Source organism: Micrasema longulum, unplaced genomic scaffold (genome assembly GCF_059751315.1).
Source record: "Micrasema longulum isolate JH-2025_06_02 unplaced genomic scaffold, ASM5975131v1 h1tg002874l, whole genome shotgun sequence".
In the NCBI taxonomy this organism is placed as follows: Eukaryota; Metazoa; Arthropoda; class Insecta; order Trichoptera; family Brachycentridae; genus Micrasema; species Micrasema longulum.
This window is the reverse complement of record NW_028279995.1, coordinates 1-144,179: the sequence shown is the minus strand read 5'-3', so window position 1 is coordinate 144,179 and position 144,179 is coordinate 1. Positions and strand designations below refer to the sequence as shown.

Here is a 144,179-nt window from a genome sequence, read left to right as displayed (position 1 = left end):
TTTATTTATAAAATTCCTCTGTACGTGTGATGTCACCGAACTCCTCCTAAACGGCTTAACCGATTTACTTGCGGTTTTAAGATAAATATAGATCTTTGCGCTGTGCGTGTTCGTAGATATTAAAATCTTCGATCTAATGTGTAAAAAAATAAGTAAGGAGCATAAAATGTTTTATTCATCAATCTACCAGGGTTGCATTCGAGGAGTATGCATTTACGAAAAATTTAAAAATGGTTTTTTTTTTGTATGAAAAAGGATTGCTTTGAATGTTTTTTTTTTTTTGTAAATAAAATAAATATTTTTGTTCTTATAATTTACGCAAATATTTAAATTTTGAGGGTCATTTTCAACGAGTTGTAATAACTCACTATTAGAAAATGGAATCATGTTGGGGTAGAGTGGGATTCGAACCACGGACTTGAGCCGTGAGTCCGAGACACTAGCCACGGGACCACAACCCGATTCGAACAGCATTTGTTTTTTGAGGATCTCAATCATATTTTTTTCCTAAATTCATTATAATTTCTACGTATTTATTTATGTTTACTGGATATTTGGTAATAATAAAATAATGATTAACTCTTAACATTAAAAAAAATCTTATTCTAACATAAGTACACCCCTCTGTTGGTGAAAAGACCGGAGTTTGACGTTTGCAAAAAGAATGCTATATTTGAAAAAATGTTTATTTTATGTTTTCGAATTAAACCATAAACAGGTACCTAGGTAGTTAGGTACCTACTTGAATTCATTTGAATATAAATAATTTTTAGTTTTGGAATTTAATCACACATCTACTTATCAATGAAAAGTCTTTTTCCTTTTACCCCGACAGTTTTTGCACGCTTTCACAACACAATCGTTTTTTTTTATTTATTTAAATTTCTTTTGGTTTCAAATTAAATGTCAAGATTTCATCAAAACCCGGCTGACGGTTAAATTATGACTAAATTCGCGTTAGGCATGAGTTGAGTGTCATAATTTTAGAGGGCTTAGGGTAAAACGCAGTCTGACTTTTCTTCATTGACACGTATTCCCGTATTTTCTCCCTGGATTATGGCACTAGAGCAGTGATTTTTGCATGATTTTGATGTGAGCACGACGAGGACCCCTGGGCCCTGTTGTTTGATCGTTAATAAAAGTGGAGTTTTACTATACCTAGTTAAATTTATTAACGAATTCGGTTTTACCATCGTTCTACTATCAATGCGTTGTTTCACCCGCGTTTTTACTTGAGGAAAATGTAACAGCGGTTTTTTCGATTCCAAATCTCAAAAATGGAATACTATATTTTATTCATTTTTTACACATTGTTACACTGGAATGTGACTTTGCAAACGTCAAAAAAGAAAACAAATAAAACCACGTGACAACATGGCACATGTAAACGCAATCAAATAACATCGGTAAACAGAATTTTATAATAATTATAAAGTTTGACAATTTCGTATAATAAAAACCCGAAGAACAACACCGATATTTTAATCTTATTTAAAAACAAGAATGATAAGAAAATTTAAAAGACAGCAAAAATTCGGCAATTCAACAAGCTCCAAATGGCAGGCAAGTCAATGTTCAGGAACAACGAGTGTCGGGTTCGCTAGTATACTATGAATTGATATTTTTCTGTGGTTCTGTGTGACACAACAACTCTCATCTATGAAATCAACTCAAACGACGTAACTTCGTGATATATTATATTATCCATTAATTTAACACATAACTTATATAAAAGTTTATAAAAAATAGCACAATGAATTCAGTCAGTATTGGGTATTCTCATTACGATTGAAATGTCAACTGGCCGATTTGTTCTAGAAATTAATAATGCCAAAAACGGCCGCATCGAGCGCCACATGTGTTGCGAGTCATATGTCAAAAGTATCATCTTAAAGAAAAATAGTCCTTAAGAAATAATGTTTGAAATACTGTTTTCCAAATCGAGAATCTTCAAAGTATATTTGTGTAATCTGCAAGTTTACTCTAGGAGAAAAATTCCGCCACTGGATTTAAGATGTTTGAAATATAGTACACTTAATAGTATCAAGGAATAAGCTAGAGTAATCGGCTAGTTCCTTGGCTCATTGCTGGCGCTGGGCGCGTTTTGATTATATTTTTATTTATATTTGTAGGAAAATACAAATGGTGGCGATGATTTATCAGAAATAGTAATTATTTGTTTGTTTTTCTGTATATAAAGTTACCGTAAAACATTATTATGGTTGGTAAAATATAATGGTAAGCTGCGCATAATCGCTTCTATACACGGTTCGCCCCTGGGCTGGTATTCCGAACGCATTTACAGCGCGCTATAACGCGTATTTAGTACGTAAAAACGCAATAACGCGCTATACCACGCTATAACTGCGTTCGGAATACCAGCCCTGATGTGTACTCGACCTAAGGCAGTACATGAAGAGGATACGGTATTTTGGTATCGTTTTTATATCACTCTCTCGCAGACGCCTCCCCGAATAATGTACGAAAAAAAATCGACAAAATCGTGGTCTCTTATTCCCGTTTTCTCCACCAGTGGTGCGATTATGAATGCTTTCTTCATCGGTACATATCGAGACGGTATACTCAACTTTTGGACTATCTCTATCTAACTCGGTATGTTCCACCGCCTTGTCATGTCGACGTTATATGATCAAATTCAACCAACGAATGACCCCAAAAAATTTATTCCGCGTTCCTTGCTTAAATTTAAAATACTTCTCATTTATATGTGCTTCTGTGATAAAAAGTGACCACTTCAAAGTGATTATAAACTCCAACAAACCCCATTCAAGCAAAAAATGCTTGAATAAACACATGATTTTTATGAGACTTTTCACAATTACCAAGACGGTATGCTTAACTTTCCTCTGTATTTATTTACCGAGCGATCACAAGGCCGGCTCTTTTTACATCTTGTTTCGCACACTCAGGTAAATTGTAAAACAGATGGAAAAAGTATGATAACTCAATTACTTTTTTATCGTGGGAACATTTTTACGCCTAGATGCTCTTACATGTTGATAGGGCGGAATCTAGCCACATTATCTGAGCATCTAGCCCTTCGTTTTCAAAACTGACAGTTATGTCAGAATTTAATTCGAATTGAAAATTAACTTATTTCTCTATGATGTTTGAAATACTCTTTTGAGAAAAAAACTGGCCATCGCAGAACGAATCAAAATTTAATGGGAATCGGATATAAAAAATGTATTCTTAGACGCGCTAAAAATCAGAGCATTTAATTGTACAGCCGAGTTTCTCCAAAATGTATGAAAAAAATGAACTTACTAGCGTTGTTATGCATTGTGATAGATAGTTCCGAGTAGCCATGTTTTTCAACTTTTAGTGTGTTTTGACAGTTATGGTGCTCTCCTTTAAACGCAAGGAAAACCCACAGACTTGAACTAGTTATCAATATTATGTATCTTTTTTGGGTGATACCGTGTATGTTGGATTTGATCCGACGTTTCGGCTACCATTGCAGGAGCCATCTTCAGGGAAAACTGTGTGTTTTATAGAGAAATGTAAATTTAAATGTAATGTATGTTATCCTCTGGAAACTGAAGCCGTGTACAAACTAAGTTGCCAAGGATGTGATAAAGTGTATATTGGACAAACAGGGCGCACAGCAAAGAAGAGAATTGACGAACACAAAAGAGCGTGTAAACTTGGGCATCCAGACAAATCCGCAATAGCGGAACACTTTATAGACACAGGACATTTTTTCGCCTTTGAACCAAAAATTCTACATAAACCTAGTAATTATAGTGCACGAATAATAAAAGAGGCAATTGAAATACACAGACATCCAAATAATTTAAACAAAGACGACGGGCTTAAATTAAATTCAACATGGTTCCCAGCACTACATATGACAAAAACGAATAGAAATGTGCCTACTGCCGGCTGCGACACAGTACAAATTACTAGTACATAAACATAATTATTCTTTCCTACAAAACTAGAAATGTGCCTACTGCTGACTGTGACACGGTACAAATTACTAGTACTTAAACACATACATTTCTCTATAAAACACACAGTTTTCCCTGAAGATGGCTCCTGCAATGGTAGCCGAAACGTCGGATCAAATCCAACATACACGGTATCACCCAAAAAAGATACATAATATTGATAACAGTGACCGTGAAAACCTTCGCACCTATTGAACTAGTTACGTCACGAGCGGAGTAATTTCAAAATTACAAAACTTTAAAAAATTAACGATGATTATATGAATTTTTGTACCGTCCCAATGTCTTGTCCCAGCTCCATTAACAACCACGACCGCGCAGGACAATATTCTTCGCGAACTACGTGTAAACGAGATTAGAGACTTAGGAGTTATTCTTGGTGGTAGATTGCTGTTTGGGTCTCACATAAATTCTATTGTTGAAAAAGCTTACCAAATGCTGGGCTTCGTTTCAAGAATTTCAAATTTAAAAACCAAATACATTAAAAACTTTGTACAACACTTTTGTACGCAGTAATTTGAAGTTTGCACCCGTCGTGTGGAGCCCACAGCACATAACAAACATAGAAAGGATTGAAAATGTTCAACGAAAATTTTTAAAATACCAACATTATAAAAACAATAAAACACTTTGTACTTACAGCCAATCTCCCAAACAAAAAGTATTTTTTACCCTTGAAAATAGATCTACTGTATCTGAATTATGTTATTTACATAAATTTTAAATAATAAAGTAGATTGATTGATTGATTTGGTGTTTATTTTGTAGAACTCCATATTTAAACTTGTAATATTAGAAATCAAACACTGATTTGAGTCTACTGAACACTTTATTTTATTTTTACAAATATAAACATATAAAAATAAAAACTTCGTGACAATTGTTTCGCCTTATTAGGGCATTTTCAAACGAATGTGAAGACTATTTGGATTGAATGTCCTTATATAGTTATTTATATTAGGTACTTAAGTAGAAAATAAAAAATTTCTTATGTACATTAACCCTTACGCTGCTACGCAGTTTTTCAAGAATCTAATCAGAAATCCTCTTATTTATACATTTCAAAAATATTTTATCGAATACGTTGTTTTCCAAACACACTACTGTTTTATCAATTAATAGCAATTCCAAGAAAAATCTTCCATTTCATAAATATCTAATTCAAGCCTAATGGAGTGAGCAAGATGGACAACTCGTGCCGCAAATAGACAATTTTCGTACAGCGGTTGTAAACCCTTTCTTAATTGAAAATAAAAACAAACAAACTGATCTCGTACTGCAATCTCAAGGCGCATTGTTATTATTGAAACGAAATAATTATTATAGTTTTTTTGTTAATTGCGGAGCAAAGTGCTCTGTTATAAATTATCAAACCTACCACTTCCATCAATGCATTTAAACAAAAATTGAGTAAAATATATCTTGAAATTTGTTGCAACAGAGAGGAAAAACATTTTTGCCAAGGTAATATGGAAGTCTAGGCATTTACAGGACTTATGATCTGTCATTGGCTGGTTTAAATTACCAGTTTACACACTGCGAGATATTCACTATTCTGGGTATGTCTACACATACATATTCATGATTATTTTTACATTACCTCAACTCTTCCATCTGTTGACTTTTGCAAACTAAAAGAGCTGAAACCTTTATTGATGTCGGTAAGTTTCATCTGGATAAATTATTTCACCTCCTAGGTAATGCCTAAAACTACTTTAAATTTTTTATGCAAGTTATTTTAATCAACAATATTTTAGTATGTCTAAATGTTTGTAGGGAGTTATTTAGATTGAAACCTAAAGGTAACCGGTAAATGTACAAAGAAGTGATATTATTTCTTGGTAGTTGTTATAATACAATTTAAATTTTTTTTAAAAATGTTTTTTACAACTGTCTCACAAATTGATATTTCTTCTAAGAAAAATATTCCGTTTCGATAATAGCTAGTTCACGCATAATGGACTGAGCGAGATAACAGTTGCCGAAATTACAAACAGCTGAGGTAAATTACATATTTTTAACATTTATATATATTTTTAATCTTACTTTGTTACTCTAATTAACAATTTAACTCTGCAAAGCGTCCTTTTTATTATGAATAAATTTACAAAATATATAATTCAAAATGATAACGGATAGTGAAAGTGATAAAGAAATAATAGTACCTCGCCGAGAAACTTGGAGGCTTAGCAGCTCAACCTATTCCGAAAGTGAATATGACAATAACGATATTTTTTTAAGTGGTTGTGATAATAATTTATAATATGACTCTTACGAAGAGCACGAAATCGAAAAACTTTTTCTGAAGTATTTTTGGATCAATATCGAGCTGATATACCTCATTTACGTTTTGTTTGTAGAATAGAGTTTGTATGGTAATAATTTCGTTTTGTTAGTAGAGTAATAATTACTACCTAATGAACAGCTAAAACATTTTGATTTCCCATTACTGTAGGTACCCATTATAATAAATTAACAAATGATTTTTTTTATATTTAAACGTCCTAATTGACAATCATTAGGTTCCATGGTGAATTATTTTTATGTTTTATGGCTCTTTACTTATTTGTTTATATTCTTAATTATGGGGTTTTCCGGTGATATAGGGACCTCACTAGATAAGAGTTATTATATTAAAGGTAAAGTATTCAATTAGTTATTCATTACGGAAGTACATCAATATTTTCGTAATCACTGACTCGGGTTTAATAGCGGGGAAAACACCAAATATAATTATTTTCCTCAAATATCATATAAGTGATTAAAAATCTAACTATTAACATTGATTTATTTTTTATTTCACTGTTTTTGGAATGTAAAAAAGTTCAGTTTCAGGTCCCGACTAGCTAGAAGTTTCCCGTGTTTAGTCGTTTCTCTTTTCTTAAAAGCACTGCGAATTTAAACAACATAAGTAAATTTATAATGAGGATGTTTAGAGGTTTTAAAAAAAAAATGTTAATAGACAAAGCTTTTTTTTCAATTTTTATGTATCGTATTATCAGCGCTACGATATTTTAAAGTTTTGTATTTCTGACATTAATCCGCGTGTGACGTCGCAAGTTCTCTTCCGCTTTTTCTCGGTTAGTTCTGTTGATTGGTCCATTGACGATTAGCAAACCGGAAATCTTACACAACCCTCTTATCATTGATTGATTCATATGAACAAGTGACGTCATTCAAAGTTGTTCGTTTTCATTAAAATATTTTTAATGATTTTTTATTCATTTTCAAGAAACTTTGCCGTACAATTTAATGCTTAAATTTTTACACCGCGTAAGAAAACATTTTTTGTATAAAATTTTCCGTAGGGCTGAAATAGGTACGAAACTAAATAATAACCCGTCGAATAAGTCATTTTTATGTTTTGAAAATGTTTTATACCACTGACGGTTAAGTGCAACAAGCAGTTCCCGAATTCATTTACCCTTTTGGGGATTATGACGTCAGCATCAGTCCAGTTAGAACTTTATGATAGGGATTAACAACAACGATATATCGTTGTTTAGCAGTATAAGGGTTAATCATAATTGAGGGAAAAACCAATGGTTAAGGGCGAGGCTAAGTGTTTAATAGGTAATGGGGAATTTAGGTATTCATATTTGAATTTCGGGGAAAATATAACAAAGTGAGTATTAATTGACATACAAGTATGTATTGTGAGATAATTAATGAAGCTTTATAGTTTTGTAAATTTAGATAATTGTTGTCGAAAAAATATAAATAATATTATAATAGGTTGCTGTTCATTTTAATTTTAAAACATGATTGAAATATTATGAGGAAATTTATAAAAACATAAATGTATTATTATACAATATTTCTATTTTCAAGAATTTCTTATAATTGCATTTATATATTTTGATTGACACACACCTCTACATTTACTCTTATACAAATACACATAAACACCCTTTTGTTGTACCGCAATTTAAAATGAATGATTCGTATTTAGAAACTTCGCTGGTCTGTCTTTAAACCGTATTTTTTTAATGTTATTATATCATTGTCGACTGTTTGTTTCTTTAAAATAAATAAATCAACTACGACCGAGTTGTTGTATTGTCTTAATGTCTAGTCCTGTGCGGTCAAGGCTGATCACGGAGCTGGGGTAAGACAATATCGTCCTCGTGTGATTTTCATTGACGCGATGAAATATCGTGTCTCTCCAGCACAAGGCCCCCGAACTTCATAGCCGATAAAACTGTCGACCATATACGCGATGTTTTTGTCATTTGTCTATAAGAAACATTATTTATACTCCATTAAGTTGATTCGATTAGCCGATACATGCAAGGGTAGGCAGATAGAGGGGTTGGTTACAAGTTAGAAACACCCCCAATACGTTTCACCCCTATTCCGCAAGTATCATATTTCAAAAAAGATTTTTAATAAAGACATCTACATAAAAATGCGTCAGGATGATCAAATCAACTGCATTAAACTTTCTTGAAAACATTTGATATTTTTTTAATACAGTATTTTTTCATATTTATATTTTTTTACAAAAGATATACATATGTTACAAATACAAAAGATACTACTAAACACAAAAAAATACCACAAGGCATGGCTTGTGTGTGAGTATACATTTTATTTTTAATTCCAATAAAGGCTTCTTGAAGATTACGATAGATATAAAAAAAGAAAAAGTAAGTGCTAATATTAGAACACATTTTTTTTTTCAATAAAAATGAGAAAAGTATATGCTATTGATTGAAAACGGCTATTGAAAACTGCTCTTTTTATCCAACATTATTCAACAAAATATTAAATCGAAACAAATTAAAATAATTAATCTATATCATATTGTTCTCATGAAATGAATTAAGCAGTTTTGGAGCTATGAAAAAAAGTGTCTTTGCCCGAGTCTGAATTTACAATAAGAGATTTCAAGTAAACTATTCAATTAACAAATTACAACTGAGATAGATAATTTTTTAGAGAAGGGAATATGGAGGTCTAGGCATTTACGTCATTGGCTGGTAAGTGGCCACTTTACACACTGTGTAACATTCACCATTTTGCCTATGTTTGCCGGCTTTATAATCGCTCGGTAGATAAATACAGAGAAAAATTTAGCATACCGTCTTGTTAATTGTCAAAGTCATATAAAAGTCATATATATTCGAGCATTTTTTGCTTGAATTGGGATAAATTGGAGTTTATAATCGCTTTAAAGTGGCCACTTTTTATCACAAAAGCCTATATAAAATATAAATGAGAACTATTTTAAATTTAAGTAAGGAACGCGGACTAAATTTTCGGGGTCATTCGTGGTTGGATTCGATCATATGACGTCGAGATGACAAGTTGGTAGAACATACCGAGGTAGATAGATAGAGTACAGAAGTTAAGCATACCGTCTCGGTATGTACCGATACAGATAGCCTTTATAATCGCGGCCCTTGAGGTGTTTGGTAATGTCCAGATGCTCCTCCTAGGAACGAATGTGTAAAAGAAGGAAATAAAAATATGATCTAAGATAATTAAAAAGATTTAAATTTATATGTTAGGATTTGTTCTGCGTACTGCCAGGGTTTTTTGAAAATACCCGCGTACTGAGAACTCTTTACAACTCCTTGGTGCGAAGTAGACTCGAGAGTGGCTCGTTGATTTGGGGGCCACATGATCTGAAGTACTCTCTTATGACTGAGAACATCCAAAAGGAGATATCTTTACATAAGAGAGTGCGGGTATTATTCTCGGCTCTACCCGACCGAGTTTCTCCGGGGTATGCTCGGCTACAACAGTTTAGAGACTAGAAGGAATGTGTATTTGACTACACATTTTTATCGGTTGTTGCGCGGTATGATCGATAATTCTGAGATTATGATGAGCATAGGTTTGCATGTTCCCGAAAATTACCTAAGACAGCGTCAGCATAGATTGTTTTATATTCCGATAACCAGGAGCACCCTGCCGTTGGAAGAGCTACCGCTATGCTGAACAACATCGCTCTGGATGTTGATCTGTTCCAAGTATCCGAAGGGGTTTTCCGGAGCAGGATTCTCCTACTACTTTGACATGAGTCTCTTTCATATTTTTTTTATTTTTTATAAAATGAACGTAGTGAATACATGTTTGTAATGTACATGTTATATTTAAATAAACGAATTGAATTTAAAAAAAAATAATATTCAGGTGAAATTGTTAAAGGGGATTGTACCAGATAGCATAATCCGCGAGGCGAAACATATGGGCGAAGGTGTATATTTTAAGTTCTGTAATGTCCTGCCAGTAAAACAACTTTGCGACTACAAATTGATTGTAGATCGCTTTGTTGATCCGGAATATAAAAAAAGTGTTTCCCACACTCACAAAATTATATTAAAAATTAAGGGTTTTGGTCGCTTCCCGAATTACAAATTACTTCGGAGTACGAACATTAAATTGCGTTATTCCAAGGTTGTTCAATGATCTCCCACAAACCATCATTAACATGAAAGATCTTAAAATGAAAAAAAAACTAAAGAAATATATTCTAAATACTTTATAGCTAATGTTGATAAATAAATTTGTATAATATGATAATAAAATAATGTAAAATAAACCTGAATTAAAAAAAAAAATGTGTCCCACCGAAAAGTCTTTAGACTTAGCGGGTAACAAATTGTTATATGTATTTTAAATCATAAAATAAACGCCTTTTGGCAACACTGAAACTAAAAAAAAAAAGATTATGTATAAATTTTGCCTAGCAATAAAATTAACATGTAAGTGTTCAAATATTCTTTTACACGTGTCTCGAGTTGAAATAAAAAATGCTGACAATAAATAGCCGACAAAAATTGCGCGTGCTAGCATTAAAAGAAAACGCTGTCTGACTTATCTTTATACAAACGTATTCTCGTATTTCCTTCATGGATCACCAGTTCATGGTTAACCTCTTCGTTCTAATTCTCAAGGCACTCTCTTAGTACCCATCCACAATTCCTCTTTCTTCTCTTACTCATATAGTGTCCATGCGGCTCCACTGCGGAATCATCTCCTATCTACCACCAGAGATTACTACAGTATCAGTGTACAGAAAATTTCTTCATGGGGTCGATTATTTAGGATAGTTGCTAAATGTACATCTTGAGTGGTTTATGCTATGCATATGTGCCGCATGTAATGTATATGTTTGTGTATGTTTTATATGTGCGTTCATGTGTGTGCGTGGATGGCTCGGAGTGTACATTCGGTATTTTTATTTATTTTAATTTATTACCTCCATGGAAAATGCAAATGTCAACAATTATCTTTTTTTCACTTAAAATTCTTATTTATTTTTTATTTTTTGTCACATTTAATGTTTATATCTTTTTAATTTATGAAAACTTAATTGGTCTTTTTATGTTAAAAAATTGTTGTTTTTAATACTGATTTTGTATGACTGTATGTTTTCTAAATAAAATAAAATAAAAAAAAATAAAAAAAAATAAAATCTCTGATCAAATCACGTCTGAAGTAATGTCTCCTTTCTCTTCCTCAATCTCTCCTCCTTTCCTCTTTATTCCTTTTTCCCATTGAGTAATGGTATTGATTTCAGGTAAGAGGGAAAATATTTTTGAGAAGGAAATATGAAAGTCGTTTACAGGGATTACGACCTGTCATTGGCTGGTTTAAGTGGCCACTTTTTCACATTCACCATTCTGCCTATATTTAAACATCTATATTTCCTCAATCAGCCAAAAGAGGTCATAAGACCTGTAAATGCCTAGACTTCCATATTCGCATCTCAAAAGTATTTTCCTTCTCTGTTGCAACTAATTTAGATCTAAATATCAACTCCTTAGTGAGAAATCCAGCCCGTCTGCAAACATTTGGACATACTTAAAACGTTGTACAATTATTTGTTTTTTTTTATTTTCTATTAAATATACTTGTAATTTTGTCAAACTAACGGTTCGGGTAGGTAGAAAGAAATTGCCTTAAGGCAATATGCCCGCCCTTATTTGTATATAAATTCTATCTTTATATGTATAATTTTTCTGTGCGTGTGATGTCACTGAAATCCTCCTAAGCGGCTAAACTGATTTCCGTGCGGTTTTCAGCGAAATGTGGATCTTTGCGATGCGCGTGTTCGTAGATATTAATTTTTTTAAATCGAATCTATAAAAAAAAGGTTAGAAGTATAAATCTTTTTCTCGTCGACCTACCAGGGTTGCATTTGACGATAATGCATTTACATTTAAAAAAAAAATATTGTTTTTGAATGTTTACTAACAACATTCGCTTTTTATAGATCCCAATCAAATTCTTTCCTTGCATTCCTTATAATTTATTCCCATTTATTTCTTTTTACAGGATTTTTGGTAATACAAAAATAATATTAACAGACATTCGATACATTTTTGAAAATCGCATTCATGAATAAAGTCCACCCGTGTTAGTGAGAAAAGTTGAGTTTGGCATTTGCAAGAAAATTATTAATTTTATGTTTTGGCATGCAACCATAAACAAGTACCTAGGTACCTACTTAAATTCAATATTTAAATATTAATAATTCTTAGTTTTGGAATTCAATCATTAACAAGTACCTATCAATGAAAACTCATTTTCCAAGGTAATCATTTTGAAGAAAAAAACAGATATACGAGGGTAAAGTCGATGGTAAATGAAATGAAATTATTAATATATATTTATATAAACAAAGAATATTTTACAATACAATGATATTTGTTCATAAAATTTTAAACTCTAATAAAAAAAACAGAATTTTGGAAAAAAATTGATCGGAACCAGCGTGAACACGATCACAATACTAGAGAAAAGAACAAAATTAGACTTCCATTTAGGAAAAAGGCAAAGTCAAAAAATTCCATTTTATTTAAAGCAATTAAAAAGTATTACGAAATGGAAAAAAATATTTATGAAGAAAAAAACATATCAAAATTTAAAATAATGGTCAAGACATATGTGATAAACAATTTATAAATTGAATATATTTGCAATGTTATTATTAGAACACACATAACAATATGTATGATATGTGTGCCCTACTTTAAGATTTAAATAAATAAAATAAAAAATAGCAGGCAAGCCAACATTCGGGCAGGACAACGTCTGTCGGGTCCGCTAGTATGCATATAAAGTGTCAAATAAATAAAATCATTAGTCGATTTTAAAAACCAGCACATTATGACAGTTCATAAGGCTTGTAAATGCCTAGACTTCCGTTTTCTCTTCTCAAAATTGTTCTTCGTTTTGATTCACAGGAGTTAGTAGTTAGCGAGCAATGCAAAATTATTAATTTCTTAGAATCCATTATGACGTTTTGTGCTTCAGAATGATAATGGGTGAAGGATTCGTATGATTTTTAAATATTTTTTAAACTATGGCGTATATTGAAACAGACATGTTACAAGAAATTGGACAGAATTTAAATTTGTGGGTAATTAGAGGTGACGCTACGCAAAAATATACCGTCGTAGGTGATGAGAAAATAATTTAAATCAATTCAACAATGTTTGAATATGTCCAAATGCTTGCAGACTGGCTGAAAAAACAGAGAGAAAAAACATTTTTGAGAAGGGAATATGGAAGTCTAGGCATTTACAGGGCTTATGACCTGTCATTGGCTGGTTTAAGTGGCCACTTTACACACTGTGTAACATTCACCATTCTGCCCATGTTTAAACATCCACGTTTCCCCAACTATTCCATCTGTTAACTTTTGTAAAGTAAAAGAGTTGAATCCAGTCCTTGTCTAAAAAAATTTGGACAAACTCAAAATATTGTTGATAAATTACCTGGTCCATGAAGAAGTATAGAAATTGAAAAAATAATATTTTCAGGCGTTGCCTAGTATGTAGGTGAAATAATTCAATTAGATGAATCTCATCTCAATAAATAAAGGTTTCAGCTCTTTAACTTCACAAACATCAACAGATGAAAGAATTGAAGGAATGTAGATGTTCAAATATGGGCAGAATGGTGAATGTTACACAGTGTGTAAAGTGACCACTTAAACCAGCCATTGACAGGTCATAAAGCCCTGTAGATGCCTAGACTTCTATATTACCTTCTTTTAAATGTTCTTCATCTCTGTTGTTATATGTTAATAAAGGCAGCTCGCCAGGGAGTTGAATCCAGTCCTTATCTACAAAAATTTGTTCAAACTCAAAATAATGTTAATTAGATAATCGTTTGGAAAAATGTAATTTGGTTTATTTACTGTGGTAGTAGGAGACACATTGAGACACATGTCTCAACTGGTAAAGTATTTTAATAAAGTGGCGTTCTATCCTCGCTGCCAGTAGGCAGTAGCCTACCCCACGGTTAAACGGCGGATTGTTTATTGTTGGTCAAAATTTAAATACGTTTAATGAATTGATTTTTTTCTTCGTTCATATGTTTCTGAACCGCGGTGTTTAATATTTTTTGCTGACTCAGTCAAAGGAATTTTAACGAAGTAGGAGAAATTTTGTAAGAGTTAACGGCAAACAGTTATTTGCATCCGTTTATTTATTTTTTGGGAACAATAAGAAACTTCTAGCAACACTCCCATAGACATGCAAAACAAAATATGTATAACTGGACCGGGGCCGCGATTATGATGGGAAGCAAGGCACGTCATACCTCCACCATGACGGTTCAGCTGAAGATAAATTCTCCCGAGCGATTACGAAGATACACTAACGACCCCTCACCTTTCAGTTTTGGGAAGGTGCATCGATATGTAACAAGGGGTAGCGTACGTCACGGTACACAAATCTACGCACCGAAGTGACATAGCTATATGTATGACGTCATAGTTGAAGATAAAATTCCCCCTACCGATTACGAAGATACACCACCGATCTCCACACCATCAAATTTTGATGTAAGCACATCGGTTTGTACTGACGGGTCTAGTACCCCTCGATACACATTGAAAGTTTCAAAAAATTTGTTCGCTGAGCAATTTTTTCTTTAATAACGATTTATTTAAGTGTTTAATCGTTCTGAGGTTGGCATTTTTTTTAAAAGCCTATTAAAAATATGAGAGAGAAATAAGTAAATTTTTAATTCGAATTAAATTCCGAAATAACTGTCAGTTTGGAAAACGAACGCCTAGATGCAAAAAATAATGTGGCTAGATTCTGCCCTATTAACATGTAAAAGTATCTAGGCGTCAAAAATGTTGCCACTCGTATTACATTTTTCCATCTGTTTTACTATATTTCTGAGTGTAGTATCGAGACGTTAAAGGAGCTGGCCTTGTTTTCGCTCAGAAGATAAATACAGACAATCCGTTAAGCATACCGTCTTGGTAATTGTCAAAAGTCATACAAAAATCGAGCAATTTTTGCTTGAATTGTGATTTATTAGAGTTTAAAATCGCTTTGCAGTGGCCACTTTTTATCTCGGAAGCCTGCTTAAAATTTTAATGAATAAGAAACGAGGACTAAATTTTCGGGGGCATTCATTCATTTGATGTCGAGATGACAAGTCGGTTAAACATATCGAGGTAATTAGAGATAGTACAAAAGTTAAGTATACCGTCTTAGTATGTCCCGATGAAGATAGCCTTTATAATCGCGGCCCTGGGTTTACTTTCAGTTGCCTTTATCGCGGGCCCCTCACTGCTTAGAGATTTAACTCTAATAAGACAGAGGATAGTAATATAAAACTATCTATATGGTCAAGCTAGTGCAGGACATTGGCAACATAAACCAACGTAGGGCACAAAATGCCAAACACTCTTCTTGTAGAACGCAAGGCCTGTCGATGGTCAGCAGGCCAGGTTCTACTGAAGAGTATTAAGTGGTTTTCTCTTCACAAAAGCAAATGATGAGAAGTTCCTGATTACCCTACTATAGAATATCTTTCCTGATCCCTACACTGAAAAAGAAAATAGAAGCTTCTTCAAACCAGAAAAAATCCACTTTAAAAAATATAAACCTTGTACTTTATGAGCAAGGTAAATGATAAATGTAACACCTATCTTAAAATATTTTTAAAAAGTCATAAAACTACGAAAACAAAAGGTTCAAAAGTTGTAAAGGTCTCCTAACGAGAAGTTCTGAGCTTTTTTACTGATTAGTAATTTTACTATTCTATTATACGTACCTACGATCTATATAAATTGACGTGGAATGGTTTCAATGAATTTCATAGCCCCTTTTATAATCTTTTTTTATTCAGGTTTTACAAACGATTGTATGCTGCGCTTGGGTTCCAAATTATTTTATTTTTTTGTATTTGCATACAATGTTTAATTTATCTTAAACACTAACGCCATTTTTCTTTTTCATAGGTTGGGGGTGGTCCTTCGTCAGCTGACAGATGGCCGCCATTTTCTCCAGACAATATCCAACATGGCTGGCGAAATGGTGGACTGCGAGTACATCCAAGACGCTACGACGGTACGCAAATTTCTGCGAGACTTCAAAAGAGACATTAGCTCTTATTTTGTGAAGAGAAACAACCAATCTATTCAAAAAGACAACAAAAAACAAAAGAGGAATAAGTATTTTACGAAGCTTGGACGAAAAACAAAAGAACGCAGGACAAACGTCAGAAATAACCATAGACACAATGACAAAATGGAAGCTGATTACTACGCAGATTTATACAACAGTGGCGCTTGGAATGATTTCGATTCTACCGACGATGATTTTGACGTTTTAGAAGACAATTATTCCAGTGATGATTCGGACGATTTCAAGCCACTTTTTGCCAAAATTCGAACAGAAAGAAATGTGTACGCCGAAGATGAAGTAAATCCCAAATTCAGATTTCGCAAAAGGGGTAAAGGAAAGATTAATTTCTTGGCAAAGAATGACGCGGTCAGCACGGAATTCAGAAATGTGACAGTCTTGATAGTCGGAGATGATTCGGATCTACCAGAAGACCTGGCTGAGTGGTTAAACTTGAGGAAAATGGAAGCAAAATGTGACCAGGTTCATAAAAATCTCCAAAAGTCACTTGGTTTTTCTGATGACAACTTGGAAGATGGACATCGCATTCCTGAAGCGATGAGAAGGTATACAATCTCTCTTTTTTTGGTGTAATTAACGGAAGATCAGTTATTTACTTAACAGAGCTGGAAAAATTTTAGAGAACGGAATTTGGAAGTCGCATATAGTCGAATGGCATCTACAAAGCTTTTGGGGCTTATATCATTTTGTTTATTTACTTAAATTACACGGTCGAAAGCACTTAGAAGAGACAGAATTGGCGATGAACGAAAGCAAGTCAAAAATTATAATATTTGAATGTGGAAGTGAAGTAACTGAGTGCATAATAAATGTGAACAACAAATGTCTTGTATCTGAAAAGCCTGATTTCAAACACTGGAAGACTAAAAAAATATGTTGACGCGGGCAACAAAATGAACGGCGCACCAAGCACAGTAATTGTTGATGAAAATAACGGAGTTGTAATCCCATTGTAGTTTTTTTAAATTATTTTTTTAATACATATTTGGACCCCTGTATTTAGTAGCCTTACGTGTCATGTACAAGGCTAAGGTACTCGGAAGAAATCGTTTTTGTTTGTCTTAGAAATGGGATGTTCGATCACTGATTTTGGTTTATTACCTTTATGAGTCCAATCACCATTGTTGCAAAGTTCAAGAACAATAGCGCGTGATAACTACTTTTAACTACAGTGTGAATATCTGTTAAGGATATTCCATCTTTCCTGCATTCTGCTTCAAGAATATGGCGTTGCAAACTGAAAAATGGGCACTGAAATAACAGATGTTCGATACTCTGTGAAGAAATATCATCGCATGGACAATAGTCACCATTCCTTAATTTAAACCTATATAGATAACTTCTCATAGCTCCGTGTCCGGTAAAAATTTGGGTCGTTTCGAAAGTATTTTGGTGATGATGAGGGAAGTTTCCCCGTAGAATCCCATTGTAGTTGTATTTGGTTGTAAAACGCGGAACTGGCAGAGGAAGGATAAAACGAGAGTGAACGCGGCTGAAGTTCGATCACAGCGGAGTTAGGTAGAATGAATAAGATTGAGAAAGAGTCTATACATGAAATATTCATCGGTTCATTCTATATGTCAATCGAAGCCAGACGCCAGTCTACGTCAGGCTACGCCAGTGTACAGCGGAGTTTAAGATCCAGCACCCATGTATGGAAGTAAAACATGGAACTGGCATAGAAAGGATAAAAGCAGAGCGAACGCGGTCTCTTAAATGAACGTGTGAAAAATCAATGTATGACAGGGTAACGCAAGATGAAAGCAGGCGAGAGTGTAAATCTGAGATAGGTATAATCGATAAGATTAAGAAAGGGTCACTAATGGTTTGATCATGTAGGACGAATGGATGACGATAAATAGCAAAACACGGAGAGAATGAATGGGAACGCAGGACGATGGTGACCAAGAAAGACGTGTCATGATCAAATAAACCAAAATCTTAAGCCTGGTCGTGTTAAAAGCGGACAACCGAGGACATGTATGAATGTGATTGACGTGTGAAGTGGTCCATTCTCTCTATCTACCCCTACGGGGAAATGACGTGATGGTTGCATTAGTTAAAAAGTAAAAGATCTCTGTTATTCCAAATTTCTCGTAGACTAAAGCGTTCATAGATGCAACATAAGTGCTGCACAAAGCCATTAATTTAAAAATTCAAATTATAACGGTCTTTAAGCGGCATTAGCTGAAGGTGGATATTCTCCGTCATCCACCATACTCTCCGTATCTTGCTACAAATGATTTTTTTTTAATTTTGATAACTGTTACTCCTAAAATTCCGTGAAAAATGCCTTCATAGCATTTGCCGACTCCAGACCACAGGACATTTACAGCAAAGGCGTCAATAAACTATCGTTTCTAGGGTTAATTGATACGTTTCCCTCTGACCTCCAAAATAGATGAAAGGAAATTGTTGTTGCTTATTTTGTGACGTAGTCTCCCTGGACCTGGATGCAATCCTTCCAGCAATGCTTCCCCGACCCCTGCCAACCACCCGTCTATACAGCACATGACTTCATTGTCGTCCTTCACGCAAATATTCCTTGAGTTTTTGAAATAACCGGTAGTCACTGTGGGATAGATCATGGAAATTTAACTGATTTTCAACCAATTCGAACCCAGCTTCGTGAATAGCTGCTATTGACACTTACGCTTGTGTGCTGGAGCATTGTCCAGCGTTTTGTAGTGTTCAACGGCCTAATGTAACTAAACCGTTGCAAGTTTTTCCTCGTCGCTCAGTAATTTATACGTAGGCATATTATTTCTCGCTGATCTGTATAGATTTTGTATTCTTTATCTCTACCTTCCTAGTGATGTCGTATATAAGAGTATCGAACTTACATTTATCTCAAACACTCTTTACGTCTCACTATCGATGCTTTTATATTCAGATTTAGATATTCGCGAGAGACAGAGACAAAATCACGCTTTACGCAGTCCCGTAGCAAAGTAACCAGTGCCACTGCCACAGTACGCCATATGTGCGCAATTGCTTTCGAACATTTGTCGTGGGCAGTCTCTTTGTTAGTGCTGCGAACGTCAGCCAATGGTTATTTTATTTTTTTAGCAATTAGATTAAGAATATGATCGCTCTTGACTTCAACTATAAAAGATTGAAGCGATTGCCCATGTATATTACATCTGTCCAAATTAAAATCTCTCTTGCTTGTGTATTGACTCCGCGGATATCTTTGACACTGTAAGGGAAGGGTTAAGAACTATATAGTTTACTTTTCTTAATGAGCAGCTTACAGTGTTCTCCAGGACTTCGCGGGTGGATGTTGGGCTCTTAGGACCCCCTTAATGCTATACTCTATTGTCCTTGGACTGGCATCTGATTACGTTCACGTAACCGACATCTGGTGTGGATGCTGACCACACAGGGAGCCGGAGCAAATTCGGGCTATTGAGATTAAAATCATTGATTGAGACCTTCTATCCAGTACTGGGAGGAGCCGGCGCGGCCTGCTGATCGTGCCGGGCACGCTGTGGTGCGGGGCAGGGCAGCTGGCAGAGTCCCCGCGCGAGTTGGGCGAGCTGCACGCGCCCGACGTATGTTGCCGCGCGCACGATCTGTGCGCGGGCGGTTTGCCCGCCCTGCGCCACCGCGATGGCCTGGTGAACTACCGCCCCTTCACAGTCAGCCGCTGTATCTGCGACCGAAGGTTCGATGGGATGAGATTTTTGTTTGCAGTGGCATTTTGCGTCCTTTCCCTCTCCTACCTTTCATTTTCCATTTTCTTATTCCTAATCTAATTCTTAAATCCCACATTCTAACTTTTTCTGGATTCTCTTCCACAATTTCAATCTTTCACGCTTTCATCACCCCCTCTATCCAACCTTTTAATTTATTTTTTCTATATCCTTAATCTGAACCTTTCATTCCCCCATTTCTTTCACACTTGTCTTCTCTACGTTTTTGTTAATTTCTCATCACCTTTTAACATATTCATGTTCTCATTTATCTTATTCTTATTCTCGCTATTTATACATTATCTAAATCCTTTATTTTCCTTTTTTTCTCTCCCGTTTCTTCTTCCATCTCTTTCCTTATCTAAATATGTTTTAATCTCTCTGTCCCGCCTTTCATCTCTTAGCCTTTCTTCTTTTTATTTGACTTTTTATGTTTTTTTTTGTTTTATTATTTTTCCGTCGCCTGCTGTTTTTTTCCAATTTCCCCTCCCTGTTGGTATTTTAAATTTTGAATCTTTCATGTTCTACCTTCCATCCCCATGTATCATTAATTTCATTCTCATCTTATATCTTCTCCTTTCCCCTTGTTATTTTTTTAACCCGAAATTTTCACTGTCTTATCTTCCATCTTCCCATTTATCACTAAAAATTTTCTTTTCTCTTTTTTCCAGACCAAATTATGCATTACTCCTCTTTCTCTCCTTCCATGTGCCTCCTTACTTTCTCTCCATATGTTTCTCTCTTCCTGCCTCAATCTAAACAATTTATTTTGCTTCTCTCTATCTTCTATCTACCCCTCTTATATCCTTTACCTTCTTATCTTATCTTATTTCTCTCTTCTCTTCTTTCTTCCGCCTCTTTTCTTAATTTCAATGTCCTACATTCCACCAAGCTCATCTCCCACCTCTCTCTCCTCTGGGAAGTTTGTTCGAGAACAAATACTCGGAATATCCGCATCCGTTTGTTGACGTATAGCTTGGTCTAGTCACTAACTCGCTACTAACAGTTTGTTCGTGTCTGCATAGGATTGCTAAGCTTGTACTAACAAAAAATTGTACTAACTTTTTCAGCACGTTGACTGGGGTGCACAATTTTTGCTTTTTTGTAGTAATGCAGTAACTTTAATCCTGCCAACAATAACAAGAATGGAGGAGTCTACATTCGGTAAATCCAACCTTTTTAAACTTTCAGAATTGATTCCCGTGGATATACAATAAACATTTGTATCCCGTTTGTTCTACAGAAAATATTATAATATTTCTTCGTGTTCTAGAAATTATTTAACGTTAATTTGAATAAATACTAGGTCGTAAACTGATAAAAAACGATTTTCGATAATTTTATTTTTATTTTAATTAAAAATATTTAAAATTTGCCGTCAATATCATCAGGAGAAGAACGCGGGGGAAAATCGTTTAAAAACCAACGAACCAGCTGTCAAGCTAATATGAGCGTTGATATGTCATGCCGACTGCCATCTTAAGCGGAAAAAATATATAAATATTTTTAGTACACGTACTTCAACATTCACGTAAGTTGAATTACGCGTATGGGCGGATAAAGAATACAGTTCTGTGAATGGACGATGATTTAGGAGCGGTTGTAGTGGCTCTTCGTTCACACCAGAAGGATTTCTCGGGCCTATGAGCGAGAATTTTCACGTATCGTCATAGGTGGAAATGTTCCTTGTGGTACAATTTACGTCAAACCAAAATCACCAACTAAATATTTGTCAAAAACATTGACACAATAATTTCACATTCTTGTTTTTTTTTTATTTATTGTTTTTTTCTTTTTATAATTACATAGGTTTCATTACATGTGAATAATAGTAAAACAAAATGACATGAAAAAAAACCTACATGGGCATAGGCTGTGCGTGGGTGTATTAGTTTAACATAAACCAGCCAACAACAGGTCATAAACCCTGTAAATGCCTAGTCTTCCATATCACCTTCTCAAAAATGTTTTCCGTTTCGACAAATTTAAATTTGTGGATACATCTCATCGTAGGAGATTCTTCATATCCGGGGACGAATGAATAGTTAAAAAAAATCTAAAGAAAAAAACAAAACGTTTAAAAATCTGTATAATTTCGACCAAATTCGGTAGATCGGTAGATTTCGCCAAAAATCGGAAGGGTTGGTAACGACTGTGCGAGATGCATTCGCAGTTGTTCAAAACTGGTTCATTGCCTCTGCGGCGGAGTTCCCGGGTTTGGCACACCTCATCCAATTACACTGAAGGGTTACGTCAGATCCTGTTTTCCGGTCTTACCTATTCGCGGAAGTTCCCGCACTTCCGGCCTGGAAGGAAAATCTGTTTGCCCTACTGCAGTAGAAACGAATTAGCATCGTAGATTATTAATTAATTGAATAATTAATTTTTATACCGTTGCAATACTGATCAAAAAAGTTTTTTCAGTTTTTTTATGTCGCGAACTGTTAGGTACGAGGTTTGGGTTTGGAGGGTCCGATTGTTATTTTTATTATGTTGGTATACATGCCCCTGAAGTATGCTAAAATTTTCAGCTGTATTCATTGTTTACTTTGTAGCAGCCGCTAAGGTTAGACGTGTTTTTATGAGCTCGGCGATTTTCGTTTGTTGAAAAAATGGATCAAAGAATTTGTATCAAATTTTATGTAAAAAATTCAATAAAGTGTAACAGAGTGTGTGAAATATTAACAGAGGCCTGGGTGAGTCTGCTACGAGTAAAACAAAAGTTTACGAGTGGTGCAAGCGTTTCCAAGATGGCCGTGAAGACGTTGAAGATGACGGACGGCCCGGACGCCCCAGCACATCAACAACCGATGAAAACGTGGAAAAAGTTAATGAAATGGTCATGAACGATCGCCGAATTATAATCAGAGAAGTCGCTGATGATGTTGGCATATTGATTGGCTCATGTCATGAAATTTTTTAATTCAGTAAAATCAACAGATGGAAGAATCAAAGAAACATGGGTGTTAGCAGGATCATACGTCGCGAAACGTAAATATTTAGACATTTAATATTAGGTGTTCATGGATGTAACATTGCGATCGCGAATACGATAAACAGCCATGGTGAGAAATTGTTATCCCGTCGATAGTTATTTTTGATCGAGCTACAGGGTCAGGACAGGATTTGTTGCGCATAATCGGAGTCTTTTTGGTATAGTAAGGAGTATCTAATACAAAAAAGCAGTTTTGGAATATTTTCCATATTTACACCGGTGAAATTCAAATATGTGATTGCGCAGCAAGATTGTAAATATTTAGACATTTAATATTAGGTGTTCACGGATGTAACATTGTAATCACGAATACGATAAAGAGCCATGGTGAGAATATTTTTGACTGAGCTACAGGGTCAGGACAGGATTTGTTGCGCATATTCGGAGTTTTCTTGGTATCAATATTAAGACCCAGACGAGTAGTTTTCCTGCAGTTCAACAATTTCTTGAAAATCACCAAAAGACTTTTCAAGAAGAACCGCATCGTCTACACACTCCGAGTCACACTTGGATCACCTTACCTCCATTTAACAGACGATCCAACTACGCCGGATTCGGGATTTAACATTAAGCGATAATGACAAAACATATGCTGAATGTTACACATGCATAAAGTGGCCGCTTAAACCATTCAACAACAGGTCAAAAGCCATGAATACCTGAAGACTTCAATATATTCCCATCTCAAAAGTTTTTCCACTCTGCCGCAATATATTATTCATATTCATTTTTTAGTTATGAGAGTTTAATGATACTATGCTCCATCTCTGACCTATTTCTATGTGGATGTGAAAATGTTTCAGCATTATTGTTATTAATATAGTTGGATAATTTATACAGCGCCATTTTTGTAAAAATCACCTCAAGGGCGCTGTACAGTAAATAAATATCCCAGCACGTCTTGCAGCTACGGAGCGCATGGAGGATTGGGATTCTAGTTCGTAGTTCCCAATTACGATGATCTATTTATTTTATAACAGACAGGAGTAAGAAAGATTACAGCACGTCTTGCAGCTACAGAGCGCATGGCTAGTAAGAAATCTAGCTCCCATTTTAATTGTGTTTTTTTTATATATTCTTTTATTTTTATTTTTGCACCACAACAGACCAGGAGGCCCAATTACAGTGGTGAATTACATCACAGAACACCCAGGCTTGAGAAAAATCACATTTTTAAATTTTTGTGTTCTCACCGGGAATCGAACCCGGAACCTTCCGTGCGTGAGTCAAGCGTCTTGACCACTACACCACGGAGGCCGCCGTTTAATTTAACAATGAAGTTTTGTGCTTGAATGATATTGCAATAAATAAAAAAAACGGCGTGCAGCTACTGAGCGCACCGACAGTTGAAATTCTAGACCCCATTTACAAAATTTTAGTATTTCATAGTTGATAACATTAACATGTTGAAGCTTGATTACCAATCGCCTTGCAGCTACAAAGCGCACGGACGAGTGGAATTCTAACAACTTAAAATTACATCAATATTTTTTTTTTAAATAGACATTGAGCAGAGTAAGTACCTGGTAGTATTTTACATTAAAATCTTCCCGGCTACCCGGAAACTGCAAACCTAACACAACACATAACACCGCCTTAGTTAATTTCTTCACAAGAACCTGTGACGTTTTAAAGTAGTTTTTTTTTTAAGTAGTATTTTAATGAATTTTTTCATGCATTTTGGAGAAAATTCGCCGTACATTTTTTATATCCAATTTACTGTAGCAGTAAACTTCCTCATGGCTACGTAATGCATAGACTGGTCAACTCGAAGCAGGTCAGAGGTGGCGCACATCGGGTCCCTTTTGACCAAATTAATATTGACAAAACCGGTGTTGTACGGACGGACAAAGGTCCGCGAGAGCGCGCCGCTCGGCCAACATGCTCGTCCCCGGCACGCGGTGGTGCGGCCGCGGCGGCGCCGCCACCAAGTTCAGCGAGCTGGGCGAGTTCAGCGGCGCGGACCGCTGCTGCAGGGGGCACGACACGCGCTGCCCCTTCTGGATCGGCGCCGCTGAAACCAAGTACGGCATCCTGAACTGGAGGCCCAACACTTTGATGCACTGTCGCTGTGATGAAAGGTATTTATTTATTTATTCGTAAGTTTAGATTAAGTTTAAATCATTTTATTTATTTAATTCACATAATCGCCCGTAAGGCTTTTACAAGTAAAATATTATTATTATTAACTAATATTTTTTATACAAACTCTGTAAATTCATTAAAATGTAATCTCACTCGTTATTTTTTAGAAGAGGAATGAAATTATTAAAAAATATATATTAATAAATTTAACTTTGTTTTTTTGGATACGTATTTTTGTTTATTTCTTTATATATAAATTGTACATTTGTGGTTTAATTGCCAAATTCCAACCAACTGATAAAATAACGGTGTTATTAAGATTATTTAAGTTTTCATATTAATCCAAAAAACGTATTATTTATAAAATCTTATCGTAGCATTATTTTTCTTTTTCATTATAACCTAGCTAAATACTAATCACTTTATGTTAAATTATTCTCAATTTTAATTTGCTATGTTTATATTTAGAACATAAGGCTTTCTCACTTCAATTTGTTATCTTTTATTTGTCATCTTATATTTGTATGTTTCGTTTTTACTTTTTAGCAGTTTAAAAAAAAAAAAAATACTCATTTGTTTAGTTTTAATTATTTAGTTGAATTATATAGTTATATTTCATATTGTATATTACATAATGAATTGTTCACTGTTGTGATTATTTCTGTAAAACTTTTTATTGTAAAAAGTTCTTTGAACCATTGATATATAAATAAATAAATAAACTTTAAGCGCGGAGCTTAAAGCTAATATACTTAAATCTATTAAAACGAAAGTTAGTTGTTGACGCATTTTAACTTTTCCAAAAACAGATCTAGTCCATTTTTGAACCCATTGAGACTACACATTGAGATCAGCTCTTGTGGCAGCTTATTCCGACCATCGACAACACTATTGCTCGGGAAATGCTTCCGTGGATTTAGATTGAACCGCGTTTTCTCCAGCCTGAGACTGTGGCCTCGAAGACGAGCATCTTGTTTAAGCTCGAACATGGGATCCAAATTTAAGCAGCTATAGTGACTGTTGAGTATCTCATATTGTGGGCATATAAGAAAAATTGACTGAGTGACAAAAAACCTTAAAGTTCAGGGGAGCCATTTTAGTGTTTTTCTAAATTACTTCTCATCCAATTTTGAATAAATTTAAAAGGTCTATAATTTTACTTCTATCGTTAAGTTTAAATTTAATGTTTTTAGTAAAAAATCGTAATTTAAAAATTCATGGCTGATTCTAAGTTTAAAATATATCGTAAGAATTTTTTTTGGACTCTTTCAAGAGAATTTTGTTATATATTTATTTATATATTTTTATTTATAATTTTACATATGGTTATACATTTTCATTTCGCATTAATATTCTCACCCGCACCCATGTAAGTTTTTAGTTTTTATTTTATTTTATTTAATGCACAAAATACACAATTTTACATAGACACAATTATATGTTTTTTATGTCCCGACTTGCTAGAAAATTCCGTGTTAAGTCGGGACTCTTCGATATGTAAATCAAAAATATTTATTTACATATTAAAACACTATACAGGTAATCAAAACAATATGCAAAATAATCAAAACAACATACAAAATAATAATAGCAAAATATACAAAATAATAATAGAAAAATATAAAAAAAAAATTTATACATGTCGAAAAATGGAATGTAGAAAAGTTATATAAAAATACGTATGACAGTGATGATATACACATATACGTATATACGTATATAGATAGTAATGAAAACAGCAGCGATGTTATGTATTTATTCCCGAAGCAATCTCATACAGTGGTCTCTACCCCTCGATACAATCCAATTATGGATCTTCATCATAAATATAGACGTTGTTTTGGAGAACTTAATATGTTCATCCAAGACGTTGAACACTCTCGGAGTATATATATGAAAAGTGTCTCCGAGCAAACATCGTACGCGTTCTCGGTATTCAGAAGTTAAGGTCACGCGAAAACCTCGTACGGGCATTCTGTTGGCAGTTGGGAGCTCCTTCCGTAGTCGCCTGACCAGAAACTTGTCAATACATTCTTGATATAGATTTGACGAATATCAAGAACTTTTAACCATTGAAATAATGGTTCAGATGGGTAGGTCGGAGGGCACCGAAGCATAACTCTAAGAAGAAGTTTTTGCGTCTTGATTAGGGGGTTCGTGACAAATGTCAAGCAACCTCCCCAGCCTATTATGCCATAAGCAGCCACCGATTGGAAAAGCGCAAAGTAGACATTTTTAAGAGCGCTAACGTCCAGGATGTTTCTGAGTGAGCTGAAGACATGATACCAGGGACTGAACCTGTGTCTCCCATCGCAAATTTCTGTCAATACAATGCCTAGATATTTTATATTATCATCTGGTTTCAACAATTGACACGAATTTCTAGAGTTTATATGTAGCTTTAAACTGGCTTCAGGTGGTGACCCATATCTTATACTAAATGTAAGATATTTTGTTTTCTCCACATTCAGCGTTAGCAGATTGTCATCCAGCCAGTTTTTGACACTTCTCATACCACAATATGCTTTTTGAAACACAGAGTTCCAGCCACTAGCCTCAAACAAAGTTAAGAATCGACGACCGAGTCATCGAGACAACCGCTCCCGCAACCCCATTCCGCAAAACAACCGAATTAAGTGAGAAGAGTCCCATAGCCATCTCAAGCCTCCGGTCGAAGCATCAAGATAGATCCGAAAAGTAGGACGATTCAATTAATTTATCTGCTGGGATCCAAACCCGTCTCCTTAATTCCTCTCACCGCACCGCTCCGCAAGGCCACACGGTCACTCCAATAGTTTATAATGGATAAAATATGAATAACCAAAAAATTGGAACTGGACCCATTCTGATAATTTGATATTTTCCGAAAAAGGGTATATTTAAATTAATTACTGTATGCATGTTAAAAATGAGAGAAAAAAACCTTACATATTTATATATTTTTAATGTTTTTTACTATGTTTTCACTACATTTATTACTTTGCTTTTACTATGTTTTTGATTCGTTTTTTTACTACATTTTTACTATGTTTTTACTACATTTTTTACCATAAATAGGTGCGAAGGTTTTCACGGTCACTGTTATCAATATTATGTATCTTTTTTGGGTGATACCGTGTATGTTGGATTTGATCCGACGTTTTCCCTGAAGATGGCTCCTGCAATGGTAGCCGAAACGTCGGATCAAATCCAACATACACGGTATCACCCAAAAAAGATACATAATATTTTTTACCATGTTTTTACTCCATTTTTTACTTTGTTTTTCACTTTATCTTTATAACTGTTTCTATATATTGATTACTGTTTTTTATATTTTTTTTACTGTCTTAGAACGGGGTAAATAACCCTAGTTAGGCAGTCAAAGCAACTTTGTATAAATTATAATTTTGGGTATGTAATATAATATGATATGATAATAAATAAATTAATTAAATGAAAAGGCAACACTTTTACTTGTTAAGCGCAGTTACAAGTGCTGCACATGAGAACAGTATGTACCGGACTGTACTGTAAATTAAAGGCATTGCTAGCTGAACATCTCGGTCAAAGTAAGCTGTTTTACTGTCATCATCCGTCACACACTGACTGGCTGAATAAAACGAACAAGGAACGGAGGAAGTACAATTCGCGGAGAGAAGGACAATAGCGCGCGTAGACGGAATCATTATTTCGCGAATCGCAGTACTTTGCGGTTTTATTTTTTTTTCTGAAATTCTGAAAGCGATTTGGATAATCAGCGATTCGGATAGTCGGAGTTCGGATAATTAGAGTTCTACTGTATTTAGATTTTGTTCGAAGCATGTGCATGTTAGTCAAAAACTGTGCTTTTTGCCACTGATTTTGGGGTGATTTTGCTTTGCGCTTGACGGTATATTTGTGCACATTTTTTCATTGTCATGTTCTTTTCTAGACAATTATTATTTCAATTTGTTCTATTGTTTTAAATTTATTTCCAGGCGGGTAAGTTATTTTTTCATATTATTATAGCAAAATATTATACTGTTAAATGTTCGTTTTTTTAAACTTATTTTATTTACAATTTCTCTGTTTACATTTGGTACCTTTTTTGTTACATAGTAATTAATATATCACTTTATTTGTGAAAATAAAAAATCCACCTAGGCATGGGTGGCCTGTGCGGGGGTGGGTAACCGAAATCTGGAATACATCATTTATTTTTTTATTTACACTTTTTATGCTTCGGTAGAATTATTAACAATATAACAGACTGAGACGTGTCAAAACATGAGCGCACTGTCATTAGCCGTTTAGTTGCTACAGCAGCGTGAAGTTGGTAACACTTCGAGCGCCTATTCCTGTAATATACAGAACAAAAACACCATAAAAAAGACATGGCATATCACATTCAAAATATTAATATTATGATTAAAATATCCTTCAATCTTTTACCCACGCCTTATTCCCTGTGAAAAAATCTAAAGTCTGTAAAATTGTAAATAACTTGTAAAGAATTTAAACAAAGAATAAACACATTTACATATACTTGTAAGCATAAAAAAAAATGGCATCAACAAATTATTGTTAAAAACAAATAATAAAAATTCGTTTACAGTAATTATTATTATTATGGATAACTTATATAGCGCCATGTTCGTAATAAAATACCTCAAGGGCGCTTTACATAGTGATTCTATTGTTAAATTAATTTAATTGAAGCAATTTATTTTGTTGTCACATGCTACGGATTTATTCAAATGATTTAGAGAACAAGTGGGTTTTAAGTTTTTTCCGAAACATCACTTCACTTTCACAGCCTCGCACCTCATAACATAATATCTGGTACACAAAAATATTTGATACATCAATTTCAGAAAAAGATAACAATAAATAATAATACACATCAAAAACAGAGAAAAAATTGTATGAAAAAGAATGTTTTATTACGACATTAATAATTAGTTTCAAACAGTGCCTTTTAGGAACGTTTTAAAATGGATAATTGTCGTATTAAAAATGTCTATTTCAAAAGTAAATTTGTTGGCTAAGGAATGTAAACGCGGAATCGGAGTGTCGTGCATATGAAGATTAAAAGATAACCGAGCATCAAATAACACCCCGAGATCTCTGGACGTTGAAGCATGATAAGCAACTCATGTCGAGAAAAATATTTATACTTGATTACACAAATGAATTGATTAATAAAACAAAAAAATATTTATTTCTGGCGCTCATGTATTTAGATTCGCAAATAAATATAAATTGTTACTATGATTCGATAAATTCAGCTATTTCCCGCAAGGGTGATATTTTGATTCTAAATATTAGAATAATGTCTAATGTTTCCCTCGTGTATGTGGGGGGTAGGAACTGGCGAAGGGAAGGGAATGCCTATCAGTTTTACACTCTGCTTAACCTATTGTGACTTGACTTCTGAGGCAGGGGTGTAACAACCCAGAATTCGATTTATTAGATTAAGAGCAAAAGCATTCTCTCTCCGAAAAATATAAAAACTGTTTATTACACAATCATAGTCGAAATGCGATCTCTCTGGCGAATGTGTGGTAAAAATATTTATTTATGCTTTATTAAGTTAGTTCATAACATCTTAAGAATTAACATATTACAACAGAGATGAAGAACATTTAAAAGAAGGTAATATAGAAGTCTAGGCATCTACAGGGCTTATGGCTGGCTTAAGTGGCCACTTTACACACTGTATAACATTCACTATTCTGCCCATATTTGAACATGTGTATTCCTTCATTTCTTTCATCTATTGATGTTTGTGAAGTTAAAGAGTTGAAACCTTTATTTATGCGGCTAAGATTCGTGTAATTGAATTATTTCACCTACATACTAGGCAACGCCTGAAAATGTTATTTTTCAATTTCTATACTTCTTCATGGACCAGGTGGATTTATCAACAATATTTTGAGTTTGTCCAAATTTTTGTAGACAAGGACTGGAGAGCTGTTTATACTAACATATTATAACAGAAATGAAGAACATTTAAAATAAGGTAACATAGAAGTCTAGGCATCTACAGGGCTTATGGCTGGCTTAAGTGGCCACTTTACACACTGTGTAACATTCACCATTCTGCCCATATTTGAACATCTATATTCCTTCATTTCGTTCATCTGTTGATGTTTGTGAAGTTAAAGAGCTGAAACCTTTATTTATGCGGGTGAGATTCGTGTAATTGAATTATTTCACCTATACACTAGGCAACGCCTGAAAATGTTAATTTTTCAATTTCTAAACAGCTCCCCGGGGAGTTGAATCCAGTCCTTGTCTACAGAAATTCGGACAAACTCAAAAAATTGTTGATCTTAAGAATTTATGTAAACTTTCAATATCATTACAATTTTTTTTATCAACATTTCTCAGTAACGTGTTTTTTCACATGAATTTGAAATATTTCGATATTTTCTATCACCTCTATTCCTTCAGGTAACTCATCGTACAGCTTCATTTCCTTGTACGATGAGTGTTGAGATTCTGTTTTTCTCCTCATTAATAATATTATCTTTGTTTTACCCCTTGTTTCATATGTATAACATTGTTGGTTAAATTTTATTATTGTTTTTATTTTATTCATCGTTTCAGCTCTTTTACTTCACAAAAGTCAACAGATGGAAGAGTTGAGGAAATGTGGATGTTCAAACATAGGCATAATGGTGAATGTCACACAGTGTGTAAAGTGGCCACTTAAAGCAGCCAATGACAGGTCATAAGCCCTGTAAATGCCTGGACTCCCATATTCCCTTCTCAAAAATGTTTTTCCTCTCTGTTGCAACAAATTAAAACAATCTAACATGTTTATTCAATACATATTCAAAATAAATTATAAATGTACTTAATAAATACAGTTTAATTTCGTCTACAAAATATGTAAATAATAATCTCTTGATATAAATAATGTTTTTTTTAATAATAAATACTAACTCACCAGTTTGTCTGTACAAAATTAAATTCTCAATTTTTATAAAAAAAGCATTCAATTTCATTTGCTTTGATTGTTGCTTCCTTTCTTACAGAATCATAGCAAAACTACAAATATCTGAATATTGTTATAGTTTTAATAATAATAAAATAAAAAATATAATCATAACTTTTATTTTTTTTTAACACAAAACGAAAACTAACTCGAAAACAATTTCACACACACAATAGGCTGCTCGCGCACACGGTAATAGAATGTAATAACGTGTAAAAGTGTGCCTGCTATTAAAATCGCGGCGCCTACTGTCGTCTGGTGTCGGCCAAGCCGGGGAATCCCACGCCGGCACCAACCGGCGTATTTGTAAATCGTCGTAAATTGAACCGGCGCAAAACGACGTTTACCTGCATTTCTCGATTTAGTGGAATTGAAATACACTTTATAAGGATTAGAAAAAGCAACGGTTTATCTTATTTTCGCCAAGCTTTATATATTAGGTGATCGTTATAATATGATGTTGAGCGTTATTAGACAGGTGATCCTCTCTTTAATAATGGACAGAAGATCAAAAAAGTTGACAGCTTTAAATACTTAGGAGTTCACATAACTGAGAATGGAAGCATGCACAGCACAAAGAGCTCGCAACCCGCCTAGGAATTGCTGGAGCAACTTTCAACATGATGCGTGTTGTCTGGAACTCTGACTCTCCGATTATTCAACTCTTCTTTAGTGCCAGTACTCTTATACGGGCGCGAATCTTGGCACCTTACCATAGCTCAGAACACCAAACTTCTGAGTTCCGAGAGTAACTGCTCGAGGAGAATATTAGGCATAAGGTGGTTCGATTTTATAACTAACATTGACGTCCTGGAATGGACGCAGCTGCCTCCTATAACGACTGTCTCGAGGATGCGGCGGTGGACCTGGCTCGGACACGTGCTGCGCATGCCTCAGGAAGAACCTAAACTCTTCTTTGAACCTGCGGACTCCTAGCCGTCCTAGAAGGCCATCGCTGACGATCTTTCGACTTTATTCGGCGGAACTAAGGGGCCCAGTAGCTCAATCTCAAATAACTATCGACGTGCTTAAAAACATGCCAAGCATTTGAGCGATCACAATGAACAATAATAAACATGCTTAAGCTATCGCGCTCATAAGTAAACGCGTGTATAATCTTTAAAGTCGACGCTCGTGTCGGTTTGTTTTTTATTTTCCTCGTAAATAAATATAGTTCACTGGCGAAAAATTGGCGTTTACCATAAAAAAATAAAACAATCATTGCATTTGCAAAAAAGTAAAGAGTATCTAATACAAAAAAGTGAAAATTTAATTACAATTACTATGGCGACTGCTTTTCTTGACATTTGGCTTGCCAACCGCCGCGCCGGCTAAATGCAATAAATAGCGTGATAAATAATAAATAAATAAATAAAAATAGGAGTTTTGGAATATTTTCCATATTTACACCGATGAAATTCAAATATGTAATTGCGCAGCACGATTATAAACGTAAATAATTTGATATTAGGTATTCACGGATGTTCCATTGTGATCGCGAATGGTGAGAAATTGTTATAGCGTCACTTATTAGCACGTCGATAGTTATTTGTGATTGAGCTACTAGATTGACATAAGAGGAGGCAAGAGATCTGGCTGGCGATAGGGTCTCCCTAGGCAACTGGCGATGTCCACATTCTCCACTTAGGAGCGAATGTGGAAAAGATGAAGAATAAGAACATAGGTGATCTATGATATTTGATTAGGTTTTTTTATTTATTTAAAAAAAAAGTTTCATGAAAAGAATTTATTTATTGCTCGAATTATCGTATCGAATAGTGTCGAAATCACGAAAAGTTTTTAAATCTCGAGACTTGGTCTCCGAGTCTCGCGTTAGTTTGGAAACTCAAATCTGTGTCGAGACTTGAAGCCCTAGTCACGAGGGACCGACTAGAAAGAAGTTGGGCAGTTTTCAGTGTAAATATTGCGAAACGGAAGGCGGTTGGGCGCCCCTGGGTCCACCGATGTCTTCCTGGTAACAACATGTCTTACTCAGTTTTCCCGCGCTGTCAGATGGTCCATTGTTGCCATAGAAATAAATAATAATAGACTGGACCATAGAAGAACGCGGTCGCCTTTTAAAACTTTTTTCTTCGCGTGATATATGGCTAGCATGTGCAGTCGAGCGTGGCCGGGCCGACCGCGTACTTACGCGAAATTTTATTGTATTTTTGACACGCATAAATATTTTTTTAATCGCGCACCATCGAACTTCGGAAATCTCATATAACTCTAGATATATGTATATTCCGGAGAATAAATTGCTAGAAAAGATTCCGGGATTATTACTACAAATAGGTATCTATAAAATCAGCATTTATGAGTTGCCCACTAAAAGCACATTTTTTTATCCTTCTAGTTTGTGTCTTGGTACCTAAAGAGGAATGGCGTACTGACTATTCATTATATAAACGTATTCTGGTATTTTATCTCTGAATTATGGCACACGAGCGGTGATTTTACACACTGATATATTACAATAGAGACCTAGAAAGTTTAATAGAAGTCTAGGCTTATGACCCGTTACTGTTCTTGAAAAAAATTTAAAAATCTTCGATTATTGAAAAATATTTACGAGTACATGAAAATAACATTTTTAGGTGTATTTATTTAATATGTAATATATTTTCTTTACTAACTTTTTATACTATGTGGAAATCTGTTATTAGTTCTGAGTTTATACACTATATCTATTTGTTTACTATAAATATGTCTGTAAAACTGTTGGTTTCCAAAATAAAATAAAATAAAATATTTATTTTCTGTATACCTATATTATTTATACTCTAAAACGCGCAATAAAATAGCAATAACAAATAATAAATAAAATAAAAAAAATGATATTTTGCTGATTTATACAGCGCCATTTTTGTGAAAAATCACCTTGAGGTCTTTGAGGATGCTGTACAATGAAGAAGTTCAGTGTCTTTTTAAAAAAAAATATTTGTTAATAGAATATGAAACTAAGCTAATTTTTTTGAAATTTTATTTTTATGTATCGTATTATCAGCGCTATGATTTTTTAAAGTTTTTTATTTCTGAAATAACGGCGCGTGCGACGTCAGAGGTTGCTCTAAGACGTTCGTTTACGGCGACCAAACCGGATATCCTTCAATGCTCTCATATCATTGGATTGTTCATATGAACCAGTGACGACATTCAAAGTAGTGCGTTTTTATTTTTTTTTCGTACTTTTTTAAGAAATTTCACCTTACAATTTAATGCTCTAATTTTTACCGCGCGCAAGAAAATATTTTTTGTATCCAATTTCCCGTAGGGCTGAAGTTCCTCATTGTATACCTAAACTTATATTCTAATTGAGCTAAAGTGACATATTATATTTTCTGATTTAACTAAAGAAGCGAGATTTTAGTTGGGATCTAAATTGACTGGGACGGGACAGTCGATGATTCCTTTGAAGGCGATCGGTTTCAGGCAGGGGGACTGATCTCCAAATCTGGCGTTCGGGGAGCGCTGGATTTCGACAAGTTTTCGTCTGCCTTATTTAAATGCTGACCTGATAGTAGATTTTCTTTGACACGTATTTTCCCTAACACAAATGTCTGAAAGGTATCTCGGAGCCGTTTCATGAAAGGATTTGAATACTGTCCAGCAAAGCTTGAATTTTATTCTCTCTGGGCTTTTTTACCAGTGCAAATCCCGAAAGTGTTGTGAAATGTGAGAATATTGGTTTACTCCCGCAATAAGCCTATCTGTTGCATTAAACACTGACATTTTATTATAATTTTATCTATATTTACTATCGGTGGGGATTTATTTACACTCTTTATCAAAATACAATTCCATGTTCACTTTGCCCAGTTTACAAGGGTACATACCCCGTTGTAAGCTAGGCAATTACATTATAATATATTATAATAGTTAACAAATTAATATAGAGCACAGACAAACTAAATATAAACTTATTCGTATACGCATTTTGATACATATACATACAGACATACATGTGACATAAATATGTATATACACACAAATATATATACACACAAATATATATATATATACACATAAATACACATGTACATTCACACACACGTACATACACCCATGCGCAGACAAATACATACATTCATAAAAACATAGACAATTTATTTATCCGAAACTTCATGGTTATCATCTATAAGTTTAGTTTAGTCTATAGTTTTGATTTTTTGATAAACTGTTTTTTATGAGAGCTACGACCATAAGAAAATTCAAATAAATTGCCCAGTTTTTTCTGCCGTCTTCGCGCGTACAATATACAAATATGATAAATAATTTTGAAAAAAAGAATAAAAGGCAACGCTAAAAATTTAATTCTAATACTCTTTCTCAAAAAAATAACCAAAGTCGGTTGAGTTTTGGGGTGCGAAAATCGTAAATACGAGACCTAGATTTTTTCGATTTTACTTAAGCATAATCAATGCAATTTTACCTCTTGGGCCAGCTGCTTTCATCAACAATATTTTGAGTTTATCCAAATTTTGTAGACAAGAACTGGATTCAAACCCCTTGGGAACTATTAACATTAATATATTACAAGAGAGATGAAGAACATTTTACAGGGCTTATGAGCTGTAATTTATTTTTTCCATTTTTAAAAATCAATGTTCGTATCGTTAATCTTTTTGGCTGTTCTTGCGCTGTCCATTCGCTCCATGTGTTCAAATTCAATAAAATATGAATTTAAAAATAAACTTGATTTAGTTGATACTTGCTAAACATTGAATCAAAAGAATTTCGTTCTGTGTAAGTTATAATGAGGGGAAAGACACTCGCTTTAAGGGTTAGTTTCCTGTGACTGAATATATCCTGTCTTTTGTTGCGTCTATTGTTAGAGGGCTTTGTGGACGCAAGCGAAAATCGACTTTAACACAACTTTCTGAAATAGGAACGATCCGACGTAAAGTAAGCGGTGCAATGGTTAGCGCGTCTGGTTCGATTCCTGACAAGGTCCATAAGTGTGGCTGGATGTTGACATAATTAATCATCATTCACTTCTTAATTAGTTGCAACAGAGAGGGAAAACATTTTTGAGAAGGGAATATGGAAGTCTAGGCATTTACATGGCTTATGACTTGTCATTGGCTGGTTTAAGTGGCAAAATTAAAAAAAAAAATTATTGAACTTTTTGTATTTAATGTTAATTAAATACAAAGACCTCTTCATGGACCAGGTGGATTTATCAACAATATCTACAAGTACATTGGCGGGCTTATTGCCAAATGGCAATTTCTTCCAACCAAACGATAAAATAAAAGTTTTACTTTTATAATTCAAGTTCCATGACATATTCAATATAAAAAAAAGTTAAATATATACAAGAATATAAATAACTGTATTTGCATATAAATTACCTTAAATCAATACAATTACTCAATGGAAATAGGAAAAGAGGAGAGATTAAGGAAGAGAAAGGAGATGTTTCTTCAGACGCGATTTAAACAGAGATACTGCAGTAACATCTCTGATGGTGGATGGGAGATGATTCCACAGTGGAGGCGCATGGACGCTATATGAGTTAGAGAAGAAAGAGGAATTGTGGATGGGTATTAAGAGAGTGCCTTGAGAATTAGAACGAAGAGGTAAACCATGAACCGATGAGCGCTGACGGAGGTATATAGGGGCGTCAGGACTATGAAGTACATTGAACAGAAGTGACAGTTCAGTTGCCTACGATAGTCAGAAATGTGGTCATATTTCGTAAGACCAAAAATGTACCTTATGCACGTATTCTGAAGGCGTCCAAGTTCATCGAGTTGCTCACAGCTTAAATCAGCCATGGAAACATCAGCGTAATCTAGAATGGGCAGTAGTGATGCTTGTACGAGGGTGCATTTAGTATTAATGGGTAAGAATTTTTGCAACCTTCTAAGTGAGTGCAGACTGAACAATATTTTGCGGCTTAATTTATCAGCATGAGCTCGCCAGCCAGAGATGTTCATCCATTAGTATTCCTAGATTTTTTACGGATGTATTGACTATTGATACCATTGACATTAAGAGGATTAAGTGAAGATACGTCCAGCTTACTAAGCAATCTTTGACTACCAAGACGCTCGTTATAGGAGGCTGCTGCGTCCGTTCTTGGACTTCAATGTTAGTTATAAAATCGAACCACCTTATACCTAATATTCTTCTCAAGCACTTACTCTCAAAACTTAGAAGTTTGGCGTTTTGAGCTTTGGTAAGGTGCCAATATTCGCACCCATATAGGATAACTGGCATTATACAAGAGTTGAAGATTCGGCATTTCGTTGTGACCTAGTATAGACTAGAGTTTCAGACAACACGCACCGTGTTAAAAGTTGCTCCAGCAATTCCTAGGCGGGTTGCGAGCTCTTTATGCTGTGCTTCTATCCTCAGTTATGTGTACTCCCAAGTATTTAAAGCTGTCAATTTTCTTAATGCTCTGTCCATAATTATAGAGAGGGTGATCAGGGTCAGGACAGGATTTGTTGCACATAATCTGAGTCTTTTTGTATTAATATTAAGACTCAGACGGTTGAGTTTTCCTGCAGTGTGTCAACAATTTCCTGAAAATCTCCAACAGACTTTTCAAAAAGAACTGCATCATCTGCATACTTCAAATCACACAACTTTAGGGGGGAGTTCACTTCTATCCTCGATCAGGTGGTATTGATTTGCACAAGATAAAATCCATCAGTATGATGAATAAGAACGGTGCAAGGACGCAGCCTTGCCTCACTCTAGTGGAGACCCCGAACCAATCATTCAAAGAGCTACCGATTCTCACACGACAATTGCTAATTAAGGTTAAATATACCGCCTCGATATATACAAATGAAGATAGCGTTCATAATCGAGGCACAGGTCTGCAATGAAGATATAGTTGTAAATCATCTGCATAGAGATGATATGAACAATTGAGACATTCTGCTATCGATAATAATCAGGGAAAAAAGTAATGGTGATAAAAACATGTATTGAGGACTGATTTCAGTGCTCAGAAAGAGAAAACTAGAACAATAATTGAAATGCGATCTCTTATTGGCTGATTTAAGCGGCCACTTTACACACTGTGCAGCACTCACCTATTCTGCATCCACATTTTCTCTACTCGTCCATCTGTTGGCTTTTGTGAAGTGGATGTTTCTTCCTAATATTTATTTATATATGCGCCTAATAGGCATTTTTAAGGACATATTTAAACATAGAAAATTATTATAAAGGAAAGTAGAAAGACACAATGGTATATAGTAGACTCGGTGGTAGTAGAAGCGGGAGAGAGGTGTTTATAATTAAATTTGATTCAGTGATCGTTTGAAAGAAGACAACTTGTTATCAAAGAAATCAAGACTGGTATGTTTGTTGGCAGACCTGAGAATTCTGGGCATAGGGGAATGAAAACCACAGTTAGTTCAATGGTGATCGGTATGAAAGAGCAAGTTATGTCTGAGGTTTCTAGTTGGGATATTTAATTTTATGGAGCTCAGTAGAGTTGAGAATTTTATATAGGACTAGAAGGTTGGATTTACTTCGACGGTCTCAAAGATGAGATATATTTAAGCTAGTTTCTAACTCGTATATTGGTCGTATATTGGTCTCTGGATAAGCCCAACCTCTAGCCTATCTTTCTCCTGATGTAAACATCATAATATGGAGACCAGATGACAGAGAAATACTCTAGGTGCGGGCGAACTAGGGAACAGAAGAGAGCTTTGAAGGTTTCGATATTTTTAAAGTCATTTGTGCTTCTGTTAATAAATCCAAGGAGTTTTAAGGATATCTGACCTTAGTAATGCGTATATTTTACTCGAGATAAAGTTTGGTCCGCTGGCGTGTAAATAACTCGAGAGGGGTTGGCGTGAGAAGGCGTGGGGTACAAGCGGAGGATAATCCGCCAATTAGCAGAAAATTCGACCAACTAACAAGGTCTAACTACAATCGTAGGCGAAATAAGCGTCTCAAAGAGAATAGGGTCGGTTTTTCAGCTGGGATCATTTTTGAATACGAAAATATCACACACTTCGAATACCGATAGAAATACGTAAAATCGGTTTAGAAAAATAATTATTGTATATTCAAAATCAATACGGATATTGTGAAAAAAAGTTTTCATGTTTAATTTTTTAAATAAAATTGTTAAAAAATGTATTTACAAAAACGCGACGTGATTGGCCCTGACAATCGTTATGTCAAAATTTATGACCAAGTTTTGTTTAAATTTAAACGGTCACAAACCAAGTAAAATAATAAGCCGAATCGTGACCTATGAGGGGCGTCGCCGATGCAATGAACTCTTCCATCTGTTGACTTTTGTAAAAGAGCTGAAACTTTTATCACGCGGGTGAGATTCATCCGGCTGAACCAATTTACCTACTTGACAAAGCCTGTAAACAATTTTCCAATTTATATGCTTCTTCTTTTACCAGTTAGTTTATTCAATAACATTTTGAGTGTGTCCAAATGCTTGCAGACTGGCTGGATTTTCTCCCTAGAGAGTTATTCAGATCAAAATTTGTTGCATCGGAGGGAATACATTTTAGATAAGAGTTGAGGAAATGTGGATGTTTATATTATATCATAGTTAGAAAGCTGAATGTTAAACAGTGTGTAAACCGTATGACCGTGTATGACAGGTCATAAGTCTTGTAAACGCCTATACTTCGAATGCAACCCTGGTAGGTAGATGAATAACACTTTAATGCTCTTAACTTTTTTTTTAGAGATTCGATTGAAAATTTTTATACCTACGAACACGCGCAACTATCGCTGAAAACAGCACGTAAATCGGTTAAGCCGTTTAGGAGGAGTTCAGTGACATCACACGTACAGAAGAATTATATCTGTACCTCAGAGGCAGACGGATGCAAATCCAAACGTCAAATGTTCAACAAAAGCCTAAAGAATCTACTTTCTCTAAGTGATTTCTAATCATTCAGAACATTAATTTGTACTTTCAGCATCTTAATACATTGGTTCTTTCATTTTAAGACCTGCATTTCTTCAAAATCAATGGACATGATCATAAACTGGACGTGAAAATCGAAATGTCATTTCATCAAATTCTGGATTTGGATCCGTCTGCTTCTGAGGTATAGATAAATATTAAGATAGATAAATAAATATAATTTGCTCACAAACAAACACCCGATATTTTTTTGTTTATACTTGATTAATTATTGTGCGTAATCGCATTTTTTCTCAGGTCAGACGGGTCAATTAAAAAATACTGTATCTTTTATAATTCTAAGCAAACGTTGTACAGTGCAATTTGATAACGTATCACAAAGTTTTATCAATGAACGAATTCAGTCATTACAATACCAAAATTACGATTTCTCCTACCGTCAATTTACGCAATCAATTTGTTTATTTTTAATCAGAAAACAGCAAACCATCACTTTTTTTCCCCGTGGAGGTTAGCAGCGATTATAAACTCCAATAAATCCAAGCAAAAAACGCTCGCTTGTACATAATTTTTATATGACTTTTGACAATTACCAAGACGGTATTCTGAACGATCGTCTGTATTTATTTACTAAGCGATTACAACGCCGGCTCCTTTAACGTCTCGATACGTACACTCAGAAAGATAGTAAAACATATGAAAAAAATATAATACGAGTGCCAACATGTTTGACGCCTAGATACTCTTACATGTTAGTAGGGCAGAATCTAGCCACATTATTTTTTGCATCTAGGCGTTCGTTTTCCAAACTGACAGTTATTTCGGAATTTAATTCGAATTTAAAATTGACTTATTTCTCTCTCATATTCTTAATAGGCTTTAAAAAAAAATGCCAACCTCAGAACGATTAAACACTTAAATAAATCGTTATTAAAGAAAAAATTGCTCAGCGAACAAATTTTTTGAAACTTTCAATGTGTATCGAGGGGTACTAGACCCGTCAGTACAAACCGATGTGCTTACATCAAAATTTGATGGTGTGGAGATCGGTGGTGAAAAAAATATAATACGAGTGCCAACATGTTTGACGCCTAGATATTGTATCGTATTTTAACGGCCGTAAGCTAGGGTTTCCTAGGACAGCGGCGCCCGTATTTCAACGGCCGGAGTGAACGGTGATGCGGTAGACAGCCGTCGTAACGTCGACTAGAGAGTGGATTCCTAGGGAAACGGTGTTAAATGGTGTTGATAACACTGTTTTCCTAGGAAACCACACTCTAGTCACCGTTACGACGGTTATCCACCGCACCACTGTTCACTACGGCCGTTAAAATACGGGCACCGCTGTCCTAGGAAACCCTAGCTGTAGTGAACGGTGATGCAGTGGACAGCCGTCGTAACGGTGACTAGAGTGTGGTTTCCTAGGAAAACGGTGTTATCAACACCATTTAACACCGTTTCCCTGGGAAACCACTCTCTAGTCGACGTTACGACGGCTGTCCACTGCATCACCGTTCACTACGGCCGTTAAAATACGGGCACCGCTGTCCTAGGAAACCCTAGCTTAACCGACCTTTTAAATTGTAAAAAAGTATTGGTTTTTCGTGGGTTTGCGCTCATCTTGAAAAACGTGCCTAAGTGGTCAAATTGAAAGAAATCGCGAAACATGCTTGTGGTTTTTCCTAATAGGAAAAACCGATTTCTTTTGATGTACCACAAACTAATATGTTGCTAAAATCTACCACATATTTCCCCAAACGCTTTCCTGTACACAATGCAACAATTATTTTCACCACAATTTATTTATTTATCATATTATACACGTACAATAGAGTAGGCCGATGATGTATAATTTTTTTTATTTTTTTGGACAACAAAGTGAAAGGAGTCTAAAAAGTTGCATTTTGGATCGCATTGAACTTAAAAAAAAATATTCCATGCTACCGTTGGTCCTTAACCGAGATTTGAAGGTTATCATTGTCTGAACATTCTGTCAATTATCTTTATTGATAAAATTATTTTTTTGTTAGTAAAGATATAATTTAATCACATTACAAATTCGAAAACGTTTTAAAATTACCGAAATGCAAAAAGTTTACACTCCGTGGAACTGATTCCGTTGAGCGCCCGGCTAAAATTGACGAATACAATGGTTCATTAAAACAATGCTACCCATTTATTACAAAACAAAGTGCTACTCCACGCCCTTAAATGCTTATTTAATAAGGTTTAATGCATATTATAAAATTTAATTGGACTGATTTTCTTTCTTAAATATGAAATGACAGCTGTGCCAAAAGCATACGCGCATTACGGTGCTGTGTAGTAATTATATTTGTCCGCCTCGTTGTGTAACGGTCAGCGCGTTTGCCTACCATGCAAGAGGTCTCGGGTTCAATTCCATAATATGGAAATATGTGTTTTTACAGTAGAATATTTCATAGTCTCTGAAATCGTAAGACTGATCATCTTACCTTTATGTGACAAAAAAACGATCAAGATACGCTGCGATTGGTGTAGCAATTCAGTGCCCTATGCATCATTTAGTGCGGTAAGGGAATAATGATGTAGTCATTACACCTGTAAAAAATGAGATTTTAAATCAGATAAATCGTATCATAGGCAATTGCTTTAACTATTTATAGTTGACGTCAAAAGTGATAATATTTTTAAGCTAATTGCTAAAAACACGAAAAAACCATTAGTTCATGCTCGTAGCGCTGGCAAAAAACCGCCCCTTACAAAACTTAGAGAGCAACTATCTAACTGGCGTCCGGCAGAAGTACTGGCAACTTTGGTGTTTGCGCGTGTGACGCGTGTAATTCTCTCTCTCGCTCCCGAAATTCAACTTTACGAGTAGTATTGAGAGTGAGGCGTTAAGAGTCTGTGAGAGAATTATATATTCAATAAACTTTTACTTCATAATTTTTCTTCGGGGATTTTAACTTTTGAAAAATCATTGCGATGATAATGCAAAACGTGCTATTTCGGCAGTATATATTAATTCTTAAAATGCTGTGCTAAAAAAATCCTTTGCCAGGTGATGTAATATGGTGTTACCTCAAATAAAAGACAGAATAATTTAGGCCTGTTATGGCAAAATAAATTTTAAAAAAGACGGTCATTTAACTAGCGCGCACTCCTGCTCACTGCCAATAACCGACTGATTGAACGAATTTGTACTTTTGGTTTTGTCTCTTTCACACAAACACCGGCCACAGAACAGCGTCTCTATCTTCCTTGTTACACGTTCTATTTTCGTCCTCATACTTACACAGTGAAGCAGATTTATTGTGGTGTTGGCATAACTTTCATACTTATGATTATACTTCGCACAGTGGGGATAAATATTTTTTCTCTTAAAATCCAGCAATATTTCTGGGAAAATGTTCATTTGAAAATTAGAAAAAAATACAACTACACTAATTAAATAAATGATATAAAATCAAATCTTATATCCTATGTAGACTCGTGTACGACTACTGCCACACAAGAATTAATAAAAATAATAAATTGAAAGTTATAGCTAAAAAATATATAGTGATTCGTCATTCTTATCCAGAAATATTTGACCGTACTAAAAACGAATAAATCCCAAGTTGAAAACAAACAAACTTGAGCATTCGTCGCTTTTACCGAAATACTTAACGTCCGTACAAAGTTTAAAGGATTAGCAGTGCATGATCCGGGATTAGGTGGGGGGATTGTAGTTTTGGTGGATAGAGCGCCAAGAGTGGACGTAATCCCCTGCCCGGAGTGACGGACGCGCCGTAATTCTAACAGTTGGAGATTTGGCTAAGCCAAACTAGAATGAAATATTATTATTTATTTATTTTCTTGATCTTAAAATACTACAAACGTATTTTGCAATATTAAAAATAAATACAAATTAAATTAATCTTTAACAGGTCCAACAAAAACGATTTAAACCAGTCGACTACCGGTTAGTGTGATTCTAAATGAAAATATGAAACTAATTATTCATATTAACTATTGTTATTTAAGACTAACGTATATTCAAAACAATTCAAAATATAATTAATGTATGGGAACTTTTAAAGATTTATTTTGCATTGTGCCAATCAATTTTGGAGTGGGGTATAATCGGTTGGGGTGGTGCGAGTGGCACAGTTTTAAATAGTGTATTTGTTGCACAAAAATCCATAATTAAAATAATACTCATACGTGCCGATACAGACATCTACTAGAGAGATATTTCATAAATCACAACTTATGACACCAAAACAATTATACGCTAAAACAATACTCACTTACAGATTCACAAACTACTAACTCAAATGAAAGACATAACCCCCACAATACATCACATACAAATAATATAATCACTAAATCCTCAACACAAAGACAACTTAAACAAATACAAATTATAAACAAGGACAATAGATCCTGTAAACTGCATACAAAAATAAAACAGGGACCGTTCGAGTAGCATCTATCATCTTGTTAACCTTAATAATAAGTTAAGGAATGCTATCTTTGTTTAGTTTTTTTATATTTTACTTTTTGTGCTGTTACATGTTCACTTAATTGCCATACTTACTAGTTCTTTGCTCAATGTATTATTATTGTGTTTTTTTATTATTTTTTATTGTTAGCTTTTTTAAATCATTCTTATATTGTTGAATTTCCATTCGTCGGTGCGTTTTGTAACTGCAAGACTTTTTGTGATGTTAGCTATCATATTATGTAAATGTTATCAACTATTAAATATCTAAATTTAGTAAATGGGGTCTAAAATTTCAACCGTCCATGCGCTCAGTAGCTGCAAGACTTGTTTTAATCTAACTTCTATTTTTATAAATTTGGATATTATTTCGTTTTTTAAAATATCACTTAAACTCTAAACTTCATTGTCAAATAAAATGTTTAAAAATAAAAATGTAAATAGGGGCTAGATTTCTTACTGTCCATGCGCTCTGTAGCTGCAAGACGTGCTGGGACATTTGTACAGCGCCCTTGAGGCGATTTTCACAAAAATGGCGCTATATAAATTATCCAAACATTAAACTAATACCACTCTCGGACAAAGGGATTTTGAGTATTATTCAATTATAATCTATAACCTACTTCCGCTATCTATTAAAACAATTAGTAACGAGAAAATGTTTAAAAAGGCTATAAAAAATGTATCGTGGAGCTAGGTAGAAGTAAAATGGATTGTCTCATTCGCCCAAACCGATATTGAATCAATCGCTCCACAAGTGTTTAGTTTATGTTAAGTTTTTGTTATTTTCATTGTGCGTTTTGTAATATAGATGTATTTATATACCTAGTTTTTAAAACTGTGAATATTTTGTTAATTATCTCTGTTTATTAAGTTAGTCATCTTTGTTTATTCTCAAACGTAAAAACATTTCAAAAAAGTATTTTGTTAAGTTTCCTCGGCGCGGGTAACCCCAGTGAGGTCACATTATTTTTATTATTAAATATAGTTTGTAAGAAAAAAAAATTAATAAATAAATATATGGCGCTTTATATTTTTTATTGAAAAATGCAATTTTTACGTTTATTTTCAATGGAAATTGTACAAAACTTGGTTTGCGGAAACTTTACACTATATTGATTGTAAAAAATACCATAACAATAAAATTTATGTCTTTTTCACAAAATGGTGTACAAAACAAAAAATTACTTATCTAGTTTTGTAAAATTTCAATTGAAAATAAACGTAAGAATTGCAGTTTTCAATAAAATATGATAAAACTATGAATAATTAGTTTACTTTAGTTTAGAATCACCTTAAACCTTAACTTCTCTATCTACGCTGAAAGCATGCAGTACCATATAATAAACTCTCTTTTAAATCGAAGAAACAATGAAAGGTATTGGAAGCAAACTTGGAAATCTCCATTGAAGGCGTTACCGAGATATTTGCAATTTGTAATTATTATGCTTCACTAACTCAATGGAAGATGATAAGTTTGCGGTGTCAAGTAGTATAATTTAAATCTGTTTCTTTGAAGTTCTGAGATTTAGAGACGGTTTTGAATTACGCTATTTTTAGTGATGCAATGGTTCGAACTGTCAGTAGGGTCGCAGTGAGTCACATCTTGCTAGAGGATGCGATTCTATAAAATGCTGCAAACGCCCAGTTGCATTCCATTGGCAGCACTACTAACTAGTCCGACTCGTTAGCGTCCACGTCGCGAACCCCGGCCAATGGGATCACACGCATAGCGGTGTGATCACAGCAGATAACGAGAGGATGAAAGGCGAATTTTCGGCGCCTCAAAACCAAAACCAACCAGCTAAGGGAAGGTAACGCTTTTGGCTCTTCGTGGACGACAACAAAATTCTCAAAATAGTTAAAACTTTACAAGACTGTTTTCTTCTTCAATCAGACATCAACTCTTTTAACCAATGGTGTTAAGTCAATAAATTAGAACTTAATATTAAAAAATGCAAAATTATGTCATTTCATAGAATAAAACAACCGATTTCCTTCGAGTACCTTTTAGAAAACTCCAAAATTGCCTGTGATTGCTGTGTAACATCATAATTTTGCCCTCATTTATACATTGCTTGCTTCGAAAAGTAGCGTGGATGCTTGGGCTAGAAAGGAGTACCTAATTATTCTTATGCTGATATAGAGTCCATGTTAAATATTTCTAGTCTACAAAAACGTAGAACTAATATTGATTCCATGTATATGTTCGGCATGCTAAATGGTATAATCGATGTTCCATCATTACTGGGAGAAGTAAAATTCAATATTCCGACTCGTATGTTGAGAAACAATGAAGTACTTTTCATCGATCAGCATAGAACAAGCTATGGCTTTAATTCTTCAATGACCCGTCTTTGTCTTATTGTTAACTCGAAACAAGATCATCTGGACTTTTTTGGTTTAAGTTTACAGCGATTTAAACGAGCACTAAATAAATAGTCCAGATCTTGTCTCGATGTCCCTTATGTTTGTCAATGCTTCTTTTCTTTCTTTAAATGTTTTAAACTATTCTTTTATTGTAATATTTAAACCCTGTAAATTGTATGCATGGACAATGTCCGTTAATAAATAAATAGCCCCGACAGAAAAATCCACCAGAGAAGGCAACGGGAAACCACTCTGGTCATCTTTTCCCAGGAATCACTACGGCGAGTACATCAATAAGCAGTTGCCCTGGCTGCGAAATGTAAAATTAGCGCAAGACAGATACATATGCTTTCGCTGCAGTGATCGCCAACGTCGGCGGGACCCGGCAAGGTACTAGAAGAAGAAGTGATGCGACATATAGACTTCTGCTTCACTTTACGCTCGGGAGGGGTGCTCTAGGCGTTTCGCCCATCCACAAGCGAGCCGGGCGCGTGCTTCCGGCACTTGTCGTAACACGTTTGCTTATATTTTCTTCATTATACGCCGTGACGCGAGTGTAAGCTCGTTAGACCTTCTGTTCTTGTTTGTTTTAGTAATTAATGTGGGTCGTATGCAATTATGAAACCATAAATAAAATCCCGTTTGAAACTATTAAAAACTGACTAAAGACGACAAATACACAGTTGTGACGTATTTTGATCCGCGATATAAATCTTATTTCTTCACCAGCAGAACCAGAGAATCCAGAGAGTCCACTAGTTCCACTTGTGTTGAGTCGATTTTATTCCGATGCAAACGGCATTTTTACTTTATTTAAAAAAATATTAAAACGACCAATTTAGCTTTGTGATTTTTTCGTTCCGACTTACCGATAATCTTAGATACTTATTTAAGTAAATGTTATTTAATTATTTAAACCATCGATAATTTTAGTGACTTATGTACGTTACTGTCATTTCGCGAATAAATAAAAACATGCGTTTTGTGACCTGATCTGACCTTATAAAAATTATGTCATTATCTCATTTATCAAACTGCTTTTGTTTGTTTTTTTTTTTCAATATAAATTTTAATTAAATTTAAATTTGTTAAAACTTAACGATAGAAGAAAAATTATAGACCTTTTAAATTTATTCAAAATTGTAAATTCAATATGGGATTGCCCTGAACTGTTATCTCTCATCAACTTCAGGGTGCCTGGAAGAATGACTAGACAGGTGCCACCGTTTTGTAGCAACAATTCACGGACAGTGTATACTTGTAATGCAGTATTAAATAGACTTCATGAACTCGGCAATAGTTATTCCCACGTATCTGATTTATTTAGTGTAGGGTATTGTTCCTATAGAACAAACCTTTTGAACTTTTTCAAAGATGGTGAATGGTAATTATATTTATTTATTCATGCATTTCATATACAATTTTTTGTTCACTTTGCCTAGCTGTGTGAAACAGTACTTATGATTTTCTTGTTGTTTTACTGTAGAATGTTCTATTATTTAAACTTTCCACTGAATATGCTGTATAATTTTTGGTGTGTTTTTTTTTTTTTTTTTTTGTAAATCTTGTTTTTAATATTCATGTTTTTGAAAGGAAAAAAAAATATTAAGCCAAATATGTTAAATTATTATGAAAATAAAACTTTGTTATCAGTGTTACACAATTTTATTCTTTTACAAGAACACAACTATAGTTTCGGGAGAGCACTCCTCCCATCGACGGGTGATATAAAACTCAGTTTATATCGTTGTGTTCTTGTAAAAGAATAAAATTGTGTAACACTGATAACAAAGTTTTATTTTCATAATAATTTATAATTAAGTGTTACGAAGTGAATGCCGATTCAATAAAAAATATCAAATATGTTTATATTATAAATATTTGTAAAAGGCAGATTTGCCGTTTATAAAATAAAATAAATAAATTAAATAAAATATAATAATGACTCATTAAATAAATGTCTTGTTTAAACTTATACTAATTTAATGCCTTCGGTATAATTTTTAACTCAAAATTAAGTGCTTAATACGAAACAATTGACGAAAGAATACGAAGGTGTACATTTTACATTCTTCTTTTGCGATTTCTTAAAAACATGATTTTTTTAGTTGAGTCGTTTTCGTCCTAAAGGTGCGATATATCCTTGGGCCTATATAATATTGCTGCTTTTGAGCCAAAAAGTATTAACTCCTCTCTGTAGAATCAAATCCTTATTGAAGTGTCCGGTATTATTTTTTTTAATTTTTTTTATTTAAATCTTAAAATAGGGCACACATATCATACATATTGTTATGTGTGTTCTAATAATAACATTGCAAATATATTTAATTTATAAATTGTTTATCACATATGTCTTGACCATTATTTTAAATTTTGATATGTTTTTTTCTTCATAAATATTTTTTTCCATTTCGTAATACTTTTTAATTGCTTTAAATAAAATTGAATTTTGTGACTTTGCCTTTTTCCTAAATGGAAGTCTAATTTTGTTCTTTTCTCTAGTATTGTGATCGTGTTCATGCTGGTTCCGATCAATTTTTTTCCAAAATTCTGTTTTTTTATTAGAGTTTATAATTTTATGAACAAATATCATTGTATTGTAAAATATTCTTTGTTTATATGTTAATAATTTCATTTCATTTACCATCGACTTTACCCTCGTATATCTGTTTTTTTTCAAAATGATTCTAAAGGCTTTATTTTATAATACAGTTAGTTTATCTATGTTTTCTTTGTTTGATAAAAATAAAATGCTACTACAGTAGTTAACGTGTGGTTCAATAATTGCTTTGTAAATAGTTTTGCAGGAGTCCTTATCAATAAATCTTCTGATCCTTCCCAAAATTGATATTTTTTTTGCAATCTTATTTATTACCATCTTAGCGTTTTGGTGAAATGTAAGTTTTGAATCCAACATTACACCTAAATATTTAATTTCAGTGACTTCATTAAGTTTTTCATTATGACCACGGCAAATCTTGGCGTATTTTTCCCTGTTGAGATGCGTGACCGCCACTGACCTCAATGTAAACTGTTGACGAATATCTAGTACTTGAAATTCTTTGAAGAGTGAATCACTTGGATGTATTACAACTCTAGCGTTTTCTCTTTTTCTGCGTTTTTGTAGACGTTTTTTTCTCGTGTTTGAACCATGTGTCTAACCGCGCGGCGTGTGATAAACATCGAAATTTGGTATAGCCGTTTAGCCACGCATAAAATCACTAAAGTGCAAAAAACCACAGATAAACGCGTTACTCGCTCAATATAATCTGCACAAAGAAGTTCTACCTTTGTCAAAAATCACCCCAGTATGTTTCACAGGGGAGGCAAAATAAAATAAACGATATAGCCAGTGACGTATAGTCGATAAACATGTTATTTCCTGACTAAATCTACCCCAGCGCAAAAATTGAGTTGTCCTCGATAATTTGAAAAAAATAAGTTAAAAAATCTCGATATAAATATTATGAAAGGTACGCGGAAAGAACGGGCTTATCAATAAACTGTTGAATGCTAGACTCTATAGTCCTTGAAATATAGCTTGATTAGAATGACAGCTGTCAAACTAATTTCATTAGTGATGGTAAATTACTGGTCACTGATCAAATCGATTTTATCAGTTATTTCATGCAATCATGAAACTCTGTTTCCGAAAATTGATATAAAAAACGAAAAAACAAGCCTATTATAGTGCGTTCAACACAATTATTCACCAAAAAATGAGACATTTATACTTTTTTCATGAACAACATCAAATGAATTATTTTTTATTTGATCAATTTGTCCATCTCTAACATTTTTGCAAAATGATGTAACCTTGTAAAAACGTCGTTCATAATTAGGTTTATTTTAGTTTTCTTTTAGTTTTAAAGCTGATTTTACATATTTATGTTGATTTATGTTTCAAACATTGTATTAAAAAAAAATAACTCGCCAGATACAAGTGATTTTTCGTGTGTCAATATAAATAACTCCTTTGACGTTACTACAAAGTTATGTCGTCACTTTTTCTGACAACTGTCATTCTAATCATGTTACATTTTAAGGACTTTAGTTTATGCCATTGTTTATATTAACGCGTATTAAGGCTGTAGTCTGGTAAAACGCACGCAATGTGAGGAAATCATTCGATTTTGCCATTTTAAAACTAATGTTTTTTTATCAATCACGCGATAATAAAGAAATTTAAAAAATATAAATTAGATAAAAACAATAATTTTTAAAGGTCATCTATTAAATATACGAGTAGTTAAAAGTTTTATGTAACTAAAATATAATTACTTTTAGACCGGCAGATTACGCCATTTCAAATTTAGAGTATAATTATAATATTAGAAATCAAACACTGATTTGAGTCTTCTTCTTCTCTGGTCTCAATCCTGGGATTGGCTGGCAGCAATTTCATTCATTCTTCTCCTCCATTCCTCCCTGTCTTGTGCGGCTCTTTTAAAGTCAGCATATGATGAGCAGCGCACGTCCTCTAATAGGTCCTCCGGGTACTCTCGGCGTGGGCGTCCCCTAGAATTTGTCCCCTCGGTCATCCCCTCCATTATGACATGCGGGAGGCCTTCTTGACGTATTACACGGCCGATCCATCTCGCTCGCCTTTCGGACAAGGTCCTGAGCAGGACATTTGAGTCTACTGAACACTTTGTTTTTTTTTACAAATATAAAAAATATTAAAACAAAAATTTCGTTACAATTGTTTCGCCTTGTTAGGGCATTTTCAAACGAATGTGAAGATTAGATAGATTGATACCCGTATGCAGAGACAAAACTTAAGGTGAGGAAAGTACATTCTAATTTCAAATGCAGAGAATAACCCGAAGGTGAAGACAATAGAATGTACTCTCCTCACCTTAAGGTTTGTCTCTGCATACGGGTATTAATGTCCTTATATAGTTATATAATTCAAGGTGCTTAAGTAGAAAATAAAAATAATCTTATGAACTGTAGCATGTACATTAATCATAATTGAGTGAAAAACCAATGGTTAAGGGCGAGGCGAAGTGTTTAATAGGTAATGGGGAATTCAGGTATTTATATTCGAATTTCGGAAATAATATAACAAAGTAAGTATTTATTGACATACATGGATGGATTGTGACATATAATTAATGAAGCTTTATAGTTTTATAACTTTAGATAATTGTTGTCAAAAATATATCAATAATTTTATAATAGGTTGCTGTTCATTTTAATTTTAAAACATGATTGAAATATTATGAAGAAATTTATACAAACATAAATGTATTATTATACAATATTTCTATTTTTAAGAATTTCTTATCAAAATATATAAATGCAATTGTAACATGATTCATCCATGGAGTTCTACAAAATAAACACCAAATCAATTAATCAATTATGCTATACTTACCAGTACCAAAAAGGGCAGGTATGAATGCAATAAAAACGTTAATGAGATATTGTTACAAATTGAATATTACAACCAGAATTATCTTCTTCAAAAAAAAAGAGAATACAATTATATAAAAAAGGTTTTAACTAAAATATTTTTTTTTAAGTATCACCGAAATAAATAAAGAAAAATGCCTAGAATTCCAGATCTTCCCGTCTTGATTTCTATGATAACAAGTTGTCTTCTTTCAAACGATCACTGAATCAAATTCAATTATAAACACCTCTCTCCCGCTTCCACTCCTACCGAGTCTACTATATACCATTGTCTTTCTAATTTCCTTTATAATCATTTCCTATGTATAAATATGTCCTTAAAAATGCCCGTTGGGCGTATTTATAAAAAAATAAATACCCTTCACTATTATGTGAATCTGCCGCCTGCCTTGTGTGAAGTAATTTGGATGTTTATTTATTTATTATTTATGTATTTATTTATTAACCGACATTGTCCATGTATACAATTTATAGGGTTTAAAAAAAGAAGAAAAGAAGCATTGACAAACATAAGGAACATCGAGACAAGATCTGGACTATTTATTTAGTGCTCGTTTAAATCGTTGTAAACTTAAACCAAAAAAGTCCAACAATACGACAAAGACAATTAACAATTTGAGAATTAAGGCCATAGCTTGTTCTATGCTGATCGATGAACAGTACTTCATTGTTTCTCAACCTACGAGTCGGAATATTGAATTTTACTTCTCCCAGTAATGATTGAACATCGATTATACCATTTAGCATGCCGAACATATACATGGAATCAATATTAGTACTACGTTTTTGTAGACTAGAAATATTTAACATTGACTCTACAACAGCATAAGAATAATTAGGTACCTCTTTCTAGCCCAAGCATCCACGCTACTTTAAGAAGCAAGCAATGTTTAAATAAAGACAAAATTATGATGTTGCACAGTGCGTTAAGTAGGCACTTAAACCAGTCAATGACAGGTCATAAACCCTGTATATGCCTAGGACTTCCAGATCCACTATTTAAAAATGTTTTCCTCCAAGTGTTTATTTAACGCGTGACAAATAAATTTTAGATGTTGGTGTTAAATTATTTCCATATTGCTTGGACGTCATTGTAATTTTTGCTTTTCTGATTCACAGGTTCCGCGCATGTTTGAAGCTGGCTAATACTGACGCAGCCAACATGGTGGGGCGACTGTTCTTCAACGTTGTGCAGACCAAGTGCTTCGTGCTCAAGCCGGCTAAGGTCTGCCTCCAGCGGTCTTGGTGGGGAAAGTGTCTTCGCGTCGGCTACTCCAAGCAGGCCCATCTACGAGAGAACCCTTCGTTCTAAAACCTACTAACGAGAAAACCCTTCCTTTTAAAACCTACAACCCGAAAACCTTTCCTTCTACACTAGAAAACCCTTTATTTTAGCAAGATAACCCCCCATTTCAAAAATATTTCTTATAAATGAGACAACCCTTTTATATCAAAAGAGGATCTTTCATCTGAACGATAAAAACAAATCCTCATTTTTCAATGAAAAAACCATCTAAATTATGTAAACTATCCTTTAAATCAGAGGTTCTTTAACCTTTTTTCTGTTAAGCGTAGACCCCTGTTTTCATTATTTTTTTTTAGAAGTTTATTAACTTTAAATGTGTTTTTGAAGCTGACTTTCTAAACTGCATTTTAAGTTATTCGTTGGTGATTATTTCGATCAGTTCTTCTGGTTTCTTCAATGAATTGAATGAATTGATAATTCACTGTGGTATTTCCATTGTTGATACATCTTCAAACCTTGTTTCAAAGTCTGCGGAAAGGAGACTCAAATGTTGAACGTAAGCTAAAATGAAAGTAAGTAAAGTAAGATCCACTCTCGTGAACCCCCATTTACATCTCGTGGACCCCCAATTATTGAATACATACGATCTCTCACCCATTCTTTTGAATTTGATGGATCCCTAATTCTAAACGGCTCTAAAACCTCCGATTCAGTCGCTTTCATTTCAACAAGAGAACTCTTTCATCTAAACCAGAAAACTCTTCGTTTTATAATATGTTGATCTAAACCCATCTCAATTGGAGAATCATTCGTTCTAAAATTCTAGAAAATTATTTCTTTTAAATGATAAAGCGCCTTCGTTAAAAAAATACAGGAAGCTTTTGATTTGATATAACCCTTCGTTTTAAATCTCCCAATATGAAAACTCTCCTTTTATCACATTAAAACGCTTGATTTTTGAACATTTTACCATAAAGCTCTTCCCTCTAAACACTCCTCGTTCTAAAATTCTTAATTATTCTTAAAAACCCTATATTTTAAACGTTAAAACTCTTCCTTCCAAACTAAAAACCCTTCCTTCTAAACTAGATAATTTTTCATTCCAAAACCTTCTTTGAAATATTCCTTCTTTGTAAAGACCGTTTCTATGGACCAGGAAACATGTGGGACAGAATTCGAAACAAGAAATCTTGTACAGTGCGTTCGAATGCTTAATAAATCTATGTTAATGTGCAAGTGCCTATCGGTGAACCGAGTAAACATACAAATTTCGTTTGTGTTAGTAGGCAAACTAGAATCGTGCACACATAAACAAAGTTTATTAATGATTTTAATGGACTGTGGCTTATTTTACAAAAAAAAAACTTGGTATGCTTTGCGGTACAATTTTCTGTTTCAAAATAAATTTGTGGACTTGCGTAGTGGCCAATTATGTTCACTCTCTGAGCAATAAAAATGTCTTAATTAAAAATTGTAAAAATTAACAAATAAGTATTAATAATGTTTTATTTAATTGCGAATAATATATTTAGTTAAATATAATAAGTTTGGTATATGAGGGTTGATTGATATGCTCCACCCCTTATCTGCTTCAAGTTGGACCAGTCGAGCTGATGTGTATGCAATATGTAGCCAAATATGACCACGTGTAAAGTACCGAGTGACAAGTTGAAACCTGCAACGGTGTAGTTACAGCATGTCGTTGACTACTGCAAGATGCTTCAGCGCACAAAGCACTAGTGCCAGTGGCTCCTATTTACAAAGCTAGGTTTGAATTCTCGAGATTCTCGCGTTTTCATTATGTCATCTCAGACGTCATCTGATCGAATTCAACCAACAAGTAATGCTGAAAGTTTACTCCGCGTTCACTGCTAAATTAAAGAATAAAGTGTTTCTCCTTCGTATTTTAAATAGGCTTTTGTTGTCACAGATCAGGCTTTTTATCAAAAGTGTTCAGTTCAAAACAATTAAAGATTCAAATAAATCGCAATTAAAACAAAAAAGCTCGCTTGAACACGATTTTTACATTACGTTTGAAAATTCCCAGACGGTTTGGTTGACTTTTCATATGTCTGTATCTACCGAGGTATTACAAAGCCGGCTCTATCGACATCTCGATACGTGCTCTAGGAAAGGAAATTTAGGAAAAATGTAGGAGACATATATTTATTTTTTATAATGGCAATGTATTTAACAACCTAAGATTTAAAACCAAGACACAAGTCCCAACTCCATGGAAGTCCTGTGTTGAGTTGGGACGAATATATGTATACACTTTTACAATCAATATCACTTCATATATATTATGCAGCACAAAAATATCATTAAAAAATACATGGCATGTCAACATATAAAAGAACACGAAAAAAAAATTTAAATAAACTAACTAACTAACAAATCCCTCCCCCTAAGGAAGATCCAGTCCTGAAACTCTTTTTTGAAAATAGATTTTGTCCTTGAGTGCTTAATACTATATGTTAATATGGCAGCATCTAGCTACATTATCTCTGCATCTAGCCGTTCGATTTCAAAACTGACAGTTACGTCAGAATTTAAATCAACTTAAAAATTTACCTATTTTACTTTCGTATTTTAAATTGGCTTAAGAGAAAAAAAGTATCCACCTCGGAACGATTAAAATTTTGAATAAATCGTAATTACGTTTCAGCTAAAGCAAAAAATGCTCGGTGGAACAAAGTTTTTGTCACTTTTAATCAGTCAGATATGTGTATCGTGGGGTGCCCTCGGTACATAACGATGTACCTACCTAAGAACTTGAAGATAAAGGGTCAATTTTGTCTGAAGTCGGTACTCCACTATAAAGCATATCAATCAACCTTCTTATAAAATGTATTTATGTACATACATAGGTGCCCAAATAAGAGACAAACACAACTTATTTATAGATTAAATATATTTATTTATTATTAATTGTTATCATGGACATCACAGCGCCATCTTTGCAATATAATACCTCAAGGGCGCTTTACACAAACGATTTACACAAACGATTTTAAGCAATATTTAAATATATGTTAATTTACCATAAGTAGAATTATTTATTTATTCATATATGATAAGAATTTACGCAATAAATAAAGGTAAGAGGTGAAACCACTTATGAGTAAGGGATGCCACTAACCTTATCCTCGTTCTTGATGACCTTGACGGATCCGATTTGACACTTGCGAGCGGCACTAACACGATGGCAGGCCCCGATCTGGAGTTCAACACTGGTGGTTGGTGGAAACAAAGTTTTGTAATGCGGCACACTTTCAACGAAATAAATGCGCGATAACACTAGGTCTTAATGTGGCGGTTGATCAAAGGACACTGAGGTGGGAGGTGAACAGTGGTTGTGGGTAAAAAAAGATGTAGAAGTTGTGACAATACTTGAACCATGCATACCCACAAATTTCGCTACCACCCTTGACCCAAAAAACCGTTTTAAAGACCGCGGGTCTTCCTACCGGTTTCCCTCATGCTAAAAAACTTTTTTTTCAATAATATTTTTTAATAATCATCATCATTCCCATAATTTTGGTTACATGAAGGTAAAATGATCAGACTAACGCTTCAGGTGCTCCCTTTTAAATAAATATTTCATATCAACCATGTCGGGAATCTAACCTGAGACTTCTTGCATGGTAGGCAAACGCGCTGACCATAACACCACGGGGCTGACAAAGCGTAATGTAAATAGTGGAAAGTAATTGTACTTAATTGATAGTAAATGATGATGTAACAACTTATATTTACATATAACTTACTAATCAAAAATACTTAGTACACTTCTATTTATTTTTGCGACTAATTAGCGCTTTCACTCTCTAATGGGCATCTTCAGACCAGTCTGAAGAAAAGTGGAAGTGTACCAAGTATGATATTGTCACAGATTGGTTTGAGGTCACCACCGGAGTTCGTCAAGGTTGCGTCCTTGCACCGTTCCTTTTTATAAACTTTATGGACTTATTCTTAAGGAAGTCAATTCCACTAGATCGAGGAATATCCATCTCCTCCTCGCGAAAACTCTGCGACCTAGAGCATGCCGATGATGCGGTTATAATTGACGATTCATTCAGGGGTCTTCGGGCCACTGTAGATAGCCTAAATAGGTACTCCGCATGCATGGGTTTAAAAATAAATATTGCAAAAACCCATGGACTGTGTAATACTTCATACCTTGATGCCCTAAATCCCCCAACTCTTTAAATCCAAGTCTTTGAAAGTGTCGGGAGTTTCAAATACCTGGGAGTTTATGTTACGGAAAATGCCAGCTTTCAAAAAGAACTGGGAGTGCGGCTAGGAATAGCAGGCGCCACATTCAATAGTATGAAGGCTGTCTGGAGATCTGATATTTACTCAGTGAAAACCAAATGCCACCTATATAACGCCTGCATAACACCTAATCTCCTCTACGGATGCGAATCGTGGCACCTCACTAGGGCCCAAAGAAGCAAAATTCTGAGTTTTGAGAATAGGCGTCTCAGAAGAATATTGAGTGTGTGGTGGTATGACTTTGTGAGGAATGAAGTAATAAGAGATCGGACGCAGCAAACTCCGGTGACAACTGTCATCAAACGGAGGCGATATGGTTGGCTTGGCCATGTGCTGCGGATGCCTCCTGAGAGCCTTAACCACGCTTGCCTACTTTACAAGGCATCAGGTTCTCGACGTCCTGGACGTCCACCGCTGACTGTTCGTCGGCAGTTCGTGCCAGAACTATGGGACGCGAACCTGACTTGGGAGGATGCACAGGAGCTGGTAGCCGACAGAGATGCTTGGAGGATCTTTGTGGACACCATATGCTCCATCTAGGGAGCGGACATGGAATAATGAATAAAATGAAATAATGTACCAAGTATTTTAAATTAATAACTTATATGTAAATATAAGTTATTACATCATTACAATGGAAAATTGTTAATAAATAATTTAAATCAAATAAATAGTAAATAAAATACATGTGTTAGCAATGTGTTTAATTGTGTTGAGATATTAATTATCGTCTGTATGATATAGTAATACCCAAATGCATTAGTGCCTATTTTGAGAAAAATCCATTTAAATGTTTTACTCAACTAAAGTCTTTTCACCTTCGTAATCGCTCAGTAAATCACAAATAACTATCGACGTGCTAATAAGCGACGTGATAAAAATTTCTCACCATGGAACATCCGTAAACACCTAATATTAAATGCCAAAATATTTACGTTTCGCGACGTGTAATCCTGCTGCGCAATCACATATTTGAATTTCACCGGTGTAAATAGGGAAAATATTCAAAAACTACTATTTACATTTATTTATTATTTATCACGCTATTTATTGCATTTAGTCAGCGGTTTGCAAGCCAAATGTCAAGAAAAGCAGTCGCCATCATAGAATTAAGAATAGTCCAGAAACCGCACACGCACATCAAACAGAAGGCGACTTAACCACTCATAAATGAGTAGGTTTACGTTTTGACCCATTAGTTTCTTTGTAGACGTCGCTCAGTACGCAACTCCTGATTCGAATTTAACCATGCCGTGTTGTGTCCTTTTGAAGTGTAGAAATACTGCTAGGATCTTAAAAAGAAACAGGATACAATCACATTTCATGTGTAATTATCAAATGAATGTGTTTGTCACAAATGCATTACTTCAAAATTGAATTATTTTTCCATCTGTCAGATTGTCGAAGAAACAAAATGGAAATTTCGTTAGTGTTGCCAGAGTAGTAAAATTGTTTACCTTACTTTGCTCATATGATAAGAGAAATAATGAAAATTGAACCTCGGATTAAACAACGCCGTGGTGGACATTTGGCCGACATTACCTTTAAAACATAAAATATTATTTAACACGATATAAAAATATCCGTTTTATGTAAAATAAAATTTGTTTTATATTTTATACTTGTAATTGTAATTTAATTTTTATTTGACACTTCTTACTTTTTTTCCAATGCAATATACTGTATAATTTTAAAAGTAAACGCCGATTTTTCGCCAGTAAACTGTATTTATTTACGAGGAAAACACACGTCTATCCTGGCACACATTCCTAGCTTCTTCCACATTCATACGTCTTGTCATACATGCCCTTCGGTTCTGTCTGCTTTTGACATGACCAGACTTAAGATTTTGGTTTATCTGATCATGCCACGTCTTCCTTGGTCGTCCTCGTCTCACGATACCGTTCATTCTCACCATACGTACTTATTTTACCATTCTTTTGTCGTCTATTCGTTGCACATGACCAAACCAACTCAGAGATCCTTTCTTAATCTCATCAATTATACTTGACTCAGATTTGCACTCTCGCCTTATTTTCATTTGTAACCCTGTCATACATTGATTTCTCACACATTCGTCTAAGAGATTGCATTTCAACCGCGTTCACTCGGCTTTCATCCTTCCTCTGCCAGTTCCATGTTTCACTTCCATACATAAGTGTTGGTACTAAAACTTGTTAAAATTGTTTTATCAATTTGTTTAATAAGATTTCAATTCAAACATTATTTTTTTAGTGCATAAGACAGGATTCTTGGGACCCTGATCAAGCATCCCTTCATTTTAGAATGGTAACAAAGCCATTTAAATCAGCCCATGACAGGCCATGAGCCCTGTATATGCCTAGACTTTCATATTCCCTTCTCAAAAATGTTTTTTCTCTCTGTTGCAACAAATTTAGATGATATTTAAAATTTAGTTTGTGTCTCTGTTTTTACGAGACATTTCCGCGTTTTACTGGTTAACTTTACTGGGATTCCCCGGGCATCATAAAGTCGCGTTGATTGGGTGTCGTGAACCGGAATGGGGATTCATCTGGAGCAAAGGAAAAATACGCAACAACATCAGCTCTAGGTATATATATTTTTCATCATTTGATTCCGGGGAGTGCCCTAAACACCACTTTAAAAACTTTTCTGATTTATTTATTTAATTTGCATAAACGGCATAAATTGCCTTCAACATATATTGAACATAAATATGAAAAAAATAATAAAATACATATATAAAAACATAACAAAAAATTATAATGATGTCGCCTTTGGTTCAATGTCTTTATCAATACTTTATATAAACATTAAAATCGTATTTCTATCAAATTAAATGTTAATATAACTGTTAATTATAAGTTTAGTATGATGTTAAAATATGTCACTGTCCGGGCGGATGAAAAATACAGTTCTGTGTGTGGAAATTCACCAGAATCCTGGACTTTTTGAGTCGATGGCTGCTCTCGGATATAAATCGAGTGGAGATAAGTCTGTCTCGTAGTGTAGTGGTAGCGCGTTAGCTTTCCACGCTCGAGGTCCCGGGTTCGATTCCTGGCAGGGTCAAAATGAATATTTCACTGTCACTTGAAGCGTAAGACTGATCACCTGACATTTATACGCTGTATTTTGGTTGCTAATGCAGTGCCCTATGCACCACCGAGAGCCGATAGAGATGTGAATATGTTAAAATAAGTGTAATGTGTACCTAATGTAACTATTTAAATAAAAATATATAAAGCAATAGTGTTTGTTATTTTAAATTTCCTTTCCTTCTTTCCTTTCCACTTTTACGCGTCTGGTACGAAATGAAAGCCCCTCTGACATGAGAAGTCTTTTTAAAATTTATTTATTTATTTCTTCACAAATAATTTTATTGCATTATGCAAATCACCTTTACCACAAATTACAAAACTAACGTGCCGATAAAACACATGCTGTTAAAAGCTAACACCGACGTGCACCGATTAAAATAAAATAAAAATATGAAAAATCTTGCGGAAAGTAGGCCGGAGTTTGAATTAAAAAAAAAAAAAGGTATATTTTAATTGAATACTATCAATCTTATGGTGGTTAGCGTGTTGGACTCACGTACACGCGATCTTGGGCTCGATTCCCAACTCCGTCAAAAATAAAATAATATGCCAATTAACACTTTGAGCACCGGCCGAATACACATAGTATGCACCCTGTGCCCGGCCCATTTTTGTGAAATTTCATGCTTTGTGAAGGGTTTCTTAAACGTGTTATAATTATGAAAATACTTGGTTAAATCAATTCTAACTTCTCATTTTTATTTGAAACAATTTAATAAGTAATTTTTGTATGATAGTTTCTCCAACATTGGCCTTTATGGAGAGCCACATTGCAATGTTCGCACATATACCTACAGCGTCTCACTCCTTTTTTTGTGCTTTGTATCCCGGAGCCGTGTCAACAAGTTTTTATAATAATCACGCTTTGTGTCCCGGTCCCGTGTTTTCACGTAGTTTACCAGCAGCCAAAAATTACTGATAAAAGTCACTAGATGTCAATAAAATGCACTTTTCTGAACAGCTGGTAAATCACGTGAAAACACGGGACCGGGACACAACGCGTGGTTATATAATCACGTATTTACACGGCTCCGGGATAAAGAGTGTTAAACCACGTTTAGGATAAAAAATAAATAATATTATGGTCTATCCAATTTTTGTAGACAAGAACTGGATTCAACTCCTTGGGAGTTGTTCATATTTGTATATTACAACAGAGATAAAGACGCAAAATGCAAATACTAAAATACAATTTGTTAAAACTATGTGTATGGGAAAATAAATCAAATAATTGTAAATCATAAATCATCACCTCCATTTATAGCTTCTTACAACAAAAAAAAAACTATGATAACCTCAGCTTATTCCTCCATACAAAAAAGTACACTATGTTCTACGTATTTAAACTAGTCGCGTTTTTTTAGTACTAAAACAAGCTTGCAGATTACAAATATTATTTGAAGATTTTCTATTTGGAATAGTATTTTTATTACCCTATATTATATACCCATTATTTCTGATGGACCATTTTTCTTTGATAGGATACCGTTGACATATTGCGCAACACATACGATATGTGGCGTTTGAAGTGGCCGTTTTTGGCATTATTCATTTTAAAAGGAATCGGCCAGTGCTCGCAAGTGTTGCATTGATATGGTATAGAATAAAGCTACGTTTATCGCTAAAGATTTTCACAGAACCACAGAAAAAAATGCCATTTATAATTATATTACTTAGGCGGCCTCCGTGGTGTAGCAATCAAGACACTCGACCACGCACAGAAGGTTCCGGGTTCGACTCACGGTGAGAACACAAAAAAATAATCTGATTTTCTTAAGCCTGGGTGTTCGGCGCTGTAATTCACCACTGTAATGGGCAATTATCATGGATTTTTTATTAGCTAATAAATTAACCTAAAACAAGATTTTTTATTAGCTAATAAAATTAATCACATGCCGATCGGTACTATTCTTATTTAAATCTGTTGAGAAATAAGGGAGATATAAAGGATTAAATTCTAGTCATTTGAATGGTGACAAAAACAAACAATTCGTGACGTCTTCGGATGTTTTGTGACATCATCGGTTTTTTTTTTCATCAATCGGATTTTATAAAGTATTGTAGATAGCTTCCTTTTTCTATGTGTCGTATGTTTACATTTATTGCGTCCTGTCACTTATCACTTAACGCTACGAGTTGTGGTTTATAATTTTCATAATAAATTGGTAATTTAATTTATCATTATCATAATAAATTAATATTTTGAAGAAGTTGAAAACCATAAAATAATAAAAGAAATTTGAGATGTAATCCGTTTTCACTTTCATCTGTCATCGCCTGGAACTAGAGTGTGGAGTGGGTAATGTGGGGGCTTAAGATAATATGCATGGACAACTCTCCTCATATTTCTAACCTAGGCCTGTGGTATACTTCTGTGACAAAACTTCTGTGACAAAATTTATTACCAACTTACGAAACGATCGTTTTCGAAAGACCTTATTTTCAAAACGAAAATAATTAATGAAAATATTCATTATAAGGGTTTATATAAACACTAGGAGAATATTTAAAAAAACATATTTGTAGAGTAGGTTAAATTCGATATTTCTCCCGAGTGATAATACCCTATTGGGCCTCCTGCCCTGTTGTGGTGCAAAAAAAAATATTAAATAAATTAACATTTTTTGTAGATTACTTATTTAAATTTAAATCACCGCTCGCCACTGCCATGAATGAGGAAGTTCAGTGGTCTTTTTCAATTTTTTTATTTGTCAATAGACTGTTAAACTAAGTCAAACAATTTTTTTTTTAATTTTTACATATCGTATTACCGGCGCTACGATTTTTTAAAGTTTTGTATTTCTGAAATAACTCTGCGTGTGACGTCAGAGGTTCATTTCCGCTTATTCTCATTCGGTTCTTCCTATTGGTCCAGAAGCGACAAGCAGACCGGAAATCTTCCATAGCTCTCAGATCATAGGTTGATTCACATGAACCAGTGACGTCATTTAAAGTAGTGCGTTTTTATCAAAATATTTTTTATTATTTTTTCTGTACATTTTCAAGAAACTTTGCCGTACAATTTAATGCTCTAATTTTTACCCCGCGTAAGAAAACATTTTTTGTATCCAATTTCCCGTAGGGCTGAAGTTCCTCATTGGACGCAATACTTCCTAGAATGAATAATATTAATTTATTCCAATTTTTTCAACATTAAAAAGTTTTTTTTACACCCTAAATTAAGAAAGGGTTATCACAAGAGCCCGCCGAGGACACTGCAGATTGAACAAACACCTCGCTAGAATGAACCCTTCCCAAACTTCTAGATGTACATAGGTTCTGCAGCGCGGATGAGAAAACACCTATACGCGCTGACGCCGATGTGCCGAATTTTCGATAAACTATATTTATTTATTTATACTTTTGCAATGTTTGTATTCCTTTTTTATACAGAATAATGTTCCCTCACTGGGGTGTCCCGTGTCGAGGGAACACTTTACAACAATTGAAACATGCCTTAAATTAGTTATTTAACAAAGTCAATACAATAATAATAAAAAAACGCAATTAATCTAATTAACCTAATTATCACTAACATAATAAGCAATATAAACTAAAATAATCACAAAACCAATTTATTTTTTATTTTATTTTATTTGGGAAAACAAACAGTTCCATATACATATGTATAGTAAAAAAACAGATATAGTGTCTAAACTCAGAACTAATAACATTTTCCACAAAGTATACAAAGTTAGTAAAGAAAATATATTACATATTAAATAAATACATATAAGTTTATACATACAAAAATGTTATTTTCATGTACTCGTAAATATTTTTCAATAATAAAAGTTTTTTTTTTTTTTAAGAACAATAAGTTATTGTAAATTGGGCGGGATCAGGACAAGGATGCTTGAAGAGAAGATAAGGAGGGGAAGGGAGATGTAAATATTTATTATTATAATGTCAACCAAGTTACACAATGCATTTTTAGTGTCAATTTTAAATCTGACAGAGTGATGTTTGTGTAATCTATATCATTAAATTTTGTATTGTACACTGAAAAAAGTCCTACGAAAAAACCAATAGACCAAATTTCATAAACAGCCAATGACAGGCCATAAGCCCTGTAAATGCCTTGACTTCCATATTCCCTTATTTAAGGTATTCTCCATCCCTGTTGTAATTTGTTAATATCACACTAAAATAAAATTATAAAATGTCTTCCTCGGCACGAGTTTTCCCAGTGAGGAATACAAAGTAAATTCAATTTTATAATAAATTTTTGTGAAGTATTAAATAAATAATAAAATAAATAAATAAAATAACAAAAACATAACATGAGCTATACACTTGTGGAGCAGGTGATTCAATATTGGTTCGGGCGAATGGGGCTTCATCGTGATACGGCTCCTTGACCGAAATTATGGCTTTCTCGTGTGTTCGACATTTAAAGATTTTCAAATGTTCGGTGCGGTGCCAAACGCCTTGGGTGGTAAAACCGTTGAGAATCGCTGACTTGGACAGCGCCACTTCTACTCGAAGATGCGTGAAATATGATCTTTCGTTACTGCAGTCTTTAAAACCAATGGCTCTCAACATTTAAACGCCGGTAACAGAAAACAAACGGTTAAATTTAATGGTAATAACTTCAAAACGTCGAAACCAGGCAATGCAGAAAAGACAAGGGACTAAAATGTATTAATTCATTTAATATTTATGTTATTAAATATTTGTATGTAACTCTTTCCGACTTTTCTATGTCTACCAGTTTAGAGACATACCCGTCTTTTCTTCAAGACACCCATTAAACCAACATGCAAAACCCACTATACACCTTCACAAAAATATGTTTTATAGAGTCTTTATTCAATAAAATATACATATTATTACAATATTAATACATTATAAAGAAAACAAAGTATTAAGATATATTTTGTCCCGATAAACTATTCAATAATAGTTTGTCATCGGGTGCTCAGACATTAGTTTTAATTAATATTCAAATAAGAAGAGTACAGACATAATACTGTATACGTATAAAATAATAAACATAAAAAATAGTTTAAAGATTTTTGTTTATATTTTTAAAGTAAGAAAATAGAGTAAAATAATACAATTAAAATTTACTTAAATATATATTAAATATAAGAAAAAAATATAATAGACACATTTATAAATAGTGTGTGCTCATAAATGTAATCAAAACAAGATAAAAAATACATTAAACAAAGTAAAGTAAATCGAGAATTTCAATTCATATCCACAGAAAAAAAATTAATGAGAAAATTAAAAGTACATATTAAAATTAAGATCTAAAAAATGTAAATGAAATAAGAAAGTAAGAAAGTAATAAAAGAAAAGAAAAGAAAAGAAAAGGTTAACCCAAGAAAATAACAAAAATGTATTCAATGAGGGATAAAAAAAATAAAAAAAATAAAATAAAAAAATAATAAAGAAAAAAAATAAAAAATGTATTACATAAATAATAAATCAATAGAGGAACGTTTTATCTACTAACCACTTACGTAATAGAAACATGATTTTATTTTTACTATGACATGTTTTCATGTCAAGTGGCAACAAATTAAATACTTTTGGAACAATATAACCCAACGTACGTTGCCCATATTTATTTTTAAATTTTGGTACTACTAGGCCATCAACAGATGTAAATCTTGTTAGAAATATAAAATATAAAACCTAATTTAATGACAATCGGACACTACAAGCCCGCGAAATTTAAAAATTCTCGTTTTTTCAGAACACACCTCATACATGTATTATGTATGCGAGGGAAGCGATTTGCTGATGAATGTCGATAAATCGAATGTGAAGGTTTTCGAAAGAAATGAAAGTATGGCCAAATGTGAAATCACCGCGAATGGGGTTATACTAAAACAGGTAGAGGAATTTGCGTATCTGGGACGTGGGTTTTCTAGGGACGGAATGCCTGAGAAAGATATTGAAAGGTGGGTGAGTGCCAGGAACAGCAAAATTCAAATTCAGTTCACAATAGAGTCCCGGCGTCGACCCCGATGTATGGGAGCGAAGTATGGACTTGGAAAAGCGGGGATGAAAGTAGGCTGAATGCTGTCGAAATGCGATCTCTCGAGCGAACGCGTTGTAAAACTATGTCGCATGCGATTCTTAAGATCGGGGCCCTGGAGCCTTATGCTGTAAAGACGTGACATTTTGTCACCCACTCGACAATAGTCGATTGGGCATCTCGATTGCTTTATCATAATGCTATTCTTGAAAACCCTCCGACAAGTCAATTACATAGACGAATGAAAAAGTGGCAACACTAACAAATCCGTATTTATCTATGGATCTCCTGGTCTCCTGCCACACGTAAACCTTTATTGTTTGTTGTCAGACTTCTTCCGTTGAATATTTTGTGCATGGATATGTTCTTTTGTTTTTTTACATAATAATGTAAAAAATAAAAGAAAATGCTTTACCAAGACACTGCAACATTGATAATTATTATTTTATATTAGAAATATTTCATATTCATTTAATGGATTTTAAAAACATATTGTATAATATACATCTCAATATAAATATAGTTGGATAATTTATATAGCGCCATTTTTGTGAAAATCACCTCAAGGGCGCTGTACAATTAATAAATATCCCAGTACGTCTTGCAGCCACAGAGCGCATGGACGGTTGGGATTCTAGTTCCTAGTTTTCAATTAAGATCAATCAAAAATTATAACAGATAGGAGCTAGATTACAGGACGTCTTGCAGCTACAGAGCGCATAGACAGTTAGAAATTTAGCCTCCATTTACACATTTTAAAAATTGACAAATAAGTTTAGTGTATTGATGATATTTAAAAAAAAAAAGAATAATAAAAAGGAGTAAGATTACAACACGTCTTGCAGCTACTAAGCGCATAGAAGATTGGAATTCTAGACCCCATTTACAAAATTTAGGTATTTTAAAGTTGATTTATGAAAGCTAGATAACCAATCATCGTTCAGCTACAAAGCGCATGGACGAGTGGAATTCTAGCAAAGTTAAGATGATATCAATTTATAAAAAATAGAGCATAGTAGTAAATTGGTCAAGTGTTCATGCCAAGAAGTAAGCAATAAAAAATTAAATAAATAAAACACTGTTTCAACTCCATGGTTAACAAAGGGAGATAGATGTCCGAAGAGAAGCTTTTGTAGACAGTAAGTAGATACCGTTATCATGTGGCCCACTGGCTGCTTGATAATTTCTGGAAACGCACGTGTGTAGTTACTGGGGGATTATGCCGATTGTTCCAACGACTTGGTGTCCATTTTGTTCGGCATTATTTCGTTTTATGAGACGCAACATTCCTGTTAAATTCACTTTTTTACTTATTTTAGTATTACACAAACGCGTGTATGAGCGGTTTGATTCATCATTTTGTATGTTATTAGAAGGCAGATATTTGAAATATTATGTATTTATCGAGAAATGTCATTACACAAACGCGTGTATGAGCGGTTTGATTCATCATTTTGTATGTTATTAGAAGGCAGATATTTGAAATATTATGTATTTATCGATAAATGTCAGTTCGCTTTTAGTAGCACTGTTGTAATTTATTATTATGAATTATGGGTGTAGTGTTCCAAATATCAAAATTTCGGTACTTTCGCGTCAAAAACTGATGCATTTTTAAACGGTTTTGATGTATTCATATAAAATTTTATGATTTTAAGGTTACAAGCGCACTATTTTTTGAAAGTTTCCATTGATCACTATATGTCACATTTTTTGTTAAGAATAAAGTATAAAAAAAACCCTATTAAATAAATAGTCTTCATTTTTCCACTGTTTGTCTAAAACATGACTACACTACTACACACTTACGACTTTTAAATACGTATTTTGACATTGACGAGTGATAAAATAATTTTGAAATACTGCTTATATTAAAACTTCATTTGATAATAGATTAAAAATAAGTACAGTTATATTTGTTGATACGTCATCATCAGAACATTAATCAGTGTTGTAAATTTTAAGTTAAAATACAACAAAAATTCCTACTCGTCATTCAAAAATGAATGCCGAGCGTTTTACAAGAAGGAAGTTTGACAGCTGAAGTTGTCAATGTCGAGTGCTTTGGGGCACTCGAGATAAAGTCGATTGGTTTTCGATCGACTGCATTCGTTTTGGGTGGTTCAAGAATGCTGTCACTCTTCGAATTACGGAAATCGCATACGATTCTAAAGACAAATCAGTCCAGCAACAGATGATCGAGCTTCGTTGCGTTTGGTTTACAAATGCAGCGCCCTATGCACCGTGGGTTCGGGAAGGAGAATGGTGATGAGTGTTTGTATGGTGTCCGTAGGTTTCAAATTACATATTAGAGTCAATACTACAAGAGGCGCTTTTTAGAGCTGTGTTGTTTACTTAATATCGTGTGACATCGTTACTTAAAATATGTTAGGTGTAATATTTACACAGTGAAGTCCGTTGTCACCTCAGGTACCGCGAAACCGTCCAATTTTGCCCTTAATGTATATTTTGCTCACTGAGTCTAATCTATGCTCAACCTCTAAAAAATAAAATTTATTTGATTCCGGTAAATTTGGTACATTAAGGAGAAAAGTAGATTCATGTCACAAACTTTACTCAGTGGCTTGTCAGAACCTGTCAAAGTGCGCGTGTAATTTGTTGCGGGCCAATTACGACTCGGTGTTTATTAATATACTGCTCGATGGCAAAGACAAACGTTAGTTTTTCTTGTTGCATGATATAGACAAAGGTTTTCAGATCATTTCCTGTCTATATTATGTGCTGTCAGTAGCTTAAATCAAGAATTATGACGGTGGGCAAATTAACCCGCGTAAGTTGAGTCTCGGGGGTGTCAATTTTGCCCAAACGAAAAAATGTGTTAGGGTTGTCACTTTCTTATTTATTAGTTTAAATTAAATTAAAAGTATTGTGAAGGTTTTTCACACGTTAGGTATTTTAGATTTTCAAAAATATTATCATTATTGTGGATAATTTAATTTAATTCTTCTTTGCCTTTCTTAATTAAGTGTTTTTATATTCCTTATATTGCTTTTTAAGAGTTTTTGAAGCATTCCTATTTTTTTGCATGGTATATAATTCGTTTCTATATAAGTTCATTTTCGTTATATCTGGAGTTAACCAGCCTCCATTATTATCTACCCTCAAACGATATTTTTCCACTTTCGTAGCTATGGACTTAGATTCCGACATAATTGTTATAACTGATGTCGCCTGGTTTTAACCTCCTTAGTTGTTCGTTAACTATATTCCTGAAACAGTTCTCATAACATAACTATGTTTGCCTTTCTGAAAATTTGTGTTCCTACCTCATATTAAAAATTAACATTTAGGTAATTAAGACTAGGATTATTGGTATGTGTACTTAAATGAAACATTTTTAAAAATAAAGAAGATTTATAATTTTTCTCAAGTTATCAACCAGATTTCGACAACCCTAAGGCCAATAAGTTGTAAATTTTCCCACTTGTTTTTAGACGAATATTTTATTGGTTAGCTATTGAAAATATGTTTAAACGACAATTTTGCTCTTGAATTGATTAAAGTAGTTCTTAGACAAAAGCGCCATATTATGAGCTACAGTTCAACAAATAATGTTTGCGGGCAAACATGGACGAAAATTAAGGTAATTTTGCCCACCATCAAAATGTTAAATTCTTTGGAATCGCATTTAAATACGACTGAAATTACAATTGTAAACCAATTCATTGATTACCTAGGTCATTCTTAGAAATTAAAAGGTAAAGCATACCTTAGAGTATGATGTATATACTCTAAGAAGCATACCATACATTTTTTTGGAGAAAATCAAGATTCTTTAAATAACGATTGTTGCTGTTATAAAAGCGCTCCACATAGATAGCAAATATCGCATGAGAATCGGTAGCTCTTTGACGGATTGGTTCGGGGCCTCCACTGGAGTGAGGCAAGGCTGCGTCCTTGTACCGTGTATATAATATTTATGTTCGAATATTAGGTAATTTTTTTTATTTTTATTTTATAAATTTATTGCATAAAATTAGTATACATATTTAATAACAGGGAATCTATATAAAACTAGTGAATTGAAAATGAAAACGGAGTGTTCTCTGTTAAGGATAGTCTCCATCTAACGTGGCTCAGCCTGTTCTAAGATGGAGATTTTTTATCTTTTAGAGCATAAGTACCACATAGTGAATTTTTTTAGAGTAAATAACCCAATTTTATTTGATTATTTGATGGGTAATATGCAATTACGCTCAACTTCTGAGGTGCGCGACCTGGGTATCGTTTTTAATAAAAAAATATCCTTTATTAGGCACATAAATAATATTACTAGTAAATCTCTAAAAATGTTTGGCTTCATGTTACGTGTGACTAAGGAATTCAAAAACATAGGCACTTTGAAGTTGATGTATACTTCATTAGTGAGAAGCCAGTTAGAGTATAACTCTCTAATTTGGACTCCTTACTACAACTGTCATCAAAATTATCTTGAAAGAGTCAAAAAAAAATTCTTACGGTATATAAATTTTAAACTTAGAATCAGTCATGAATTTTTAAATTACGTTTTTTTTACTAAAAACATTAAATTTGTTAAAACTTAACGATAGAAGAAAAATTATAGACCTCTTAAATTTATTCAAAATTGTAAATTCAATATGGGATTACCCTGAACTATTATCTCTCATCAACTTCAGGGTGCCTGGAAGAATGACTAGACAGGTGCCACCGTTTTGTAGCAACAATTCACGGACAGTGTATACTTGTAATGCCGTATTAAACAGACTTCATGAACTCGGCAATAGTTATTCCCACGTATCTAATATATATTTAATAAAGTGACCAACATATTTTTATCAAAAAGATCAAATCATCTTCAGGAGATTCGGTTGGAATAGTTATAATTTGATTGATTAATGTATTTTGTTATTGTATAATTTCTTTAAAATATATATGTATTTCAAGTAATTTATAATGTGTACAGTACGAGTATATTAATATTTCATACTCGATTTTTTTTATAATTTTATTTTTATACCACATATATGTAAATAGCCGAAATTCCGTATACAAATAAATAAATAAATGTTTATCGTAGGGTATTGTTCCGATAGAACAAATCTTTTGAACTTTTTCAAAGATGGTGAATGGTAATTATATATATTTATTCATGCATTTCATAAAATATATATATATATATATATACCGTTTTTTGTTCACTTTGCCCGGCTGTATGAAACCGTACTTATGATTTTCTTGTTGTATTACTTTAGAATGTTTTATTATTTAATTTTGTTTTTTTACATTTATTCTTGAATTATTTAAACTTTCTACTGAATATGCTTTATAATTTTTTAAATATAAATCTTGTATAATTTTTAGGTTTATTTTTTAAAATAAATCTTGGGTATAAGGAAATTTATGTTTTAAAAAAAATATATATATATTTAGCCAAATATGTTAGTATTATAAATTTGTATAAAAGGCAGATTTGCCGTTTATGTTCATAAAATAAAATAAGTAGTCCTATACTTATATGACAATAACAAAAAAAAATAAAACTACTTAATTATAAATGCCTAGGAAATCAAATGTAAGAAATTAAAAATCGTTATTATACAAATATAAGGTATATATATATGTGCCAAGAATAAATGTTACTTTAACATAAATAATACAGTATAATATATAATAAACAAATATAAAGTAATGAAATAAATAAAAATAAAAATAATATGTGTTCCAATTATATAAAGTACTACGTTTTTTCTCTACATATATTTTTCAAAAAATCTCTCGTTAAACTATTTACGTGTGCAGTTATTTTTATTTTAAAATTTGCTTTACATTTTGCGTCTTTTATATTTGGCAAAAAATCATTAAATGTTTTTGGAGCAATTACATTATATTGCCTTTTACCAAAAGCGGTAGATATTTTATACAAGTGGGACAATACAGTTAATTTGTGTTGCTGAACGAGTGTTTATGTTTTGTTGGGTTCTTTTGACCTCACTTAATTTATCATAAAATTTAAGTAGTACGCATAGAATTAAGAATAGTCCAGAAACCGAATACGAGCATCAAACAGAAAGCGACTAAACTACTCATAAATGACGTAGGTTTACGTTTTGACCCATTAGTTTCTTTGTAGACGTCGCTCAGTACGCAACTCCTGATTTGAATTCAACTATGCTGTTTTGTGTCCTTTTAAAGTGTAGAAATACTGCTAGGATCTTAAAGAAACAGGATGGAATCACATTTCATGTGTAATTTGCAAATTAATGTGTAAGTAGCAAATACATTACTTAAAAATTGAATTATTTTGCCATCTGTCAGATTGTCGAAGAAATCAAAATGGACATTTCGTAAGCGTTGCCAGGGTAGTACATTTTTTTACCCTACTTTGCTCATCTAATGAGAGAACTAATGAAATTGGACCTCAAATTAAACAACTCTGTGGTGGACATTTGACCGACATTATCTTTAAAACATCAAATATTATTTAACATGATATAAAAATATCCGTTTTATGTAAAATATAATTTTCTTTTTATATTTTAAATTCAAAGTTCATTAATTCAATTACTCTTATTAAATGACCCTTTACTTATCTACTCTGTTGTGTCAATCAATATTTCCGCGAGCGCAATAAAATTTTAGATAAATTAACAGATCGCTTTTTTTTTACCTTACATTTGTGTTATGATTATATTTTTTCCCGTCGTGCAAAATTACGCGGCGACACAAAAAATGCGCGCGGCGAAAGTGGGGCATAGTGGGGGGATTATTAGACACAGTCCGATGTATTCAAATATGATTCTACGCTCCTTCTGGACTATTCTTAATTCTATGGTCCCGAATGTCGATAATTTTTTTTTAAACATTGCTAAAAATCTATTAAAAATTGGTTAACATGTAGAAATTAAGAAATTGTTGGGAAATTAATCAATTCGGTTGAAAATATGTTTTGTTTGTAAACGTTAAAATACAAACTTTTTTAATTTACAAAGAAACAACATTCTACAATTTTTTTAGAATACGCATTTCAGTCGAATACAACCCTGGAAAATCGATGAAAACACATCTATTTTCCAACTTTTTTTCTACTCAATATATTGAAGATGTTATTATTTGTAAACCTCGAGTACCTACCTACGTAAATTAGAAAAATTTGCAAAAAACCGCACGTAAATCTGTCAAGCCATTTTCGAGTTTTTGCGAGACAACACGGCGATTCATTTATATATATATAAATAGATTTATATAGATATTAGGTAATTGTTTTAAGCTTTGTTAATCACTCATGAACAAATATTTACCAATGAAAATTTACACAATCCTTTTTACAACGTTTATCCGAAAGGTTTTTACACGCTTTCACGACACAAGCAGGCATTTCAGTTTTCATTTTTAACGTTACGCCTGGCTGGGAGATCAAAGAACGACAAATACGCGTTGGGCATGACTGAGCGTTTGGGCACGAGTTAGACGTCATAATTATCGAGGGCTCAAGGCATTTTTAAAGGTATTGATATGTAAATGAAAAATCTCATAAAAAAAGAGAAAAAAAAACAAACAAGTTATTGTTACAATTTACTAGGGAAAAGGAAAATTTCAATAGTGTGAAATTTACGCCACTTAAATTAAGATCAAAATAATAAAATAATGATAGATTTGGCTTACCAGGGAAGTACTTCTTAACCAGCAACCATTTAAAAACTAAATGAACTTTGAAAACAATCACAAAAACACACCAATATGGTAAATTACCGGAGCTAAACATTGAACGAAAACGAACCGATTTTTACTACTGTCAAAATTCAAAACTCGAGTCTTTTATCATCTCTCAAGAACTAGGTACTAACTACCTACCCACCTAATATGAACTTTTGATAATAATAATAATCATAGTTTATTAACAAAAATAACAATTACCTACTGTATCTACTACACACTCAGGTAATAGATTTCTCTGGATCATGTCTAGTCTGCCTAACTAGGTACAGCCTGTTTTAAGGCAGAAATTTTTATGCAAATATAAACAATAACATTACTACCTTCTAGTTAATTTACTATACAGTTATACAATATTAATTCACACCATTTATTATTTAAGAATGTATTTTGAGTCCATTTTCCGATTTTTCTCGACCTAAACCCAATGACCAATTTTTTACAAATTCATTCAATTGAATCCGGGTCATGGTTTTGCAATGTTTGCGTAAAATATTGAATATTTTGGGGCCCAGAAATCTGAATTCTCTTTGCCCGAATTCAGAGTTTGTGGTAGACCCCATGACCCATCATCTAGTTTGACTTCTGGTAGTGTGAAAGTGTTCCTTTTGGGATTTGGTAGAATAATTTGCTTTCACAAATATTATTATTCTAAAAATATATAATTGATAATATCACAATTTTATATAAAATTTCTCAGTGACATTTTTTTAATTTTAATTTTTAATATTCATACAGTTCCACATCTTTTATTTCTTCAGGTAGGTACCTAACTCATTGTAAAGTTTTAATTTCTTGTAAGGTGAGCTCTGAGATTTCGTTTTTCTCATCATTGATAATTTTATGTTGAGTTTCATATGTATGACATCGTTGGTTAAATTTGGTTATATTTTTTATTTTATTTATTCCTTAATTATTTTATGTATAAAAATTGCCATATTATATTTTATTCGTTGCTTTACTGTGAGCAAGCCAACTTCTTTATGCATTCTTTCTACATTAGAATATATGAGGTAATTAGAAGCAAACTAGAAATCTCCCTTAAAAACGGAAAATTAATGCCAAAATAAACCATGCATAAACCACCACCTACCCAAATAATAGCGTAATTCAAAACCATCTCTAAATCTTGCAAAAACAGGTTTCAAGTATACTACTTGACACCGCAAACTTGGCATTGATTTGGTGAAGCGTAATTAGAAATCTCACAATTATTTTTCCAAAGTTTTTGGCAAACATCTCAGTAACTCCTTCAATGGAGAGTTTTTAGTTTGCTTCTAATACCTTCATATATTTCTATTCAGTACAATCCTCATCGCTTTATTTTCAAGAATTAAAAGACCTAATGAACGGTCGTTTGATCCGGCTTCCAGGGCGAATCATACAAATAAGCGATTATGCACAGAAATTATAACGAACTCAGTATTGATGTAGACATTTTAAACTGCACGTTGCATTTGTACAGAAAATTTCTTCATGGGGTCGATTATTTGGGATAGTTGCTGAATGTGCATCTTGAGTGGTTTATGCTGTGTATATGTGCCGCATGTAATGTATATGTTTGCGTATCTTTAATATGTGCGATCATGTGTGTGTGTGGATGGCTCGGAGTGTACATTCGGTATTTTTATTTATTACCTCCATGGAAAATGCAAATGTTAACAATTATTATTTTCTCACTTGAAATTCTTATTTATTTATTTTTTTGTCACATTTAATGTTTACATCTTTTGCATAATTTATGAAAACTTAATGGGTCTTTTTATGTTAAAAAATTGTTGCTTTTAATACTTATTATGTATGACTGTATGTTTTCTGAATAAAATAAAAATAAGCTTACCATTATATTTGACTTTCGATAATAATGTTTTACAGTAACAATGTTTATGGGAAAATAAACAAAATAATGGTTTTTTATTATAAATCACCACCACGCTGTGATGGCGGGCATACTTCGGGCTACGGGCTGTCGGGAGACAGCGGCGTGGGGCAGGACGTCGTGTCGAGGACGGCAGCGGAGGAACTATATACAATGGGAGTAACTATTGTGGTTTTCTTTTCATGTTTCAAAAATGCAAAAACTTCTGGCCCACCAATAATGTACCAACATTTACTCTAATGTTTTGAATAATAAAGCATTTACAATTAAATTTGTTTTATTAATTTCATTAAAATAAATTATAATAACTCCACAAATAATAACAAGGAAAAATAATACAAAAAATATCTTAAAACTATAATTCTTAATCATAAATATTGAGAAAAATTGTGACATTGTGTGACATATAATGGAATATTTTGTGACATTTATTTGTAAATATATAATGAAAATAGGTTGAATCCTTTTAGACCTGAATGTTATGTATTCTGTTAATGAATCACTAGAATTTTTTGAGTATATTTTAGAAAAATCTTTTATACCGTACAAATTATTAAATATTATTTTTTAATGAACACGACATAATAAATTGAATGAATGTTAGAATGAACACCGGTCTGAAATAATTAAATTGTAACCAAAACATATTTTAATAGTAAAAAAGGTTGAAACAGTTCAGCCAGATCAGCTCATTTGCTTGAGAAAACGCCAACAAGCTGACAAAATGCAGATGTTCAAACAAGGACAGAGCGGTGAATGTTGAAGTGAAATGTGGACACTCAAACCAGCCAATCACAGGCCATAAGCTCTCTGTTGCAAAAAATTCAGATTTAAAGATGAAATTTAAAAAACAAAAGTTTTTATCAATATCATTGCGATTTACTTGTTTGAAAAGTTTTTTGTGTTTTTCTCGAAAGTGGATTTTCTGAGTTACGGCAGTTTAGGCATTGCACGGCAGTATACTCAGCAGTCGTGAGATGACTGGCCAAAAATAAAAATGGCAATATGTCAATCTTGATAATTCCCTATGGGGTGAAATTCAGACCTTGTCTTGGAAAGCGCTTAAAATAATATAACATTTGTTGATTCGCGAGCTTCTTGGCGTCATTTGTGGAGTGTCGGACGACAACTTATGAGAGGAGTTTCCTCTTGTTGGTGATGGCTACGTAGGAAACGCCGAAGGCCAGTACGGCGGCGATCACTTCAGAGTTCACCCAGGGGCCCCCGAAACCTGCAAAAATAAACATCGTTCATTACTGCCCATTCTAGATCACGCTGACGTGTCCATGACTGATTTATGCTGTAAATTCTGTCGAACTTGGTTATTACGACGGTTGAATGTCCAGTCCACAATTTTGTAAAAATTAGCTATTTGTGTTATCAGGTGCAGTAAGATCATTTCTATATTCTGCTAGAAACAGCCAGGCCGATTTCATACAAAAAATTGTAATAATCACCTTCTGAAAATAGTGTCGATCACAAAAATGGCATTTCTTAATTTGCAGAAAAGACCCACAGCACTAGAAAAATCTCAAGGTGTGATCTCATGCTGATGGGAAGATTAATGCCTCCAGAAATCTAGCTCTCTTAAATAAATTAATGTGGGTAACTACATAAGTATTTCAAAAATTCATTATTGTTTTAAAAAAAAATGTTTTAATACAGAATATCACCTTATACATTTAAAGTTTGAATGAGGTATGATTCAATATTAGATCTGGCTGTTTTCTGCAAAATGCATACTTAAGATTGTGTGGTCAGCCAGACTCCAAAAAGTCAATAATTTAATTATTTTTATGATTATGATAGTTGATGATTTTTTTTCTCAACTTTTGACAGTATTTTAGTTCGGTATGTCCGAGAAGAAGCTCGTTATAAAAGTGAACAAATGTACAGAGACAACCACATACTAAAATGTCAACTAAAGTTTCCTTATTATATCCGTGATCGTTGTAAACAAGTTTTAACTGTATTTTTAAAATTTCTTTTACAGTATAAAATACAATGAAAAATAAGTTGTATGTGAGTACTTATTAACTAACATTTATTCCTAAGAGATTATTCGTAAAAGTTGGGAGAGTATCATGAAAAATGACAATTTTGTTATTTCGGCAGTATATATTATATTCCTGCCGCTTTATAGTTTAATATTTTATAGAAAAAATTTATATCGTAAACGATACGGCGTTTTGTCAGGGAATTAAAATTAAAAAGAGTTAGTAGTTGTTCATAATTTGAATTTGAATGTGGGTTAGAAATTTGGGACTTATACAAAAGGTACTTTTTGAGAATAGATTCCCTCGAGTTGAGGACATTACCTGCAGAGTAGGGTATGGAGATCTCGCTGAGGGCGGGGACGGAATCCAGGGGCTCCTCGGAGCGGATGGCCTTCCTCAGGGCCGTGTACCCGGCCTCCGAGTACAGGCGGACGCGACGCTCGCCCCCTCTGGCTGACTCCTCAATCCAGGAGACCTGACAAACAGCGAACGAATATTTAGTAACACGATTGGAATGGTGTGGAGTTTCCTGTATTGTGATTGTGAAAAGTTTATGATATTCAAAATAGTGCTGGTTATGTCATGCAGTGCCATTACCTTCAAAGGAAGATTTTTTCTGTCGGTAAAGATCTTTGAGATGGGAATCCCATTTCAGACCAAGAATGTTTCTCAGAGCTCTGTTCTAAAGAACTTGTATTTGTTACTAATGAATCGATTCCTTTTTATTTTATTTCTATCATGTTCACTAAATACTACACTACCACACCTGCTGACAGGCCTTTGAAATATAGGCTTAGCGGGTTATTCCTTTAAATAAAAAATAAAAAATACCCGCATAAATAAAGGTTTCAGCTCTTTAACTTCACAAACATCAACAGATGAAAGAATTGAAGGAATATAGATGTTCAAATATAGGCAGAATGGTGAATGTTACACAGTGTGTAGAGTGGCCACTTAAACCAGCCATTGACAGGTCATAAGCCCTGTAGATGCCTAGACTTCTATATTACCTTCTCTTAAATGTTCTTCATCTCTGTTGTAATATGTTAATTATAGTAAATAGTTGCGATAAGCTGCATTTATTTTATCTTACAGGACCGATGTTCCATCGGGTAAGGATCAGGCTTTGAAGATGATAATTTTTATAAAAAAATATGTTTGTCACTGATTTGTAATTTCAAATGTATATGTAGAAAATACGGAGCTCGCATTCTGCCCAAGATTATACAAGTGTGAAAGAATCTTACTTGAAACGGTCGGCAGAGTTATTCCACGGATTATTATAATTATATTGAACTCCAGAGGATCGCCTTTCTTTTTTAAGCGTATTTTTAGTGGCGGGCTCACCTGGTATTTGTTGTCTCGGACTTTAGCCGCCGGCATCGTCTTGCCCTCGACTTCGGCGTACAAGACGAAGCCAGCGGGGAGAGCATTGGAGCACTTCAGGGTGAATTCCGTCACGAAAGCTGTGTGGGTCACAACAGCGGGGTCGCGGGTGGTGAACGAAGTTGCAATTATCTCGGGATTCGCGCAGGAATTTGAGAACGCCGACGCCAAAACAGACAATAAAACGAAAGAAATTAAAACAATCTTCGACTCCATCTTATTTTTAATATTGTTTTATCACAGAAAAAGGAAAAAAATGACGCAGAAGCCGACCACCAAACACAGCGGGTGAAGAATTGAATAAAATCTAGGTTAGAATTCCTCGCTCAAATTTTGCTCCACGTATCAAAAAGTCAAAATACGTGTGACGGACAAGTGTTCGGCGGATAGAAATATAATCACAGGTAACAAAAATTTGTAAGCAAATATAGACTCTATGCAATCGCATTTACGGACTATTGTAGAATGATTGTATTTATTTTTGACGTGTCGCAAATGTTTTCATATGTAAAATTGATTTCATGAAATATTTTTTTTAGTTCTTACTTAAAAACCAATAATCGAGGTATGATGTCACACTTTTTAATTCATAAAAGAAATAAAAAATGTTTACTACGCTCAATACCTACTAGATGCAAGGCCTACTACATATTGGTCTGGGCCTCAATTATTAACTCTATCTTCATCTAAACACATCGAGACGGTATACTTATCTTCTGTTCTACTTGTATCTACCTCGGTATGTTCTACTTACTTACGACATCATATGATCGAATAGAACCAATGAATGACCTTGAAATTCGAGTCCACATTTCTTACTTCATTAACATTTAAAAGAGTTTTCATTTACATTTTCAATAGGCTTCTGTGATAAAAAGTGCCCACTTCAAAGCGGTTATCAACTCCAAAAATCCCAATTCAAGCAAAAAATGCTCGCTTAAACATGATTTTTATATGACTTTTGACAACTAGCAAGACTGGACACTTAACGATCGTCTGTATTTATCTACTGAGCGATTACAAGGCCGACTCTCGATCTCGATACTTACTCACAAAGATAGCAAAACAGATGGAAAAAATATTTTTTTTTATAGTAGCTACTTTCTTACGCCTAGATACTTTTATATGTTAATAGGGCAGAACCTAGCGATATTATTTTTAACATCCAGCAGCTCGTTTTCAAAACGGACAGTTATGTCAGAATTTAATTCGACTTCAATATTACTCATTTCTCTCTTATATTTTAAATGAGCTTTTAAGAAAAAAAAAGTGCCAGCCTCAAAACGATAAAAAAATTTAATAAATCTGACTTAAAGGAAAAATTATTCGGCGGAACAACATTTTTGACACTTAATGCGTAGATAAACGCATCGAGGGAAACACCCATCGGTACAAACCGATGTACTTACACTTTAAATGCCTAGACTCCCATATTCCCTTCTCAAAAATGTTTTCCCTCTCTATTGCAATAAATTTAAATATGAACAACCCCCTAGGAAGAAAATCAAGCCAGTCTGCAAGCATTTGGACATACTCAAAACAGTGTTGAATTAACTACCTGGTAAAAGAAGAAGTATAAAAAAAGTGGAGAATTGTTTTCAGGCGTTGCCTAGTAGGTGAATTGGTTCAGCCGGATGAATCTCACCCACATGATAAAGGTTTCAGCTCTTTTACTTCACAAAAGTCAACAGATGGAAGAGTTGAGGAAATGTGAATTTTCAAACATAGGCAGAATGGTGAATGTTACACAGTGTGTAAAGTGGCCGCTTAAACCAGCCAATGACAGGTCATAAGCCCTGTAAATGCCTAGACTCCCGTATTCCCTTCTCAAAAATGTTTTTCCTCTCTGTTGCAATAAATTTATACCAGGAAGTTTAATCAACGGTCTAAAGTCAGCAGATGGAAGAGTCGAGGAAATGTGGATGTTTAACATGGGCGGAATGGTGAACTTTTTGCGGCGTCGCATCGTATGCGCACTTGCCGAACTTACCGCTTGATGTATTTGATTTTTTGTCACCAATTTCCCGTAGGGCTGAAAGTTTCTCATTGATTTATAGTGCATATTCGGTGATTTCTACAAGCAAATAGTATGAGGGAATAAAACACAACGATGATTATATAATGATTATTTATTTGTTTGAGAAAAAGAATGAAAATATTCCGTACATTCAAATTACTGGACATTTTCTCAAGATTATATTTATACATAGTAAAAAAATCTACAGTAAGACCGTTAAGTTATATATCGTGCAATCAATATAACTCGTACATATACTGTGGGCTCATATGAACAGCATGCATTGGCAGAGTAAAACTATCCTCGCAAGAAAAACCAGCGCTCGAGCTAGCCCCGGTGAGGGCGCTCGAGTTTCCAACCAAACGCCGAGGTATGCGGTTACGCGGAGACCTCGGGCTGACGGAGCGAGGGTCAATCACCTAATATACTCTAATAAAGGTAGTGCGACTAGTCCACGCCGAGAAATCAGATCAGATCTGAAGGTGGCTCATACTTAGCGAGCTAGAGACTGAATATATCAAACGTGTTCGGATCATCAAATCACAATTCTGGAAAAATCAGAAAAAAAGGTGATATTTCGCTATTGTGATTTAATGCCTTTGACCTGAACACAGTCGATATACTTATTGAGAAACCGTCACAAGAGCTTCGGCCCTGGCATCTCAAAACCCATTTTTGCCCCGGTGCATATTTGACATGCTGCTCGAAGCTCAAGAGCTTCGCCTCTTTCGAGAACTTGACGATCTAGATAAGATTTCCCTTTCCCTTTGGTTTAGACTCACGTAAGTCGAAGTTAGAGGACGACCTCTTAAGGGTAGCTAGTAAAGGAAATATCAGCTACACATCCTACGGCCGGCTAAAGGACGGTACAGAATGGTGCAGGAGATCCCGGGGATTGAAACCAGAAGAAGTATGTTGGATGGAATGGTGGAGAACGACCCCTCGAGTGTCCGGTAAAGGATATGTGAACTACCCATCATATAGCACGGTGTGGCGGGGCACGGCCGGCCTAGGCCGTGATGGCGAGCGACGGGGAGTCTCCTTCCTCCATGGGGGCGTAGAGGGAGTCATCCAGATCTTGTTTGGCCTCTGAAGGCTCGTAGGCAGCAGACAGAGGGGAGACCACGACGCCATCCCATACTGTTATCTCGCAAGAAATATCCTTACCTGGAATAGTAATACATTAAAATTAATTATAATATTTTGAGTTGGTCCAAATGACTGGACAACAGACTGGATTTGACCCCCTAGATAGAGAAGAAAATATGGAAGCTTGGGCATTTACAGAGCTACTGATGACCTGTCATTGGCTGGTTCGAGTGGCCGCATTACACACTGTGTAATATTCACCGTTCTGCCCATGTTTAATCATCCACATTTTCCCAACTCTACCATCTGTAGGCTTTTGTGAAGCAAAAGAGCTGAAACCTTTATCATGCGGGTGAGCCAACCGATTCACCCACTAGGCAACGCCTGAAAACAATTCAAAAAACCTTTCTATGGTAGAACGAGTAATGCTTATAACGATCAAATTCAGTCAGTCCCGTCTTCCTCATAGTAACCAAGTTTGAATGTATATTGTTTAATGTATAAATAAGGGTTTAATTAGTTGTTCAAATTTATATTTTCTTTACAACTATCTAAAATAAATACATTTCAGTTAGGGTCGGGACAGGATCTGTTCTACATATCAAGAATGAATTATTTTCTTTCACTCACCGTCCTCGTAGTCCTGCAGTCCGAGCACGTAGGCGTGCCCGCCGCGCGAAAGCACGCGCAGCAGCGTCTGCGCCGTCATGGTGATGCGGTCCAGCTGCTCGGGGGGCAGGGCGCTGTGGGCCGGGCCCCCGCGGGGCCCCCGCATGCCCGCCGAGCCCGGCAGGTAGAAGCCCGAGGACAGCAGCTGCAGGACGCGCCTGGGGACAGGAGGAGAGGAGCCCGGTCGTGAGGGAGGCAAGTCAAAACAAGAAAGATTTGAGTCAAGACAATATTTTTGATGTTTAACTCGTGACGTAAAAGACGTGGTTAAAAATTTCTCAGAAAACGGTGCTGTAACGTCGTGTTACATTAAACCTCCCTTCCCTGTGATGTGTAGCCAGTACACATTGCATCTAATAACTTTAATATCTCCATAAGTATAATAAATGATGAGTTGAAATTTTCACTATCCTTTCGTTATACATTTATGTATCGGTAAAAGTGTTTTGTTTATTAAATAATTAATGCTTATTGGGAACATAAAAAGCGTTTTGTCAAAAATCGGAGATATCACTGATACAATAGAAAGTTTACCAATGTGTCCCATGTAGCGTTCCTAGTAAAAGAGTAATTTTAATATATAATTGTCTCACACACTCTTGATAATACGGGTATATTTGGGAGCGAGAGAGACTATTTTTATGCGTCACACGCGCGAACAGCAAAGTTTCTTGTACTTCTCCCTGACGCCCGTTAGCTGCGTTAGTAGCTTCCCGGCTCTCATTGGGGGCGGTTCTTTTGCGCGCACTGAGAGCATGAAATGATGTTTGTTTTTCATGTTTTTAGCAATTAGATTAAAAATATCATCACTTTTGACTTCAACTATAAATAATTGAAACAATTGCCGATGAATATTACATTTTTACAATTTAAAATCTCTCATTTTTTGTATATGTAGTGACTACACAGCACCGTAACGCGCGGAAGTTTTTAGCACAGTAAGGGAAAGGTTAGGCAAATGACGAGATCTTTCACATATAATATATCATATGCATAAGAGCGGGCATATTGTTCTAAGGCAATTTCTGTACGTATATAATGTAGGGTTATGCGTGGTACCTGAAGGCGACGTTGAGAGGCAGCGGTTGGCGCGTTGGGAAGTTCATGACGGCGTAGTGGGCCAGTGTGTCCAGCAGCCACGGCTTGAGCGCCGACAGCCCGGAGTGGCGTCGACAAAGGTCCTTCAACAGCCTCACCAGCACCTGAAACGCGCAAAGGAATTGTAACATTCTGAGAGTTGGATAGTGGAATATCAGAAAGTTGACAGCTTTAAATATTTTTATTTTTTTTTATCAAAATAACGAAATATTTAAGGCGTTATATTGGGACGATATATCAAACCAGGAATCCTCAAGCGATGGTTTGACATTATTGAGGTATAATACTTTCAGATAGCGAGAGTATTTGCCTCTAAAACACAGTTTCACTGATGCGAAAGATGTCGATCTCCAAAGCAATAATGTTCAGCTGCCTGACTGCTCTTCCATTCCGCATAGCCAGAGGCTGGTTGGTTCTGGAAGCCGGGAGGTAAAATAGTCGCTAACGCTGTCGGAGGTAACCATCAGAAACATAAAAAATGATACTCTCTAAAATGGTTGAGTTCTCGGTAAAACCTCTCGTCACTCTGAAACAATGGGCAACGTGGCCTAGTATGTGAAATAATTCAATCAGACGAATCTCTTCACAACAATAAAGGTTTCAGCTCCTTCATTTCCCCAAAGTCAACAGTTGGAAGAACTGAAGAAATATTGATGTTTAAACATAGGCAAAATGGTGAATGTTACACAGTGTGTAAAGTGGCCACTTACCAGCCAACGACAGGTCATAAGCCCTGTAAATGCTTAGACTTCCATATTCCCTTCTCTGTTGTGATTTGTTAATGTGTACTTTAGGTTTTAAATATTATATATTGTCGCAATTTTTTTTTGTACTGTTCCAAATGGGTTTTTTTTTTACAACTCCTGGGGTGGTATTATGAATCTTTTCCACCCCCTAGAGAGTGGTTTATTTGGGGATTTATATTTTTTTAATGCGACGACACTTTGCTTTACATAATGGCCACATTGATGATTAAACGTCAAATGATGCATAAAACTGAAAATGAAGAATGACTAGACAGGTGCCACCGTTTTGCAGCAACAATTCACGGACAGTGTATACTTGTAATGCCGTATTAAACAGACTTCATGAACTCGGCAATAGTTATTCCCACGTATCTGATATATTTAGTGTAGGGTATTGTTCCTATAGAACAAACCTTTTGAACTTTTTCAAAGATGGTGAATGGTAATTATATTTATTTATTCATGCATTTCATAATATACACAGTTTTTTGTTCACTTTGCCCAGCTGTATGAAACAGTACTTATGATTTTCTTGTTGTATTACTGTAGAATGTTTTATTATTTAAACTTTCTACTGAATATGCTGTATAATTTTTAGGTTAATTTAAAAAATATAAATCTTGTATAATTTTTAGGTTTATTTTTTTTTATAAATCTTGGGTATAAGGAATGTTTTTTTTTTTTAAATATATATATTAAGCCAAATATGTTAGTATTATAAATTTTTGTAAAAGGCATATTTGCCATTTATGTTAATAAAATAAAATAAAACGGAGAAAACAATACGGTTTGGTCAATTCAATTCAACCTAATGAAGTATTTTGGATAATGCTTAATGTGGCAATAATGGTTCATATTCATAAGACGTTCAATCATCAGTGTGGTCAGATATGAAGCAAAGTGAAAACACATGCAAAAAATCCAAACACAGAAATTAATCACTCTCTATTTATTTAGGTATTAAATATTTTGTTAAACATTTAAGTTTGTAAGTGAAAATTCTTGATGGAAGTTCATTGTAATTTATTATATAAATAAAACACGAGTGATACTTTAATCCACAAATTTGGAATATCCAGTGACCGGTTTCATCGCTTTCACGACATCTTCGAGACTTTCTACTGAATCTGTATCTTTATGTATCCTTACCTCTGTTCCGCATAAATACATTTAACTTTTTAATAAAGATACCAGTCTCGAAGATGTCGCGAAAGCGATGAAACCGGTCACTCGGATATTCCAAATTTGTGGATTAAAGTATCACTCGTGTTTTATTTATATAATGAATATTTTGTTAATAATAATAAAAATTATTTCAATTTTTTCCTAATGTTTTAAAACAGTCGTTTTATCCTCACGATGAAATGAAACAGGAGCATTTGGACATACTGAAAATATCGCTGTTAATACGAGGTGTGTTCAGAAAATAACGGGAATTTTTTAATTTTGCAGGTTCGGAGAGTCCGATTGTCAATTTATTTTTCCAAAAAATGTAAATTCCCCCTATTTTCTGAAAACTCCTCGAAAGTTATAAATAAATATACAAAAGACTGAATACCTTGATCGAGGAGTGGTGGGCGTTCTCTTCAAACCACATGGTGTGGCCTATAGCGTTGGAATGGCCCCGGAGAATATCATACGGAAGATGAACCTAGCAAAATAAATGTATTTAAGCAAAAAATTTAAACGACACTAGCCTGCGTACAGTCAGGGGAAAATTGTAATCTGCATAAATATGGAGATTGTTCAACTCCCTTCTATACTCTGGACAATTACGCCAGGATTCGGACCTCGTCAATGAATGGACCAAAAACTGGCTAATCGCGTCAGCAAAGGTTGCCAATAATAATAATATTTTGATTTATATATGTTGAAAACAGACCTGTCATTGTCATAAGCCCTGTAAATGCCGAGACTTCCCTTCTCAAAAATTTTCCTTTTCACTCTCTGATGGATTGAGGTGGAATATAATATGTGAAAATGTCACATGATTAAAAATGGATAAACAAATAATGTGCGGCTATAATACAGAAGAGGTTAAAAGTATTTTTAAGGCATTCCTCACCTCCGGCTTGAGCTTCCTCAGGTTCTGGTTGATGGTGGAGACCAGCACCTTGACAGTGGCGTCTCCCTGAGTGATGGTGAAGCCGCCGGCCTCGATTTCCACCTTCGGAGGGACGCCGTCACGCTGCAGATTCTTCAACTCTTCCATCACCTGAAAAGAGAGAATTCGAGACATACACAATCAAAAACGAAAGACAAACAATGATGATCTGATGGGGCACAATGCCCTGAGCCATCAAATCTGTGGCCGTTTGCCCACGTTGACCGGACGTCCAATGAGCAAAATGGGCCCATACAGAGAGAGGACAGATGCAACCAATCATTTCTAGAGTAATAATATATAGATGCTTCACTGACTAAATGGAGAATGCGAAGTTTTCGGTGTCAAGTAATATCATTGAAATCTATTTTTGCAAGATTTAGAGACTGTTTTGAATTACGCTATTATTTAGGTAGAGAGGTATAGTTGATTTTAGCGTCAATAACTAATTTTCTGTTTTTACTGGAGATATCTAAGTTTGCTTTAAATACCCTCATACATAATATAGACAAAAATCTAATAGAGTTAAAACACTGAATATGTTATTATTATTATGGATAACTTATATAGCGCTGTTTTAGTAATACAATACCTCAAGGGCGCTTTACAAAGTGATTCTATAGATAAATAAATTTAATTGAATCTTTTAAATTTGTAACTTTATTAAAACAATTTATTTTGTTGTTGTCAGTTATGGGTATACCTTGGCGGAGAGTCCCTCAACAGCCTCCCGGGTGGGCAGCGTCTTGAGGATGAAGACCAGCTCAGCCGCATTATCCCCGCGCAGCATGGTGCCCTGCTTGAAGGCGCCCGCGTGGCGCACGGCCAGCAGCTGGAAGGCGGCGAAGTCGCCCGGCACCACGGCCAGGGTCTCCACGGCGGCCTCCACCTTGGTCACGAGGCTCAGCACCGCCGCCTGCTCTTCGGGCGTCGGGGTCAGCTCCGTGTGGCGCTTCAGCAGGGCCTGGAAAATTAAAATCGCATTAGAAAACCAACCGGACAAATTTCAAAACAACGGAGGGTCGTAAAGCCCCGTATCCTCTTCAGATCCGAAGGGTCTGTTTGTGTTGCTGCATTGCCAGCCAGAAGTCTCGCCTCATCTTACTTCAAACCCGCAACTCTTAGTTCCGCTGAATAAAGCCGAAAGATCGGCATTGAAAGTCTACCTGGACGGAGGGAGCCAGCAGGCGTGAAGAAGCAACAAGGAGGCAAGCCAGGTCCATCGCTGCACCCTCAAAACGATCGTTGTAGGAGGCTAATGCATTCGTTCTTGTCAATATCATCATCATTCCTTTTCCGCACCTAATGGTCCATAGGCCACTTCATTGGTACACCAATCGCAGCGCACCTTGATCATTTTTGTTACATGGAGGTAAAATGATCAGTCTTACGCTTCAGGTACCAGTACAGGGACTATGAAATATTCTAGGGTGAAAACACCCTTTTAAATAAATATATAATATGATCAACCATGTCGGGAATCGAACCCGAGACCTCTCGCATGGTAGGCATTAGCGCTGACCATTACACCACGAGGCTGACACTTCGTTCTTGAACTTTAATGTTAATAGGGATTTTTTTTTGTACGTGTTAGTAGCATATTTTTTTTTTTTAATTTCTGCAAGAACGCTTCATTGCATTGGCCACGCCCCTAATACGTCACAACTTGGTTAAATTAAAACAGCCGTTTACAATTTATAGGGTTTAAATATTACAATAAAAGAATAGTTAAAAACATTTTTAAAAAGAAAAGAAGCATTGACAAACATAAGGGACATCGAGACAAATTCTGGACTATTTATTAGTGCTGGTTTAAATCCTTGTAAACTTAAACCAAAAAAGTCCAGATTTTGTCTTGAGTCAACAATACGACAAAGACGGGTCATTGGAGAATTAAGGCCATAGTTTGTTCTATGCTGATGGATGAACAATACTTCATTGTTTCTCAACCTAAGAGTCGGAATATTAATTTCATCGTCTCTCTCATCTATTGTCATCCATTTGAACTAACTTTAAAGTGTTTTAAACTGCCGCACGAGTCCTCCAGCCTACTTCCGTCGCTTGGTTTTGTGAGCTCACCTGCGTGAAGAGGGTGTCGTCGGGCGCGGGGCGCACCCGCGGAAAGGCGAGGTCGCACAGGGCGAGGTCGAAAGTGGGGCGGGGGTAGGGGGCGCGCGAGCCCCCGCGGCGAAGCCCGCGCCCTCCTCGTCCTCCACGACTCATGCCTGGAACCAAAACTCCTCCATGAGTGCAAAGATCATCAAGAGTCACATAATAAAAACATCACTTCCCAACAGAAGAAATATTTTATTTTATTGAAATAAACGGCACTTAAAGTCCTTAAAATATAGCTTGATTAGAATGACAGTTGTCAGCAAAAGTGTAGTAACGCCTAAGGAGTGATTTATACAGAGTGTTCTTTAAACCCTGTCACATCCAAAACCACGATGCTCTGTATGGGCAAGAAGACATATTGGCACATTAAAGTATTTTTTTAGAACGAATAAAATTTAAAAAATAAAATATCAAAAAAAGCAAATGGTTGCTTACTTCTGCAGGGGAGAAGTGAGGGGAGCGCGGCGCAGTATCAGACTCCCCCCTTACCCCCCCTCGTTTCACCCCTCCAGAAGTAAGAAACCATTTGCTTTTTTTGATATTTTATTTTTTAAATTTTATTCTTTCTAAAAAAATATTTTAATGTGCCAAAATGTCTTCTGGCTCATAGTGATCATCGTGGTTTCGGATGTGACAGGGTTTAAAGAACACCCAGTATAGACACACGAAATTTTTTTCGTATCTGGCATGTTAATTAATTTTTTTAATACAATGCTTGACATATAAATCAACATAGGGAAAACACTTTTGAAAAAGGAATATGGAAGTCTAGGCTTATGACCTATCATTGGCTGGTTTGTGTTGGTGTAAAGTGGCCACTTAAACTAGACAATGATAGGTCATAAGACCTGTTAATGCCTAGACTTCCATATTCCTTTCTCAAAAGTGTTTTCCCTCTCTGTTGCAATAAGTTTAAACACAATAATAGGCTTGTTTTTGCGTTTTTATATCAATTTTCGGAAACAGAGCCTCATGCTTTCATGAAAAAACTGATAAAATTGATTTGAACGATACATGATAAGTGATCAATAATTTCCCATCACTAGTGATATTAGTTTGACAGCTGTCATTTTAATCAAGACTATAAAAGGACTATAGTGCCTTTTACATTTTAGTTGCAAATAGAATAATATATAATATGTACATACATGTGAGTAGAATTATAAGTGAAATACAGCATTCAAAAGAAATTGTAATAACTTGACAGTTATTACAAATTAAGATGTCTAAAAAAGATAAACAGTATAAAAATTATTTCGCTTATATAAGATGTAAGAAATATGTTTTAGATCTTTGGCTTGGGATCTATTTGAATGCTCTGAGCGCAAGTGAAATACAGGAAAACGTCGTTTTGCGCCGGTTCGATTTACGCCGGTTGGTGCCGGCGTGGGATTCCCCGGTTCGGCCGATACCAGACGACAGTAGGCGCCGCGATTTTAATAACAGACACACTTTTACACGTTGTTTTATTCTATTACCGTGAATGCGAGCAGCCTATGTGTGTGTAAAATTGTTTCCGAGTCTTCGTTTAGTTTTTAAGGAAAATAAAAAGAATATTTAAATTTTGTTTGTAGTTTATACTGTTATTTAGCAAGAAAGGAAGCAACAATCAAAGCAAATGAAATTGGATGCTTTTTTTCAAAAAGTGTGAGAATTTAATTTAGTACCGACGAACTGGTCAGTTAGTATTTATTATATATATATATATTTATTTATTTTAAATAAAAAAGAAATATTTGCGATCTTATGATTTACCCATATATATATTTTTTAGGGCCATTTTCAACGAGTTGTAAATAACTCACTATTAGAAAATGGAATCAAGTTGGAGTAGAGTGGGATTCGAACCAAGGACCATTGGTCCGTGAGTCCGAGACACTAGCCACAGGACCACAACCCGATTTATTCAATTCATTGTTTATATCAAGAGATTATTATTTATTTTGTAAACAAATTTAGACTGTATTTATTAATTACATTTTGAATGTATATAGGATGTGTATTCTTCTTCTTCTTTTTTTTTATGGCCTTTTCACATCTCAACTCGGGTGTTCTTGCCAGTGTCGAGTATTATTACATATATTATTGTATGTATTCAATAATCATGTTAGATTGTCAGAATTTTTACACGGAACCTGACCTTATATCTTCCATAATATTTGTGTTCATTTTACGCCGATTTTTTTTTGCCGGTGTCTTTGGGAACGGAACCCCAGCGTAAAACGACGTTTACCTGTACTTGTCTTTATATGCGAGGCTTGACTAAACTTGATTTACGATCAGTTTACCTAATACCGCATCAGTTCGAAGCGGTGCTAGCGAATCCAACTCGGCTGAGTTTTCATCATTCTAACCTCAAAACCGTAGCTACGAAGTAAATCAGACAAATTGTCACATCGAACGACGCAAAATGTTTAGATTTTAACAAATATCTATAAATTTAAAGCAAATAGTGTAAAATATCTCCATATTTACAACATTTTAAAAGTAACAGGCAGGACGGGTACCCAAACGACGCCACATTTTGGGACCGGATTGACTATCGAAAAATGGCAAATATGTGCTAAATATCTTACATGGATAAAATTTTAATGGTTCTGATTGAAGATAAAACTACTTACTTATAGAAAACTTAGATAAAACTTGAGAAAAACCTCGAATTCAACAGTGCCGGCTAGCGAGAAAATATTTTTGACAGCGACGAGCGGCAGCGAGCGTAAAATACATAGATGAAAAACATGTCATATTATATGAAGACAGGAACGAAAAAAAAAACTTAAGTACTTACCTGTTGAATAAATTAGTGGGTAGGTTGTCAGTAAAGCAAAAATGAAAAAGGGAAAAAAGGACAGCATTTTGCATAATATGTAGTAGTGAAGATTTACAAATGGTGGACAGATAACCAACAGATAGCATTTAAGATAAAATTTTGTCATTTATTACGAATATTTAGTTTTTTCAACAATACCTTATTTCTTTCTTTTTCAACATCTACTCTCTAAGTGAAGCATGTGGACATTACCCCCCAACTCCAAAAGACCCTCTCGCCCGTCAACATTCACATCTTCTCCTACGCCAGTCTCACGTCCATCAGTTCCGCAAAATAAAGCCGAAAGATCTTCATCGATGGCCTTCCAGGACAGTGCAGGTGTAAAGAAGAGAGATTTTAGGTTCCCTTGAGGCATACACCAATACCACAGGTCCACCACTCCATTCTTAAAACGCTGATTAACACTACCTGTGTATAAAAGTTTTAAGCCTAGTATACGTTTATTGGCGGTCTTCGTGGTGTAGTGGTCAAGGTGCTTGACTCCGGGTTTGATTCCCGGTGAGAAAACTAAAAATATAAAAATAAATAAATGTGTGTAATTTTTTTCAAGCCAGGGTGTTCCGTGACTCAATTTACCACTATAATTGGGTCATCTGGCCTAATGTGGTACAAAATAATCAAATAAATAATGTAAAAAACCAAATAAGTTTAAAAAAAAATTTTAATAAGCTCGGTTACAAGATATTTGCTCAAATAAATTAAAGGCGTGAAAACAGGTTGAAGAAAATACTAAGATTGAGATCAAAAAGAATATGTATAATTATAAAAAGCATAAAAAACGGTTAATTAGTGAAAGCTTTAAAATAAGTTTTAATTATTAATGCCTCACAACAAAGTTTATACAAGAGTTAATTAGAAAAAAATATTTAAAAAATATTGTTGACTGTTAAATTCTAAAAAAGAGTAATTTGAAAGTAAAGATTTTAGAAAGCTTGAAAAATGTATTTTTTTTGTTATTTGTATCTATATATAAATAAATAAATAAAATAATGTAAAAAAAGCAACACACAAATTGTAAAAAACAAACAAATAAATAATTAAAATATAACGCTGATTTAATCGGGTTTAAATTTTTTCTTTAAATTTACTTAGAATTTATTTAGTTAGTTCTTGGTTCATTGGGGAGATTATTATAATTTAGTACCTACCTGTATTATTTTTGTTCTTTATCTTCACAGGGTGAGGAATTTATTGGACAATGTTTTTTTTTGTCGTTGCCCCAGTTCAACTAATATGGCCGCAAACCGCGATCTCTCAAACATAGCAGCTGTCAAGTGTATTAATATTTTTTAAATAAATGGGTAGTTGTTACCTCTGTATATCTGCATTTTATTAAAAGAGCTTATTTTATATGAGATATCAAATAGCAACAACAATTTTGCACGTTTTTCTGGACTATTCTACTGAGATGAATTAAAATCCGTTATATTTACAATTGAAACATGAATGTAACAAATGTACGGTTTCCATTGAGTATCAAAGCTGAACCGGGGATTGAAAATGTGGAGGGGGATACTCTCCATACTGCAAATGGGGCACCATGTCCCCACAAAAGCGAAGGACCAGATTTTGCAGACGTGAAGGCTGAACCAGGTATAGGAGATATTTTCCATGCTGCAACTATAAAGACTGAAGTGGGGACTCTTAAAAGCGGCCCAAGTGAATATACAGCTGAGGGTATATTTAATTCAGATTGGAAAGAATCATGTTTTATTGCAGCTAAAATTGAACCAGATATTGGCGACAGAAAATATGATATTCCTCGAACATCTCGACATTTAGTTTCTATTTTAAAGGTTGAAGAGGAGACCAAAAAAAGTGACGGAAGTCTCAATGGAGAAATACAGCCATGTTCTAAAATCAACGAGCCAGGCGTGGCATCGTTTAAGACTGAACCGGGAACGCCTTATTTAGAAGATGGAGATCTCATTAATAAGAAAGAGTTGCCCTGTTACGATAAAAGCGACGAGGCAGATGTTGCTACGGCTAAAGTTGAACCAGCGTCCAGAATTAATCTTCAATGTTCTGATGGAGTTTTTACGAACATAGACATTTCTTATCCTGACATTAAAAATGAATGCTATGAATCTTCCCTAAAAGGTGATTTTTCCGTTATTATTAATGAACTAAAAAATTCGGCCCTTCGGGTTTCATTTAGTCGGCCCTCCGGATTTCCGACACCATGAATTTCAGCACTTTGGGCCTCAGAATGTATTTTTTGTTGGTCGGAACGATCGAAAAGTCATTAATGAAGAAGAGTTTGTCACTCAAAATAATTCCGGTATATTCAGGAGCGAGAGAGACAATTTCACGCGTCACACGCGTGAACAGCAAAGTTTCTAGTACTTCTACCAGACTCCCGTTAGTAGCTTCCCGACTTTCATTTGCGGCGGTTCTTTCGCCCGCACTGCGATCGTGAGCCAATGATTTTTTTTAATGTTTTTAGCAATTGTAGATTAAAAATATTTTTACTTTTGACTTCAACTATAAATAATTGAAGCAATTGCCTATGAATATTACATGTTTCCGATTTCAAATCTCTCATTGTTTGCATGTTAAATTACTACACAGTACCGTAACGCGCTGATGTTTCTGCGACTATAAGGGAAGGTAAAATTAACAAAAAAAAAATTAAATCCGAAAAATCTTTGGTAAAAAAATATTTTCAAAACTCATTGCGCATCTGAGCGGTCATGATAATCGAAGAAATTTAATAAAAAAACATATTCTTCTAAACTCCACGGGCGTGTAACTAAATACAATACTTATTATCTAAACTTGCAGTTCAATAATATCTAACGTATGATTTCAGATAAATGTGAAGATGATGGTGAAGGCCAAGATTTTACCATATCAAACAGTAAAACCAGTCAACCTTCCATATCTTTTGTCAATATTGCAAATAATTCCAACTCTAAAGACAAAAAAAGGAATGACTTAACTAAGAAACCATTTGTGTGTACAGAATGCAATAGTACCTTCTCTATAAGTAGCCGCTTAAAAAGACATTTAGTAACACATTCGAAAGAGAAACCATTTTCATGCTCAGAGTGCAAATTTACAAGCGCGTGGATAAGCAATTTGAAAAAACACATGAAAATTCATTCCAATTTAAAATGTCATATTTGCAGATATGCGTGTCATTCAAAAAGTGAACTTGAGTTACATATTTCAACACATACTGGAAATAATATTTTTTCGTGTAAACAGTGCCACAGTACGTTCTCAATGAAATGCCGTTTGGATAGTCATTTATTAACTCACTCGGACGAAAAACCACTTGCGTGTTTAGATTGTAATCGTAGGTTCATGCAGCAATCCCGTTTAAACAGACACATTTTAACACATTCCAGCGGGAAGTCATTTTCGTGTTCGGAGTGTAAATACACAACTAATAGAAAAAGCTCATTAAAAGATCACCTTTCAACTCATTCCGATAAAAAACCATTTGCATGTTCCGAGTGCAGCTATAAAACAGCTTTGAAAAGAGCTTTACGGAGCCATATTTTAATTCACACAGCCAAAAAGCCGTTGTCGTGTTTAGAATGTAATTACACGTGCTCTCGCAAAAACCTCTTACGGAATCACGCGTTTTCGCATACAGGTACGAAACCATTTTCGTGTTTGGAATGTAATTTTATAACTGTGTGGAAAAGCGCTTTGAGACAGCATTCCTTGATCCACACAGGCAATAAGTCATTTGAATGTTCTGAGTGTAAATTTAAATGTTTTTCGAAGAGCAATTTGAAAACTCATATTTTGACCCACTCCGATCAAAAACCCTTCACTTGTTCGGTGTGTGCGTTTACATGCAAGCGAAAAGATTACATGAAAGAACACATGCGTACGCACACGGGCGAGAGACCATTGGCTTGCCCCGAGTGCAGTTTCACTTGTATTAGAAAGGACAATTTAAAAAGACATGCGTTGACTCACAACTCACAAGTTTTAAAATAAAAATACTACAGGTAACCTTTGTTTAGTACGAGGAACACATTCCTGACGAAATCGTACTTAACGGGGGTCACCTATATGTGAACAAAAAAACATTTCTAACTATGAATACACGTTTTTTTTTAAACTCAAAGACTTTTTAAAAATGGCTTTTTTTAACACTGAGTTTAATAGACATGACGCTTCATAGGATGATTGATGGTAATGGTGCATATAGGTAATAAATTATTCCTATTTTGAAATAAAGCAAAGCAATCTCTCAATCTGTCTTCATTGGAGAAACGTAGAATGGAGATGGACCTTATATGCGTTTTCAAAATATTTAATGCGTCTCTGACATAAGTGATGTCTCATCTCTGTTGCATGTTTCCTACCGTGTCACCAGAAGTCAAAATCTGCTATTTATCAAATCTTCTCGGAGCAACTTTTGTTTTTTTGCTTGAAACAACACACAGAACTTAGAATTCTTTGGGATAGATCTTCCAGCTTTTCGAAGATCTCGTTGCCACTAACATAGTGTGAGATGAAGATGGATTGGCACAGTTCAGCTCGAAGCCTTATATGTTGATCGTATTTATGAATATATTGTGCCATTATTTTATTGCCTTTGCCTGTCTTTGTTACATAGTTTTCTGTTCAGATTCTTGAATATATGTTTCTTCGCATAACTGTTGTAATTGCCGTAGGCCGTATGTATAATGAATACATAAATATGACACTGTCTAGTTACTGAAGTCGGAGCGTGTCTGCGATCATAACACCAGCACATCTTGGGTTAAAATTTCGCAATAAGTGTGAAACAGCGTCACGGTTTTTTTATGAAGAAGTTAAAAATTAAAAATACCTACTCGGTTATGTATGACCAATTAGCGCTTTCACCCTCTAATGTGCTTCTCCAGACTGGTAAATATTATGCAGAGTATAAAATTAAATATCATCTTAAGTGTGGGTACATTTAAAAAGGAAGTCAAAAGAGATACAATATACGAGTAAAGGTGATTTTTTTTTTTTTAAATAAATTTATTGTTTAATGCTCAGTGGTAATAATTTTTATTCTACCTCAGAACCCTAATCTTACACTTAATTACACCATTTCTCTTCTATCCTGGATCCTCTCGCTGCATCCTTTTAAACTCCTCGCTTTATCCAACAGCTTATGCGTACCTCACCTCGTCATATACGCTCGTACAATAAACTCTTTAAATGTACATGTATGAAGTATGCATGTTTCAGGGCCAGACTGCAAAACTTTAGAGGAACATTCCTCATGGTACTTTACCCTTCACTGCCAAATTTGTCTAATTCTAACTAAAAATATATTTTCATGTGTGTTTTTTATGCAAATACTGGGAAAAATAATGAAAAAAAAGTTATATTTTTCAATTTTAATTTCATATTTTAGGTATGTGAACAATTTGCTACTTCGGGCATTAAAAGGTTAAACAATACAAGAATATAAGGAAAACAAGAAATAACAATTCTTATGAATATTCTTTATACAGGTGTTCATAAAACCCTGTCGCATCCGAAACCACGATGATCAGTATGAGCAAGAAGACATATTGGCACATTAAAATATTTTTTTAGAACGAATACAATAAAAAAATATACATATCAAAAAAAGGAAATGGTTGCTTACTTCTGCAGGGAGGAGGGAATCTGAAACTGCGCCGCACTCCCTTTACTTCTCCCCTACAGAAGTAAGCAACCATTTGTTTTTTAAAAATATTTTTTTAAATATGCTAATATGTCTTCTTGCCCATAGTGATCACCGTGGTTTCGGATGTGAAAGGGTTTAAAGAACATCCTGTATAATAATGAAAGTTGTGGAAACAATTATGACTTCAAATCTTTAAAAAAAAAAGAAATGACGATTTGAACTTAGCAAAATTACACTTCTGACAGAATACGACCAACTGACTTTTTGTTCCAAATTTTATCAAAAACTTTTACCCTGGTGGCGATTTTTAAAATAAATTATAATGGCTAGTATATATACAATATAATAACTAGTTGCCGAGTGATAAACATGTTTGAAATCACATTTATACATCAATTATCGCTCCGTAGCAGATCGTCTACATTAGGCATAGTAGGGTTGTTAAAAATCAAATCGAATGTAGGACCGCTATGCACGTGCAAACCACTGCGTGACAGAGCATGATTGCCCCATTTCACACCACACCAAAAGTCTACATAGCATGATAAAGTACGATACCGTGGATTGATATTTATTGTTTTACAATTACGTATTTATCTAATGCCTGGCAAACGCAATAACCAGTACACCAAGAGACCGACAATCTCCAGTCGATTTCCTTTTGCAGGATTTTTACCTGAGAGTACTCGGTAAATTGAAATAATGATTTTGATAAAATTATCACTAAAATCTCTTTTGTTAAGTTTTACTAAGTTATTTGAATCGGGTTGTGGTCCCGTGGCTAGTGTTGCGGACTCACGGATCAGAGGTCCGAGGTTCGAACCCCGTCCTACCTCAACTTGATTTCCATTTTCTAATAGTGAGTTATTTACATCTCGTTGAAAATGGTCACCAAAATTGAAATATTTAGATAAATTATAAGAACGCTAATCAAGGCGTTTTTATTGATATTTTTATTAAAATCATTGACTATGGAGTTTTATAAAAAACCAAGAAGCAAAGCCATACAAGCTTCTTTATCAAGGTATACTCAACTAATGAATTATATCCTATTTTATTTTATCAATATTGTGCTTCGTATGGAACTAATAAATCAAGTCTCTTTGTCTTGTAAGGATGGGAAGAGTAATTTGAGATGGATACGCTCAAAACTACACAGGAGTGGACTAAAGAAAATATTGTTTATTTGGTTATTTATGATTTTTTTCTTATGAATCGCTTTTTTAATTTCTAAGATTTCCAATTTGTCTAATTTTAATATTTGATTTTCAACATGAAGAACTTTTTATCCAGGGTTTTTCTTGAAGTTATGATTATTTTCTATCAGATGGTTTGTGAATTCAGAAAAAATATTATTATTTAGGCACCTTAAGTGTATTTTTACTCTAAAGTATCTTTTAGTTTTTCCAATGTAGATTGAATCACAATCATTACAATTTAGTTGGTATATTATATTTAGGGACTTAAACAATGTTCCTATATTATTAGTTGTGTAGATTGCGGGTTTAATGTTTGATGGTAGGGGACTGAGATAATTGTTTAGAAGCACAATATTGATATAATAAAATAGGATATAATTAGTTAGTTAAGTATACCTTGATAAAGAAGCTTGTACAGGTTTGAAACCGGTCAGTAAAAAAAAAAACGAGTAGTTAAAATAAAAGTTGTTTTAATTACTTAATTATACTTGACACTAAACTTTCTTTTGCAATTCATATTGAACATGTTATCAATAAATCCTTGAAACTCCTTGAATTTATTAACAGAAGCACAACTGACTTCAAAAATATCATCACCCTTAAAGCTCTCTTCAGTTCCCTAGTTGGCCCGCACCTAGAGTATTGCTCTGTTATCTGGTCTCCATATTATGATGTTCACAAAAAATATTTAATCAGTTAAACACCGATTTTAAAAAAAAGATAGGCTGGAGGTTGCGCTTATCCAGAGACCAATATACGTATAATGAGTTAGAAACTAGCTTAAATATATCTTCTCTTCAAAACCGTCAAAATAAATCCAACCTTCTAGTCCTATTTAAAATTCTCAACTCACTCTTTGATGCGCCTGAAATACTGAGCTCGATAAAATTAAATATCCCAACTAGAAACCTCAGACAAAACTTACTCTTTCATACCGATAACCATAGAACTAACTATGGTTTTCATTCCCCTATGCTTAGAATTCTCAGGTCTTCCAATTGTTCCAAGTTGTCTTCTTTTAAACGATCACTGAATCAAATTCAATTATAAACACCTCTCTCCCGCTTCCACTTCCACCGAGTCTACTATATACCATTGTGTCTTTCTACTTTCCTTTATAATAATTTTCTATGTATAAATATGTCCTTAAAAATGCCCATTGGGTATATATATAAATAAATTAATTTAATTAAATACAATGAATAACCACAAACTAATGCTTCAAATAAAAAAAGACATCAAGCGGTTGCTTACTGCTAACAATGGACATGAATGCTAGATTTCTAACTGTGCGCTCTGTAGCTGCAAGACACATTGCAATCTAGCTTTTGTACAAAACAAACAAACCATCACGCTGTTTCGCCGCAAGGTTAGGTAAAGAGGATAGAACGCCATATCACTCTTTGCACACAGACCTCGCTTCCTCTACATTCATACATCTTCTCATGCACGCACGCTGATTATCCCTACTCTTGACATGTCCATCTACTGATGGACTTGATCGTGCCATGTCTTTCTCGGTCTTCCTCGTTTTCTGCATCCATCAACATTCGCATCGTAGATCCTTTAAGCCGTTTTTTCGCTGTCCATTCGCTCTACATGTCCAAACCAACGCAGCACCCCTTCCTTGATTCTGTCGATAATGCAAGTCTCAGCCTTGCATAGTTCGCGGATCTCGACATTTGTGCACCTATCATACATCGTTTTACCAGACATTCGCCTGAGGGTTGGCATTTCGACAGCATTTAACATACTTTCATAATTATTTTTCCAATTCCATACTTCGCTTCCATGCATTAGAGTTGGCACTAGAACTCCTTTGTGAACTGCTAGTTTTGTCATCATTGGAAACGGAGAACTGAATCCCAACCGCCTGTGCGCTCTGCAGCTCAAAGAAACTAGTTATAGTTCTACGAATTCTACATTATCTCTGCTCAGAGACGTCTCGGGATGTTATTGAATGGGTATCAAAAACCAAGTTTTACGTTTTTTCCCCGCAATTAATGTCGGAGAAATTTGCAATACGCACTAAAAACTAAAGTAAGTTTCTATCATTATACCAGCTTTTTTATATTAATTTGCAATTTTCAAGACAATATAATTTGTGTTTTACGAAGATACTTTGCCGCTATTTTGGTTTTTTTGACAATTCAAGAGTCTGAAGTTAGTCTCCAGTCATTATACCAACCTGTCGGTCAGAAAAAATGCAATCCTCTATGAAAATGAAAACGTCCAGCACAAGTCTGAAGTTAGTTTCTATCATCATACCAACTTGTTGGTACAATAATTAAAGTTAAACCGATAATCGAAATAATTGCCGCCGATTTCGTGTTTTTTTATTGTAATTTTGCAAACAGTTAATTGTGTTTTACGAACATTTATTGCGCCATTTTCGCGTTTAAGTTGTAATTTTAAAGACGGTTCATTGTGTTTTACAGACAATTATCAATTATATTTATGGATATGACATTCAAAAAGTTTCAATAAAAAAATGGTGAAATGAAAAAAATTGCTACATATTTTTTTGATAAAATTTGATTTTTACATTACCCATTTACGTATTTTTTGTCGGTCCTTTAAAAAACGTAATTTAGGAGTTTTACTGTGTTTGTGAAATAGAAAGTGGTGTGAAAAATGTGTAAAAAGTTTTTTTATCCTTATCAGCAGTGCAAAAATAGTAGTGCAAAGTAGTGGTGCATAGTAATAGTAGTGCATAGTAGTGCAAAGTAGTGCAAATAGCAGTGCAAAAAACAGTGCAAAAATATGAATGCTTATCCGCATTTAAAATTTAGAAAGTGGTAAGCATGTATTATAATTTTTCTCAAAAGTTTTACTTTTAAATTATCCGTATAAATTATCATTGAAATATATAATACATAGAGATAATACTCTTTATAAATCTGAGCGAAAAAGTCATCCCAAAGTTGACCAGCGGAAGGAGTAAGTGTCGTCACGACTTTGACAAGTAAAGAGTAGTCCAGTAAAAAGCGCGGACTGTTTACATCGGTCTACTGTAAGTTTTATTCAGTATGTCGCTCCCTTCCGCATACGCGTCACCTTTGTTTGTCGTTTCACTATACGCCCGACTAACTGAGCAGGACAGAGACAGGAGATATCTTACGACTGGTAACTTATTAGTAAAACGTTTTTTATCATAAAAATAGATATTTTAAACAAGTATTGATTAAGATTAGAACATTACTTACCGGTGAAAGGTTGCACCATCGCTTTTTAAATCTTTTCCAGATCGATTTGTGCAGTATCTTAGCTTTCATATAGGTATTTTAGTAATTGCGAGGAGAAAAGTAGCCGGGGAATGCTCGCAACAGACTAAAGTCTATTCTATCAAACATAATATGCCAGTTGGCCGCAGGTTGAGGGAACATATTTCGAGCGCTCACGTTTACTCTAGTTTACTAACAGATTTCTGGAGATATTTAATTTTTTTATTCGGCCTTCTAGAGTATTCTGACTGCCTTATCGCGTAAGCGCATGGATATTTTTTTGTGTGACGTAATTAATACTAACATTTTCTTGTACTTGTATTTAAGTTTCGAAGCTTTAAAGATGTACTTTAGCCTAATCATTATTTTTAGACTATTGTGTCATGAAAAAAAACCAATGTGTATTGTGTTTGGAACATTATAAGAGTAGGTAAAACAGGGCGCTTTCAGAAACATATTTATTTATTTTATTAGGTAAACAAACAGTATGTACACATATATTGCCAATTTCTTTGTATATTAGTGTAAGAAACTCATGCACACACCAAAAAAATTGCTTACACTTAATACAATAATTTAAATTATGTTCAATATAATAAATGTAAAAGAAACGAAATGAAAAAATATTTATATAATAATAATGTTAAATGTCTGCTTCTCTCAAAATTTCTATAATTTTTTACCTAAATTTACATATATTGTCACAAAAAATATCAGCCTCGGTAAATATATTGTTATATTGGTCGCATATATTTGAGTATGACTTTATTTCTTTGAACAATGCAATTCGTATGTAAAGCTCTTAAATGTTTAGATTTGCTACATAGTAACATTTCTTATAAAGGAAATAGTTGTCATGTTTGGAATTACGCCGTTTTATTTTAGACGAATTTATTTTTCGCTGTGGCGTTTTGACGCCGGCCATTTTCTTCATAACAAACCAATTGAAAGAACTTCTTTTTTTGAACGGCCAAAAAAGAGGTTGAAGCAATCGTCGCATTTTGCCTGTTTTTCTGCCAGCCGTTTATAAGACAGGTAGCCGTGTTTTGTAAGTTTTTAACATATTAAAAAATGCCAAATAATGTCATTTCATAGAACAAAACAACCGATTTCCTTCGAGTACCTAATAGGAAACTCCAAAATTGATGTAGTAAGGTCCATCAGAGATTTAGGAGTTGTTTTTGACTATAAACTGACATACAACGAGCATATAGATACTACAGTAAATAAATCACTGAAATTACTTGGCTTCATCAACAGACCTCGGATTTTACTAATGTCTGCACTATCAAAACTCTCAACTTGCTCGACTGTTCGCCCTCTTCTAGAATATGCCCCCTAGAATAGTGGTCTGGTCTCTATTCTATGTGAATTGCATAAATCACATTGAATCAGTTCAGCTTCCAAAAGTAGCGCGGATGCTCAGACTAGAGAGAGGTAATTATTCTTATGCTGATATAGAGTCAATGTTCAATATTTCTAGTCTACTAAAATGTAGAACTAATATTGACTCCGGATATAATATGTTCAGCATACTAAATGGTAAAAGAAGTTTCTGAGATATCTCTACATGAGAGAGTGCGGGTATTATCCTTGGCTCTACCTGACCGAGTTTCTCCAGGGTATGCTTGGCTACAACAGTTTAGAGACTAGAAGGAATGTGTATTTGACTACACATTTTTATTGATTTTTGCGCGGAATGATCGATAATTCTGAAATTATGATGAGCTAAGACAGCGTCAGCATAGATTGTTTCATATTTATTTATTTATTTATTTATTTATTTATTAACGGACATTGTCCATGTATACAATTTATAAGGTTTAAATATTACAATAAAAGAATAGTTTAAAACATTTAAAGAAAAAAGAAAGAAGCATTGACAAACATAAGGGACATCGAGACAAGATCTGGACTATTTATTTAGTGCTCGTTTAAATCGTTGTAAACTTAAACCAAAAAAGTCCAGATCCTGTCTTGAGTTAACAATACGACAAAGGCGGGTCATTGGAGAATTTAGGCCATAGTTTGTTCTATGCTGATCGATGAACAGTACTTCATTGTTTCTCAATCTACGAGTCGGGATATTGAATTTTACTTGTCCCAGTAATGATGGAACATCGATTATACCATTTAGTATGCCGAACATATATATGGAGTCAATATTAGTTCTACGTTTTTGTAGACTAGAAATATTTAACATTGACTCTATTTCAGCATAAGAATAATTATCTCTCTCTAGTCTGAGCATCCACGCTATTTTTCGAAGCAAGCGATGTTGGACTGATTCAATGTGATTAATGCGATTGACATAGAATGGAGACCAGACCACTGAGGCATATTCAAGAAGAGGGCGAACAGTTGAGCAATACAGAGTTTTGATTGTACGGACATTAGTAAAATCAGAGGATATTCTGTTAATGAAGCCAAGTAATTTCAGTGATTTATTTACTGTATTATCTATATGCTCGTTGTATGTCAGTTTATAGTCCAAAACAACTCCTAAATCTCTGATGGACTTGACTACATCAATTTTGGAGTTTTCTAATAGGTACTCGAAGGAAATTGGTTGTTTTGTTCTATAAAATGACATTATTTTGCATTTTTTAATATTTAGTTCTAATTTATTGACTTTACACCATCGGTTAAAAGAGTTAATGTCTGATTGAAGAAGAAAGCAGTCTTGTAAAGTTTGAATTATTTTGAGAATTTTGTTGTCGTCCGCGAAGAGCCAAAAACGAGAGTAAGAGAATGATTTAGCAACATCATTAATAAACAAATTGAAAAGCAGGGGTGCCAAATGAGCACCCTGAGGTACACCCGATGTAACATCAATACTGGTTGATAAATAGTTATTTATCCGAACATTTTGTGTCCTACTAGTTAGATACGATTTAATAAATGATAGTAATGGATCTCTTATTCCCAAGGCATGTAATTTATACATGAGAATTTTATGATCTACTTTGTCAAATGCCTTAGAAAAATCTGTATAAAGAACATCAATCTGCTGACCATTTTCGAGTGCTTTGACAATAACCTGGGTATAATCTACCAGGTTAGAGGTGGTTGATCTGGCAGATCTAAATCCATGCTGTTCATCGATCAGTATATTCTTAAACATGGGCGTGATTTTGCTAGCAATTATAGCTTCAAACATTTTAGGGATACAAGATAATGTTGAGATAGGCCTATAATTGCTAACATCAGATTTATCGCCTGATTTAAAAATAGGCCTTATATAACTTATCTTCCATAAGGATGGAAACTCACCAGATGATAGAGAGAGATTAAACATGAATGAAATTGGTTTAGAGAGACTGAAGCTACAATTTTTTAATAATAAATCTGGAATACCATCAGGCCCAGTGGTCTTTTTACTAGTTAATTTGTTCATAGAACGAAAAACATCATTATTAGAAATTGTGCAACTGTTTAAATCTATAGTATTTGAATATTGTAAAGGGATAGTGCAGCATGAGGAATTATTATTTGCAAAAACGGATGAAAAATGAGTTGCAAAAAGATTTGCAATGTCGGCACCATTAGTTGCTCGTCCGTCATTGAGGAACATAATTGACGGTATATGGTGATCGCCACGCTTATCCGAAACAAATCTCCAAAACTTTTTCGGGTCATCGTTTATCATCTGCTCAGTATTGCTAATAAAGACACTGTAACAGATTCTTGTCTCTGCTTTTACCATTTCTCTCAATTGGGAAAATATTTGGTAATTTATTAGGTTGCCAGTTGATTTATATAATTTGTGATTTCTTTTTTTTTCAAATATTAAGTTTTTTAAATACGGACTGAACCATTTTGGAAACTTTGGTCGGATAAAGTTAGCTTTGGGGATGAACATATTTATTGCTTCATTCAAACATTGGTTAAAGTTAATTACAGCCTCATTAATATCAGTATAAGAAAAAATAGTGCTCCAGTCATAGGACAAGAAATATAGGTTTAACCCATCATAATCACCTTTATCAAACTTGTAATGCGCATTATCGTTAGGCTTAAGTGAGTCAATATTAAAGGCATGCGTAACATTTAAATCAAGTGGTGGGTGATACTTGTCGATGGGCAACAAAGGATCAATAGATTCTAATACAGAAATGTTAGGTATAGTACTGAAAATCAAATCTAGACAGTATCCTGAACAATTTTTTACGAAATTTAATTGATACATGTTCATGTAAGCAAATGAATTTACTACCACCGCTGTTTGAGGGGTATTGGGGCTTTGTGTTTTAACTCCACTTCCATCATTAATCCAAGATACTTTAGGCAAATTATAATCTCCACATATCAGCACAGAAGCTGCATCAGTGGAAACTCGCTCTACCAATTCTGTGTGGGCCTTGTAAGTATCAATAGACGAAGAAGGTGGAATATAAACACAACCAATAATCATTTTTTTGGAACCAACTGAAACACATAATATAATTTGATCTGCAATATTGCTAGAAGACTCAACGGTGTAACAAGAATACAATTTATTTACACATATCATGACACCACCGCCTCGTCTTTTATTTGAAGATACTGAACGATCGCAACGAAATATATTATACTCAGCTAGTCCTAGTTCGGTTGACATGATATTGTCAGATAGCCAGGTTTCCGTAAAAAATAGAAAATCGTATTTACATCCTGTAGAAAGATTACATCTCAAGGTATTTAACTTAGTGTTAATGCCTCGAATGTTTTGATAGTAAATAGAGAAACTACGTTCGAGATTCCGACATTTTAACTTTGGACTAAAAAATTTATCCGTGACAATTCCGATATTCAGGACCAACCTGCCTATGGTTATGCCTGTTGGAAAGGCTACCGCTATGCTGAACAACATCGCTCTGGATATTGATCTGTTCCATGTATCCGAAGGGGTTTTCCGGAGCAGGATTCTTCTACTACTTTGACATGAGTCTCTTACGTGTATTTTTTTTTCTTTTTTATAATATGTACGTATTGAATATATTTTTGTAATGTATATGTTACATTTAAAATAAATTAATTGAATTGAATTGAACATCGTATAATGGGCTATATTGAAAGGTTGTTTGATTATTGATCAAAGGAACATTATTTTTTCAAAGCTTTCCTGACAGTAAGTGGTCATATACAAATATTTAATAACATTAAAATAAATTATTATTGTTATCATTAAATCAGGGCATGCAGCTATCAGCTGAGATGACCCTATCTTGTTTTTCTGGTAAGCTTATTTAGCTTGCTTTATAAAAGGTACAGGATTATAGGATTTAAAAAGGGTAAAATGGTATATTTATAGGGAATGGCTTTAATTAACCATAATTTAATTCAAAGATGATAATATTTCAAATCTAACTGCTGAAAACATGAAAAAACCATTGTGTATCGCTAAGGACTCGGGCGAAACGTGCACCCGCGCCAACTTTCCGAGAGCTACTAATACTAAGTTGACTAAGTAGCTAGTACTGGACTACGCGACTGACTGCGATGGGCGTAAATTCGTAAATTGCGCCACCTGTGGTCGTTCAATGCGCCACGGTTTGGCCACCACTGCTCTAGATGGACCAAAAAAGACCCGGACTGGCGACCCAGAATGGATGGAAGAAGTGTCGGCAGACCTCAGACGAGGTGGTCTGATGACATGAGACGGGTTGCAGGAAGTGGTTGGATGCGGTTGGCTCAGGATAGAGAGATATGGAGACTAAAGGGGGAGGCCTATTTTCACTACTGGATAATAAACGGTTGATGATGATGATGATGAGGGTGACCTCGTATAATGGGCTATATTGAAAGGTTGTTTGATTATTGATCAAAGGAACATTATTTTTTCAAACCTTTCCTGACATTTAGTGGTTATATACAAATATTTAATAACATTAAAAATATATTATTGTTGTTATCATTAAATCAGGGCATGCAGCTATCAGCTGAGATGACCCTATCTTGTTTTTCTGGTAAGCTTATTTAGCTTACTTTATAAAAGGTACACAGCTAAAATAGGCTCATTGCATTTTTTCCAATTTTGAGATATTAACCTTTCCCTTACTGTCCTAAAAACACCCGCGAGTTACGGTGCTCTGTAGTCACTACACATTAAAAAAATAAGAGATTTAAAAGGGGAAAATGGTATATTTATAGGGAATGGCTTTAATTAACCATAATTTAATTTAAAGATGATAATATTTCAAATCTAACTGCTGAAAACATGAAAAAACCATTGTGTATCGCTAATGACTCGGGCGAAACGTGCACCCGCGCCAACTTTCCGAGAGCTACTAATACTAAGTTGACTAAGTAGCTAGTACTGGACTACGCGACTGACTGCGATGGGCGTAAATTCTTTACTATTTTCTTCATACAAAATGAAACATTGGTACCTATGCTGTGTGTGAGAATGATTTATCCCCGATTTCCGATAAAATGCTTTTTCTGCGCTAATAAGTACTTATTATTTAATAACAAATTATTTCAGTCTATACGTAAATGTGTAATGGAGGAATACTGAAAATCCAAACCCAATATTGTTTATATTTATAAAGATATTATAGTTATTAGACGCAATGTGTACTAGCCACACATCACCGGGAGGGAGGGTTAATAGTGACTGACTGATTGCAACAAGATTTTCAGCCGAAACCATAATGTATTTGAATAAGTTAAAAGTCACTTCAAAACGCCTAAAACTAGGCATCTTTGTTAAACCTTAGGAGTACATTAAAATAAGTGTTGAATAAAAGGCATAAACTGAATGTTTCGTTTTTATGTTGTACATAACTTATGTGTAGAGACCGGAAAACAGCGGTGTTATTATTTGTGAAAAGCGGTGTTATTTTTGAAAACTGGCGGTGTTATTTTTTAGAACCAATTTGAGTACACGGGTTGTAATAAAAGTCAAAAGCGTTGTTTTTTTTTAATTAAAAATATTTATTTTACAATAACAATTTTACAATAACAATAACAATTTTACAATACAACATTAAAAACACTGAATATAAACTACATACTATGGTAATATTTTTTTTTTTAAACTGAATACAAAAAAATTAGCAAATATTACATAAAACGCGGAATATATCGGTAGTCAGATGGCAGAAGGGACCATCTGTAATTTTCAAAAATGTTCAGGAGAGCTAAAATAGGACTAAATTCCAAGACTTCAATCCACAAACTAAAATATTTTAGTGTTATTTTTAAATAACAAATTACCATTCTAAATAATGCTGTTTTTATTTATTTTTTTCTATGTGTATTTACCGAAATATTTACTAAAACTTTTGAAAACTAAAACACAGAAAAAAATACAGATGGTCCCTTCTGCCATCTGACTACCGATATATGTGTGCAATGCACATGCAAAAGATGGTCACCCAAAACCACCTTCTCAACACATTTAGTCATATAACGCGCTGAATCTGTCACTACACTCTTCACATTTTTAAACTCAATATTGTAGTCTTTCAGGGCGTCGATTATAGCCCTGACACAATTTGTAGCGTTGGCTGACTCTAAAAATGTTACCCCTGCCACAAACAGTTTTACCTCTTCATGACTTGTATTAATTCTAAATAATATGGCGAACACACAACGGCCTGAAGTCGGTAGTTTCGTCGCAAAACAAATCATTTTTTTTGTTTTGTAAAACTTCTTTCACTTTGCAAACTCTGTCGGCAGCTACAAATCCGAGATATTTCTCCCTTAATTATGGTTAGATAATTTATATAGCGCCATTTAGTGAAAAACACCTCAAGGGCGCTGAAATGTTTTTGTGCGCAGCAAATCTCCAGCACCTGAAAAAAAACAATTGTAAACTGAGAAAGGAAAACTGTATTTTCGTTAATTTTTTAGGTCTACTTTCAAATGTTTTCATTCGGCGTTAATCTTGAAATTATAATAGTTTTTGTAAAAGTTGTGGCTTTGGAAATTGTTTTGATCAGTTAAGTTTACGAAACAAATTCACTGCGTACTATAAAAATTACAGGTAAAATGCCGAATGTCGTATTTTTATCACTTTATAAATATGTGTCAAAAATAGTAAGGTTATCAAAATCGGTAAAATAACGTTAAAAATAAATGTTTTGCTCAGAATAAAATAAATAATTAATAAATCAAATACCTTGCATATATTTGTCAATCCAGGCTCTGACATGCGGATCATCGAGTTTTTCCGAAGGTATATTGGCTTTGATAAGGTTTCAGTCGTGTCTTTAACTAATTCCGTAACAGCATCCTGTCTTCTGGTTACATCTTTTATTTATAAGATTGCTTTGAAGTGCAAGCTGAATTCTTCTCGTAATTTTTCCTACGTTTCACACCATGAATATGTTTTTCACAAGAATCCTTTCATTCCCAAGATATCGTCATATTCATCAGAATCGGCACATAAAAACACAAATTTGACAGCTTCAAGCCAAGATTTCATAGAATGACGCAGAGAAACAAGTGTGAAGTTAGCAACTTAAAATATTCTTCGAAATATTTTATGGCTGTTCAAAGTTTGCTTAGCTTCTTCTTCTTTTTTCACCCCTAAGTTGGGTGTTCTAGCCAGTGTCAAAAAAACTAAGAAAAGGAAGAAGCTGAGCAAGCTTTGAACAGCCATAAAATATTTCAAAGAATATTTTAAGTTGCTAATTTCACACTTGTTTCTCCGCGTTATTCTATGAAATCTTGGCTTGAAACTGTCAAAATTGTGTTATGTGCCGATTCTGATGAATATGACGATATCTTGGGAATGAAAGGATTCTTGTGAAAAACATATTAATGGTGTGAAACATAGGAAAAATTACGAGAAGAATAGAGCTTGCACTTCAAAGCAATTTTATAAATAAAAGATGTAACCAGAAGACAGGATGCTGTTACGGAATTAGCTAAAGACACACCTGAAACCTTATCAAAGTCAATATACCTTCGGAAAAACTCGATGATCCGAATGTCAGAGCCTGGATTGACAAATATATGCAAGGTATTTGATTTATTAATTATTTATTTTATTCTGAGCAAAACCTTTATTTTTAACGATATTTTACCGATTTTGATAACCTAACTATTTTTGACATATTTATAAAGTGATAAAAATACGACATTCGACATTTTACCTGTAATTTTTATAGTACGCAGTGAATTTGTTTCGTAAACTTAACTGATCAAAACAATTTCCAAAGCCACAACTTTTACAAATACTATTATAATTTCAAGATTAACGCCGAATGAAAACATTGAAAGTAGACCTAAAAAATTAACGAAAATACAGTTTTCCTTTCTCAGTTTACAATTGTTTTTTCAGGTGCTGGAGATTTGCATGCGCACAAAAACATTTCAGCGCCCTTGAGGTGATTTTCACTGAATGGCGCTATATAAATTATCTAACCATAATTAAGGGAGAAATATCTCGGATTTGTAGCTGCCGACAGAGTTTGCAAAGTGAAAGAAGTTTTACAAAACAAAAAATTGATTTGTTTTGCGACGAAACTACCGACTTCAGGCCGTTGTGTGTTCGCCATATTATTTAGAATTAACCCTTATACTGCTAAACAACGATATATCGTTGTTGTTAATCCCTATCATAAAGTTCTAACTAGACTGATGCTGACGTCATAATCCCCAAAAGGGTAAATGAATTCGGGAACTGCTTGTTGCACTTAACCGTCAGTGGTATAAAACATTTTCAAAACATAAAAATTACTTATTCAACGGGTTATTATTTAGTTTCGTACTTATTTCAGGCCTACGGAAAATTTAATACAAAAAATATTTTCTTACGCGCAGTAAAAATTTAAGCATTAAATTGTACAGCAAAGTTTCTTGAAAATGAATAAAAAATAATTTAAAATATTTTGATGAAAACCAACAACTTTAAACGACGTCACTTGTTCATATGAATCAACCGATGATAAGAGGGTTGTTTAAGATTTCCGGTTTGCTAATCGTCAATAAACCAATCAACAGAACTAACCGAGAAGAAGCGGAAGAGACCTTGCGATGTCACACGTGGATTAATGTCAGAAATACAAAACTTTAAAAGATCGTAGCGCTGATAATACGATACATAAAAATTGAAAAAAAAAAGCTTCGTCTATTAACAATTAATTTTTTTTAAACCACTAAACATCCTCATTATAAATTTACTTATGATGTTTAAATTCACAGTGCTTTTAAGAAAAGAGAAACGACTAAACACAGAAAACTTCTAGCTAGTCGGGACCTGAAACAGTGAACTTTTTTACATTCCAGAAACAGTGAAATAAAAAATAAATCAATGTTAATAGTAAGATTTTTTATCACTTATATGACATCTGAGGAAAATAATTATATTCGGTGTTTTCCCCGCTATTAAACCCGATTCAGTGATTACGAAAATATTGATGTACTTCCGTAATGAATAACTAATTGAATACTTTACCTTTAATATAAAAATTATTATCTTGTGAGGTCCCTATATCACCGGAAAATCCCATAATTAAGAATATAAACAAATAAGTAAAGAGCCATAAAACATAAAAAATAATTCACCATGGAACCTAATGATTGTCAATTAGGACGTTTGAATATTAAAAAATCATTTGTTAATTTATTATAATGGGTACCCACAGTAATGGGAAATCAAAATGTTTAAGCTGTTCATTAGGTAGTAATTATTACTAACAAAACGTAATTATTACTATACAAACTCTATTCTACAAACTATTCTACAAAGAAAACGTAAATGAGGTATATCAGCTCGATATTGATCCAAAAATACTTCAGAAAAAGCTTCTTCGATTTCGTGCTCTTCGTAAGAGTCATATTATAAATTATTATCACTATCACTTAAAAAAATATCATTATTGTTTAATTCACTCTCGGAATAGGTTCAGCTGCTAAGCCTCTGAGTTTCTCGGCGAGATACTATTATTTCTTTATCACTTTTACTATCCGTTATCATTTTGAATGATATATTTTGTAAATTTATTCATAATAAAAAGGACGCTTTGCAGAGTTAAATTGTTAGTTAAAGTAACAAAGTAAGATTAAAAATATATAAATAAATGTAAAAATTATGTAATTTACCTCAGCTGTTTGAAATTTCGGCAACTGTTGTCTATCTCGCTCAATCCATTATGCGTGAACTAGCTATTAGTGAAACGAAATATTTTTCTTAGAAGAGATATCAATTTTTGAGACAGTTGTACAAAAACATTATTTTTTTTAATTAAAATTATATTATGACAACTACCAAGAAATAATATCACTTAGTACATTTACCGGTTACCTTTAAGTTTCAATCTAAATAACTCCCTACAAACATTTGGACATACTCAAAATATTGTTGATTAAAATAACTTGCATAAAAAATTTAAAGTATTTTTAGGCATTACCTAGGAGGTAAAATAATTTATCCAGATGAAACTCACCGACATCAATAAAGGTTTCAGCTCTTTTAGTTTGCAAAAGTCAACAGATGGAAGAGTTGAGGTAATGTAAAAATAACCATGAATGTGCATGTGTAAATATAACCAGAATAGTGAATATTTCGCAGTGTGTAAAGTGGTCATTTGAACCAGCCAATGACAGATCATAAGTCCTGTAAATGCCTAGACTTCCATATTCACTTGGCAAAAATGTTTTCCCTCTCTGTTGCAACAAATTTCAAGATATATTTTACTCAATTTTTGTTTAGCATGCATTTATGGAAGTGGTAGGTTTGATAATATATAACAGAGCACTTTGCCCCGCAATCAACAAAAAAACTATCATAATTATTTCGTTTCAATAATAACAATGCGCCTTGAGATTGCAGTACGAGATCAGTTTTGTTTGTTTTTATTTTCAATTTAGAAAGGGTTTACAACCGCTGTACGAAAAATGTCTATTTGCGGCACGAATTTTCTATCTTGCTCACTCCATTGGGTTTGAACTAGATATTTATGAAATGGAAGATTTTTCTTGGAATTGCTATTAATTGATAAAACAGTAGTGTGTTTGGAAAACAACGTATTCGATAAAATATTTTTGAAATGTATAAATAAGAGGATTTCTGATTAGATTCTTGAAAAACTGCGTAGCAGCGTAAGGGTTAATACAAGTCATGAAGAGGTAAAACTGTTTGTGGCAGGGGTAACATTTTTAGAGTCAGCCAACGCCACAAATTGTGTCAGGGCTATAATCGACGCCCTGAAAGACTACAATATTGAATTTAAAAATGTAAAGAGTGTAGTGACAGATTCAGCGCATTACATGACTAAATGTGTTGAGACGTTGAAGGTGGTTTTGGGTGACCATCTTTTGCATGTGCATTGCACACATATATATTCCGCGTTTATGTAATATTTGCTAATTTTTTTGTATTCAGTTTAAAAAAATATATATTACCAGTCGGTTTATAATATGTAGTTTATATTCAGTGTTTTTAATGTTGTATTATTGTAAAATAAATATTTTTAATGCAAAAAAACAACGCCTTTGACTTTTATTATCAACCCGTGTACTCAAATTGGTTCTAAAAAATAACACCGCCAGTTTTCAAAAATAACATCGCTTTTCACAAATAATAACACCGCTGTTTTCCAGTCTCTACACATAAGTTATGTACAACATAAAAACGAAACATTCAGTTTATGCCTTTTATTCAACACTTATTTTAATGTACTCCTAAGGTTTAACAAAGATGCCTAATTTTAGGATTTTTGAAGTGACTTTTAACTGATTCAAATACATTATGGTTTCGGCTGAAAATCTTGTTGCAATCAATCAGTCACTATTAACCCTCCCTCCCGGTGATGTGTAGCCAGTACACATTGCGTCTAATAACTATAATATCTTTATAAATATAAACAATATTGGGTTTGGATTTTCAGTATTCCTCCATTACACATTTACGTAGAGACTGAAATAATTTGTTATTAAGTAATAAGTACTTTTTAGGCACAAAAAAAGCATTTTATCGGAAATCGGGGATAAATCATTCTCACAGCATAGGTACCAATGTTTCATTTTGTATGAAGAAAATAGTAAAGAATTTACGCCCATCGCAGTCAGTCGCGTAGTCCAGTACTAGCTACTTAGTCAACTTAGTATTAGTAGCTCTTGGAAAGTTGGCGCAGGTGCACGTTTCGCCCGAGTCATTAGCGATACACAATGGTTTTTTCATGTTTTCAGCAGTTAGATTTGAAATATTATCATCTTTGAATTAAATTATGGTTAATTAAAGCCATTCCCTATAAAAATACCATTTTACCCTTTTTAAATCTCTTATTTTTTTAATGTGTAGTGACTACACAGCACCGTAACTCGCGGGTGTTTTTAGGACAGTAAGGGAAAGGTTAATATCTCAAAAATGGAAAAAATGCAATGAGCCCATTTTAGCTGTGTACCTTTTATAAAGTAAGCTAAATAAGCTTACCAGAAAAACAAGATAGGGTCATCTCAGCTGATAGCTGCATGCCCTGATTTAATGATAACAACAATAATATATTTTTAATGTTATTAAATATTTGTATATAACACTTACTGTCAGGAAAGCTTTGAAAAAATAATGTTCCTTTGATCAATAATCAAACAACCTTTCAATATAGCCCATTATACGAGGTCACCCTCATCATCATCATCAACCGTTTATTATCCAATAGTGAAAATAGGCCTCCCCTTTAGTCTCCATATCTCTCTATCCTGAGCCAACCGCATCCAACCACTTCCTGCAAACCGTCTCATGTCCTCAGACCACCTCGTCTGAGGTCTGCCGACACTTCTTCCATCCGTTCTGGGTCGCCAGTCCGGGTCTTTTTTGGTCTATCTAGAGCAGTGGTGGCCAAACCGTGGCGCATTGCATTCTTGTGGCCATTATTTAAAAATAAATATAACATAAAATATTTTCATAACCTGATCAGTGCATGTGCTCATTAAAATGAATGTCGTGTTGTTTATAATCGGAGTCCTGACAAAACCGGTAGACATAGAAAAGTCGGTGAGTGGTTATATACAAATATTTAATAACATTTAGTAAAATGTTTGACCACAGAGTGAATGCTTTAAATATTAATAATATTATATTCTATAAAGATTTAACATTGTCTATGAAGAACGTCCCGTTTGGTCGTGGAATCACTAAATCACTTGGCAACGCCGACGAGCGCCGGACGCACGCACCGCTCTTGAAGCTTGTAGCCCACTTTGCTGACTACGACCACGGTCCCGGGTTCCGCCCCCTGCACCTCCTGAGGATATTCAAAACAGTTAGAATAATTTATTTCATCAGCAATCAACATATATTGAATTAAAATATTCTCCACCGTCTAAATATTATTAAAAAAACAGGAATTTATTTTGAATATTTTGTTTTTTGATTAAAATATTATTTATAATATTTGGGTCGTAACCATTATTAATAGCAAATCCTTTTATTGTGTATTATAATATATTAAATAATAATGTCCCACAAAGTGCTTCAAACATAAAAATAAAAAAAGAAAATACATTTACCTGTGCAAACAGGGCTTCGTGCAAGTTAGGATCAAACTTCTCCTTGATCGGATTTACCACTTCGAGCCCGTGTCTCCGAAATACTTGGTTCAGCTGAGCCTCTGTCAGCGTCAGACCGTCCAGCAAACTCTTGAGGTGTGCGTTGCCCTCGGATATCTACAAACGAATATGTTCATTTACAGAGCACCTATTCAATAATATTTATTTATTTATATATACGCCCAATAGGCATTTTTAAGGACATATTTATAGACATAGAAAATTATTACAAAGGAAAGTAGAAAGAGACAATGGTATATAGTAGACTCGGTAGGAGTGGAAGCGGGAGAGAGAGGTGTTTATAATTGAATTTGATTCAGTGATCGTTTGAAAGGAGACAACTTGTTATTAAAGAAATCAAGACTGGTATGTTTGTTGGCAGACTTGAGAATTCTGGGCATAGGGGAATAAAAACCATAGTTAGTTCTATGGTTATCGGTATGAAAGAGTGAGTTTTGTCTGAGGTTTCTAGTTGGGATATTTAATTTTATCGAGCTTAGTAGTTCAGGCGCATCAAAGAGTGAGTTGAGAATTCTAAATAGGACTAGAAGGTGGGATTTATTTTACCTGATCTTTAGGAACGCAGGTAGTGGCTATCGCTAGGGTGTCCGCTACCGCTAGGAGATCCTTACAGAAGCCCTGGATGCTGAAGACCTTGGCGTCTTCTACTTGGCGCGCCATTCTCTTTCGCAGATTCTCTCCGTCGGCCAAGGCTCGCTTGTATTTATCCTAGGAAATAAACAAAAGTGTGCATTTTATCTCTTCCTCGTGAAAACTTAGTTACCTAGAGTATGCTGGTGACGCGGTTATTATTGATAATTCAGTTGGGGGTCGAGTCACCGGAGTTAAAAGGCTAAAGAGGTACTGGTAGTTTAACTTAAGCTGGCGCATTCAGAAAACTCAACAACGCATTTAAAATCTACAGGATGTTGATTAAAAAAAATATTGTATTAAATTTGAACCAAATGTGCTATCTTTTTTTAAAATTCGGTGTTGGATTAGAGGGTTGTGTGTATGAGAAAAAAAATATACAATTGGTTAAGAAAATGTAATATTAATTTACTAAAATACTTTGTTTCATTATTTTATACATTTTACATTAAAAAAAATTAATGTTGTATTTTACTTATTATAGTCCTTCCGAAAACAAGAGGCAATTTAAATTTGAAAAATTGTATTTTTTTTATAGTCTAAAACTAGAATGCGAAATTGTGTATATTTTTTAATATTTTTTTTTTATTAATTTTTTTTGTTTTTTTACAATAAACATGATAATAAAACAGAGTATTAAAAAAATAAAGCATAATTACATATCAATGAAGTACATATTAATAGAAAAATAGTAGACAAAAAAATCCCACAAAGGTATGGCCTGTTCGTGGGTATACAAGAAAATGTTAAAGAATTTTTGCTCCTAAAGTAAATAATGGACAGTTATAATAATTTTGTATAACATAAAAAAGAAAAAATAAATTATTCTGTAAAAGGTAAAATGGTTTTTTTTTTATAGTAATTAAAAAAGGAAATAAAAAATATTAAGAAAAAAACACAAAAATACTCCTTATTATTAAAGGGCAACAAAATAAATCAGAAAAAAAAGAGTTCATATCTTTAGTTTGAATCCAGGATAGTGTATGTTTTTTAAAAGAAGGAAAATTTTGAAAGTTTGGAATCAATGAAATATTATCAGTAAAAAAAGAATTAAAAATTTTTGGGCCTATAAAATATGCATGTCTCTGTGCGAGCCTCGTTTTGCAATGAGGTATTTCTAACACGATTCCTTCTTTGACTAGATCTATTTGAATTACTTGTAAATAAATTTTGGTTCTTAAATATATATTTTAAACATTGAAAACAATATATCTGTCTTAGGTCTAAAAGTTTAGCTTCTTGGAACAATTGGAAAGAGGGAAAAGTGCGATTTTTGTGAAGCATTATTTTTAATATAAATTTTTGAATAGTTTCAAATGGTTTAATATGATTGTTGTAAGTTCCCCCCCATCCAATTATTCCATAGGAAAGCGATGACTTTTAGGTATATAAATAACAAGATTTATTGTTTATCAATAAAAGTGTACACATATTTTCTCCGATATAATTTGTACTGTGCATTTTGATTACATTCTATTAATTATTATTAAGATAAACACAAAATATTAAATAAAATTATGCTTGTTTAAAAATAAATACTCGTAAATATATGACATTTTCTTAAGCAATTGTTTTTTTTCGCTCTAATCCAAAAGAAATTTTTAAAAACATTTAATATAATATCTAAGATTTTAAAAATCAGTATTCTCTACACTAAAAATGTTTTTGTGTAAGTTTTGCGAGAGCGCCATCACTACATAATCGAACAATTCATAATTCGATTAAATGAAAATACCTACATGTCCTACATATATATATATACCACCCTAACCTAACCTACATATATATATATACCACCCTAACCTAACCTAACCTAACCTAACCTACATATATATATATATACCACCCTAACCTAACCTAACCTACATATATATATACCAGTGTTTTTAATCCATAACTTAATACTCGTACATATTATTATATTTTTAGTATTAAGAATCGGAGCGAAATTCAGACGAACGCAGAAGCATTCTGTGTATATTGTATTACCATACCATTAGCAACTAATAAAGCAATAGTTGTCTATGTCACACTCATAAGCGCGAGAGAGAGAGAGATTATTTTCATAATGCGTATGCCGTGCGATGTCATACCATGGGCTTATTCACTGATACTACACAATGCGTATGTGTAAGTATAGCGCACGCGCCAGCTTATAAAAATCCACCAGTTTGCCATTATACTGGATTTCATCCCCTAGGGAGTCATTAAGATCGACAGAATTGAATCGGGTTGTGGTCCAGTGGCTAGTGTCGTGGATTCATGGATCAAAGGTCCGGGGTTCGCACCCCACTCTACCACAACTTAATTTCCATTTTCTAATAGTGAGTTTTTTACAACTCGTTGATAATAGCCACCAAAATTTAAATATTTAGGTATATGATAAGAATGCAAAGATTTCTTTAAAAAAAAAAAATTACAACAGGTATGGAGAACATTTTAGAGAAGGGAATATGGAAGCCTAGGCATTTACAGGGCTTATGACCTGTCATTGGCTGGTTTAAGTGGCCACTTTACACCCAATCTAGTCTTTTGTCTACAAACATTTGGACAAGCTCAAAATATTGTAATAAAACCAACTGGCCCAAGAAGTTTAAGAATTGTAAATTGTTTTCAGGCGTTTCAGGGTTCAAACAATTTCCTTAAATTTATTTTGAATTAAACCTTTCCCTCACTGTCCTAAAAACACCCGCGCGTTACGGTGCTGTGTAGTCACTACACATTAAAAAAATAAGAGATTTAAAAAGGGAAAAATGGAATATTTATAGAGAATGGCTTTAATTAACCATTTTCAATTCAAATATGATAATATTTCAAATCTAACTGCTGAAAACATGAAAAAACCATTGTGTATCGCTAATGACTCGGGCGAAACGTGCACCTGCGCCAACTTTCCAAGAGCTACTAATACTAAGTTGACTAAGTAGCTAGTACTGGACTACGCGACTGACTGCGATGGGCGTAAATTCTTTACTATTTTCTTCATACAAAATGAAACATTGGTACCTATGCTGTGAGAATGATTTATCCCCGATTTCCGATAAAATGCTTTTTTTGTGCCTAATAAGTACTTATTACTTAATAACAAATTATTTCAGTCGATACGTAAATGTGTAATGGAGGAATACTGAAAACCTAAACCCAATATTGAATATATTTCTAAAGATATTATAGTTATTAGACGCAATGTGTACTAGCTCCACAACACCGGTTTTAACTCTGAAATAACTCTTTTATGGTGAAATGGAACTTACCCACATGAAAAAGGTTTTACTTTTTTTTTTTGCACCACAACAGGCCAGGAGACCCAATTACAGTGGTGAATTACATCACAGAACACCCAGGCTTGAGAAAAAATTCATTTTAATTTTTGTGTTCTCACCGGGAATCGAACCCGGAACCTTCCGAGTGTGAGTCAAGCATCTTGACCACTACACCACGGAGGCCGCCTTTTACTGCACAAAAGTCAATGGATGGAAGAGTTGAGGAAATGTGGATGTTTAAACATACAGGTCATAGGCCCTGTAGATGCCTAGCCTTCCCTCTCTTTAGCAACAAATTTAGATTTAGTATCACTTGTATTTATTTTTGTAATAAATTACAATAAATATTCACACATAATTTTTCACTAAAAAACTTGTATGTTTTACTAACAAAGAATAAGAAAATTACCTCAAAGTCTTTTGACTTTTCCTTGAATTCTTCTAAATCTTTATTAAGCGCTTCTAACTCCTGCTGGCATCTTTTTTCCGCTTCTGTCAACGATTCCGAACTTTCTTTCACCTCTTCGGACGCAAACGATCGGACGGCAAACGCACTGGGAAGATTTGTGACGGGCGCCGATCTGAAAAAGAATTAAGAAACGATGTTTCGCTTTGAATCACTCACGGAACTGCGGGCCGTACTAAAAAGTACCTTCCATAAATGTTGCTAGGATTGTAAAACACGCCGGCATAGTTATTAATTGCTAGAGAAGCCCTTTAGCTTTCAATACTTTTATTTTTTGGGTTATCCCGTGTACTAGCCAACCGTATTGCCTCCGCTCGATGGCGGTTGTCACCGGAGTTTGTTAGTCCGTTCTCTTATTGCTTCATTCCTTACAAAGCCAAACCACCGCACACCCAAGATTTTTCTAAGACACCTTTTCTCAAAACCATGTGCCACGATTCGCATCTGTAGAAGAGAATAGGTTTTATGCATGCGTTATATAGGCGGCATTTGGTTTTAACTGAGGAAATATCCAATCTCAGGACAGCCTTCATACTGTTGAATGTGGCGCCTGCTACACCTAGCCGCTACAAAAATCGCAAATTACTCAAAAGGATGCCTTAACACAGTATAATTAAAAGCCCTAGGACTTACATCATTGGAAGAACGACGGAAGAGAGCGGACTCGATAAAAACTTATAAGATACCCAAATTTACTAGGACTGCCCCCTGCATGAGATGTATTAGTTAAATCCCAACACACATTTATAGGTCCATAACTGGAAGCTCTATCGTCCCCAATTCCAAGATAAACTTCCTTTCCAGCGGGGTAGTTTCAGACTGTAATAAATTGTCAAGTCTAGTTGTCCATTCCATTTCAGTCAACCGGCTCAAAATCTGTTTGGATGCTTTTTTGAAGGAAGAACTTGGACCAAAAGCAGTACATGAGATTTAGGCGCATCAGCTTAGGCTGCCGCCTATAACGAATGATAACAATATTGAGGAATAAACAAAGATTGTAAAAATATACATGAACTCTGTGTATTTTTAAATCAAACCTCGTAATCTGGGTCTTTTTGATATTTGTTTATGTTGGTAAAAAAGTTGTTTCAACTTTTGTCAAAAAACTTTAAATATCTCGTATTATTTACATAAGAATTACAATTACATTGTAGAAATCATTTGTTCGTAGTTTGCTTGAATTTATTATTTTTAATTCAATTTTATTTATTTATATAAATGTACATTACAAAATGGAATATCTTAATTCATGCATATAGAAATAATTAAAATAATTAGGTAAAATTAGGTATATTTAAAAGTAACACATGAGTATACATAATATCCAGAGAATAATATGTTAAAAAAGTAAGAGAATCTTGTAACGAAAAACTCCCTCGGAGACGTGAAAAATGTCAATGTCCAAAGTAATATTGTTCAACATAGAAATAGCCCTTCCAACAGGTATAACCATTGGCAGATTGGTCCTGTATATTGGAATGTGAAACAGTCTATGCTGACGCTGTCTCAGGCATTTAAGAAGCAAGCGGTGGTGTCTCTCCTGACTCGCGATGTCACACTTGCCATTTACGTCTAGATTATGGCATATTTATACCTTTTATTAATTTAGGTAGATTTTAAGACTGTTTAGATTAAGTATTGCTCATTAATGCCAATCTATTAGAGCTTACTTAAGCCTCTTGATTGGCTATAAAAAAATCAAAAAATAAGACACAGAAATGACTAAAGAGTTAAAATCTACGAATAAGTCTTGAAAAATACAGCTATCTACGTTACTCGTCAACCTCCGCGTAAAACAGCAATAACTTAATGAATAAGAAGCAAAAATGTCGGCAGGACACTTGAGTACGAACTGAATTCATTTTTCCGATTTAATCATCAAATGTTTTTATGTAATGCAATAATCGGGCGGTATTAATCAAATAATTTATTTTCCTTCTAAAATTTCATCATTCGTGTTTGAGGTTATGTTGCGCAACTCGGAATTACCTGAGAAAAGACAAGTGGCGGTATCTTCCGGAAGCTTCGCTGAGAGTTTTCGCTAGTCTTATAAACCGTGGAATCTTCAAACTGGCCATTTTGCAATTAATTAAAGATCGCTTTATCGCAAAAGTCACTCACTTACTCGAATGTCACAGAAACGAGCAATGTCAGATGATTTACATAGAAAAACATGCCGTGCGCCGTAGACAAACCTCGATCTCAACGGCTGTAGGGAGAATATTAAATTTGTAAGAACTTGATCTTGTTTATGGTACTTATTTAATTTTATTAGCATGCGAAATGAATTAGTTTAGCATTCAAATACGACTACTATGCTAAAATGCCCCTTTTCAATATTTTTTGTCCTAGCTTTAATTTTCTTAAGTTGAATTTTATTTTAATTGTATCAGAACATTTAAAAAAATGTTTTTATTGTAACTAAATGAACTGAATAAATCGGTAGATACATAAATAATAAATAACTTTTGAATTAATTTGGTAATTTTGGATTTACCTTAAGGATTCATAACGTTTCTTTGAAGATTTTTTTGTGATTGAAAACTTTAAAATGTAAACAATCTCCCGTCGATTCTCCCCGAGATTTTTATTCTAGGATTCTATCCTCTCAATTATTTTTTTTCTAGTATGTTTAGCGGATGCTATTTAATTACGTTTTTTTTTGCATAATCTACTTAATGAAACAAACAAAACAAACAAACCATCACGCCATTTCTCCGTAGGTGTAGGCAGAGAGGATAGAACGTCATATCACTTTGTCTTTGAATACTGACTTCGTTTCCTCTAAATTCATACATCTTTTCATGCATGAACGCCGATTATTCCTACTCTTGACATGTTCATATTTAAGTATTTGATGGATTTGATCGTGCCATCTCTTTCTCGTTTTCTGCATCCATCAACGTTCGCATCGTTGATCATTTTAGCTGTTCTTTCGCTTTACCTACATGTCCAAACCAACGCAGCACCCCTTTCTTGATTCTGTCAATAATGCATGTCTCAGCCTTACACACTTCACGGATCTCGACATTTGTGCACCTATCATACATCGTTTTACCACACATTTGCCCGAGAGATCGTATTTCGACAGCATTTAACCTACTTTCATTTTTTTTTCCAATTCCATGCTTCGCTCCCATACATTAGAGTTAGCACTAGAACTCCATTGTGAACTGCTAGTTTTGCCTCCTGCGATAAACATTTATTTAATACATCCATGGAACGCAGCATTGTTCCGAGAGTCATAAAGAAAGCAAATGTAACTCCACTTTAAAAAAAATCACAACTAGATGTGGAAGATCTTTCCAGTTTTCGCCCTATTTCAAATCTTTCCATCGTATCAAAAATACTAGAAAAAATAGTTTCTCATAGGCTCGTTAACTACATATATCGAGCGGAATTCTTTATTTTCGGTAAGGCAATCGGCATACCGACGTTTTCATTCCACAGAGACGGGAGTGATAAGAGTACTGTCTGACATTATAACGGCGGTGGACTCTGGTAATCTGGTGTTGATGGCTCTTCTGGACATGAGTGCTGCATTCGATACTGTAGACCATAATATTTTGTTTGAAGGTCTGGAGAAAACTTATGGTATCCGTGATCAGGCACACATGTGGATCAGTTCATATCTTAATAAAAGAGAATATGCAGTTGTGTTCCAGGGTAAAAGCTCAACCAACTTTCGGGTGTCTACAGGAGTGCCTCAAGGGTCAGTACTCGGACCACTTCTCTATCTCTTTTACACTAAAGATATAGATAACATTATCAAAGAATGTGGATTGTGGTCTCACTGCTATGCAGATGATACGCAGATTTATTTTTATTGCAAACTAGGCGAGAAAAGTGTGCTTGTCAATTTAATTGATGGATGCATCAAGAAAATAGGAATCTGGATGGCTGAAAACAGACTAACATTAAACCCATCAAAAACTGAACAACTGTGGGTGACTTCAGCCAGACGACAGAATTTGATCCAGGATACGGCTCTACCCAATGTAGGGAGTACCGCTTTACCCACCGTTAAACTACTGGGAGTTTTACTCAATTCTGACCTATCTCTTGAGGCTCAAATTAGTAGAACGATAAGTTCATGCTTCTACTAGCTGAAACAAATTAAATGCATACGCAAAAATTTGCCGGTTGATGCCGCCCGTCAATTAATAAATGCGTTTGTAGTGTCTAGAGTCGATTATTGTAATGGTATCTATGCAGGTCTACCAATGAACAAAATGACTCGCCTATAATCTGTATTGAATGCCGCAGCGAGACTTATTTTCGGAATCTCTAAGTTCAGTCATATCACTCCACTACTTCGGGAACTACACTGGCTACGTTTTCCACAGAGGATCGAATACAAACTCTGTTGGCTTATGTATAAGTCACTGCACAACTCTGCTCCGGAATATTTAAGGGAACTATGCATTACAGATGAACTAGCTGACAGGCGTCTCACGCTTAGATCAGCTACGTCTACGGCGAGAGGAAAAGTTATTATACCTCTACGCAAACAGCGCACTAAATTTAGTGAACGCGCATTTGCGGTCGCAGGCCCTATGGCATGGAATGCTCTCCCAGCAGAGGTGCGAGGCTGTGAAAGTGAAGTGATGTTTCGGAAAAAACTTAAAACCCACTTGTTCTCTAAATCATTTGAATTAATCCGTAGCACGTGACAACGAAATATATTGTTTTAATTAAATTACAAATTTAAAAGCTTCAATTAAATTTATTTAACAATAGAATCACTATGTAAAGCGCCCTTGACGTATTATATTACGAAAATGGCGCTATCTATAATAATAATAATAATTTACAGGACTTATAACCGGTCATTGGCTGATTTAAGTGGCCACTTTACACATTGTGTAACATTCACTATTTTGCCTATGTTTGAACACCCGTGTTTCTTCGATTCTTCCATCTGTTGATTTGACTGAATTTAAAAATTTCATGACATGAGCCATTGTTTTACTTAAATTACAAATTTAAAAGCTTCAATCAAATTAATTTAATAATAGAATCACTATGTAAAGCGCCCTTGAGGTCTTTTATTACGAAAATGGCGCTATATAAGTTATCCATAATAATTAAAGTAGATTTCAGTGCACCGTTCATTCTGTTCCCGGCACTCACCCTCCTTTCAATATTTTTCTCAGTCTTTCCATCTTTAGAATTCATACTTCCCAGATACACAAATTCTTCTACCTGATTCAGAATATCTCCGTTCACACTGATCTCACATTTAGTTATACTTTCTCCCATTCAAAAACCATCACTTTGGATTTATCAACATTCATAAGCAAGTCGCTTTTTTCGCATATATCGTAGATTAAAAAGTACGGCATCATTAGCATACAGAAGACAGTTACCAGTTAAACCACTCATTTTTGCTCCCATTCTTAAATCTTTTAGTTCTTTCATACAGTTATCGATACATATGTTGAACAACCATGGCGACATTACACATCCCTGTTCGACTCCTTTAGGAATGATAATCCACGATGTGAATGACTTATTCACCTTCACACATGCTGTGCTGTCCTTGTACAGAGACGCAATGGCCCTTGTCAGGTTACCATATACTCCATATTCCATAATTTTATTAAAAAAAACGAAAATTATAAATTTTTTCAAATTTTAATTGGTACAAACGAATCTAATAAATGTCAATCCACTATAAATTTACCGTGCCGTTTAGATTAAGATGATATGTGTGGAATAGGCTATTCTTCGTCGAATATCACGCGGCTGTTTTGTTTATTTGGAAAAATGTGTAATTAATGAACAGACTTATTTACATACATTTTTTTAAAAATTTTATTTTAATAAATATTTTGCGTTCTTATGATTTACCCAAATATTTAATTTTGAGGGCCATTTTCAACGAGTTGTAAATAACTCACTATTAGAAGATGGGAATCAAGTTGGGGTAGAGTAGGATTCGAACCACGGACCTTTGGTCCGTGAGTCCGAGACACCAGCCACAGGACTACAACCCGATTCTGTACATATCGGCAGTTTAGCAGCTATCAGCTTTCTATTCAGTAACTTCTAACTTATATTTACATTCTGCATCGTGATGGGTTAAACAGGTCTTAAAGTGATATAGACTACAATAATTGTCAAGTAAATAAATAATCAGCAAGGCAAAAATAAGCAACTCACATTTAAAACATATAAAATACCAGTATATTTTAGAGTAACATATTTATTAGTGAAAAAGTATTTAACATTAGATAACATTCATCTTTTAATTATAAACAAACTAATTCAATTATTTAATTAGCAAACCATAGAATAAAGAATAGTCCAGAAGGAGCGTAGAATCATATTTGAATACATCGGACTGTGTCCGAAAATCCCCCCACTTTCGCCGCGCACATTTGTAAAGTCGCCGCGTTATGTTGCCAGATAGGAAAAAATAAAATCATTACACAAATGTAAGGTAAAAAAAAAGCAATTTATTGATTTCTCGAATTTAATAAGAGTAATTGAATTAATGAACTTTGAACATAAAACGGATATTTTTATATCATGTTAAATAATAATATCTGATGTTTTGAAGATAATGTCGGTCAAATGTCTACCACGGCGTTGTTAAATCCGAGGTCCAATTTTCATTAATTCTCTCATTAGATGAGCAAAGTAGGGTAAAAAAAATTTTACCTTGTCAACACTAACGAAATGTCCATTTTGTTTTTTTTTTTACAATCTGACAAATGGAAAAATAATTCAATTTTTAAGTAATGCATTTGCTACTTACACATGCATTTGATAAATCATGGAATGTGATCCCATCCTGTTTCTTAAAAATCCCAGCAGTATTTCTACACTTTAAAACGACACAACACGGCACATTTGAATTCAAATCAGGAGTTGCGTACTGAGCGACGTCTACAAATAAAATAATGGGTCAAAACGTAAAACTACTCTTTTAAGAGTAGTTTAGTCGCCTTCTGTTTGATGCGCGTATGCGGTTTCTGGACTGTTCTTAATTCTATGTAGCAAACATTTCCCTGGAAACTATCTTAAGTAATTCTTTGCACTTGTTAAAACAGAAACAGTGTGGTCACTGATCACTAAAATAGCCTTTCTGCGGAAGTGGCATGAACATTTGGTCATCTTGCGCTTTTTGTGACGACAGAATGCGCAAATGTGCGTGTTTGTTCGATAGCGCCTGAAATGTTATTGACGTAGCACTTTGCATTGTCAAGATATCTTTGGGGAGCGTGCATGAGCAGATGTATGAATGTAGAAGTGGTGAGGTCCGTATGAAGGGGCGCGATGACTTCTTTGCTAGTTTGGAAATTCTGATCAGTACTGATTTGAGGGTCTCAATACTCTAATCTGGCGGCAGGGGAAGGTCTTGATCATCTTCTGACGGCTTTCTCCCCGAACTCCTTACCTAGAAAATACAAATGAACTATTTTTGAAGAGTAAACATTTTTGCTATGCAGTGAATGAGTCGGTTCAGAGCGAAGTGTAAAATTCTTATTCTAAGTGTAAATTTAAAAAACCTAATAAAGATCTATGAAATACTGTCTTTAAAAAAAACATCAAATTGCCAAGACGGTAATGAAAAAAATTGCAAAAAAAATTCAATTTTGGGAAGAATTAAAAGATTTGTTGATTCATGCAAAATTATTTCAAACACAATTAAGAATTTCAGGCCTACGGGAAATTGGATACAAAAAATGTTTTCTTGTGCGCAACAAAAATTAGAGCATTAAATTGTAGGGAAAAATTTCTTAAAAATGTGCAAAAAATATTTTAACAAAAACGAACTACTTTGAACGACGTCACTGGTTCATACGAATGAACCTGGTTGCGCCGATAATTTGTTTCAATGTATTCTAGCCAGAAGAATCGTATGTAAGTAGATACTGGCTAATTTTGGTTTGTGAGGTTGCCACGCCTGCCGGGACATTTTGTTGGTTGGCAACACTGCTTTTCCCCCGCGCCATTCTTCGCTTTTCCATCGAGTTATGTTCGCGCGCTTTTCTAATTATCGATAAGTATTTTTCGCTATTTCGCCGTAAAAGTTAATATAACTTAACGCTTAAACTCGCACTACGCTGCAAACATTTTACTATCCATCACCATTCATCATCATCCGCCGCGCCACCAACGGTTTCCCTGATAGCATGAGCTGATCGCCGACAAGGAAGAAGACTCAACACCAGGTTAGTCAGTGTTATTACATGTTGATTTTCTCTGGTTCGAGTACATCTTAATAGATTGTTGGCTGCATTATCCGATAGCTCACATTGTCAGTTTTTGAGAAAATAATTTAATTGTCCGCTATCATAAAATATATTCAACCAATGATAAGAGAGTTACGGAAGATTTCTGGTTTTCTTGCCGAAAATCGACCAATGGGCAGAACTGATCGAGAATGAGCGGAAGAGAACCTGTGACGTCACATGCGGAGTTATTTCAGAAATACAAAACTTTAAAAAATCATAGCGATGTATAAAATACGATGTATAAAAATTGTAAAATTTTGTTTTTACTTAGTTTTATAATCTATTAACAAATAATAAAATAATAAAAATAACGTCGAACTTCCTCATTAATTGACTCAGACACGTGTGTATATCATCACAAATATTATATAGGATCAGAAACACAACAATAATCACTAAAAAAATAACAAATATATGCCTAAAAAAATTGTCTACTACGCCATCAAATCATACAGTATATTCTGCAGCATGGAATCATTGGATGGGGAGGAGCTTACAAGACAAATTTACGTCCACTTTTGACTGCTAAAAAAAACAATCGCTAAAATTACATTAAAAAAGCCTAAAACTTACCCTTCAAATTTAATTTTTAAAGAACTAGATATACCTTCAATTGATAACATTTTGAAAAAAAGCATTTATCATACAAACTTTCGAAGAAAAATTACCCACTAATTTACAAAATTCTCGAAAACCTATATTTCCAGAAAAAAATAACTTTACACAAATGAAACACAACTGCGGCTTTAAATCATTATTCATATGTTGAGAAAATAAAACTTTAATAATCTTCCGGAAATCTTAAAATCAATAGCAAATATTAATACATTTAAATATTAAAAAAAAAAAACACATGAGACCCACCCTATCCTGAACTTTATACACTGGAAAATTGTGTATATTTTATAATATAATAACTAATTTTAAGGAATCTCTTATATGTAGAAAAATAAAATGTAATCGAGGGTTATCTGAAATGTTTCCGACCTCAACATGAAGATGACAGCACTTGTCAATGAAAATTGGGAAATGTGTTTGCGCATGCGTTGAAAGCAATTCATAAAAAATTCGGCCGTTTTGGACGGGCAGTTATTATTTGACAGTCGTTAGAGTGTTCTATAAGTATTTTTGTAAAAATGGAAAAAATCGAGTATCGAGCTGTTATTAAATATGTGTTTTTGAAAGGCAATACGCTTAAGCTAGGGTTTCCTAGGACAGCGGTGCCCGTATCTTAACGGCCGTAGTGAACGGTGATGCGGTGGACTGCCGTTTTAACGATGACTAGAGTGTGGTTTCCTAGGAAAACAGTGTTAAACGGTGTTGATTACACCGTTTTCATAGGAAACCACTTTCTCGGCACCGTTACGACGGCTATCCACCGCATCACCGTTCACTACGGCCGTTAAGATACGGGCACCGCTGTCCTAGGAAACCCTAGCTTTACGCAAATCAAAGACGAATTGGACACGGTGTACGGGGACTCTGCTTCGTCGTTTACCACAGTAAAAATTTAGGCAGATGAATTTAAACGTGGACGTACCAGCTTGGATGACAATGAACATTTTGGATGGCCAAAATCTGCAACCACTAAAAATAACATCGCCCAAGTTCGTCAAATGGTGCTGGACAACCGTCGCATTAAATAAAAAAGTCTTTGAACTGTCCAAAGAACGCGTTTGTTGCGTATTAAAATTTTATATCCGATTTAGGCATGAGAAAGCTGACCGCGCGCTGGGTGCCGCGTTTGCTCACTCCGGACCAAAAACGTGTTCGAATGAACATTTGCACCGCTCTCTTGGTGCAGTTGCGGCGCAATAAATCAGACTTTTGGCGCCGGTTAGTTACGGTAGATGAATCTCGGATTCACCATGCTATTCCAGAAACAAAAAATCAGTCCAAACAGTGGACTGCGAAGGTAGAATCGGCCCCAAAAAGGCGAAAACTGTTCCTTCGGCTAGGAAAGTGATGGCGACTGTTTTTTGAGATAGTCATGGAGTTATTTTCATCGATTACCAAAAAAAAGGAAAAACTATTACTGAAGCATACTACGCATCATTAATTGGCAAGTCGAAGACAGAAATCTCGGAAAAACGCCCACATTTGAAAAAGAAAAAAAAATGCTTCTCCAAGACAATGCACCTACTCACACCTAGAGATGCAAGGCGGTAAAATTACCGCGGTATTTTACGGGAACTTTACCAGATTTTGGTAAAATACGGTATTTTTCGGTATTTTTCGGTAAGAAACGAATTTGACGTACTAATTTTTATTTATGATGCGAATGTGTCTGGTTGTAGAAGTCGAGGAAGGCCGAGAAAGACATGGCATGATCAAGTACAACAAATTCTTGAAAGTGGTCATGTGAAAAGTCGGAATAATCGACGTGCGTGCATGAGAAGATGTATGAATGTGAAGGAAGCAAAGGAAGTGTGCCAGGACAGAGTGGTGTGGCGTTCTATCATCTCTGCCTACCCCTCTGGGGAAATGGCGTGATGGTTAGTTAGTTAGTTAGTTAATTTTTATTTTTCAAAGGTATTACAAATACGAGTAGCTTTGTTTAAGGACACTTGACATGACTGCAAAAACCTTCTTAAAAAACGGTATTACAAATACTTTAAACAGTGTACATTATAATATAAAAATAATGTAATATTTCATAATGCTACTTCAGATTAGCCTGCTTAACGAGGCATCAAGTTCTCGACGTCTTAGACCTCCGCTGCTAATTTAGTTCGTAGTTCATGTCACAACTACATAATGCGAACCTGACTTGTGAGGATGCACAGCAGCTGGCATCCGACCGAGATGCCTGGAGGATATTTGTGAACACCATATGCTCCAACTAGGTAGCGGACATGGAACGATGATGATGATGATGATGATGATGACTTTTGGTAGGTCAACTATCAAATAATTATTAAAAAGTTAGTGCAAATAGCACTTTTACGCTATTTTGATAAAATGTATTTGATGGTCAAACGTGTATCTTGGAAAGTATTGATCTCACAAAAAAAAAAATTATCACGATTTTTAAGTCAATTTTATTTTCCCAGACTCTCATATATTTTTTTTATTAACCTTCAGGGACGTAATTATACACAAAAAACTGATTTTAAGCACCATATTTTCAAAATTGCGGCATGAGCGGTGGTCGTCCAAGGCCACAAACTTAATGTTTTACTAAGGACCCTATGTCCACCGATCCTGTGAAGTTTCAAATCATAATATAAATCATACTTCAAATAAATCTCGACAACCACCCGATGGATCTAAACCTGGTTTTTGCAGTCATGTAAAGATCCTAAAACAAAGCTACCCGTATTTGTAATACCTACCGAAAAATAAAAAATAGTACGTCAAATTCGTTTCTTACCGAAAATTACCGTAAAATACCGTAAATTACGGTATTTTACCGCGACTTTTGGTAAAATTACGTAATTTTACATCCATACTCACACCTCAGCGGTTGCCATGGCGAAAATCCACGAATTACGGTTTGAACTGCTTGACCACTCTCTTACTCACCAGATCTAGCCTCGAGCAACTTTTTCGTTCCCTAAGCTAAATGTTGCGCTCGGAGGACAGAGATTATCATCAAATGAGGAGGCCATCACCTCCGTAAATGACTATTTTACAGGGAAAGACGCTAACTACTATTTGAATGGGTTGAAGAGATGGGAGCATCGCTGGGAGAAGTGTATAGATGTAAATGGAGACTATGTAGAAAAACAAAAATTAATTTGATGAATGAATATGAATATATAACAAGGGCAAAAAATAATATCATTGTTAATATTCCTCCCTTTAATTTAGCAAATATATAGGTTTTATTAATTTACCATCCTCCTTAAAGAATCCTGGGCAGATAAAGGCGGAGCAGTGTTTTGATCTTGGCCCTGAAAAAAAACCACTTAATCTTTAAAAATATGCACATCATAATCAATCCCTTTCCACACCTAATGGTGCAAATAGGAAAAACCACCAATTGGGTTTTGAGATGTTAAAATAAGTATAAAGTTCTGTGTTTTTAAACATCTCTTTTGGATTAGAGGGTTGTGTATATGAAAAAAAAACGTCAGTTAAGAAAATAAGATATTCCTATTCATTTATTTTTAATCAAGTCCATTTTTTATAAAATATTATGTATTCATTATAAAATAATTAATACAGAATAAATAAAATTGATGGTTCGAGTTATATTGGAGAAAATATATGTACACTTATTGATAATTAATTAATTTCATAATTAATACACTTAAAACAATCTACTTTAAGTGTATAAATTATGAGATTCATTAATTATCAATAAGTGTACATATATTTTCTCCAATATAACTCGGGCACGCACTCTCGCCGCATTTTTACCACTAACAAAACCCCACAAGACACACCGGAACTGCTCGACGTCGGCACGATCGGAGCTCGCCAGAATCTGCGTGTGCCCGGTCGTCTTCGGTTCAGTTGGCTTTTGCTCTCTCTTTCTAAAACTTACAAATACCCAAACCATGTAAATTCTTGTCACCGTTCATTCATTCAGTGTTGCACTTAATTTAATCATATCTAGTATTCATTATATTATCTATTAAATCTCAGAACACTGTAAGTTAATCTTTAATTTAATTTCACGCAACCTTGCAACGAAACTGCGGTAAGTGAAACCAACCATTTCATTTAAACAAAAGATTTCACTACACTACTATAAAAATATAATTTGTGATATGCATTTAAATTACATTGTATTATTTTTTATTATAAATTGATGAACACAAAATATTAAATAAAAAATGTTCTCGTGCAAAAATGAATTACATTTGCTTAACCCATTGTTTTTTTTTTCATATACACAGCCCTCTAATCCAATATAGATTTTTTTTTAAGATAGCACATTTGGTTAAAAAAAATAATCATCATCCTGTAGATTTAAAATGTGTTTGTGTGAGTTTTGTGAACGCGTCAGCTCTGGTTAATCGATCTGTTTTGGCTTTTGTAGCCCACCGTTTTAAGCCCAGAGGACCTACTCATTTTTAGAATGAAATATTGTCAAATGGATTATTTAAAAATGTCTATGTTTCAAAGGCATACTTGCGAAGAAGCGGAAGTGTGTAGAATCCCTCTATTCCCAGAGGCGAAACTTGCCTTGGTACCTGTAAAAAGAGAAAAAATATTCAAATCCATACCAATATCTGTACCTTAAAGCTGAAATATTTGAAGTCAATTGTTTAGGAGATCGTGATTGGTTTGAAGTTGTAAAACTGTTTAAAATGTATCTTACCAAGTAAAAACACAATTTATTGCTGTTTTTTTGGATTTATAGTCTTTTAATAAGAATATTTAAGAAAAAAAAACATTTAAAATATGGACTATCAAATAACTATGGGACTTCAATGTTTTTTGTACTAACCGCCCGGCCCGCGCCTTAATGGGGAATTATCATGCATAGACAACTCTCCTTATATTTTTATCTGTTCCCTGTGGCATTACCAACATTAAAATGAATGCATTACTCGTGAACTTCCGTGACAAAATTTATTACCAACTTACGAAGCGATCGTTTTCGAAAAATCTTATTTTCCAAACGAAAATAATTAATGAAAATATTCATTATAAGGGCTTATATAAACACTAGGAAAATCTTTTATTTGTGGAGAAGGTTAAATCCGATATTCCTCCCGAGTGATAATACCCTGTCCATCAGTTTACGTTGGAAGAACATCAAGAAATTTTAATATTCTTGTTAAAGAACATATGAGGTGTCTTCACACTAATGATTTCTCTGAATTCGCAAATCACCTAATCAATTTGAATCATGATTTCAATAAAAATGTTGAGTTAAAATCTTACATACAAATAATAAAGTGTTAAAAGTAAAAAATATGGAAATATTTCACACTAGGAAAGCTTTAAAAAATAATGTTTTTACGATGTTCCACTGTAATGGTCACCCTATTAAACCTATTAAGCTCACCCCTTCCCTCCATCCCCTCTACTTTTTTCATTTATTTCTCAAACAACAGAATATTTCCATAATTTAATCAGTGCATGTTTGTCCTAATCAGTGCACGTGCTTATTAAAATGCATGTCGTGTTGGTTTTATATTTTTGTGCAACAACTGTGGTGAAGGTGTATAGTGGGTTTTGCACATATTACAAAAAAGTATCCCTAACTCTATGAGGCCTGTGTTGAGTTATAATAGAAAGTGGAACATGAAAAGCATGCAGAACATTACAAATAAAAAATATTTCATTAAAATAAATTTTAATGAACACCTGGACAACACGCTTAACAGTACTGTATATAAATTTATGCGATGTCTAGCAACCGAAAAATTCCAGATCTTGTCTCGAGTTTACAATGCGACACAATCGGGACATTGGTGTATGCGAGCCGTAGTTAGTGCTGTGCTAATCGAGGAACAGCACATTATTATTTCACAACTGGCAGATCGGAACATTGAATGCCACTTGTTCCATTAACGATAAAGGTTTAAGTAATCTGCCCTCACTCAGTAGCCCAGTTACCTGGAGAGCGAGGCTTGGAGTGAAAAATTTGGAGAAAGAAGGCCAGACATGATATGTTTGGTTGCCAGGAGCTTACGAAGAACCGCCTCTTAAAGTTAATAGAAAAAAATACCTGGGGAAGAGCTCCCTCGCGACGATCCACCACTGCCAATTGTCAAAGGAGATTCTGTAAAAGAAATCAAAATTTTAAAATCAAAATTTTATGCCTGAAAAATAACGAGGGTTGCCTTTTATATTTTGAGATTTGGCGACACTGGTGCTGCTATCTGAGAACTGACACCTCTATCGTAGACTTTTAGAAGCTATATTTACTTAGAGAGTTTTTTTTACGGTTGCCATTTTCAATTGTTCAGTGCAAAAATGGAATTAAAACGAGAAAATTTTCGCGCGATTAATTTTTACAACTTTTGACGTGGATTAACTCAACAACATTTCATTGATGAACTTATTTCGACTTTTGATGATGAAGCTCCATCAAGGACCAGTGTTTATCGATGCTATACGGAATTCATAATATCCGTTATTCTGATTGATGGATCGCGTAGCAGGACTGAAGTGGAAATGGGCAGGACATGTTGCGAGAGAAGACTCCGCAAGATGGACCCCTAAAAAAAATTAAGATGGAGACCTTGGGAGAATAAGCGAGGCGTCGGAAGACCTAAATAAAGATGGTCCGACGACATAGCTGCTGTAGGGGGTAAAAATTGGCTGCAAGTAGCAACCGACCAAGAAAAACGGAAAAATATGGAAGAAGCCTATATTTAGCAGTGGAGGACAGAAGGCTGAAGAAGAAGTAGATACGGAATTCAATTGTGGCCGCAGTTCGCTCAACAATTTTGGTGAAGGTCGTCCAAAACCGGTTGTTGTTCCGAAAAACATTGATGCCGTGCATCAACTGATAATGGAAGATCGTAATTTGACTTACCGTGAGATTCAGGCATTCTTAAACATTAGTGGGACCAGCAAACATTCAATATTACACGAACATTTGGGCGTCAAAAAGATTTGTTGTGAAAGGCGCCTTATTTCTTCATTTCTTATTATGTCTCTTAGACACACATAGAGCATCTGTCTTTCCATTTCAACTGATAATGGAAGATCTTAGAGATTAGCGGACTTTCATTCTTCGCGTAGCAAGGATAAATATTTTTTGGATTACAATTCAGCATAGTTATACAAATTTTACTTTCCAAATCGGTTGTGAAAATTTCCATTTGAAGATTACGAAAAATACGAATTCATAATTTAAAAAAATAAGAGCGATACCTAGTCTTGTGTCCTATGTAGACTAGTGTGACATCACAGCCACACGAGAGTTAAGATCATTTTTAATATATATGAAAATACCAGCAGTTGTCTGATGAGTTTTCCTGGCCCTTTGCAGTTCGGCCGCCCATTTTTCAGCATCCTTAGTACCGGCAGATCCGCTCAGCTTGACCAGCATCTGAAGACCTATATGGCAACATAAACATAATTTTAGTATGTCCAAATCCTCGGGGGCCCGCCGGTCAAACCTGAGGATGTGAGAGCGCTCGCTTCCTACCGAAGAGCCCAATACTTCGAGGATCTAGGCCCAGAAGAGGAGATTTAGCACTCGCTCTACGACTTTTGAAGGTCTACAAATAGGCTTGGCTGGCGAGATAGTTTTAAAGACCCATCATAATAGCTATAGGCAGGTCGCAGTGACTTCAGGGTAGGTATGTATTCTGATGGGAAGTAAAAATTTATCTTAAATTTTATCTACTACTACCAAAACTGGTTGGATTTTCAGGGTAAAAAAGTGCGTCTTATGGTCCGAAAAATACGGTAGGTACTTAGTACTTACATTCAATGTTATCCGGATGCCGGTAGTGGAGTCTCGTATAAGCTGACAAAGCCTCTTTGTGTTTCCCCATGGCTCGAAGGCAACCAGCCTCTTGTAGAGCCCACTGGACCTGAGGACCATAACAACGCAATAATTGCAACCAAAATCATCCTCGCTTCTCATCCAAGATCGCCGAGTGAAGGCATATCGAGGTATAATCGGCAGAGCAACGTAGCGACACTTTTGTCGAATTGCGTTTTTTTAAGGAAAAGGGTTCCCTTTACTGATTGTCGTTTCTGGGGCTGGTGTTCCAAACGCTCTAACGGCCGTAGAAAAACCATTTATCTCGCGTATTTACGTACAAAATCCTGTGTAAAAATTGTCACGAAAATTATGAATCGTTGTATCCTATACCTGGTTAGGACAGAGTAGCGCCGCTCTTCTGTAGTAAGTCATGGCCAGTCCAGGGTCTCCGGACGCCCTGGCCCTGGAGCCGAGCCAGCCGGCCACGTCGGGCATCCCGGGGAAAATTGCATCTGCCTAAAATTATTGAAAAAATAACCGGCGTAATTCACCAAAATATTAATTCTATAATAGGGAAATTAGGGTATTAGAAGCAAACTCGGAAATCTCCATTGAAATGTATTTGCAGTCGGCAGTTGGCACATTTCTATTCGTTTTTGTAGCATGCAGTGCTGGGAACCATGTTGAGTTTAATTTAAGGCCGTCGTCTTTGCTATTGCAGATTTGTGCCCAAGTTTACACGCTTTTTTGTGTTCGTCAATCCTTTTCTTTGATGTGCGCCCTGTTCCTATGTACATTTTTTCACATCCTTCGCAACTTAGTTTATAAACAGCTTCCGTTTCCAGGGGATTTTTATCTTTTGGGTTAATGAATGTTTTTTTATTTTTCCCACAGTCCCAAACGTTGTTCTAATACTATGTTTCTTCAGCAGACCGACCTACTGCTGACTGCGACACGGTACAAAGTACTGGTACTTAAACACATACTTTTTTCTACAAAACACTCAGTTTACCCTGAAGCTGGCTCCTGCAATGGTAGCCGAAACGACGAAACAAAGCCAACACACACGGTATCACCCAAAAAAGAAACATATTGACCCACAATAAGGTTTTTTTGTCGGCCTCGTGGTGTAGTGGTCAGCGCGTTTGCCTACCATGCAAGAGGTCTCGGGCTCGATTTCTGACATAAAATATTTATTTAAGAAAGCGTTTTGCACCAAAATATTTCATCGTCCCTGTAAACGTAAGACTGAACATCTTACCTTCACGTGTCAAACATCACGCTGAGATTTGTGTACCAATGCATTGCCTTGTGCACCATTGGGTGCGGTAAGGGAATGATGATGATTGTTGAGGATTAGACGAGGTGTGAAGAATACCTTGCCACCCCAGGGGTGATATTCGGTAGAGAAAGCTTTTATCTCGCATATTTCGTATGTAAATACGCAAGATAAAAGATTTTTCTAAGGTATTTCTCGTATCTCTGCTGACCTGGCTGCTGAAGCTGGCGATCGTGAGACTTGCATATATGGAGCTGGAGGCCTCAAATGGCACAGCTCGTTTGATGAATTAAAAAAAAATATGTCCCACTAAAAAGTCCTAAGACTAAGTGGGTAACAAATTCTTATATGTATTTTTTAATTATAAAATAAACTTATTTCAACAGAGAGGGAAAAATTTTTTGAGAAGGGAATATGGGAATATGGATTCCATATTCCCTTCTCAAAAAAAATTTCCCTCTCTGTTGAAATAAATTTAAATATGAACAACTCCCTAGGGGGGAAATCCAGCCAGTCTGCAAGTATTTGGACGTAATCAAACATTGTTGAATTACTACCCGGTAAAAGAAGAAGTATAAAAATTGGAAAATTGTTTTCAGGCGTTGCCTAGTAGGTGATTTGGTTCAGCCGGATGAATCTCACCCACGTGATAAAGGTTTCAGCTCTTTTACTTCACAAAAGTCAACAGAAGGAAGAGTTGAGGAAATGTGGATGTTCAAACATGGGCAGTATGGTGAATGTTACACAGTGTGTAAAGTGGCCACTTAAACCAGCCAATGGCAGGTCATAAGCCCTGTAAATGCCTAGACTTCCATATTCCCTTCTCAACAAAATTTTCCGTCTCTGTTGAAATAATTTTTAAATATGAACAACACCCTAGGAAGGAAATCCAGCCAGTCTGCAAGGATTTGGACATAATCAAACATCGTTATTTTTTTATTTTTATTTATTTACAATTTTAAAAAACCCGTTAGGGTTACATTAGAAATTTAATATTGTCTAGTCATTTTATGTCTCGTCTAGTCTAGTTAGTTCAGTCATATAAAATAAACGCTGCTCTGCAGCACTGAAACTGAATGAGATTTGTTAAGCACTTCACTTGTTTGATGTTAGATCAGTACTAGATAATTATTATTAGATTTTAATGTTGTTTCCGGCACTCACACGTATGATTAATGTTGCGTGGAGTGCGCTAGGAAATGGGAAGGACAGGTAGGTATATACAGATTTTGTTGAGAGTTGGTCCGAACAATGATAACTCTACAATATTTTGAGTTTGTCCAAATTTTTGTAGACAAGGACTGGATTCAACTCCCTGGGGAGTTGTTTATATTAAAATATTACAACAGAGATGAAGAACATTTAAGATTAAATAAATAAAGGTTTCAGCTCTTTAACTTCATAAACATCAACAGATGAAAGAATTGAAGGAATGTGGATGTTCAAATATAGGCAGAATGGTGAATGTTACACAGTGTGTAAAGTGGCCACTTAAACCAGCCATTGACAGGTCATAAGCCCTGTAGATGCCTAGACTTCCATATTACCTTCTCTTAAATGTTCTTCATCTCTGTTGTAATATTTTAATATAAACAACTCCCCAGGGAGTTGAATCCAGTCCTTGTCTACAAAAATTTGGACAAACTCAAAATATTGTTGATAAATTACCTGGTCCATGAAGAAGTATAGAAATTGAAAAAATAATATTTTCAGGCGTTGCCTAGTATGTAAGTGAAATAATTCAATTAGACGAATCTCACCCGCATAAATAAAGGTTTCAGCTCTTTAACTTCACAAACATCAACAGATGAAAGAATTGAAGGAATATGGATGTTCAAATATAGGCAGAATGGTGAATGTTCCAAATTTTTGTAGACAAGGACTGGATTCAACTCCCTGGGGAGTTGATTATATTAAAATATTACAACAGAGATGAAGAACATTTAAGATTAAATAAATAAAGGTTTCAGCTCTTTAACTTCACAAACATCAACAGATGAAAGAATTGAAGGAATATGGATGTTCAAATATAGGCAGAATGGTGAAGCCCTGTAGATGCCTAGACTTCCATATTACCTTCTCTTAAATGTTCTTCATCTCTGTTGTAATATTTTAATATAAACAACTCCCCAGGGAGTTGAATCCAGTCCTTGTCTACAAAAATTTGGACAAACTCAAAATATTGTTGATAAATTACCTGGTCCATGAAGAAGTATAGAAATTGAAAAAATAATATTTTCAGGCGTTGCCTAGTATGTAAGTGAAATAATTCAATTAGACGAATCTCACCCGCATAAATAAAGGTTTCAGCTCTTTAACTTCACAAACATCAACAGATGAAAGAATTGAGGGAATATGGATGTTCAAATATAGGCAGAATGGTGAATGTTACACAGTGTGTAAAGTGGCCACTTAAACCAGCCATTGACAGGTCATAAGCCCTGTAGATGCCTAGACTTCCATATTACCTTCTCTTAAATGTTCTTCATCTCTGTTGTAATATTTTAATGATAACTCTAATAAACTCACGTCTAAATAGCAGTGTTGCGCCATCGTGAGGTCTCCGGCTTCCTCATACACGCGAGCCATCTCGCACAGCACTCCCGTGTCGTGCGGGAGATCTGCCAGCACCTGGTGGTACCTGCGCGACAAACAAAACAGGGTTCGCTCACGCGGAGTGAATGGATGATAAAAAAAACAAAATAATGGAGGATGAGTAGAAATACATGAAGCGTTGCCTCACCTCCAACAGTAGGTACATAATGATAAACCGCAATATTCTGTCCGCCTCGCGGCGTAACGGTCAGCGCGTTTGCCTACTGTGCATCAGAGGTCTTGGGTTCGATTCCCGACTTGGTTAACTTGAATAATAATTTATTTTAAAAGCTGCTGCAATAGAATATTTCTTTTAGATTCAGGTTGTGGTCCCGTGCTAGTGTTGCGGACTCACGGGCCAGAGGTCCGAGGTTCAAACCCCACTCTACCACAACTTGATTTCCATTTTCTTATAGTGAATTATTTACAACTCGTTGAAAATGGCCACTGAAATTGAAATATTTGGGTAAATTATAAGAACGCTGCTATTCTAAAAAATAAAAAAAAATAGTTCCTCGACTAGCGCCTGAAACGTAGGACTGATCATCTTACCTTCATGTAACAAAAAAACAATCAATATACGCCCCATACACTATTAGGTGCGGACAGGGGATGATGATGATGGTATTTTGAGCATGTACAAATTTAAAATGGTAAAAATAATTTAAACTGTTATTTTTATTTCCAAAACAGCTGAAACGGTTTTACAAAAAAATTAAACTGTTACTTGGTAAAAATAGTTGTGGAGGCCTAATTCATTGATCGATGACACACACATGTGTAATGATTTCGCCTGAAATAAAGAGTAACGACCGATGAAGCAAGTCATCATTTTATATTGAAAACAATACAATATATTGCAAGGCCAACGGTATTGCACATAAAACGTCCGTGTACTTAAAAGCAATATCTTGAAGTACACTATATTCGTTCCTACCATGGAGACATGAAGAACAAAGAAACGCGGCCTATGAAGAGACTACGGTGCGTGGTAACAAAAGTCAGCCCGACCAAGTCAGCTCAGCGCAGTCACTCAGTTCCAGCATGTAGTCCAAGTACAGCCAATTCAACGCATAATCGTCGTAACACTTGCGCAACATGATTAAATTCACCATTTATTCGCCATGTAATAAATACACCCACCAAACATCACCTCGTGTCTTCTGTCGATCCCCAACCGGGGTAGGAGCTCCGACCATCGACAACCACCCGAATTCCACATATGTCAACCTTATTTTTGTGCTAAAAAATAAAGTCTCGCGTGCTGGACTCACCAGTGGATTGCGGCATCCGAGTCTTGCAGCTGTCGGCACAGTGCCGCTTGTCTTATCTTGGGCAGAGA

The 144,179-nt window shown here is 34.5% G+C and overlaps 6 protein-coding genes and 1 long non-coding RNA gene across 10 annotated transcripts in view; 3 read left to right on the top strand and 4 right to left on the bottom strand.

Annotated features, from left to right (window-relative positions):
* LOC148271440 (uncharacterized) overlaps nucleotides 1-55,950 on the top strand; it is a 104,353-nt gene extending 48,403 nt beyond the window's left edge. Inside the window, exons 3-6 of one of the 3 annotated variants that reach the window (XM_088241392.1) lie at nucleotides 16,198-16,926; nucleotides 19,827-20,048; nucleotides 24,934-25,152; nucleotides 54,368-55,950. In XM_088241392.1, coding sequence (XP_088097518.1) covers nucleotides 16,198-16,926; nucleotides 19,827-20,048; nucleotides 24,934-25,152; nucleotides 54,368-54,560 — 1,363 coding nt within the window. In that variant the 3' untranslated portion in view covers nucleotides 54,561-55,950. Of the gene's footprint in view, nucleotides 1-16,197; nucleotides 16,927-19,826; nucleotides 20,049-24,924; nucleotides 25,153-54,367 lie in introns of all 3 variants that reach the window. The other 2 variants (XM_088241389.1, XM_088241391.1) reach the window with 2 other exon arrangements.
* Nucleotides 55,951-77,677: 21,727 nt separating this feature from the next.
* Nucleotides 77,678-81,173, bottom strand: Tapdelta (Translocon-associated protein delta). Of its 2 annotated transcripts, XR_015825094.1 has the most exons (4): nucleotides 80,763-81,173; nucleotides 79,737-79,890; nucleotides 78,458-78,649; nucleotides 77,678-78,427 (listed from the first exon to the last, which is right to left on the bottom strand). XR_015825094.1 is itself a non-coding variant. In XM_088241387.1 (3 exons), the coding sequence occupies exons 1-3, from the start codon at nucleotides 81,015-81,017 to the stop codon at nucleotides 78,549-78,551; spliced, it is 510 nt and encodes a 169-aa protein (XP_088097513.1). In that variant the 5' UTR covers nucleotides 81,018-81,173; the 3' UTR covers nucleotides 77,678-78,548. The 2 variants fall into 2 exon arrangements, 1 of the variants encoding a protein (XP_088097513.1); XM_088241387.1 differs by having other exon boundaries at nucleotides 77,678-78,649.
* Nucleotides 81,174-82,912: 1,739 nt separating this feature from the next.
* LOC148271438 (interleukin enhancer-binding factor 2 homolog) lies at nucleotides 82,913-93,395 on the bottom strand. The gene is made up of 8 exons (XM_088241386.1): nucleotides 93,261-93,395; nucleotides 90,604-90,749; nucleotides 89,228-89,488; nucleotides 88,486-88,635; nucleotides 87,979-88,071; nucleotides 85,636-85,778; nucleotides 84,538-84,734; nucleotides 82,913-83,985 (listed from the first exon to the last, which is right to left on the bottom strand). Exons 2-8 carry the CDS (start codon nucleotides 90,745-90,747, stop codon nucleotides 83,828-83,830), a joined length of 1,146 nt encoding a protein of 381 aa, XP_088097512.1. The 5' UTR covers nucleotides 90,748-90,749; nucleotides 93,261-93,395; the 3' UTR covers nucleotides 82,913-83,827.
* Nucleotides 93,396-94,690: 1,295 nt separating this feature from the next.
* On the top strand, nucleotides 94,691-98,460 carry LOC148271437 (uncharacterized). Its single transcript, XM_088241385.1, has 2 exons — nucleotides 94,691-95,569; nucleotides 96,282-98,460. The coding sequence occupies exons 1-2, from the start codon at nucleotides 94,912-94,914 to the stop codon at nucleotides 97,424-97,426; spliced, it is 1,803 nt and encodes a 600-aa protein (XP_088097511.1). The 5' UTR covers nucleotides 94,691-94,911; the 3' UTR covers nucleotides 97,427-98,460.
* Nucleotides 98,461-112,138: 13,678 nt separating this feature from the next.
* On the top strand, nucleotides 112,139-113,998 carry LOC148271436 (uncharacterized). Its single transcript, XR_015825093.1, has 2 exons — nucleotides 112,139-112,459; nucleotides 112,781-113,998. It is a non-coding gene; the product is annotated as an uncharacterized LOC148271436 (long non-coding RNA).
* Nucleotides 113,999-116,082: 2,084 nt separating this feature from the next.
* On the bottom strand, nucleotides 116,083-124,535 carry Roe1 (grpE protein homolog, mitochondrial Roe1). Its single transcript, XM_088241384.1, has 5 exons — nucleotides 124,360-124,535; nucleotides 122,314-122,485; nucleotides 118,558-118,719; nucleotides 117,952-118,107; nucleotides 116,083-117,686 (listed from the first exon to the last, which is right to left on the bottom strand). The coding sequence occupies exons 1-5, from the start codon at nucleotides 124,446-124,448 to the stop codon at nucleotides 117,582-117,584; spliced, it is 684 nt and encodes a 227-aa protein (XP_088097510.1). The 5' UTR covers nucleotides 124,449-124,535; the 3' UTR covers nucleotides 116,083-117,581.
* A 4,072-nt stretch (nucleotides 124,536-128,607) lies between these two features.
* On the bottom strand, nucleotides 128,608-144,172 carry nompB (intraflagellar transport protein 88-like protein nompB). Its single transcript, XM_088241388.1, has 9 exons — nucleotides 144,112-144,172; nucleotides 142,772-142,883; nucleotides 139,354-139,479; nucleotides 138,961-139,069; nucleotides 138,483-138,587; nucleotides 137,248-137,301; nucleotides 135,699-135,760; nucleotides 134,456-134,512; nucleotides 128,608-129,775 (listed from the first exon to the last, which is right to left on the bottom strand). The coding sequence occupies exons 2-9, from the start codon at nucleotides 142,829-142,831 to the stop codon at nucleotides 129,713-129,715; spliced, it is 636 nt and encodes a 211-aa protein (XP_088097514.1). The 5' UTR covers nucleotides 142,832-142,883; nucleotides 144,112-144,172; the 3' UTR covers nucleotides 128,608-129,712.
* Nucleotides 144,173-144,179: the final 7 nt, after the last annotated feature.

What these genes read in the sequence shown, in the direction of transcription:
- Tapdelta (XM_088241387.1), bottom strand. Translation starts at nt 81,017, where the DNA reads ATGGAGTCGAAGATTGTTTTAATTTCTTTCGTTTTATTGTCTGTTTTG. An exon ending in TCCGAGACAACAAATACCAG is followed by an intron (nt 79,891 to 80,762) that starts GTGAGCCCGCCA and finishes GCTGTTTGTCAG; the next exon opens with GTCTCCTGGATTGAGGAGTC. An exon ending in CTCCATACCCTACTCTGCAG is followed by an intron (nt 78,650 to 79,736) that starts GTAATGTCCTCA and finishes TTATTTTTGCAG; the next exon opens with GTTTCGGGGGCCCCTGGGTG.
- LOC148271438 (XM_088241386.1), bottom strand. Translation starts at nt 90,747, where the DNA reads ATGAGTCGTGGAGGACGAGGAGGGCGCGGGCTTCGCCGCGGGGGCTCG. An exon ending in ACGACACCCTCTTCACGCAG is followed by an intron (nt 89,489 to 90,603) that starts GTGAGCTCACAA and finishes TTAATTTTCCAG; the next exon opens with GCCCTGCTGAAGCGCCACAC. An exon ending in CCTCTCAACGTCGCCTTCAG is followed by an intron (nt 84,735 to 85,635) that starts GTACCACGCATA and finishes TCCTGTCCCCAG; the next exon opens with GCGCGTCCTGCAGCTGCTGT.
- LOC148271437 (XM_088241385.1), top strand. Translation starts at nt 94,912, where the DNA reads ATGAATGTAACAAATGTACGGTTTCCATTGAGTATCAAAGCTGAACCG. An exon ending in CTATGAATCTTCCCTAAAAG is followed by an intron (nt 95,570 to 96,281) that starts GTGATTTTTCCG and finishes GTATGATTTCAG; the next exon opens with ATAAATGTGAAGATGATGGT.
- Roe1 (XM_088241384.1), bottom strand. Translation starts at nt 124,448, where the DNA reads ATGGCCAGTTTGAAGATTCCACGGTTTATAAGACTAGCGAAAACTCTC. An exon ending in CCTGCGTTCCTAAAGATCAG is followed by an intron (nt 118,108 to 118,557) that starts GTAAAATAAATC and finishes ATTCGTTTGTAG; the next exon opens with ATATCCGAGGGCAACGCACA. An exon ending in ACGAAGCCCTGTTTGCACAG is followed by an intron (nt 117,687 to 117,951) that starts GTAAATGTATTT and finishes GAATATCCTCAG; the next exon opens with GAGGTGCAGGGGGCGGAACC.
- nompB (XM_088241388.1), bottom strand. Translation starts at nt 142,831, where the DNA reads ATGGCTCGCGTGTATGAGGAAGCCGGAGACCTCACGATGGCGCAACAC. An exon ending in CGCTACTCTGTCCTAACCAG is followed by an intron (nt 139,070 to 139,353) that starts GTATAGGATACA and finishes TATGGTCCTCAG; the next exon opens with GTCCAGTGGGCTCTACAAGA. An exon ending in GCATCCGGATAACATTGAAT is followed by an intron (nt 138,588 to 138,960) that starts GTAAGTACTAAG and finishes GTTGCCATATAG; the next exon opens with GTCTTCAGATGCTGGTCAAG.